This window comes from Colius striatus, chromosome 1 (assembly GCF_028858725.1).
Source record: "Colius striatus isolate bColStr4 chromosome 1, bColStr4.1.hap1, whole genome shotgun sequence".
NCBI lineage: Eukaryota > Metazoa > Chordata > Aves > Coliiformes > Coliidae > Colius > Colius striatus.
In genome coordinates this window covers 154,182,715-154,325,093 of record NC_084759.1, presented here as the reverse complement: position 1 = coordinate 154,325,093, position 142,379 = coordinate 154,182,715, and the positions used below count along the sequence as shown (strand labels likewise).

At 45.4% G+C, this 142,379-nt stretch overlaps 4 protein-coding genes across 14 annotated transcripts; 2 read left to right on the top strand and 2 right to left on the bottom strand.

Annotated features, from left to right (window-relative positions):
- The first annotated feature begins 465 nt into the window (after positions 1-465).
- Positions 466-23,781, top strand: RANGAP1 (Ran GTPase activating protein 1). 2 transcript variants are annotated; one of them, XM_062013097.1, is made up of 17 exons: positions 579-669; positions 1,376-1,413; positions 3,557-3,711; positions 4,967-5,094; positions 6,028-6,087; positions 6,825-7,004; positions 8,273-8,407; positions 9,583-9,741; positions 9,936-10,049; positions 11,496-11,595; positions 12,310-12,394; positions 12,765-12,912; positions 13,369-13,482; positions 13,790-13,892; positions 15,675-15,763; positions 17,447-17,568; positions 22,275-23,781. In XM_062013097.1, the coding sequence occupies exons 3-17, from the start codon at positions 3,600-3,602 to the stop codon at positions 22,342-22,344; spliced, it is 1,719 nt and encodes a 572-aa protein (XP_061869081.1). In that variant the 5' UTR covers positions 579-669; positions 1,376-1,413; positions 3,557-3,599; the 3' UTR covers positions 22,345-23,781. The 2 variants fall into 2 exon arrangements, with proteins under 2 accessions (XP_061869087.1, XP_061869081.1); XM_062013103.1 differs by lacking the exon at positions 1,376-1,413 and having other exon boundaries at positions 466-669.
- A 5,404-nt stretch (positions 23,782-29,185) lies between these two features.
- Positions 29,186-33,369, top strand: CHADL (chondroadherin like). The gene is given in 5 exon segments (XM_062013087.1): positions 29,186-29,858; positions 29,947-30,792; positions 30,794-31,609; positions 32,251-32,417; positions 32,707-33,369. Coding segments are annotated over 5 exon segments (2,262 nt in total). The 5' UTR covers positions 29,186-29,633; the 3' UTR covers positions 32,915-33,369.
- A 1,608-nt stretch (positions 33,370-34,977) lies between these two features.
- Positions 34,978-53,420, bottom strand: L3MBTL2 (L3MBTL histone methyl-lysine binding protein 2). Of its 9 annotated transcripts, none has more exons than XM_062013046.1 (17): positions 53,344-53,420; positions 50,324-50,591; positions 49,955-50,088; positions 49,479-49,602; positions 48,741-48,820; positions 47,498-47,615; positions 47,024-47,158; positions 46,288-46,376; positions 43,926-44,157; positions 43,143-43,222; positions 42,456-42,560; positions 41,160-41,307; positions 40,428-40,510; positions 38,501-38,735; positions 37,765-37,830; positions 36,718-36,840; positions 34,978-35,894 (listed from the first exon to the last, which is right to left on the bottom strand). In XM_062013046.1, exons 1-17 carry the CDS (start codon positions 53,374-53,376, stop codon positions 35,785-35,787), a joined length of 2,163 nt encoding a protein of 720 aa, XP_061869030.1. In that variant the 5' UTR covers positions 53,377-53,420; the 3' UTR covers positions 34,978-35,784. The 9 variants fall into 9 exon arrangements, 4 of the variants coding, with proteins under 4 accessions (XP_061869030.1, XP_061869011.1, XP_061869046.1 ...); XM_062013027.1 differs by lacking the exon at positions 53,344-53,420 and adding an exon at positions 52,706-53,323; XM_062013062.1 differs by lacking the exon at positions 53,344-53,420 and adding an exon at positions 51,755-52,417.
- Positions 53,421-63,075: 9,655 nt separating this feature from the next.
- On the bottom strand, positions 63,076-128,208 carry EP300 (E1A binding protein p300). Of its 2 annotated transcripts, none has more exons than XM_062013011.1 (31): positions 126,695-128,208; positions 111,509-112,167; positions 102,218-102,394; positions 99,826-100,087; positions 98,974-99,087; positions 97,845-98,081; positions 95,143-95,236; positions 94,678-94,812; positions 94,201-94,318; positions 93,574-93,748; positions 91,437-91,514; positions 90,509-90,618; positions 89,868-90,026; positions 88,342-88,782; positions 87,680-87,868; positions 86,589-86,745; positions 85,909-86,027; positions 84,371-84,610; positions 83,781-83,869; positions 81,267-81,347; positions 78,862-78,918; positions 77,367-77,444; positions 76,205-76,272; positions 74,621-74,771; positions 74,132-74,278; positions 73,592-73,705; positions 71,750-71,915; positions 70,926-71,090; positions 68,677-68,838; positions 67,954-68,235; positions 63,076-66,666 (listed from the first exon to the last, which is right to left on the bottom strand). In XM_062013011.1, exons 1-31 carry the CDS (start codon positions 126,786-126,788, stop codon positions 64,423-64,425), a joined length of 7,362 nt encoding a protein of 2,453 aa, XP_061868995.1. In that variant the 5' UTR covers positions 126,789-128,208; the 3' UTR covers positions 63,076-64,422. The 2 variants fall into 2 exon arrangements, with proteins under 2 accessions (XP_061868995.1, XP_061869002.1); XM_062013018.1 differs by having other exon boundaries at positions 89,868-90,023.
- Positions 128,209-142,379: the final 14,171 nt, after the last annotated feature.

Below are 142,379 nucleotides of genomic sequence, written 5' to 3'. Positions count from 1 at the left end.
AACATGGATGCAGAGAGGTGAGGCATCACCTAAGCATGTCTCATTTGAGTATATGTCGGAGGAGCAACTCAAAGCCACTCCGGCGACATCTTCCCTGAACGCCTGTTCAAGGGGCTGGGGCGCACATCCAAGATCCCCTCAGCCTTCCAAAACCAGTGTCACGGCTGCCACGCCTCGGAGCCCGTGCTCTGGAGAGGCAGGACCAGAGGCTGCCGCGCCATGGCCAAACCCCGGCTGAGCTAGGGAAGGAGGAAGAGGAAAGAAGGAGAGAAGGGAGGGAGGGAGGGAGAGGCCGCGCGCGGCATGCCGGGCTGAGGCCGTGACGCGGCATACACGTCCCGGCGTGCCCCGCGGGCGGCGTCGCCGCGCGGCCGCCGTCGCCCCGCCCACCGGCGGCGCGGGCGGGCGGGTGTCTGGGGCGGGCGGCTGCGGCGGGCGGCCCGGCGGCACCCGGCGCGACTCGCGGGGCGGAGCCTCGGCCGTGACGTCACGCCGCGCAGCCAGTCGCGGACCGGAGAGCAAAACTGCCGGCTTTCAAATCCTCCGCCTCCCCCGCCCACCCCTCACCCATCGTCCCCGGCGGCGGCGCGAAGGGCTCGGGCCGGCGCCGCTCCATCGCCTCCTCTCCCGGCAGCCAAGCGGCGGAGCCGCCTCCCGCGCGGCGGGCAGGTGAGCAGAGGGGGAGCGAGGCCAGGCTGTCGGCGGCCGGGGAGGACGGGCAGGGGCGTGCGTGAGGCGAGGCGATCCCACGGACTGGCACCGCCGCCCGCGCCGCGCCGGCTCCGCGCGCCCCGGGGAAGGGGGAAGGTGGGGAGCGAGGAGGGGACGCCTGTCCCACGCGGAGGCGAGAGCCCCACCTCGTGGAGCCGCGCCAGGCGGCACGGCGATGTGGGGTGGGAGCGGGAGAGCATCGGCGCCGGCTGCCGGGGCGGTGGGGCCCGTTATGTGGGGCCGAGGCGGAGCGGGGTGGGGGGTGGTGGTGGCGGCGGCCACGGGAGCCACCGAGGAGAGGCAGGTGGCTGGGGCTCGGCAGCTTCCGCGAGGACGAGCTGCGCCGAGGGGCTGGCGAGGGAGGGTAACCTTGGGCTGTCACCCGACGCTACCGGCAGCCGGGCCTGCCGTGGCCCGGAGAGCAGCGCAGGCTCCTCCTTAGGGCAGCACCAGCAGGTTACCGATGTGTTGTGGCGTGTCATCTGTTGGCGTAGATAAAGCATGGTAATTAAAGAATTCGGCTGAACTAACTTTTTTTGACCATTGGGAGGCATACGGCTTCATACAGTCTCTAATTAACAAGGAGATCTTTCCTCAGGCATTTCCAGACCTTGATTTTATTTGCCAAGTGTACTAACTCTGCAATCTTATGTTTTTTTCCAAGCTTTCCCTGCAGACGAACTAGCAGTGAAGAAACGTTTGGTAGGTTGACAGCGGGGTGTGGCTGATGCTTTTACAAGAAAACACGCTTCAGGATGTAATGATAAATATGGAAATTAGGAACTAGCCTGTGTGTAAGGTGAAGAAAGCGAAGCCCAGGTGGCCAAGAAGGCCAGTAGCATCATGTTTTGTGTCAAAAATACTGTGACCACTAGGACCGGGGTAGCGATCGTCATCCTGTACTCAGGACCCGTGAGGCTGCACCTTCAATGCTGTGTTCACTTTTGGGCCTCTCGCTACCGAGGTTCTGGAGCATGTCCAGAGACAGGAAATGAAGCTGGTGAAGGGTCTGGAGCACAAGTCTGATAAGGAGCAGCTGAGGGAGCTGGGGTTCTTTAGTCTGGAGAAGAGGAGGTTGAGGGGAGATGTGGTCACTCTCCCCAACTACCTGAAAGGACATTGTGGCGAGGTGGGGGTTGCTCTCTTCTCCCAATTAAAAAATAATAGAGCAAGAGGAGGCAGCCTCAGGTTGTACCAGGGGAGGTTTAGATTGGGTATCAGGAAAAATTTCTTCCCTGAAAGGGCTGTCAAACATTGGAAGACACTGTCCAGGGAAGTGATTGAGCCGCTATCCCTGGAGGTATTTAAAAGCCGTGTAGATGTGGTGCTTAGAGGACGTGGTTTAGTGATGGACATGTCAGTGCAGGGTTCATGGTTGGACACGACAATCTTAAAAGTGTTTTCCAACCAAAGTGATTGTGTAGGACTGGTTACACCTGTAGAGACTAGAAGAGCATGATAGTAGAACAGAACTAATTTTTTAAACAATAGAGTGATGAAGTATTTAAAAGTAAAGTTGTTAGTTGAACTAGGAGAACAGGCTGCTTTCTTTGGATCCTAACTTCTGTTCCTGTCTGGTAAAGCCTTCATGAGTTGGAGGATGGCCTGTCTTCTTTCTCAGTGTTGGGTTGACAGACGTTTGTAATGTCCATCAGTCTTGTGTCTGTGTGGCCTGGTAGGGGTGAAATATGTTATGTGAGCATCTTTCTCCTGGCAGTGTCTACTTGAGAGGACAATCATCCTAGAAAAGTGATGTTGATCAGCCTTGGAGATTTTTTTTTTTTCTCCTGCTCTGTCCAAAAGTAATACTAAAGTTAATGAAAGCTGAAGAGAAGCCATGCTGTGGGGAAATTGAAGACTTCAAAGCTAGATATGAGGAGGAAAGTGTGTGTATATATATAAATATACACAACTTTCATTTAGAGAGTGTTTTAAAACCAACCCTGTTGAGCTCAAAAGAGCTGTAAGAGTGTGGGACCACTTCTAAGTCAGACAAGAGTGGAAGGGAACCAGTTTTCTGCTGTAGCAATGACCCTTCATCTGACACCTGAAGTCTGTTCTATAACTATGATGCTTCTAAGCCCTAGTTGTGTGTGGTCTTTTATCCCAGTGGAGGTGCTGGGATAAGAAACATACTCCATTTATCCTGCTGAATGAATGAGGACCAGTTACTTTGTGCAGTATCATCAGATAACAGTACGCAGATGCTACTAGGCCTGGCTAGCTTCAAACTTGTGCCTCAAGGCAAAATGTTCCCTGGTCCATCATCAGTGTAAGACCACTCTGTTTAATGTGTATAGTGAATCTTTGTGGGATATCCGAAAAGAAGGAACCCATGGAACTGAGAGAGAGTTTTCTACAACATACATGATGTTTTCAGCAACTCAGTGGTTCTAGAACTGTGCTGACAAGGGAACCACTGGGAATATTGCTGAAAAGGGAAAACAGTTGTGTTCATTCTTGCTTGCTTTGAGGAACAGGAAATGTACAGCATCTATAATGAAAGGGTTTTGAGGAGAGAGGAATGTTGTGTTTTAGTTGTAAAAGTGTTGTGCAAAGTAGTAGTGTCTTAATGTGGCCTTAATACATGGTTTTAGCTACTGGTTATTTACGAAGTGTAGCAACTCCATAAAACCCCAAGTCTTGTCAGCATTGAAAGAATCAACACCATCTGACTGGTTGGCTTTGGAATGTTACTCTAAGCTAGTGGTCATAAAGAGGGGAACACTTAAGACACTGGAAACTCAATGCAGTATCTCAGGAACAAAAAAAGATGCATTAGTGTTTCAAATAAGTACGATTGTTCATGCAGATTACTTATTGTAGTTTGTCTGGTTTTTTTTAGTGTGGACAGTTTGACAGCTCTTAACATTTGGAAAAGCAGAAAGATGGCGTCAGAAGACATTGCTAAGCTTGCAGAGTCACTTGCCAAAACCAAAGTGGGTGGTGGACAGTTGAGCTTCAAAGGCCAGAGCCTTAAACTCAATACAGCTGAAGATGGTAAGATAAAGTACCTTCGCATTTGGGAAGTATCTTACTGAAATTCTAAAGTCTTGTGGTAAACCACCTTCTAATCCTGCATGGCCATGTTGTCATAATATTAGCGGTGATGAAAGGGTCTTTCAGCTACAGCTGTTTCTGCTAGAGACATTTCCTTCCCTTCATGTACCCTGCTTTGACCTGCTACGCTGGCAGTGCTAAAGCTGGCAGAATTGGGGTTTGACTCTTTAGTATGTGATTCTTGTTTTCTTGCTGTTCTCTCCAAGTGCTTTGGACAGTTGCTGTGTATTAGAAGTCAGTGCTCCTTTTAAAAGAGTGAGCAAGGATGTGACAGCACTTAGAACAAGCAGATGCTTCAAAGACCTGTGCAGAGGAACAGGCTGATACCTTATTGTGCTGCAGTAGTCCGATTTTCTTCCCAATCCTCATAAATAGTTTACACTTCTGTGTTTTTTCTGTAATACCTTGCTAGTGTATGTGTGTTTCAGAGTTAAAAATATCTTGCACTGACTGCTGATGTAGTAAGTATCTGGACAATATGTATATTTTCTTAGATCAACGTTTCTGCCACATCAGGAACTGGCATGACCTTCAGAGAGATTACTTTAGTGCATAGGTTTTTTTTTTACTGCTTACAGAGGTGATGCTTTTCTATGTGCCATTGTAGTATCATGGAAAGATTTGGGTTGGGAGGAACATTCAAAGGTCATCTAGTCTAACCCCCTTGTAGTGAGCAGGGGCATCTTCAGTTAGATCAGGTTTCTGAGATCTGTGTTCAGCCTAAAGTTGAATGTTTCCAGTGATGCAGCATCTACGACCTTTCTGGGCAACCTGTTAGTGTTTCACCTCCCTCACTGTAAAAAAATTTACTGTAGTGCAAAGCCATTGGACTGTGGAGAAAAGCTTTAGAGCTTGGGAATGATAACAAGCACTCAGTGACAGGACAGAGTCTGCATCTTGTTCCTATCTTGCATAGGATTACTATGGAGTTACATTGTTCCACCTTGACACGTTTGCTAAACAGGCATCTACTTTTGCTAGTCAGTGGGAACTTCATCCTGTTGATGTGGCACCAATTCCCATCAACTTCTAGCTTAGTCCTCGCATCTTTGTAGTCACATGCACTCTAGCTCCCCTCACATCTTTGTAGTCACATGCACTCTAGCTCCTAAACTGTGTGCTGAATTGCTGCATCAACATGTTACTTTGGTATCTAAGATGATAAAAGCCCAACTAGACTGTTTGCCTCTTGCAGCTGAAGAAGTGATCAAGCAAATTGAGGAGTTTGATGGCCTGGAAGCATTGCGCCTGGAAGGCAACACAGTGGGTGTGGAGGCAGCAAAGGTCATTGCCAAAGCCTTGGAGAAGAAATCAGAGCTCAAGGTGAGATCCTCAAGTTGGGTGGTGGTGAAAGGGGAAGAAGTAATGTAGAAATACCGAAGGCCTATCTGTGCTCTTCCTGCAGTAGCCTGCCGTGAGTTAGACCCAAAGCTTTCTTGGTGGTTCTTCCAGTAGGAAGAACAACTATGTGAAGATATGGCAGAACTTGGGGACTTTGAGATAGTGGGAATGCTTTCTGCATCCCTAGCTGTTCTTGTTCAGAAGGCTTCCGATCTTAAAGCTAGGAGGTATGTAAGGAGAAGCCTCTCTGAAAAGGAAGTGTCTGTAAACAAAGAACCTTGGCAACAGAACTTAAGTTCTAATGGAAAAGCTGGGTGATATTTTCTGGAGAACGGTAAGATCTTCTGAAGAGTGAGTCTTCAGAGAATGCTTGACTAGGGAAGAAATAATGGAGGAAATGCACCAGGAGCTTTTTTCTGTGTTCTCTACTAGCCGTTTCTCTACTACTGCTCTAGCCTGATATTAGGAGAATACTGTGATGCTTGAGGCACTGTCCTTTGCAGGAGAGGAGCATGAAACATTGATTCACATTAATCACTCAAGTGTGGCTTTTCAAGCAAGTCCAGATTGTTGAGCTCTGTACCTCAGTAAAATCTACATTCATAATGTATCTTTCCTGCTGCGTTTTCCTGTGATAATTTTCTCAGCAGAAAAGAATTCCAACTTGAATGCAAGCAAAAATTCTTGTATAGTGTTATTGACAATGTGCATTTTGGTGACTTTGTGTCCCTGCAAGTGGGGTAATTGTAATGTTAGTTCTTGTAGCTCTTTAGTACAATCAAATGACAAGCCTAAGGGAAAGCAGACAACGTTTAGCTGTCCCCAGTGTAATGCAGCTTGCATGAGTAAACCTCTGTACAACAATGTTGTTCTAAATATTTTTAATGGTTCCTATCTGTATGTTTCTTATTTTAGAGGTGTCATTGGAGCGACATGTTCACAGGGAGACTAAGGTCTGAGATCCCTCCTGCTCTGGTAAGTAAAAAGTAGGTCTGAGGCTTCTGACAAATATAACTTCTTTTCTCACCTGTCATGCTTTTTGTGGGAGTATGGTTTTTTTTAGCACAGAGATGATCTTTCTCTTTACTGTCCATAGAATCATAGAATGGTAGGGGTTGGAAGGGACCTTTAGAGATCATCTAGTCCAACCCCTCTGCAGAAGCATTAAGAGACATTAAGTGTCTCAGGATAGGCAAGTGGTTCTCTTGCCGTTTCTGGGTGAGGTAGAAAAGAGTTGATAAAAGGCCAAATGCAAGTTAACGCTAGTGAAGAAGCTTGTCCCTGAGGAAAAGCTCCTCGTGATCCAGTAGATAGAAAGTGTAGTTCCCATTCTACCTAAATAAAAGCATATGGCTGTCTCTACCGAGAGCATTACAGAGCTCCCACCTCCCTGTGTCCTGGGAAGCGTGATCATGACCAGCTCAACAGAACGAAAACAGTATTTCTTTTAGCAATGTGGAAGGGGAAACTCGCTTTGAAAAAAATGTATATTTGACCTAAAGGGTTGATAACTGCCTTATGGTTATCTTTAGCTTAATTCTCACAACTACTTCTCTGACTTTAGCTGTAAAGTTTGATTTCCACTTGCAGCTTTGCTGAATGTCTTCAAAGTGGAAATTCTTTTGCAGCATCGCTGTCGTACATAGCCACTGCAGTGATGCTGTCACTGAATTTCCACTCCTTCCCACCCACTTCCATCTGTTCCCTTCCAGATCTCTTTGGGGGATGCACTCATCACTGCTGGAGCCCAGCTGGTGGAGCTGGACCTGAGCGACAATGCCTTTGGGCCAGATGGTGTGCGTGGCTTTGAGGAGCTGCTGAAGAGCCCCGCGTGCTACACCCTACAGGAGCTCAAGCTCAATAACTGTGGCATGGGCATCGGTGGTGGCAAGGTAAGGGTTGTCTCCTTTTTGGGAATGAGGTCAGAGCCTGGGGTTGGCTTCAGTATGCCCTACACTGAGTCACAGAGTTATGGAAGGGAACTTTGGTGATGATCTGGTTTGACTCTGCAGCTCAAGGCAACCAGACCAGGTTGCTCACAGCTATGTCTAGTCAAGTTATGAATATCTCAAAGGATGGAGGCTTCACAAGCTCTCTGGATAATCTATCCCAGTGTTTAAGAACCCTCATAGTAACAAAAAGTATTTTTAGTGTTTGATGCAGAGAAAAGCCTGTTTAGTTTGTGTGCATTTGTGTCTGGCTCTGCCTTCTTCACACCACCTTCTCCCCCTGTCCTGTTGTTCTGGCTGATCTTACATGTGGATAAGATCTCTCTTCTGCAGTCTTAATCTCATCTCTCTTCCAATATATAAATATTAGCACTTTCACAGTATGTAAAATTCTCCAGTTCCTTAATCATCCTCATCCTAGTGTGTCCATGTAGGAGCCTGGAAATGGACACAGTACTCAGATGCCTTTCAAAGGGCTGAATAGAGGAGAAAGATTGCTCCCTTTGAAGTGCTGAGAATGCTTTTCCCAGCAGACTTTTTGCTACAAGTGCATATTGGTAGCTCATGGTCAGCTTCTCACCCGTGAGGACCCCCAGCTTCTTTTCTGCTGAGTTATTTTGCCCCAAGTTGACCCCTGTCTTATGCTGGTGCATGGAGTAATTCTTCCCCATTGACAGGGCTTTACATTTCCCTTTAAACTTAATGAGATTCTCGTTGTCCCACTTCTCCAGTCTCAAAATTCCTTCCCTCTATGTGTTTTCTTGGATAAATTTCTGAAATATGAGAAGGTTCTTTGTTTTTCCAGGATAGAAAACTAATTCTATCCTAAACATTAGATTTTATATTAAGAGAACTAGTAGCTTTGGATTTCAGAGAACAGTATTGCCAAGTGTAGCACTGAAGGATGTCTGTTGGGTGAAGCAGAAAACAACAGTTAGTCCTGGTTAACACTAAGACCTTGTATGTTTGACTGTTTAAGAATCAAATGTTCTCAACTGGGTCAATGTGTTCTGGTGCAAAATGATCACATCTTGCCTAAGACCGTACTGTGCAAGTGATGTAGCTACAGTTTTATCATATACTCTAGTAGAGAAACAGGTGCATTTCAACGGTAACCAAAGTATTTCTTGAATGCTGGATATAAGAAACACATTTGGATTCCTTTTAGAAGGAGATGCTGAGATAGTATAAACTGTTTGCTTTATCCCTAGATATTGGCAGCTGCTCTGAAAGAATGTCACAGGAAATCAAGTGCCCAGGGCAAGCCTCTTGCTTTGAAAATATTTGTGGCTGGCAGAAATCGTTTGGAGAATGATGGTGCCACTGCACTGGCTGAAGCCTTTGGGGTAAGTACCAAACCAGAGTTATTTCACAACAAATTGGAGCAAGGCATGCTTAAGTCCTAACGTTAAAATTAGTGGACAGAGAAGTGACCTCACCTTGGAAGCAGGGACTGGTTGTTGGTTCACTGAAGTCCTATGATGGTTGCTGCCGAGACTTCGGTTTTCAACAAATGCAATTAGGGATTGGTGACTGTTTGTGTGACCTAAGCTTGCAAAGGCATAATTAGTGGCTATGGAAAGTGGTTACCTGAGGGGAGAAATGGACATCTCCTGAGTAGGTTAACAGTAGTCCTATTCCCTCTCCTCCCTCTGTGCTAATGGAGGTATCTAACACTGGGAACCTTGAGTGCTTCTCTGCCTAGTTTTTCCATCATCTGGCAAAGCAGCCTAATGTTTTATCTGGGGTGGCTCTAAATGGTGCCTAGCTTTCTCTAGCTGTCACTGGCCAACTCGCACTTTTGTGGGAGGAAGGGAATTCACTGTGGTTGGGGCCACCTACTTTTATTTTCCTTCTTCCACCGCTGCTAAAAGCAACTTCTGAATTATAAGGCATGTTTTTTGGTGTATTAACAATGATACTGCAGGTTATAGGTTCTTCTTTTGTAAAGAACTCTTGATGGGATTGTGACCAGTCATCAACCCTGGCAAAAATAAGACTACTTAAATACTTGAGAGAGACATAACAAACTGATTCATAAGGAATTCAGACTGAATGGTGCTTCCAAAATGGGTTTCATTACTGTTTTGTGACCTTGCTGGTTAGCCCATAAACAGTATTCATACTGATTTTTTCCTTATGGGCTTGTTTCTGCAGTCAGGGTGAAATATAGATCTTAATTAAAAAGTACATATATTGTGTCTAGTGGTGTTGCTTGATCTGTTTCAGAATTATTGAACCAGGGTGAAGAACTCTTGTTTAAGGTATCTTCGGGCAGACACACTGGGAGAATGCTACCTGTGACTCTTAGAATCAGGGGCTTTGTATTAAACTGATACTTGCCATGAGCCTTCAGTTTCACCTAGATTTAACATAATTGCTGGCATATAGTTCTATATAGAAGAGCTAATGGAGTTCCTAGCTGGAGGAGAGCAATTTTAAGCAAATCCTAAACAGTGGAGCACTATACTCTTGAGTATGTCTCCTTACAACTTTTTGTTCCACCTGCATCCTTTCCCAGATCATCGGGACTCTAGAAGAGGTCCATATGCCACAGAATGGAATTAACCATCCTGGCATCACAGCGCTGGCCCAGGCCTTTGCAATCAACCCACTGCTTAAGGTTATAAACTTGAATGACAACACCTTCACTGAGAAAGGAGCTGTGGCCATGGCAGAGGTGAGTTGTTCTAATCAGATGTTTTTGGGTTCAGCTTCTTCCTCCTTCCAGACTTCTGGAATATAGTGAGCAATTAGCACCTCTGGGTTGGTGGAGTCACATGCCACTCTGCAGTAGGAAAGGGGACCTACCAACATTGACAGAACATTTAGTTATTTGCATGTCTGTGCTTTCAAGCCTGTGTTGTCTTGCAGACTCTGAAGGCACTTCGGCAGATTGAAGTGATCAACTTTGGAGACTGCCTGGTGCGTTCCAAGGGTGCTGTTGCTATTGCTGATGCTGTTAAAGAAGGCCTTCATAAATTAAAGGTATTGCCTCCTTGCTATTCAGCTTTGAATATCTTTTGAAAATGGCTTGTTTCCCATTTCTTGTCTGTTCTAGCACTCTTGATTGTATTAAAGTGGGATTCACTCCAGTGGAGGCTCTGTGCTCACAACTCAAGAGCAGTAAGCTGCATTGTAGATCAGTGCTATTGCAACATCCAGGTGAGACTATTCTGTGTGGAGATGTGCCACACACTGTTTAGACTCCACTTAATCTTTTTTGAAGCTGTTGGTTCAGTAAAGCAAATGCTGTGCAAGAAATCTGATAATGGAAGTATCTGATTTTTAGAACCTCTCAGTGTTGCAAGTGGGGACTGAAATGTTCCTCTTCACAATCAGCTCACAATCCCTTCAACATGTTTTTCTGAATGCTTTTTCTGTGCTAGGGCATGTATCAAAAGTCAAAATGGTTTTAGATTTGTAGTAATACCACAGCCTCTTACATCAATATTTGCCCAGGACTTGCATTTGACAACATCTAGGCAGGCTTAAGTCCAGTCAGTAAGTTAACCAGGATCTCTAAAACACCTGCCACGGCTCACAACTGCACAGGGACATGCTGAACTCGTGATTCCTAATCATGCAGACTCAGTCAAAGACACATTCATCTCAGTGCTGAGATTTATTTACATATGTGAAACCCGGTCCAGAAAGAAGTAAGTGCTTTGTGATGGGAGATGGCTTGTTCAGGCTTCTACTGTTTCTACTGGAATAGTGTCTGAATGTCCCTGAAGACTTAAGTAAGGATTCTAATGGGGATATTGAGATAAACAACCAGAAGTTAAGTCATTGTTTTTTTCCTGGAGCAGAAGTGGTTAAGGGAGGGTAGCATGAAACAATCATAGCTGATTCATTCTGTTCAAGGACTGCTTCCCTTTTGCTGTTTAATATTAAACCTCTTGGGAAAGGATTGATTGAGCACAGTGTGGAATGGTGGCGGATAGTGCCTGGCTGTTGAATAACTTCACTCTTACTAGTCTGTCTAACCTGTTTCTCCGCTGGGTGTATTCATCAGAGTACCACTCAATGTTTGTCTTTGGAAAGCCTTAACTTGCAACCTAAGCGTTCCAAACCAAACGTGCAGTCCATTTAGTGTAGTAGCTACCCTTCAGTAAGACTTACTGGTGTGTGAGTTTTGGGTCTCTTGTAACCCTTGAGTAAGTAAAGATCTCCACTCAGCTAATTGCTAAGGGCTGAAATATCTGCTGCCTTTTAGTTGAGCAGTCAGAATGGTCTGATGGCCGTGGCTATTCTAGTAAAGTGGGTGCCTTTAGTAATATGTTTCAAAAAGCCCCTTTGTGTTTTATTTCCAATTAAAATACCTTTTTTGTGAAGAGCCTGTTCAAATGTGAGAGTCTTGAGCACATGAAGGTTATGAGAATGATAGAGGTTAACAGGAATTCTGCAAACAAATATTCTTCTACCGCTTAGGAACTGAATTTGTCCTTCTGTGAGATCAAACGTGATGCGGCTCTGACTGTTGCTGAAGCTGTTGAAGATAAAGCAGAGTTGGAGAAACTGGATCTCAATGGTATGTAAGTTTGATAGATGAAAGGCTGTGTAGTCTGAACCCAATGAGAAACCATTAGGGAGAAAGTGGACAGGATCACATATTCTAATCTTAAAATTGTCAGCATTTAAAAACTGGTACCCTTGAGAGTATCTGAACTTGGATGACTTCAGTTAGGTTCTGAACTTTCCTTAAGCCATGAATTCAGTTAATTGTTAAAATTAGGCAGTTTCAGTACATCTCATAAGGTAGAAAGATTAAACTAATAGCTACACCTTATTTCTGTAAAACTTTTTAATTTGTTCTTTGTGATGTCAGATGTTTCATACTTGCAAACAAAAAGCTCTGTGTGCATCTCTGCAGAAGAGTGGGAGAACTTTGACCAGTGTTGGCTTTTGCCGTTTGTACTTTGGGTCACTGTGTTTCAGTGGTACTGTCCCATGTGTTCTTGTGTTAGAACTGCTGAGAGCAAGAGCTGTTCGTAGAACTATCAGGAAACCTTTCAAAGACACTCTTTAGTGGTGGTTTGTTTGTCTCCAACCATTGTGTAATGCTGCTGAACAACTTTTTGATTCTGTTAACTGACTGTAAGTCTGCATTGCTGCCTCTAAGGTGTTGTGGAGCAGTATCTGATAACTGTTCCATTTCAGACATAAGAGACAAGAATATACTGCTAAATTTTCAAGAATAGTTTTGTGTGTGTCTAAGTCTACTCCTTTTCTTCTTTCAACCTAGGCAACTGTCTGGGAGAAGAAGGGTGTGAACAACTCCAGGAGATCCTTGAAGGCTTCAATATGGCAGCTGTGCTGGGATCTTTGAGGTAAGCTGGGTATTTAAATCAGAACTTTACTGCCAATTTTGATCAATGCTTTCATTCACTTATCTCTTTTCAAATAAGAACTGTAACATTGCAGATGTGTGTTGGTCTGAGTTGTGTGGTGTGGAGCAGGATAAGGCTTGTTCTCAGTGGTAGCGTTAGTTATCGATTGCATTCCTCACTCTTTGCTCGCCATTGTCAGTGGGGTGACTGAAGCCTGAGTGTTCTCTTAATCTGTTGTAGATGGGGATTTACTTCTTGCAGCGAGACTCAAGGGGAAGCTGCTTTTTTGTTCTTGGCAAGAGTGTTTGAGTTCCCATGTACAAGGATTGTAAGTGCTTAGTTAATGTAACATGTAACTCTCAAACCTTAGTGATGATGAAGGGGAGGAGGAGGAGGATGAAGAAGAGGAGGAGGATGAAGATGAGGATGAAGAGGAGGAGGAAGAACAGCAACAGCTGAAGGAGAGAGGACCGGAAGAGCAGGAGTCACTGACTCCTAAGAAGATAATTGATTCACAGGTAAGCTTCCTTCCAGATTTGTTGCTATTTCCTTGGCTGGAGGAGAGTAAAGGAGGGAACGAGATCTGGAGTGAGTCTGAACTTGTGTGTAGCATTCCTATGTGGGCTGGGACTGTAGTAACAGTCAGGGAGATAACATTCAGGAAAGAAAGAAGATGGATGACTTGTAAACATTTTGTTAAGTGTGGATGTGCACATGTGTGGGGAAAAGGATGAGTAGAGGTAACAAACACGAGTAGAAGTCTTCCCATGTCCAGGAGATGGTGGGACCCTTGTGTGTGCAATGCCATGCAGTTGTGTTGGCACATTCTGGCTATTCCAGTTCTGGACTCATTCCAGTTTCCAATAGTTTTCAGATAAAACAAATCCTGTCCTCATTTACCTCTGTTCTTTTGCTACTGGAATCAATTTATGTATTTCCAAGAGTAAACTTGAGATGGATTCTGCTTGTTTCAGGATTCAGCTCCAGTGCCATCCCCTCCGGTGGACGTTGCCACATTCCTCGCTTTCCCATCACCAGAGAAGTTGCTGCGCCTGGGACCAAAGTGCTCCATGCTGATAGCTCAGCAGGTGGGTGAGCTGGGGGGCTTCTCTGCTTCATTCTCTCTCAGAATCAGTCTCCAGAGGTGAGCACATTTTCTCTGGAGACCTAGATTTGCATCTTCTCCCCAGTGATCCCCAGGCATCAAAGCTTCTACACAGTAACTTTCTTTTGCAGTTGTGCTTATGCCTTGAGATATGGCCGAGGCGAAACTGATGTCAGTCAGCTGAAGGCTGGAGTTCTTGTCACAGCCCTACCAGAGACCCATCTTCTGTAGCCAGTGAGCAGTGAACTGGATGGCTCCTGATTTGTCTTAATTTTTTTTGTTTCTTTCAGACAGATACATCTGATGTAGAGAAAGTAGTTACAGCTCTCCTAAGGATATCCTCTGTCTTCAAAGATGAAGCCCCAGTGAAAACAGCGGTGCATGAAACAACAGGTGACTGGGCCTTTCATCACTTTGTGGTGTGACCTGCTTCAGTGTCAAGGACATGAGTGTGATGCAGAAGGCCCCTGTGGGCTAGGCCATTGGACTCTCTTGTCCCTGGCAGCAGAAACCCCCAGATAACATGGCACACACCTTGGTTCTTTGTTGTTGTGTGGAGTGAAAGTAGAGGTTCATTCTGAATTTAGTTTATATTGTGCTTCCAAAGCTTGATGGTGAGTGTCTGTTGTAGCTGCTTAGTGGAGCTGTGCTGCCCTTCCTGTATCTCTTTGTTGCTAGGCTGTCAGTAACCATCAGCTCTGTGTTCTAAGGTCAGTTACCTTTTCAAAGCATTTGAATTTTAACAGTAATTTGCAGGAAGTAGACTTTCCAGTGTAGTATTAAGAAAGTGTAAAGAGAGACCTCTTAGTACCTCTTCTTATCAGCCTCAAACATCTTTAAGCAGAGATTTGTAACACAGGACAAGGCACAAAAGCTAATGTATAGGCAAGAGACTGTTCCTCACTATATATTGTGGAGCAGTGATTTGGGTTAGGTCTGATTTCTGTGTGGACTAAGAGTATCCCTTTGTGTCCTTACTTGTAAACTGGAATTTCCAAACACTCCCAGACGTCTGACCACTGACCTTCATCTATTTCAAATCTCCCAGCAGCACAGTTCTCCCATACACAAGCTACCTATCAATATTGTGCAGAACAACTGGATCCATTATTTTTAAGACCACTTCAGAGTACATTTCCCTAGTTTGGAATTTCTTAGTTGGGAATACATACACATGGTGAAACTGTGTTCACTGTTGTGTGAAAAACAGTGATGTAACAGAGTTGTCTGCAGTCAGTTTTGGGGCCAATCAGCCGAAAATAGTTGTTTGGCATCTCATTGGCTGGCCTTGGCTTGTGCCTATTCTGAGTTAATCTCCAACAAAAAATGGAGCACAGGACTTTCCTGTTGTCTGAAGTGTGCCTATGTATGTATTTATCTTGATAGCTGTTCCTTAGTCTTCCTGCTCCTTAGGGAAAAGTAGAACCTGGCAATGAAATTACTTTAATTCCAGAAAAGTACCCAGCAGTTGATTGTGAGGTCCCTGGTTAATGTCTGACACTTTCTGCAGCTACTCTAGTGGCTTCTGCCTGTTCCAAGAAACCACAACACTCAGAGGTCAAAACATGTGCCTTGCCTACCTTGTAGACATGAGAAGCTGAAGCGCTGGTTTGCCCATACCTTGTGGCAGAACGTTGATTCTGAAGGAGCCCAGGAAATAGCTGCACAAATTTTCTCATTGTATCCTCCTTCCTAGTGGTTTCAGATGAAAGGGGAATTCTTACTGGGCCTTTAAAAGGTCAAGACTCTTACTCTGCTGCTCAGCCTTACCTGATTCTGTGTCTGTGCCTGTGTGCACATAGCAGATGTGTTCAAAGGCACTGAGGAGAGCATTTTGCAGTGTGCACAGCTGAGGTCAAATTGCATCTGCAGCTTGGTAGTGTGGGAATGTTAGGATTGTTTTTATGTCTTTTCTTTATGGTGGTTTGTTTTTTGGTGTTTCTATCAAGCCTTGTACTTAAGGACTGGATTGTTTACTTAGTGTTTCAAATAATACCCAGTCCCTGTGGAGAAAGCTGGAATCTTAACAGATATTACCTCCCAAAAGTCCTTTAATGTCTGATAGTCCCTGAGGTCCTATATGAGCAATCTTGATCTTAAAATCCATAACGATGTCCCTTTCTGTATTGTTTGATGTGATGTCATATGTAATGTGATGGATTTGTTTCTCTTTAGATGCCCTGATGAGAAAAGCCTTCACTTCTGCCACGTTTAATTCAGATGCATTCATCACAAGCCTCTTGATCCACATGGGACTGCTTAAGGTGAGGAAGCAGGAACGAGTTAAGTTATGGTCTGCTTAGTCTGTGGGAGCCCAGACTGGATGGGTTTTGGGTAATTATGTTGCCATGGAAGCAGCCCGGTGCCTGTGCATGCCTGATGCCCAGGGACAATGGAAGTCTGCAGGTCCAGCCTAAACTGCAAATTGCAAGGTTACATTAGGATGAAGGAACTTTGTAACTCTTCTGTTTAATGTGCTCTGCAGCCTCAATCATCCCCTAAAGGCAGGGAGGGTCAGGTAAGGAAACAATGCTGCTGCACTATAGTAGCTATGAAATGCCTTGTCCGGGGATCTAATCTACAATATTACTAGTTAATGTGGTTCTTTAGGGCATCTCTTAGTAGTGTGATTCAAAACGACATATCCAGCTACTCATGCTAGATCAGTAGCATTCAACCTCGTGCTTTGGAGTATCTTTGAAACGTGTAGTAACAGAAAATGAACTTTCTCGGGAGAAATGACCAAGAGTGGGTAGGAAACCTACAAGTGACATTAGAGTACCTGTAGCTTTACTTGCAGTGGGGGGACTGGGGGAGCTACGGTCTGCCAAATTAAGGAGCACATTTTCCTACCTGTGCTACAAGGGTTAATGTTTCCCACTGCTTCAAGACCTAGAAGCTGAGAATGGAAACTTGGACCAAGACAATTAACTGCAGAATGACCATAATCTGTGTTATAGTAGCTTGCTCTTAATTAGGTTGATACATTTCCTTCTGATGAGATCCAGCCTGGGGTAGCCACAGCTGTTGACATACTTGGACACATCTTAGTTTTCTAAAAAAAGTAGTTTAGCCTTTTTCCTATGAACACTGGGCCAGTGCTGAGCTATAAATTTCTCAGATCAATAGAACCAGAGAAGTCTTGCTTTTCTGGAGAGTGCTTGTTTTAGGAACTGCCACCTGCCTCATCCTGTGCAGAAAAAAAATACAAAACCACAAGAGACACAAAGCACAGACTTGGACTGCAGAAGAACTCTTTCAGATCAAGAAGTGGCATCAATCATAAAGCCCTTGAAGATCAGCCAGCTGATTGTTTTATCTTCTGTGAAGAGGAGGACTGTTGATGAATTAGGCATATGTGGAGAGGGAGCAGCTTCCATCAGTATTTGATCCCATCTAGCTGGAAGCACATGAGCAACAGATTTCTTAGCACCTTGAAATACAAGGTCATACACCTAGGAACACAGATCCAGATCCTGGCAACAGAACAAAAGGCTTTAGTTGGGATGGCAGTGGAGGAATAAATGAAAGGAATGTAAGAACTGGGACACGTAAGTTAGTGCCACTTTAGGAGCCAGAGTAACTTGTGTCAGCAGGGAAACAGCAAGAAACAGCAACAGGGATAACTCTCAGCTGTATCTTGTAAGTAACTGAGACACCAGTTCTTGGAACACTGTGTCGAGTTCTGGAGGAGGCCTGCAGAAGAACTGGAGATGGTACAAAAATGTGCTAAAGAATAATACAGGGGAAGAAAAAAAATGTAATTAAGGCAACAGAATTATTTAGGAATTGAAATCAGGTGACTTAATCTAGTGAGCAGCTTTCTCTCCTGTAATGTACAGCAGCACTTCATTCAACAGAGAATTGCCTCTGTGAGCTAGAGTGGACGAGTTACAGTAGTGGTTGTCTGATGTCTGACTTACTCATTCTTGTCCCTTTTTTTTCAGAGTGAAGAGAAGATCAAAGCTGCCCCAAGCCTCTATGGTATTCTTATGACCTTGAACCATATGGTCCAGCAGGATTATTTCCCCAAATCTCTGGCTCCAGTTCTCTCAGCTTTTGTCACAAAGTGAGTATTGTACTTGCCGTGCTGTCTTCTCCATGGGAGCTAGTGAAACTGAGGGTTAATAGCTACATGCAGACTGTTCTGTTGAAGCCCACTAAATATCTGTTCTGAAACTGAGGATTGATAGTTTGGGCCACTGCTTTTATCTTGCTTACTCTAGAATGCAAGATTTAGAGTACAAAGTCTGGATCCTAAAGAGGAAATGGTGGAAAGCTGGCTTGGCAACTAACTGGCTCTGAAGCAGAGCCTGCTTCCAGTCACAATAGAGGTGTTTTGAGCTTGAGGAAGCCTGTTGGGTTTCTAGCCACACTAGATCTAACTGTGCCCTCCAAATCTACCCTCCTGAGTGTGAGGGTCAGCAGAGCTCTACCTGAATTGTGCTGTGGAACACTCAACCTTGGCAGATCAAAACAGTGTGGAACACACTGAATTTGTTCCTAAATCAAACTGTTCCTACTATGAGAGCAATAAGAGTAATGATTTTTGAGAACTAAGTTGAGGAGCAAAAGTGTTGAAGAAGCTGCTTCTGCTATCTGCCTCTTTCATGTTGTTGCTTCTAGCATAGGTATAGCATCAACTCCTGCCCCCACCAGTTTCTTTAATGTCTTAAAGCAGAGGGAACATGCTGGCAGTGGAAGCTGTATCTCTTCTGGGTTAAGTGTTGCTGTGGTTTAAAAAAACCCACTCCAAATATTCTTTTCCTCGAGAGAGCAAGGGCTTCAGCAGGCAAGGGGAGAAATGGTCCCAAACTGTCACTTTAAGCAAAACCAGCAGAGGTTTGAAATCTGTTTGGAACTTGGTGGTTCTTTGGCTCAGCATGGGCCATGTGTCACACAGGGTGAGAGCAGCTTTTTGACAACTTCCAGAACACAAGGCTTAATTAAGCCTTCCTGATTTTCCTGGTGTGGGCAATATGCTGAAGTCTGGGATCTTCTGCTGGTGAAAGGCAGAGGCATCAAATACTGTGGTCAGTACAAAACATAGGTGATAGGGATACAGTCAAATATTGATAGTCAACCTTTTCTTAGGTCTCTTGGGTTTGGAAGCAGGCCAGTTGTGATAGGGGAGAAGAATTTTGCCAAGCATGGATGTGGCAGAAGCTGTTAAATGCCACCCAAAGTAGCACATGTCCAGCAACCAGCTATGGAAAGGTCAGGTTTGGAAAACAAAACTGTGACTACCTTGTTTCTACACACATAAATGATAACCTGGAGGCCCTTCTAGTGGAACAATTTGTCTCCTGTCTGCCCTCTGGCTTGATCAGGCTGAGAATTAGGCAGTTACAAGCCAGTGGCCATATGCTTTACCAACCCAACAAACAAACCTCCAACTTGGTCATTGTAGGATTAAGCAAGAAGTGTCAGGACTTGCTATGTGAAGCTGTTCAGACAGATCATTGGGTTTCTGCTGTTTCCTATGTTGCTGCCTGTGCCTGTGATCCTGCTTGTGAATCAAATAGCTATCTGTACAGCATAAGGATCCAATACCAGCCTTAAAATGAGTGAAGAAAATGATGGTTTACTTCACAAGGCACTAGCTATGTAGAGACCCAGCTTGATCAAACCAAGTTCCACTTTGTGCCTGTTAGCCCCAACCCTCCAAATGGAGGATCTAAATCTCTTGAAGCTGGGAATACAGAAAAGGGGACTTGGGGTCAGTGCATTTGACCCTTCCAATTGCTTATGTCAGGTTCCAGTGCTTTGAGTAGCCTCATAACTCAACTTCATGTGTTCTTCTAAACAAGTTTACCCACAAAAGACTCTTGTCTTCTTCTTCAATGCGTGTATGTAGCCTGTTCCAGGCTCTAGGCCTGAAAAATACTAATAAGTGGGGGTTTTTTTGTAGTTGATGCTGTAAGTGACAAAATAAAAGTAAAATTCTGGTCATAATGAGTTCATTAACAAAAAATTCCATTGAATTTGTGGCCAGCATTTCACTGCAAGTACAAGAGGGGAAAGTCTCTCTTTCTGAAAGTGTGAGACTGTTCAAAGGTTCTGTAAAAGCTGTGTGAAAGCCAAGAGCCTCTCAGAGTAGAATGCAGATCTGTCTGACTGCTTTTAGTATGTGAGGGTACTGATGCCAAGCCTGCAGTGTTCCTGGTGCAGTGAAATTCTTGGAGCTGAAGCTTTCTCTGATTTGCAGACCCCTCTGTTGAGAGGTGTGATGTCCTGGGGAATTATGTGTCCTATGTAGCATAATGCAGTCAGTACCATCTACAAGCAATATACCTTGGTGCTTTATAAAGATAGCTATTTCTTAAAATGGTTTCCCTGAGAGAATGAGGAGAACAGCTATTAAATTCTCTACAGTTGCCTGGAGACAACAAGAGCAGTTCAAGAACCACAAAGTCCAGTTAAAACAGCTGCTTGATTAACTTCTACCCTCTGTCTTTCCTTGGGATTTAGAACCAAATGGGGTACTAACCTTAAATCAAACCTCAACCTGGTTATCTGTGACACTCATTTGGGCTCTGTTTCAACAACAAACCTGCTTCCACTGGCAAACCCACAAGTCCTTCATTTGCAGCAAAGTGGTTTTTTGTAGCTGCCTGGGCTAGAGCTGTGCTGCCTTTCACTGCAAGGGGCTTACTTCTGGAGCAGTCATTCTCTACCTTCCTTTTAAGACAATCTGTGATGTTGCAGGGAGTGTTCTCCATTTGAAAATGATGATTTATGGTCCTGGGCTGTGAGCAGCATCCATCTTACTCTGCTGCTCTCAGGCCTTCATTTCTGTTTTTTGGACACAAGAGGGTGCTGTGAATCTACAATGTCCTTTGCCATGATGGAAACAAGAGTATGTGGATGGCTGCCTGCCCACTTGTGACTTGCTGGAGGTGGGGAGATGGTATTTTGGGGTGATTGGGGCCATTTTTACTGCTCTTTGTTGCATTGGATCACATACTAGCCCCTTTCAACAGTCTGTAGCACAGAGTGACAGGCAGTTTAACTCCAGAGCAAGTAAGGAGGCTGTTTGTGTTAGAGGTGGCTTGGCTGCAATCAACATCAGCAGTTCAAGTTCAAATGGGGAGCTGCCTGGGCAAAATGAGCTTTCTCATTGCAGACAGAGCTGAGTCTTCCAAAGATTATGACTGAAATACCTCACCCTCTGAAGATAAACTCCCAAGTTGTAACTGTATCCTGTCTGTTGAGTGTGGGGCACTGAATGGCTCTTGGGGGAGTGAAAAGGGTTCACTCTTCTCCAGGATGTGCTTCTGTTAAACCTCAGCAGCCATGGAAGTCCTACACCAAACCACCTCTGCAGCTGTTGCCCGTGTCTTGTAAATCCACAGATGAACTTCTTGCTACTACTTTGGATATCCCAGACTTTATTTCAGCTCTCCCTTCTTCCCCAAATTGAGTAGATGTTGCTGTTAGTTACTAACAGTGGTTTTGCTGCAGTGGGATGAGGGAGAGATAACAAGAATGATTTTCCATTCTCAGAAGAGTGGAGAACGTTGGATTAAAAGCCTTTGGAAGAAGTTCCCTAATGGCTGGATACAGACTGTTAGAAGTTTCAGTGATGCTTAGAGAACAGGTAGCCTGTGGCAACAGAAGTCTTATGTGACTGGGAGCTGGTTTGGAATTTGAGGGAAATTTAGCCTGTGTTAACTCAGCTGTGACTGTATATTTTCAGGGGCAGGTTATTCTGTGTGATGTAGACTTTGCTGTTGTAGTCTCTGGGCCAGGCCCTTCCAGACAGTGCTCTGCAGGGTTTTGTGGGCTGTTTGTAAGGCATCCTGGGAAGGTGGCCCAGCAAACCCAGTTACTGGGTGTTACTCAGTTACTGACTGTTACTTGTCCTCAGGGCAGAGGGTTCTCTTCTTACACCTCTTCTAAAGGTGTAAATGGCCCTGAGACCAAAGTCTCCCTCTGGTCATAGATAGCAGCTGACTTGGTGAGAAAAGAATTGAGTACCATCAGGCTTTTCTGTTTTGAGGCCTTAAATAGTGGTTCTATGTGGAAAATCCTATTGCCAGAGAGGAGGGAAGGGGGTTTCTACCCCCACCCACTTTGTTCTACCCAAAATGAGACACCAAGTTGCACACAGCCACAATCATAGAATGGTAGGGGTTGGAAGGGACCTTTAGAGATCATCTAGTCCAAGTACCCTGCAGAAGCAGGGTCACCTAGATCAGGTCACACAGATGGGTCTTGAAGACTCCCCACCCTCCCTGGGCAGCCTGTGCCAGGGCTCCCTCACTTGAACAACAAAGTAGTTTTTCCTTATGTTTCAATGGAACTTTTTGTGTTCCAGCTTCATCCCATTACCCCTTGTCCTGTTGCTAGCTACAACAGAAAAAAGGGATGCCCCAACCCCCTGACACCCACCATTTAGATATTTATAAATATTAATAAGATCTCCCCTCAGTCTCCTCTTCTCCAGACTAAACAGCCCCAGTTCCCGCAGCCTTTCCTCATATGAAAGATGTTCCAGTCCCCTGATCATCTTGTACCTGTGGTAATATATGTTCTGATTCTCAATTGTTATGTTCCTGACTTGGACTCAGCAACAGGAGAGTTTTCCATGGGAAGCAGGGATCCCTGCAGCAAGGAGGGAATGGTTTCAGAAGGCACAACTGAGGGAAAAGGTTTTGGGTGTGCAAAGCCCAGCGTTTGCAGGAGCGTTTGTTTGCTCACTCTAAACCAGATGCTTAAATATCTCATATCTTGTCATATCTAGCACTTTCAATCTCTCTCCTCTTTCCACAGGCCAAACCGTGCCCTTGACTCCTGTTCCTTCGCTCGCCACATGCTGTTACAAACCCTGCACCAGCTGTAGGGGCCCAGGGCCGTGCTGCTGTGCCCTCCCCTCCTCACGGGACTGGCGGCAGCAGAGAACGTGGAGCTGCGTGGTGGGAGAGGGTCCCAGAGCCCACACACACCTGCTGGCCTTTCTTTTTTTAACTTCCTTTTTTTTCCTCCTGCCTTGTAGGAAGTCTGGCCTTCCTTTGGGACAAATCATGAATGGTTTTTGTTCCTGCTCTGCAGAGCAGGTGCTTGTGCTACAATAAGTCAGCGCTGCTCTGAGCTCTGCATGAAAAGAACAGTTCTCAGCCTTGGTCACCTCAGCAGGGATGGGACAAGACTAACCCAGGGCCCAAACCTGTTCTAATCAAGAGCAATCCAGTTGTGCATTTTGTTTTCCTTTATGGGACTGTGACTCCTGCCTGGCAGCGTTCAGGGCTGTGCAGAAAGGGAAGCCACACTGCTTCTCTGGGCCGGGGGCTGCCTGACCCACTCCTGCCGCTGCTGCCTGAGAGAGGAGTGAGATGTGCTCCCCTTTAGGCTCTTCTTTTAAGTTCCTGTGTCACAGGCAGCATGTGGCTGGTTTGTACATTAATATGCTGCTCCCCTGCAGCTGTGGCTTGGAATATTTGTGTAGTGTGGCTGACCCTGGGAGCCATTGCTTAAGGGAGCAAGCATATTGTTATTGTAAATTTTTTGTTGCCGTTGCCTGTGGTGTTCCCTTTTTCCTGCCCTTTCCCTTCTCTTCCTAATTAAAGATGCTTGGTTTGGAAATGAATACACCCCATGAAATCTCCATGTGGAGTAAGTGTTCCCTTTCTCTTCCCTTTGACAAAACACTGGGGCTCTGTGCAGCGTTTACATGGTTGAAAGCTGAGCACAAAGGATTAGGGCTGAGCTGAACCTTCTCAGGTAGGGCTGGGCCTTTTTTGTTGTGCTGAAGAGTAGCAGCAGATGCCCCTCACTCTCTGCATGCAGGATTGTCCATGTGCTTACAAGTGTTTGTGGCGCTTCTGCCACTCCTGTGCACGCAAGCTCACAGCCTGGTCCCGTTCCCTCTTCCTTCAAGCCTCTGAGAACCAACACTCTAGGTAGCAGAATTGTTCCCTGCCTCTGTCTTTGGTTAGAGGAGACTGTTCATCTGGCATGCAGTGTAAGTAGGGCCCATGCCAGGAAGGAGCCAAGGAACAGGCGTTACCTCTCCCCTTCCCTTGATACCACAGCTGGCTGGATGTGTGTGCTTTTGGGGCACTGGGTTGAAATAAAGTGTGGGGTGGGTATGATACCTCCTTGCATGTACTCTCTGTTTACATTCCTGGGGGTTGTGTGCCTGTTCAGGGCAGCCACTGGGGGGCAATTTTGGGTGGCTGTGATCCAGCAAGAAAGCAGTGTCTCTTGTGGGGCTGGTGCTGGCTTTGTGTATGAGCAATATCCCCCTCATTAAAAGGATGGTGCCCTAAGGCAAAAAGCAGTTGCTGTGACTAAAGATGGAACTTCTTCTGTGTCCAAATATGGTAAAAACTAACTGAAGGTACCTGATTGTTGCTTCACCTCTTCCCAGCCTGTTCCTTCAACCCTCTGTTGCCAAAGCAAATTTGGCACTGGCTTGAGGGCAGAGCCCAGACTTCGTGTCTGTGTTTTCTGTAAGTCTTGAACCTCGTATAGCTTTCCTTGCTGCTCTGGAGAGGAGTCATGGAGAAGAGGAGGATAATGCAGAGATTGAGCCAAAGGATTTAACCTCTACAGGAGGCCAGCAGCAGTGGGTGCTGTGGAGCACATCCTTGGTTGAGGCTGTCCAGGGCTGTCCTACAGAGTCTGCAGAGGTCACACTGTCAGAAGCACAGGGGTTGGAATGGACCTCTGGAGTTCATCCAGTCCCAACTCCCTAAAGTTGCTAAAGGAAGTTCCACTCAGTCACGTCACCTGGGATTGTGTAGGAGAGTTTGGAAACCTCCAGAGCAGGAGAGTCCACACCCTCCCTGAGCACCCTGTGCCAGGGCTCCCTCACCTGAACAGCAAAAAGGTTTTCTTTGTGTTTAAGTGCAGCTTCCTGTGTTCAGAGGGATGCTCCTGGCTGCACCAAGGTCTGTGGGCCAGGTTGTGTGCAGGACCTGTGTGGGAAGCTTTGAGAGTGAGACATAAATCCCAACATCCAAGCAATGTTTGGAAACAGTTTTCCTGGTGTTTATTGTCAATGTTAGGTGCCTACAGGAATAAGGGGATGGGGGGTGAGGGTAGAAGTGACAGTCTCTCTGCAGAAGGCAGATTTGCTTCTAGGTAGGATGTGGTCTCAGAAGTTCCTTAAAATCAGTTTCTGCATCAGGATTAGGGGAAAAACAACAACAAAAAAAGAGGATGGGACTTGCTCAGGCTGGTTTCCTTACAAGTCTCTCCCAAAGGATGACTGTTTCCTAGCAGTGCCCTGGGCGTCATTCCAGTGCTGCTTCAGCCTCTCTTGTGCCAGCCTCTTGTTCTAAAACCACTGCTTGTCAAAGGTGGTTTCAATATGAGCTGTGTTAGTGCACCAGGGCAGTGATGGTGCAGAGCTGTGAGTGGTGCAACGCTGCTGTGTGTGGTAGGAATGGCATCGGGCTCCTCTCGGGCAAGGGCAAAATGTTTTCTTTAATGGAAAGCAAAAGTATCTGGTGTTGCAGAGGTGAGTTAAACCCCACCAAGGGAGAGTTCCAAGTTGTTCCCTTTGTGGCCAACGCCCCATCAGAGTGAGCAAAGACTGTATCTCTGCAGCTGTGGCAGAAGCTAAAGCTGGTCGGGTCATTGCTGGGTAGAGGGGCAAGACAAAAGCTTGGAGGAGGCTGGTGAAAAGACAGATGGTGGCACTTGGTGCCTGGTACCACACCTTCACTTCCCCATCGTCCTTCAGTCCTCCATGTGGTTGGCCAGGCAGGGGAGGGGGGTGGCCAGTGGGCAGCAGGGTGAGCTGCATGGGAGCCAGAGCTGTAGTGGGGTGACAGGGGCAGGTGGCCCAGGCTCAGCTGGAGATGCTGCTGACACATAAGTGCCCATCTGTGGGGGCTGGAATCCAGGTGGAAATACTTGAGCACTGAAGGATTGATAAGGGAGCATATAATCTGTTCCAAAGATGACTCATGGTAGCCCCAAAGTAGATCCACCCTCTGTAGCCATACTCATGCGCACAACAGACTGGAGACAAGTACAAGAGCTGAACGGGCAACAAGTATGAGCACCAAAGAGCACTAAGGACACCCAGGAGCCTGCAGGGAGGGAGAGGTTGCCAGATGGCCCAAGGCAGTGGCCAAGGAGGCTTTGGCCATCGGGTGATGGGGAAGCTCTCATGGCCCACAAGTGGCCCTGGGACAGGGTATACCCAGTCTAGTAGCGGAGACTGCTGAGTAGGGCAAGGGCTTGAAGGGGAGAGAGACGTTGGTGTCACATCTGGCAGAGGCTGTGAATGTGGCATGGCCCCACAGCCTGCCTTGCCAGCTGCCTGCTTCCATTTGCTCAGGCTTACTGCTGCAGTTTTGGCTGGATGTTACCTTCCTGCCTCACACCACTGCAGCTCCCCTGACACATGCAGCCAGGAAAGAAAAAAGAGCCCAGGAAACAGCACAAAACCCTCAGGGGCTCTGGTGCTGTGCCACGCTGGGCTTTAGCTCCCCACCACCCTGTGAGCTGAGGGGAGGCTGTTTGTGGGTGCCTGCCCTCTCTCCAGGAGAGCTCTTTCCTTCCTTCTTTCTGACGGCTTCTCTGGTATTTTTGGCTTCGTTCAAGTAGCTCTGCTGGCTTCGTCATCAAGTGAGGGTGAGCACTGCTGCAAAGTTAGCAGCACTGCTAGGAAAGTGACACAAGGAGTCTCATTCAAGAGCTCGCTCCTGCAAGAAGAGCAAACACAGGCGCAGGAGCTCGGCAGCTGCCGGCCAGGATGTGGCAGGGGCCACGTTCCCCTCTGCTGCTTCTTGAGGTCCAGGTACCCCCAGCCCCTGGGTTTGTGAAGCCCAGAGGGGTGGGAGGGAGTGGGTGATGGGATGCTGCCTGGCCCGTGGTGGTGCCCAGGCGGGGGACAGGGCACTGGGGCACTCAGCAGTGGCTGTGTGGGATGGGGGTGACCCCAGTATGGGAGAGAGAGGGAAGGGCTGAGGTGCTGCTGGCTGAAGCTAACCATGGGGGGTGATGAGCCACGATGGGCAAGGGGAGGGGCACCATGGTGGGTCCCTGGGTTTGAGCTTTGCAGACCCCTCCGCTGGTGCTCCCCATAGCTTGTGGAGAGGGAGTGTGTGTCTGTGTGTGCATGTATAGTGGCCACATCCTGCACCACTGTTATCTCCCCTGTGTTCATCCCCAGCCTTGGCCCCTCTCCATCACGTCCACCCCAGGGCTTCACTCCTGCCTGGCCAAAAGCAACCCGTCCTTCCTGCAGACAAACAGTGGAGATCTATTCCAAAAACCTTGATGTGAATAGCTTGGGGTTGAGGGTAGGGGGAGCGGGAAGGGTGGGAGGCACAGAGTTGGGAGGTGGCCAAGGTGGTGAAGGGAAGATATTTGCAACTAAAAGAGAGGAGGCAGTTCAGAACACTGGCTTGAGCACAGCCTCAGGCGGGGCTGTAAGTGCTTGCCTTGCCTTACAAAACTTACAGGACTTAGCAGGGGGCTGGACTTGGAAGATCTCTAGAGGTTGATTTCAACCCCGACCATTCTGTGTGTTGGTGATGGCACAGCGGCTGGCACTGGACATGGAGCAGAGGATGCCCTTTGGGCACTGCACACAGCAGCAGTATGGCAGGAGCACCCAGTGCGGGCAACACACAAGACTAGCACAAGTGGGAACATAGTTGTAAGGGATAGGTGCTAGATTGCTCTGAAAGCAGCCACAATGGATTTGGATCTTTGGATCCGAGCTCCAAAGATGAGTCATGCCAGACCCAGGACAGGTCAACACTTTCTATAGAATCATAGAGTCACAGAATGGTAGGGGTTGGAAGGGACCTTTACAGATCATCCAGTCCAACTCCCCTGCAGAAGCAGGTTCACCTAGATCAGGTCACACAGAAAGGTGTACAGGTGGGTTTTGAAGACCTCCAATGCAGGAGGCTCCACACCCTCCCTGGGCAGCCTGTGCCAGGGCTCCCTCACCTCAACAGTGAAATAGTTTTTTCTTATGTTGAAGTGGAACTTTTTGTGTTCCAGCTTCATCCCATTACCCTTTGTCCTGTTGCTAGCTACTTTAGAAAAAAGGGATGTCCCAACCTCCTGACACTCACCCTTTAGATATTTGTAAATGTTAATGACATCCCCCCTCAGTCTCCTCTTTTCTACACTAAACAGCCTTTCCTCATAAAGATGCTCTATCCCCCCACCCCTATCCACACAGCAGAATGGAGATAAGTATGAGAGCTGAACGGGCAACAAGTATGAGCACCAAAGAGCACTAAGGACACCCAGGAGCCTGCAGGGAGGGAGAGGTTGCCAGATGGCCCAAGGCAGTGGCCAAGGAGGCTTTGGCCATAGGGTGATGGGGAAGCTCTCATGGCCCACAAGTGGCCCTGGGACAAGGCATACCCGGTCTACTAGTGGAGACTGACGAATAGGGCAAGGGCTTGAAGGGGAGAGAGACGTTGGTGCCGCATCTGGCAGCTTTCTGTCAGGCTACAGATCTGCTTGTGTTCCCTGAGAAGGGTGAAATGCAGAGTTAATGGGAAATGAGTGAGTCAAGGGAGAAAACGAAGGCTTCCACAGCCTTCTGAGAGCAAATGCTATTTCACACAGACACTGCCACCTCTGGCCTCTCTGACACAACAGTGAAGCAAGTTAGAAATACAGAGAGCTGTGAACGTGGCATGGCCCCACAGCCTGCCTTGCCAGCTGCCTGCTTCCATTTGCTCAGGCTTACTGCTGCAGTTTTGGCTGGATGTTACCTTCCTGCCTCACACCACTGCAGCTCCCCTGACACATGCAGCCAGGAAAGGAAAAAGAGCCCAGGAAACAGCACAAAACCCTCAGGGGCTCTGGTGCTGTGCCACGCTGGGCTTTAGCTCCCCACCACCCTGTGAGCTGAGGGGAGGCTGTTTGTGGGTTGCTGACCTCTCTCCAGGAGAGCTCTCTTTCCACCCACGCTTTTGCCTTTTGGCTCAGTTCCAATAGTTCTGCTATTCTGTCATCAGGTGAGTATTCCTGCCTCTATCAGGAAAGTGACACAAGGAGTCTCATTCAAGAGCTCGCTCCAGCGAGAAGAGCAAACGCAGACACAGGAGCTCAGAAGCTCCCGAATGTGATGTGGCGGGGTCCGCTTTCCCCTCTGCTGCTTCTTGAGGTCCAGGTACCCCCAGCCCCTGGGTTTGTGAAGCCCAGAGGGGTGGGAGGGAGTGGGTGATGGGATGCTGCCTGGCCCGTGGTGGTGCCCAGGTGGGGGACAGGGTACTGGGGCACTCAGCAGTGGCTGTGTGGGACGGGGGTGACCCCAGTATGGGAGAGAGAGGGAAGGGCTGAGGTGCTGCTGGCTGAAGCTAACCATGGGGCATGATGAGCCACGATGGGCAAGGGGAGTGGCACCATGGTGGGTCCCTGGGTTTGAGCTTTGCTGACCCCTCTGCTGGCGCTCCCCATAGCTTGTGGAGAGGGAGTGTGTGTCTGTGTGTGCGTGTGTAGTGGCCACATCCTGCACCACTGCTATCTCCTCTGTGTTCATCCCCAGTCTTGGCCCCTCTCCATCACGTCCACCCCAGGGCTTCACTCCTGCCTGGCCAAAACCAACCCATCCTTCCTGCAGAAAAACAGTGGAGATCTATTCCAAAAACCTTGATACGAATAGCTTGGGGTTGGGGGTAGGGGGAGCAAGAAGGGTGGGAGGCACAGAGTTGGGAGGTGGCCAAGGTGGTGAAGGGAAGATATTTGCAACTGAAAGAGAGGAGGCAGTTCAGAACACTGGCTTGAGCACAGCCTCAGCGGGGCTGTAAGTGCTTGCCTTGCCTTACAAAAAATAAGCCTCGATTGTAGGAAGAATATTGATGTACTGCAAAAAAACAAAGGCAATTTCATGCTAGTGATAGAAGAAGAAAAAGAGGGAGGTGTCTGCTTCAGGTTTGTCCCCCACAAGTGACCCTCTGCTCCTGCTGAACCTCTAACCGGTGCTCCCAAACCTCCCTTAGGGAGTTTAGATAACCAGGCTAAAAACTCTTTCCAGGTGGACAGCTGCTATCTGTGACCTTCACTTTTCACTCTAAATACTCCTTTTTCCCCTTCTTCTGCTCTCTTTCTCATTTATAACCTATAAAGTCATAGTGTGAGAGCAAGGGATCTACCCCAACGGGTCACAGCAGCTGCCCCCATAGCGCTCAGTGCTGGCAGGTGATGCTGTTTGGGAGCCTGACCCCTCTTTGCCCTTCCTCCCTTCCCCAGTTGCAGGTGCTCTGTGCCATGAGGCTGTGCTGGGGGCTGCTCCTGCTCACGGCAGCCCTACCGCTGGGGAGGGCGGCTGCCACCCGCTGCCCCACACCCTGCGTCTGCGACAACCTCCGCTCCCACGTGCTCTGCCGCAACGGGAGCCTGACAGCCATCCCCGACACCATCCCGCAGGTGGGCAGGGGCACAGGCGAGGGATGGGGGAAGGAGGTGGGCAGGGCAGCCCTGGGGTAACTCAGCATTTCATTTGTGTGGCTGACAGCTCACCAAAATGCTGGACCTTCGGGGCAACGGCTTCACGGGCATCCCGGTGGGAGCCTTCCTGGCCACCCCCTACCTCACCCACTTGGACCTGCAGCGCTGTAAGGTGGAGAAGCTGGAGGAAGGGGCTTTCCGGGGGCTGGGGAGGCTGGTCTACCTCAACCTGGCCTCCAATGACATAGCCCTCCTGTACCAGGAGTCCCTGGATGGGCTGTCATCCCTGCAGCAGCTCATCCTGCAGGGAAACCGCCTCGAGGAGATCCAGCCAGGTGCTTTCAGCCACCTGGGGTCCCTCACCCTCCTTGACCTCAGGGCGAACGCCTTGGTCTACCTCCCAGATATGGTCTTCCAGGGTCTGCAGGTCCTCAGGTGGCTGCGGCTGTCCCACAACACCCTCCACGTGCTGGGCACCGAGGCCTTCACCGCCCTGCCCAACCTGCGCAGGCTGAGCCTGGACCACAACGAGCTGCAGGCGCTGCCCGGCGAAGCCCTGGCCAGGCTGGACGCGACTACCCGGCTGGACCTGGGTCACAACCCCATCACCTACGTGGCTGAGGAAGCCCTGGCCATGGCCTCCCTGAAACACCTCTTCCTGGACCATGCATCCCTCCAGGCCGTGGCGCCCGAGGCCTTCTCCCGCAGCCCCCACCTGCGCACGCTGGACCTCCGCGGAAACCAGCTGCGGGGGCTGCCGCCCCTGGCCGGGGCCCCGAGGCTGGCGCGGGTCAGCCTGGCTGGCAACCCCCTGCTCTGCTCCTGCCTCCTGCGCCCCTTCCACGCCTGGCTGGCCCGGGCACGGGTGCAGGTGGAGGGGGCCTGCGCCGCTCCCGCCGCCCTCCGGGGCCGCCCCCCTCGCCTCCCTGCGGCCTCAGGCGCTGAGCTGCAGCCTTCTCCAGCCGCCCCCCAGCCCCGCTGCGCCAACGCCGGAGCCGGGGGCTGCCAGTAGCACAAGGTGCCCCCGGGGCTGCTCCTGCTCCCCCGATTTCCATCACGGGTCCTGCAGAAACAGGGGCCTGCTGGAGATCCCGCGGCGCTTCCCCGCAGACACCCGCCTCCTCGACCTGCGCCAAAACTCTTTCAGGACGGTGCCCCCAGGAGCCTTCCCGGGTCTGAAGGAGCTGGTGTCCCTGCACCTGCAGAGCTGCGGCATTGAGGAGCTGCAGCCTGGGGCGCTGCGGGGGCTGCAGGGCCTGGTGTACCTCTACCTCTCCGACAATCGCCTCTCTGCCTTGGCGGACACTGCCTTGCAGGGGGCCCCACACCTGGCCTACCTCTACCTGGACCACAACGCCTTCACCCGCCTGCCCGCCGCTGCCTTCCGCCTCCTGCCCCACCTCACCTCCCTCCACCTGCAGCACAACGCCATCGCGCAGCTGGCGCAGGGCGACCTGGCCGGGGCCTCCGCACTGCGCTGGCTCTACCTCGCTGGCAACACCATCAGGCACATCGCCCCTGCCGCCCTGGCTCCTGCCAAGATGCTGGAGAAGCTGCACCTGGAGGGAAACCGCCTGGCAGAGGTCCCCACGGCAGCCCTGCGGGGCCTGCCCGCTCTCAGCGAGCTCAAGCTGTCCCGAAACCCCATCAAGCGTGTGGGAGAGGGGGCCTTCCTGCCCGTGGCCTCCAGCCTGCAGCACCTTTACCTGGACAACATGGGCCTGGAGCAGGTGCGTGTGGCTGGGGACTCCCCGAGGGGCAGGGACAGCACAGGGCACAGCTGTAGGTGTGATGTCCTTCCAATGCCCAGGGCTAGTGGCCCTATAAAGGAGTCTGTCGTGGTTTGGCCCAGCTAGCACAGCAGCACCACCACAGTCTCTCACTCGGTGTCTCCCACTCACCCCTAGTCTCGTTAGGATGGCAAAGGCCCCAGTGAAATGGGAGCAAAAACACGGTTGTTATGGATTGAGACAAGGGCAGGGAGGAGTCGCTGCCAATTATGGTTCTGGGCACAACAGACTCCAGTACTTGACTTAGAGAGGAAAGTAGGGAAGTTTATTCTACAAGAAACGGAACGGAATTAAAGCAAAAAGGGAGTAGGATGATGAGAAAAATACAACCAGCACTTTAAGATCTCCCTCCCCCATCCCTCCTTTCTTCCTGGGGTCTGCTCACTGCTCCCAGTATCTCTATCTCCTCCCCCACGTCTCAGGGTGGGGGATGTAGGGAATGAGGGGTGCAGTCAGTCTCTCACAGATGGGCTCTGCTGTCCCCAAGCACATGCGCTGCTGTGTTAAAGCTCTTCCATGTGGCCAGAGGTGAGCTCCCCTGTCCCCATCAGGACCCCTCTGACTCCTTCCTTTTCTTGCAGATTTCCCCAAGTGCCTTTGCTGGCCTCGGCCCCAAGATCAGAAGCCTGTACCTTGAGAGCAACAAGATGAGCAACGTTCCCGACATGAGCAACTTCACGGGGCTGGAGATCCTCAACCTGAGGGACGTGCCTTTCCACTGCGACTGCCGGCTCCTGCCCCTGCGCAGGTCAGTGCTGTGTGGAGGGACAGCCCAGGGGATGGGGGGTCCTGCCACAGCAGGGCAGAAGCCCAGGGCACATCAGCCACCTTGGGGGTTCTGCCAAGGTAGCAAGACAGGGCATGCACCCTGTGCCAGGACACAGGGAGCCTTGGCTACTTCCAGATATTCCAAAGTCACCCAGTGAGACTCCAGGCCATCTGGCCTTTGAAGTGACCTGGCTCTGCTCCTGGGCACAGTCTCACCTCTCCCTGTGCCCCATCCTGTCCCTTTCCCTCATCTCCTGTCCCGTTTCCAGGTGGATGGACAAGCTCAACCTCCGTGTAGGGGCCACTTGTGGCTCTCCTGCAGAAGCCCGGGGGCTGAGGCTGAAGCTTTACACCGCTTTCCAAGCCTGCCCTGCCTGGGGCCCCGGCGAGGCTGAGGGAGCCAATCCTGAGCAGCCCAGCAAGAAAAAGAGATCAGGAAAAGCACCAGCCCGAGGCTTCAAGAAGAGCGGAGCTTAGCAAAAGCACGGCTGTACCTACCGTCTGGAGAGAGCGCTTTGCCCAAGGTGTCCCCACCACAGCAACACAGACGTGGCACAAGGAGAGAGCTGTGCCACAGGACTCCTCTTTGTCTGACAAAGACGGAGGTAGGGTAGGGTTTGGTTTTCTGCAGGACACAACAGGTTTTTTCCCAGGGTGCCTTGGAATGCAGCACGTTTGCTGCATGCTTGGACAGCTCTGACAAAGGCACATTCCTCCCAAGGCTTCCTACCTCCCAGCCCTGAGGGAAAAGGTGGAACACACAAGATTGTTTTGGCATTGGTTGGGTTTTTTGAGTGCTGTGCTTTCACAGCTTCAGGAACGACAGAAGAGCCCTGAGTGGGATCAACACAAGATCCCGTGCCAGCTCCAATCTTAAGAGCAAGGAAACTTCCACATGCTCCTCAGTGAAAACTGTGCCTGCATTCCCAGCAGCTCCCCAGAATTAAAACATAAGCAGATCCAAACCTTTCTATTCTCTGCAAAATCTGATGGGTGGTCAGATGGGTGGGATGGGATCACTGAGCCCTTGTGAAGGCTTTAAAAGATAAACACTTGAGCCATTAAACAGCCATGTGGGGAACAGAACTGTTACAGTAAAAAAACAGGAGGAAGACAGCAAGAGGCACTTGGAAAACATCCTCCTGTAACAGACACGTGACAAGAGTGGTGGTTTTGGCAAGGTAGGAGGGAGGGGAAGAGAGAAGTGCAATGGCTTTGCTCCAAAACCAGATCCTCCTGCATTACGCTATCTATTAGCAGCTGGAGGACAGGCAGAGCTGCTGAGACACGCAGGGAGGGATGGCCCAGGACAGACCTTCCATCAAAATCCTGCCCCTCGCCTCCCTCCAGTGGGGTTTCACAGCAGCCCTGGGCCTTCCCTGTGGGTAAGTTAGGGATGAGTGGACATGAGGTTCAACAAGGGCAAGTGCAGAGTCCTGCATGTGGGAAGGAACAACCCCATGCACCAGTACAGGCTGGGGATTGACCTGCTGGGGAGCAGCTCTGCAGAGAGAGACCTGGGAGTCCTGGTGGGCAGTAACTAACCATGAGCCAGCAATGTGCCCTGTGGCCAAGAAGGCCAATGGCATTCTGGGATGTATCAAGAAGAGTGGGGCCAGCAGGTCAAGGGAGGTTCTTCTCCCCCTCTACTCTGCCCTGGAGTCCTGTGTCCAGTTCTGGGCTCCTCAGCTCCAGAGGGACAGGGAACTGCTGGAGAGAATCCAGCGCAGGGCCACCAAGATGATCAGGGGACTGGAGCATCTTCCTTATGAGGAAAGGCTGCGGGAACTGGGACTGTTCAGCCTGGAGGAGACTGAGGGGTGACCCCACCAACACTAAAGGGTGGGTGTCAGGAGGATGGGGTGACACTTCTTTTTGTAGTGCCCAGTGACAGGACAAGGGGTAATGGACATAAGCTGAAACACACAAAGTTTCACTGAAACACAAGGAGAAACTTCTTTGCTGTTCAGGTGAGGGAGCACAGGCTGCCCAAGGAGGGTGTGGAGTCTCCAGCTCTGGAGGTTCCCAGAGCTGCCTTGGCCCTTTTCTATGTGATCTCATAGAGGGGAACCAGGGGGTTGGACTGGATGATCTCTAGAGGTCCCTTCCAATCCTCACCATGCTGTAAAGTGCCACAGACCCTTCACTTCTTGCCACTCATGGTTCACTGCTTGCCCCGGCCCTTCCTGTCCCCTCCAGTGCAAGAGGAAGATGACATTAATTACTTTCAGCCTCCAGCCCATGTTTTCTAGACAGTTAGTTTGCCAACATTTATTTTATGAATCCCTGCGCAAAGGAAGGAACTACTGTGGCATCACAAGCTCTCACCTGGGAGCCTGAGGCCAAGGCAGTGCCTGGGGCAGCCACCATTTCTCTGTAGGGTCAGACAGGGCACGTGGCACTAACAGGCACGACACTTCCCCACCTCGAGGAAGTTCCCAGGAACGTGAGACAGCAGATTTAAACTCTGTGAGATTCAGCCTTTCTGGGGAACTGGCAAGTAGCCAGTGCACCAAAAAACGCTACTGCACAACTCAAACTTGTTTCCCTAACCCCCTGTTTATTTATACCTACCCCCTTGCAGCCCTCTTCTCCTCCCCCTCTTGGCTAAGCCCAAGATTGTGGCGGCTCAGAAAGCAAGAAACAGCTTCTGACCGCCTCCTGAAGTTTTCATTCCTGGGGCTTTGGGGAACAGATCAAAGATCAAATTTACAGTAGGACTGCTAAGAAAATAACCCCCTGCCCCGTGCCCCACGTCTGCTGCAGTTCTGGCTTTAAAAGCAGGAAGTGATGACACTCAGAAAGGTCGCTGGAGGCATCATCGTCCCTTTGGGTGGGGTTTTGTTCCCTCTACCTCCTTCCACTCTTCACCTCCTGCCGCCCTGGAGGCAGGGGCCTGGAGCTGGGGGCACAGCAGTGCCTGTGTCCCACGAGGGCAGCGGATCTCCTGCCGCCTGTGCCCTGCACACAGCGCCCAAAGCCACAGCTCAGCCCCGCCAGCCACAGTTGGGAGCCCACAGCCGCCCTTGGTGCCGGGGCAGCGCCTTTCCCCCAGCTCCTGCTCGGCCAGGCGCCCTCAAGGCCAGGCACAGGCAACCCCCGTGGCCACCCTCAGCGTGCCCGTGGCCTTCCCACAGGTCTGGTTCCTGAGACTTTAAAACAATCACAACTCGGGGGGCGAAATTGTCTTGCTCAGCAGGAAAGCAGAGCTGTGGTGCTGCTGCAGGGGGGTCTGCCCCCAACAGGGGAGGCTTTCTTAGTCTCCTGCTTCCCTTGGCCAGGCCCTTCTGCAACGAGGCGGAAGGTGAGGCGCAGGCTACTGCAGGCAGCTGGGGGATGCTCCGGGATCACTCTGGGACCTCCTGTTTTATGCTGCTGATGGGAACGGGAAGCTCCGTGGCTCCAAACTCCTCGACTGAGGGGTCGATGGTTTCCTCTTTCACCTGCACAGCAATGACTGGCAAGAGACAGAGAAATGAATCAGGGAGCTGAACCCAGGCTGCCTCGCGCTCCCTGCTGCACCCCAGACCCAGCTTTGCCCATGCGGACGCTCGACACGCGGCCGGCCTCCAGCCCACTTCCCCAGGGCCCCTTCCCACGGGCAGCCCTGGCTCTCAGCACCAGCCTGTCCATGGGCACAGCAGCGAGCAGGATGGGACCAAAGACCCGGCAGTGTTTAGCTGCCTCCTCCCCACACAACTGCTGCTGGGGCCAAGGGAGTAATGAGTCAAGTGTGGTCCACTCTCTACCTGCTTGGGTCTACACAGGGGAAATTAAACCTGTGTGAGCAACAGGGACCTTCATGAGGCTCCATCCCCCGATGCACAAAGCATCTCACTCCCCCGCTCTTCCCCAATGCCCACTAGGGTTGGCAGGTGGTCCAGCTGCTCTCCTGGTGACCACATCTCCTGATGCTCAGCAGGAGGGCCCATGCTCACAAGCTGCAACAGCCTTGATGGGGACTGGGACCTGACAGCATACCTTTGGCATATCCATCTTGTCTCTGTCCCCTAACTGACCTCACACCACCAAAGTGCTCAGGAGGGCAGCCAGGCCCTCAAGCATCAGCGCTAACAAGGTATTGAGAGGTACCAGTGCCACCAAACCTTTTCAGGTGGCAAACCTGGCCAGGAAAAGCAGGCAAAGGCTTTCTGCCACTCTCTCTGGGGGAATGGGGAAAGACATTTGTGAAAGAACATTTGTGCTTCCTTTTCCCTGCCTTCACCCATGACCTAGTGAGAGCTGCTGTGGTGGTTAGGGGGGGTGAGTGGGTGCCTTACTCTCATCAGGAGCCGGCTCTGGCAAAGTCTTGCTGGCAGCTTTTGCTTCTCGCTTCGTCCTCGGGGCAGGAGGCTTCTTCACAGCCTGCTTGACGTTGGAGGCCTTGGCAGGAAGCTTTTTTCCTTAACAAAGAGATAACAGAGCATGGGGACAAGCCTGTTTCTTTTCTTCTGGGAAAGCAGCAGCCCCTCTGTGCTGAGAAACCACCGGCCAGGAACCAGCATGGCCAACCAGCAACCTACACGGTCATTAGCTGCCAACAGGTTACCCGACAGAAATGGCCTACTGGAGAAAAACTTGACAGTCATCACCTCTAAACAGGCTCCTCTGTGTTCTCCTTCATTGAAGGCAATGCACTCCAGCAGGTGCTTAACCTCTGAGGGGTGGGTTCTGTTGTAACCACTCTGGAGCCAGCTTTGCTTACCTGTCTGGTTTAGTCCTGGGCAATGGGCATGGTGGCTCCACGGCACAGAGGACACTGTAGCATTAACACTTGCATTTTTAGCTGATGTTTAACCCAAAGAAGTTAAACATCTTTATACTCTTCAGACGTCCTCTCCTCTCCACCCCCCAGGAAGGAATTTCTACACATGGTTTGCCACGGCTACTGCAACGATGGACGACAACGATGACAAGATGAAACAATAACACAGTCCAGCCCCACTACCGGCCTCTTCAGCCACCTTAAGGCCTTCTTTCCCTCAGCACAAAGCAGGCAGGGTGGCTCTCCAGCTACCCTCCAGCTGCAGCCAACCATCTCCCTCTGACCACAGACACAGGCAGGGAAAAGCAGCACAATCTCATGCCTGGAAGCAAGCACTATCTATACCTCAGCCAACAGAAAACAGACTGCAAAACAGATCCTTCCCAGACACACAGCTCCCTGCTCCTTTCATAACAGGGCAGTTAGGGAGGGGGAAGCTGTGCTGTCAGATCCACAGCAATATAAAGCCTCTCTCTCCTGCTCTGAAGGGACATGGACAAGGTTCCTCTAACTGGGCCCAGCCTGCGAGCGAGCGGGAGGGCACTGATCAAACATCACTCACTCTTCTTTCCATAGGGTTTCTTCTTCCTCTTGGGCACCTCCTTGGCCTTCACTGGAGTTGTGGGCTCTGTCGTGGAGACGAGAGGGAAACGAAAGCCAAGTCCCATAACCAGTAGGTAACTGGGATGAAGTGACATAAGCGAGAAACAAGATCCACCCGTTCCCCCCGAGCGCCGCTGCCCTCTCTGCTTCCCGGCAAGGGCCCGGGGCAGATTGGGCAGCAAAGAAACAAGATTCATAGCCTGGGACAAGGAAACCATCTGCCAAGGCGAGGCAGTGGCCTCCCTGTGATGAGGGAAAGACAGAACTCTCGACAGGGAGACTTTTACCTTTTACAGGCAGAGTGATAGAAGTGAGGAGAGAGGGGAGCGGGGGCCGAGCTCCCCCTGCTACCTGGCTGAGGGTGTGGGTTCATTTTCTGAGAGTAAACAGGAGCTGTGTGGGGACAAGACCACCTGGAACTCTACCCAGCTTCATCAGGAGCAATCCTCTGTTGGTGTGCAGGTGGGGGAACAGAGGGAAAACAGAGCCAACCTCAAACCTCAGGCTGTTTTCTCCCCTCTACCAGCTGCTAGCAGGTGTGGCAGCAGAGGAAGACTGTCAGGAAGCCAGAGCAGACCAAGGAGGCGACTTTCTCCTCCCTGCAAGGCCTCCACAATAAAAGAAGGAGCCGCTCACAGAGTGGCAGGAAGGACCTGTCCTCTGGCACTGGACACCACAGTAACATCTCCACTCACCTGGAACAACAGGGGGTTGCAGCTGGTAGCCTGTCAGCTCGCACCACCCCACGGGGTAGATGTCTGGAGACTCGCAGTCCACCCACTGGTCATACTCGTTGTCCCAGCCATCAAAGTGGATGCTGAGGAGCCGGTGGACGACGCGCTTCACCGTGGCCACGCAGATGAGCCGGGGCTCCACCAGGTCTACTGCTTCCACCTTCATGCCTGCCTTGAAGCCGTGGTTTGGGCAGTCCTGGGTGCAGAAAGAGTGACAGAAGAAAACCTTAGGCCACTGCAGCCAGTCCAAACACGGGTCTGGCCAGCAGGAGCTTGGAACGGGCTTGCCTCTAGCTTAAAGCAACCACAGAGACAACGAGCCCACAGGCGTGTAACTGAACCAGCCAGTCATGCCCCAGAGGGGCAGATGTGAGCAGATCCAAGGCTGGCTGTGCCCCCAGTGAATCTCAGCCCTGCCTTTAGAAACCAGCCCCAGAGGGAGCAGCAGGTAACCCATTAACCTGAGACAGCCCTGGGAAATAAGAACGACCAGTGCAGGCCCAGCAGTCTTGTTTGCTGATGCTGCCGAGCAGCCCCCTCCACCCACGTGCCAGCCTCGTGTCCACAGGCAATATGGGTGCAGAATCCACCAGGAGCTCCTGGAAACACTAAAGAATCACAGGTCACACTCAGAGGGACCAAGATATCATTACATTCACCAAGGCATGGCACAGTTTGCCCTGGACAGCCAAACAGGGCCTTTGAGGATACAAACTCTGGGCTCTCCTTAGAAGTGCTGACCAGCAGCAAAAAGTAGCCCAGTAGAGACATTGAATATTGTCTATCCCAACTTCAAGAAGGCTTTTGACACTGTTTCCCATAAGATCCTGACAGAGAAGCTGATGGAAGTACTGGCTGTATGAGGAGACAGTGAGGTGAACTGAGTGTTTGGGCCCAGAGAGTGGCAATTAGTAGCATGAAGTCTAGTTAGAGGCCAATAATTAGTAGTGTATCCCAGGGGTAATCCCAGATCCAGTCCTGGTCAACATCTTCACTAATTATCTGGGTGACATGGCAGAGTGTCACATCAAACTCAGCAAGTTTGCTGGTGGTACAAAACTGGGAAGAGGGACCTTTACAAGGTAGAGAAATGGTCTAACAGGAACCTCAGGCAGTTCAACAAAAGGTAAAGTCCAGCTGGAGGCCGAGTGGCAGGAAAGCAGCTCAGCAGAAAAGGGCCTGGGGATCCTGGTGGACACCAAACTGAATGTGAGCCAGCAACATGCCCTTGGGACAAAGAAGGCTAATAGCATCCTTGGCTGCATTAGGAGAAATGTTCCCAGCAGATCAAGGGAGGTGATCCTTCCCCTCTACTCAGCACTGGTGAGGCCACACCTGGAGTGCTGTGTCCATTTCTGGGCTTCCCAGTACAGGAGAGACATGGACATACTGGGGAGAGTCCAGCAAAGGGTCAAGAAGGGACTGGAATATCTCTCCTCTGAGGAGATGCTGAGAGAGGTGGGACTGTTCAGGCTGGAGAAGGTTCAGGGGGATCCTATCAATGTGTATAAATGCCCGGAGGGAGGGTGCAAAGACAGAGTCAGACTGGTGCCCAGTGGTGCCCAGCAACAGGATCAGAGGCCATGGGCACAAACAGGAGGTTCCCTCTGAACAGCAGGAAACATTTTTTACTGAAGGCAACTGAGTACTTGCACAGGTTGTCCAGGGAGGCTGTAGAGTCTCCATCCTTGGAGATATGAAAAAAAATCTGTCTGGATACAGGCCTGAGCAACCTGCTATAGGTGAGCCTGCTTGAGCAGGGGTGTTGGACAAGATGACCTCCAGCAGTCCCTTCCACCTCAACTATTCTGTGGCAGGCAGAGCTCCTGGGCTCCTCCTTGCTGACTGCAAGCATCCCTACACATCTCCTCCTGCCAGCAGCACTCACCGTGTTGAAGAGCCGTGCAGGAGCAGGTCTTGATTTAGTCTTCTCCAGGTAACTTTCCCAGTTGAAGGTCTTTGCATCATGCCCTACAGCAGGAAGAAGAGGGGAAAAGGCAGTCACTGGGTGGAGTAGCTTGGGGAAAAGGCTGAATAGGCAGGAATGAGATGTATGAGCTGTACCAGCAGGTACACCTTGATCTTGGACACAATACTAGTGCAGAGATGCCACGGCAGCCCAGCACCCCCCTCCAGCGGGCAAATAGCAGAAGAGCACGAGCTGCAACCCTGAACATCCGTATGGGTCACATACTCACACCACAAAGGTGAGGAGAGGCAGAAGGAAGGAAGAAGTGTGTTTAGAACACACCACTATGACCAGTCTTTCTCTCATTAGCAGGAACAAAGGAAGACAGAATAGCACTACTTATCCCTACCCACCCTCCTTACCCTTTAAACTTTTGCTTCTGTTCATCCTGGGAATCATACACTTCTCTCACTGACCTGCCAGGAGCTAACCACCACACTATTAACACCCTCTGAAGATGTTACTTCCCTCCACAAAGTGCCAAGACTTGTTATAAGGGCAGAGCTCAAATGGGCTGGCTCCCTGATCCAGCCCTATCTCCCTGAAGAACAGGCAGACTGGGACCTTGTAGTTCTGATTATCTGAACCTGACACCTCCTAGAAAAGCAGAGCCCAGAAGGTTTGTACCACAAGGCAGAGTCCAAATCTCACCTTTTGGAGGGGTCAGATTGATGTTGTTCTTCTGACAGAAGTTGATGGGGAAGATGGCGTGTGAGGAAGCATGATAGCAGAACCAGTCAGATTCATCAGCAGATGTGGCCCCATCAATGCTGATCATGAGATATCCATCCAACAGGACCTGAGATGGGAGCAAAGGACAGGAGTGTAGACCTTTGCTTGCTCTAAAGCCTCTCCTCTCAAAGGTTTCCCCCCAAGAGCCCCCACAGATGGATCGCAATTACCACTAGATAGCAAAATGCAGCGTTACACACTCCAGGGCACGTGACTGATGTGTCAGTCAACACAAGCTGATCCCTAAAGCAGCAGTTTCTGCAGCACCAGGACCAATACTAATAGCCTTGTGAAAGGGAGTCAGGAGCTCTGTTCTCCTTCAGAGGCAGACCATAGATCCTCCCACACCAGCCAGGTCACAAATTCGTTACTGGGCTGAAGGGAAGGGCAGCACCTTCAGACTTTCCACTTCCTACAGCAACAGCACTCTTCCCATCCTGCCACTCACCAGGGACTGGTGCCTCTGAAACGTGACAGGCACATCTGCCCCAAACTCTTCACATTTCCAAGCAATGGCTGAAGGGAACATTTTACAGACACAAGGGGTTGTCCTAGCATCCCCCTGCCAAACCCCAAGTACCAAAGTCCTCTGCTTGGGTTCTCTGAGGGCAAACAGCTTCTTGAGGGAACAGGAAAAGCCTCAGGACATGCATCATACCTCACTGAGGAAACCTGGCCCAGCAATGTACTTCCCAACACTAGCACACAAGCAGAGCTCCCTGCCACCTCATAAGGAGAGACTGCAGCAGACAAGGCCATCCCCAGCTTCCCACACCAGTAAATGATGCCCCTACACCCTATTCTCCATACAGGTCACCCCTCAACTCTCCCCCCTTTCTCTCCTCAAGGAAGCACTACCAAGGCCTCTCTGTGCACTCCAAGAACTGGAGAACAAAGCTTTTCTACTGCATGCCAAGGGCAAAAGAAGGCTGGTGGCCAGTCACACACCCTCCACAGTTAGCTTGCAGACCAAGTGTGCTTATCTTGACGCTGTCTGCTCAGGTACATGTAGACAACTGCTGGTCCCATCAGCTTCTCAGACCTCCAAGGTAACATCCCAACTCCCTCCACACATCAGCTGCCCTCCTCTCTGGACAGCCCTCTTCTCTCCCTCATGCAAAATCCCACCTGGTCTCATTAAGTTGCAAAGACCTGAGAAGAGGTCAGTTTCTCTCAGGTAAACGCAGCAGACCCTCTTCTGCCCACTGAACTCACCTTGCAAACGGTGGCCACACAAATGTTGCCCAGATTCAGGGGGTCAATGGCCTCCAGTTTCATGCCTTCCTCAAACCATCCACCTTCCGCATAGACCGCTCGTACCTGAGGGAGACTCTGGCTCAGCATGTGCTGCCAGGGCTACAGGAGAGCCCCGTCCCAGCACTGAGCGTGACAAAGGCAAAGGAGGTTAGAGCTTCTTTACTTGGATTAGCCCAAGTTGGGAGAAAAAAGAAGAAATATTAAAAGAAACACAAAGAGGCAGCCAAAGCAACTCTGTCAGTAACCTCCTGCCAAGGCTCCGGTCAGTCAGAGAGCCAGGCCTAGCACTCAGCTGCTGTCCCACAGCACAACAAGTCTCCTCCTCGCCTCAGTGCTCACCAGTAGGAATCAGCTCCTTGTCAGAACTGGTCTCTCTCATGCAATTGTGTTTCCTGCAACTCAAAGCTCCAAGCAACTGCTTGCCTTTCAGTTCAGTCCCTCAATTTGTCCTTATCTTACTTCTTCCACCTTTCTATTTTGACCTGCCCCTGCCTGACCACACACCCCAAACACCTTACTGTGGCCTACAGCTGCAGCAGAATGAAACCAGCTCTCCTCAACAATCCACACCAGCAGCATGTCAACGCAAGGAATGAAGTGGTATCGTGGCTTCCTTTGCTGTGGCCAAAGGCAGACTTGTCTTACCTTCTTAAACAGATAGGGGACAGCATCACAGTAAATCTTCCGGAAGGTGGGATGGTTTGCCATGTCATTACGTTTTTCTTCTGTGAGGAATGGAAGAAACAAAGAGCTGTAGGAAACCTGCAGCCACCGCGGCAAGAACATCACACTGGTCATTAACTCCCCGGTGCGAGCTCAGCTGCTACAAAGAACCCAGATCAGAGACCATGAGAAGAGTAATAAAAAGAACAGGTCAGCCTCCTTGCACCTGCACATAACACGGGCTGCCATGTGGAGCTCGCTCAAAAGCGGATGGCTGAGCTTCCTGAGCTCTAGGGGTAACACCTCCACGTGCAGCTGTAATCACTGGGGAGAGGCAGTACAGAAGGGACACACAACCAAAAGCATCAGCATGCCTTAAGCCTTTGTTTTTTTCTGCCAGTCTAAGCTGACCAACAATTCCTCTCTGAAGAATTCCAGGAAAACACAACCTGAGTCTTACAGAAGCCACCATGAATTTCCTCAAGAAGACTACGAACGTTTGGGATGTTGCAACCCTGCATTCTCACACTGTGAGCACAGCCAATCTCCTTCAGGGAAGAAACCCCGCTGTCCTCCCCTCTGGCAGCAGATTGCTGGGCTTTTATCTGCCCAGTAGGAAATGCAGCAGACACAGGACTACATAGATTTCATCTATCAGGTCATGAGGCAACTGCCTGGCTCCCAGCCCATCACGACCGGTGTCAGCAGGAGGATCCAGGCAGTTGATAGCAAATCAGAAGATGCATGTGTTGGTCTGATTCCTACCTGTCTTCTTCATGCCGTGGCCCACTCTCCGTGACCAGCCCACGGGATGGATGAGAGGACTCCACATGTGGCACCAGAAATCATCATCGCTGTCACCATCCTCATAGAGGAGCCTCAGCCTGCCCCCTATCACCGTGTCCACCACAGCCATGCGCGTCCAGGACATGTGGTTCTTGTCCACCACCTCCACCCGCATGCCCTGCCGGAACGGGTACTTCATGCTCTCTGCCATCTGTCAACAACCAACACAGAAAGGGGAGTTCAATCCCACTCAGTGTTTTGCTTCTCCAAACACTTCGGAGAAGAGCTTTCCCCACAGACACACTGGCCTACACTGCCCAAAGCTGACTGGGAGACACCTCTGGGAAGGGACACATGGGAGTGAGGGCACCAGAGGGACAGGGAGCTGCCAGTCCCACACGTGACAGCACGGTTGGACACGTGTACCCTAGGAATCTTTCATCCTGTAGCCCCACAACAGTTACCCCCACCCTGGCCCAGCAGCTATGCTCAGCCAGCACTTTGTGTGAATGTTTTTGAGTGTGAGAAATAACTGTTCCTTCTGTTCACCAGGAGAGTGAGGAATTAGATGCCTTGGTCAGTCATGGAAGAGACCATAAGGGTTTCAAGGCTGGAAGCAGTTAAGACTTAAATGTAAGAAAAAACTCTTTCACTGTTTCAGTGAGGGAGCCCTGGCACAGGCTGCCCAGGGAGGGTGTGGAGTCTCCTTCCTTGGAGGCCTTCAAGACCCTCCGGGATGCGTTCCTGTGTGACCTGATCTAGGCGGACCTGCTTCTGCAGGGGGGTTGGACTAGATGATCTCTGGAGGTCCCTTCCAATCCCTACCATTCTATGATTCCCAAAGGGCAACAGGCTTTTCCAGTTGACTTTAAAAAAGGTCAGGCCCTTATTTGTACCTTTTTAGTCTGATCAGTTTGTTGCTCAACAAACATGATGATCTATCTACCAGCTCCACCTCTGATGTCAGTTACTCTGCAGACCAACCCAAAGGTGCAGGCACATGAAAAGAGTCACTGGATACCTTCTAACTGATTTTTTGAGACCTTCAGTTTGCTGATACAGTCTAGCTCACCAACTGCTGAAAGATCAGCCATCGGCCCTTCCCGACAGCTCCCCTCAGTTTATACACTGGGAATGAAGATCAGCTCAGCTGTCCTGGCCAGGCTCCCTCCCAGCTTCTTGTGCACCCCTAGTCCAGTCACTGGCTGGGCAGGGTGAAAGCAGGAAAGGCCTTCATAATGCAAGCACTGCTTGGCAAAAACTAAAATATCCCCATGTTATCAAAACTGTTCTCAGCACAAATCCAAAACAGAGCCCTGGCCCAGATACCAGCCAAAACCAGGACACCCTACCCATCCACAAATACTTAAAGCTGTTCATAGAACACCTGACATTTTGGCACTGTGGTCCCAGAATGCTGTGCAGCAACCAGGAACCACAGTTCAAAACAGACTCAGGCACCCAAAACAGCCTCTACCCGAACCCAGACGAACTTTTAAGGTAAGGTCTCCCCCTTCCACCTCCTTTTCATTAGGTGAGAGTAGAGATATGGAGGAGAGAAAGATACTGACAATGACTGTCTCTCTACTGATTCCTGTCCATGGTGTGAGCCCTCAGCTACAAGCTGTGACCCTGGAACAAACAGCTACAAATATCTTCTCAGCTTTCTGAGAGACAATGAGGGAAACATCAAATACATCAAAGTCTCCAGCTCAGTGTCACCAATGACCACCAAAACCCTTCAACCACCCTCCTGCCTGCTGTCTCTTGGACTGTCTTTGCTTATCTGCAGTTTCCAAAGACACTAGGCCAGAAAAGAAGTCTCTTCTCCCTGATAAGGTCTAACCTCAGTGTAGGCTGCACAAATCAGCCACAAGAGCTATAAAGCTGCCAAGGCCATGGCACAACCTGCACTCCCACTCCCACTCACTCCCCACCAGCACCAAAGGCAAAGGGTTTTGACTCTCAGAGTCAATCCCTGGCACTGAAATGGGGCAGGGAGAGGCCAGGCTGGAGCTGCATTCACCTCTCTCTTCTGCAAAAAGGCAAATCTCTAGCCCAGTATTTTCCAGCAGACTACATGACAACAGCTTTTAAAATCCATCTGTGACCCAAAGGAGAAACAGTTGTCCTGACAGGGCAGGGAGGCACTGCCATTACCCACAGCACTGTGATGGGGGTCTCAGGAGCATGGAGAAAGCACTCACTGCTCCAGCCCTGGTCAGCTTTCAACAAGGCCCATAGGGGTTGCATATATCAGAACCAGGAGAGACACGCTGCACAGGTATCTCTTGGCTTTGGCTTCATTTCCACACTGACAATGATATCCTCCCATGCTCACCTTGATGTGGAAATCTACTGGGATGGTCCTGGCTCCCACCAACTTTTTCATGAGGTAACTTCTCCAGTCGGTGCACTTGGCATGGATAGCTACATATGCACAGGGGGGGAAAAAAGCACATCTTTATACCACACTGCACCTCTCCAAGAGCCCATTTGCACCAAAAGGTCTTCTTCACATTTAGGTCCTGTATCTGCTCTCAGGCAGACCCTGTTCTGCAAGAACTGGCTGCAAGGGATCACTGTTACAGAATGGAGTGGGCCATGGGCCAAGCAGACACCCAGCTCCACTGATCTAGATGTGGAAATGGTATTAGAGAAAAACCACATGAGCCATACCAAGAAAATCTCAGCTTGCCAGAATTCTGCTAAAGTGGCATCCCTCTCCAAACTACTGGCTGAGCAACGACTGGAGCCACTGGGCTCCCCAGAGATGCTGTCCAGGATGTCAAGCCAAACATTCCCTCAAAGGTTAAGCCTTAGTCTACGTGTGTGTCAGAAGGAGGAACAGCCTCTGTCCACAGATCTGACACCAGCCCTTCAGCCAGGGTCAGCCACAGGGAGATGCTGAGGGAGCAGTCCAAGCGGACTCCAGCTTCCCATAGAACTCATGGTTCCTTGTAACTCAGAGCACAAGTGGGGCACACAGAGTAGGAGCACCTGTCCCACTGCACGAGGCATAAACCAAGGCTCCTCTGTGCCCAGGCATGTGCTGACCCCTCTCAGCCCACACTTACTTTGTGGTGGCACCAGGATCTTGCTGTTGATGGCACACCAGCCAATGGGGTGAATATCCACTGTGCCCAAATTGCACCAGAAGTCATGGCCAGAATCATTCTCAAAGCCCTCATATCGCAGAAGGGCCCTGTACCCTGCCAGGACAGAGCAGACAACCACAGAAAAGCATTAGAGGCTAAGAATTTATCCTCTCTCTGTTATGCACCAGAGGCTTAGTCCCCACAGCATAACCTATGAGGCCATCAGAGCCTCTCAGCTCGGAGCCATCCTCATGAAGAGCTCAGCAACCAGAACTGGAACCGGACACTGGTTTCCTCCCACCCCTGCACCATCGTATTTCCTGTTCCAAAACCTCTCGGCAGCTGCAGAGCTCCGAAGAGCTGATGTTCCGCTTGAGCGGCTCCACTCAGCTCTAAAGCCTCACTCAGAGGTTGGCCACCCCCAGCTGCCAGGAACTGCTCTGGAGACATTACCTACAGTTTGGATGACAGATGCAATCCAGTACACACGGCTGGGGAGCACAGCATCATTGTTCAGCACTTCCACCTTCATGCCCTTCACGACATCATCCCACTGCTCGAAGAGTGGCACCTGAAGAATGGGGACAGTCACACTGGGAGAGGCCCTTTGGCAGAGCAGGGCTCAAGGCCCTCCTTCCAGCTCTCAGAGACAGGTTTTAGGCAGCTACAATTTCATGCCTTACCCTACCTATATCTGCCAACAGCCTGAAATGCAACCAAACTGTCCTAGTACCTTACTGGGGTGTTCACAGAGGAGCCCAAAAGGTAGAACACTGTATAGCAACATTTAACTATTTCACTGCCAGCTGCCCCAAAGTAGCTGCTGTCATTTCTCTATGGTATGAAAATCCCTAACCATCAAACTGCCCCATCTGCCCAACCTATCCTCAAGAAAAACACGATTTTGATAGTATTATCATAGATCGACTCTAAAAGAACGTAACAGAAACGGACACAGGACTCCAGATGAGGCCTCACCAGGGCAGAGTACAGAGGGAGAAGAACCTCCCTTGACTTGCTGGCCACACTCTTCTTGATGCATCCCAGGATGCCATTGGCCTTCTTGGCCACAAGGGCACATTGCTGGCTCGTGGTTAGCTTATTATCAGTCAGGACTCCCAGGTCTCTCTCTGCAGAGCTGCTCTCCAGCAGTTCAACCCCCAGCCTGTACTGGTGCATGGAGTTGTTCCTTCACAGATGCAGGACTCTGCACTTGCCCTCATTGAACCTCATGAGGTTCCTCTCTGGCCAATTCTCAAGCCAGTTGAGATCCCACTGAATGGCAGCACATTGTCCCACAAGGGCTGCAAACCAGTATGACAGGAACCAGAGCTGCTGGAGGGGCAGCTACTGCCCCAGGCCTGTGTGTGCTGAGTTCATCCCTTCATGTCACCCACACAAACTGCAAAAGCAACCAGAAGGTTTCCACTGTCTCCCCCAGCCAGAACTAATTCTGTCGCCAGACAGCACTGGGCCATCACCACTGGAAGTGCTTCTACCAAGTCCCTCTCTGCTTCCTTCTCCCAAATCCTGCTCCCTGTGTGGGATTCCTATTTTTAGCTGTGAGAAGCCCCAACTTCCTTCCTTGCATCAGCTCCCCAGGTCTCTCCCCACCACTTGTCCCAGGAGTACAGGGGAGCCCCATGCATACAGCACATCCCACACATACTGCAAGGCACAACAAAGAATAACTCACATGTCTGAAGCAGCTGACGGGAGCTGCCTTGAAGCCATGCTCCTGCAGGTACTTTCCCCAGTCAAAACCCAGGACAAGTGCTACAACCAGACATGAGAGCAGAAAATCAGGTGAGATTACAGGAAAAGCATGGAGCGCTCAGGTACCTGTGGCTTACAGTTTGCAGCCACATTGTGGCCTGCTCAGGGGAAGAGTCCTCTGCTCCAGCACAAAGGGACCCCATATGCCAGTGCATTTTCCCTGGTGGGGAACTAGATCCTACAAGTGCAGGAGGATCAGCCCCTGGAAGGGGCACAACAAATTAATCAATCTTTGCTGTCACTTGCTTTTAGGAAAGGGAAAGCAGGAGGGGCAAGAACAGGGGTCAAACCCAGCCCAGGGTTCAGGCACTCTGGGGAGAGTGGAGACTGCATCGTGTCAGCACTAAACCCCTTGCCAGGAGCAGCAGGGCACCTTTAACTCAGCTTTGCCAGAAACTCGTGAGACTGCAACTGGAGACCTCATACTTCAGCCCATGTTGCACCAGGAGCAAGGAGGTGGCAGCAACAGCAGACGGGCCCACCAGGGCTCCAGTAACACCATCAGAGAGAGGGAGAGAGATGTGCCCTGTCTCCCACATTTCAGCACAAGGCAGTGTGCCCCAGGTGTGGAAGAGGACTGCAGAGCTTACAGCCCTCCAGGTCTCCCCATTGCTGTGGCTGCAGCAGATGCACTTCCTCACACCTCACCTACACTCACCATCCTGGCCTGACAGTGTCCCATCTACCAGGTGCCCCGTGCCCTGGGAATGGAGGAAGGCCCTGATCTTGGCCGACCAGGCTGCCTTGTGCAAAACTTTAGCTTTTTTCGTCGGTGGCTTCCCCTACGAAAGAAGAAACATCAGGAACATTAGTGGCACAGGAGAGGAAGCCAGTCCCTGCAAATGGACAGCAGGACATGCATCTCTTCCTTGAGGTGACTTTCAGGTTACTATAACTTTTACCAATGCTCAAAGGAACAAGAAGAAACATCAGGTAAAATATCAATGTGCCCTTTGTCAGCTTCTAGGGAGCTCCACCTTTCAGCTGGCAAGGGTACTCTGGGGATCCCAGACAGGAAGAGCAAGCCACTGATAATGGCAGTCTGATTGATCTTTAACTAGAGAGTAACCACCCACTCTGCATATAGACACATCCTGCTCCATCCTCAGTGAAGAATGAAGGGTTTTGACTCACCCGCAGTCTGGCCAGGATGCTGGCCTTCTTGGAGTTTGATGAGTAGCTTCTGGAGCAGGAGACACTGCAGAAACGTTTGGTTTTGGAGAAGAAGGCCTCCCTGGTGCCCACAATCCCACACATCTCACACACAGCTGAGAGAAGGAAGGCACAAAAACGTGAGCAGTTGGCAAGGTCAAGGACAGAGTTGAACCCAGGTAACCCTCATTACACAGAGCAGCTACACACAGCAGCCCAGAAAATGCAGCCTAAACCCAGTGCTGCTCCCAAAGCACACTCAAGGTGCAGTCACACACCCTTTGGCTCCCCTGGCCCTTTTTCCTTCCATCACACATGTGCTTTAGGCAGAAGCTTTTGGCAGTGGGCTACCTGGCTCGAAGCCGCTGTCCTCTGAGAGCCAGCTGGAAGATGGCTGATGCACAGGAGAGGGGGGAAGCTCCCCAGCTTCCTGCTCTGCCACCTCACCATCACTGGATTCATCCAGACAGGAGCTGCTGTCACTGCCCATGCTGCTGTTGTAGCCCCGGAAGCTGTCGTAACCCCCAAAGGTGTCCAAGTCATCCTCCTCCTCCTCATCATCACCCTCTTCCTCCATCCGCTCCAAAGATGAAGTTTTGTCACAGGAGGTAGACACCAACTGAAAAACAAGAGCCAGTTTGCTTTAAAACTGACATTTTACACCACATCCCACAGTAAATCTGCCTTTGCTGCTGAAGGAGTGGGGCCTCTTGGAGCAGGGAGAGGCCTTGGGGTGAGCAATGAGTCCACATAACAACCCCCAGAGACAGGAGTCTGAAACCCTGGCAGGGAAGTTATTACCCCTGTAATAGGTCTCCTTCCAGGTCTTTGATAGGCTGCATTCTGCTTCCCAAGAGGAAACAAACAGCCACAGAGCTGCAGCTACACAGAAAAAAGGTCTGAAGAACATGGAAATCTGACTACAGGGAACTACACTGGAACTACACTAGCATGTTGACAAAGACAGAAGAGACTGAGTCCTTCCAGGCATTGTCTCTCCCACCACAGTTGCACAGCACAGCAGTATAGACACCATCAACACTGAAGTCACCACAGAGCACAAAGTTGCATGCTCTAGCCACCACAGCTGACAAGGACAGTACAGCCTGGATGTTGGCAGGACAAACTCTACACTAAAGACAGCTTGTGTTCTTTGAGAACTGCGCAGCCCATAGCTGACCTCAGTTCAGAAGCTGCATCGGTAAGATGACTGTGGTAGTTTGACCCTGGACAGGTGCTAGATGCCCACCAAGTCATAACATCACATCCTCTCCTAAACTGGACAGGGGAGACAGAAATATAATGAGAGGGAGATCGCTCAGCAATTAGTGTCATGGGAAAAACAGATTCAACTTGGGGAGAAAAAGGTTGGACAGAACGGGGAGATGAGAAATACAACCAAAGGTTAGAACACCTTCCCGTACCCCTCCCTCTCCCCAAGACTCTCCTTCATTCCCCCCAGTAGTGCAGAGGATGAGGGTTACAGTCAGTTCATTACAGATGGACTCTGCTGCTGCTTCTTCTCAGGGGAAGGCCTCCTCACACTTCCCAGTGCTACACTGTGGGGTCCCTCCCATGGGAGATAGTCCCTCATGAATTTCTCCAGCGTGGGTCCTTCCCATGGGCTACAGTTCCTCACAAACTGCTCCAGTATGGGACCTCCCACAGGGGCAGTTCCTCACACCCTGCCCCAACGTGGGTCATCCAGCAGGAGAACAGTCCTTCAGGGACAGACTGCTCCAGCCTGAGTCCCTCACAGGATCACAAGTCCCGACAGCAAACCTGCTCTGGCGTGGGCTCCTCTCTCCCCACAGACTCCCAGGTCCTGCCAGGAACTTGCTCCAGGGTGAGCTTCCCATGGAGTCACAGCTTCAGGCATGCATCAGAAGGTGGATGGTCCCAGGTCCTCCATGGGCTGCGAGTGGGTCTCTGCTACTTGGTGCCCTCCATGGACTGCAGGGGCACAGCTGCCTCACTGTGGTCCTCACCACAGGTCACAGGGGAGTCTTTCTTTCAGGATCTAAGCACCTTCTCTCCCTCCTTCTCCACTGACCTTGATGTCTGTGGAGGTGTTCCCACACTCTCACTCCCTAGAGCTGCTGCAGTTTAGCAACTGTGCAGCAACTTCTTCCCCTTCTCAAATACGTTATTCACAGAGGCGTTACCTCCATCACTAATTGGCCAGGTCTGGGTCAGCTGCAAGGTCTAACTTAGAATTGACTGGCATTGGCCCTATCAGCTACAGGGGAAGCTTCTGGCAGCTCTTTGTTTAAAGATGCCACCCCTGTAGCTCCCCTGGTCCAGGCAAAACCACTACAATGACAAAACAACACTTGTTAAAGAGTCTTTCCCTACAACCAGATGTCTCTAAATCTAAACACCTTCAGACACAGGAGCCATCCTATTATAGCAAGACAGCAGAGAGGCACTGGCTGAAGAAGTCCAGTGACTGTCAAACCAGAAGGATCTTGAACTACACTCCAAATAACCACAAAAGTTGGGAAAAGATGTCAGCAACTCAGCACAGGGAGAGATGGAACAGAAAAGTAGACTCGAACAGAAAAGTAGACTCAAACAGCCACACGAGGCACTGGGATGCAACTGTTCATCCAAGTGGGCAACAATAAACGACTGGCAGCAAGTCCATCACCTTTCCAGAGCTAAATTCCCCTCCATCCCTAGCTCCTGGGTATTGCAATAGACACATGCACAAGAAGATCAGGCATCACTCACCACATCCTCCCCGACTTTCACACAAAACAGACCCAAGCCACCCAGGTTCCCTGAAGGCAGAGCCGCCCTCCTGCAGATCCACACCCCCAGGCGGCATTCCTGATGGGCGAAGGGCCTGAACTCCTCCGAAGCAAAGCACATTGATCTCTTTATCGCCCCAATCTGGGGGTGCACCTTCCCTCGGCTAACGGGAAGTGAAGAACTTCGGATCATTACTTGTCCACCAAACGCGAATGAAAGTTGTCGCCACGTAACGAGTTCCGAGGGCTGACGAGCGAGGACGCCGCTCCTCGCAAACCCCTCAGGCTGGCGGGGGGAGCCGCAGGGGCCCGTCCCGCCCGCGTCACCGGCTCAGCCCCGGCATCCCCTCCGGCAGCGCGGAGGCGGGACGCACGGCCGCGCCGCAGCGGGACAAGCGGCCCGGCGCTCCTCACCGACCCCCGGCCGCTACCCTCCCGCCCGGGCCTCGAGCGCTCCCTCAGGGCGCCGGGCGGCCCGGCCCCGCGCCACAAGGCTTGCCACAGCACCCTGCGGGCAGCTCCGCAGCTGCCGGAACCGCCGGCCTCGCTTCAGCCCGGTCCGGGTCTCGGTGCCAGAGGAGGCCCTGGCCCCGCTGGGCCCGGCCCGTCGCCGCTCACCTCCCCCTGCTCGGGCTCCTGTTCCTGCTCCATGGCTCCCAGAGCGCCGCTACCCGCCTCACGCGAGGGCAGCAGGGCCCCCCCCGCAGCGCCGCGCCTGATTGGCGGGAGCGGCGGAAAGAAAGCCAATCGGCGAGGAGCTTGTTCCCGCCGCGGGGCGCGACGGGAGCTGTAGTTGTTTTCCCGGTGCTGGAGGCCGTGGCCGCTCAAGGCGGGTCCGCCCGGCGCGGGAGAGGCGGCGGGGGAGGGCTCGGCGGGCACACACCGCTCTCACAGGCCTGGGCAGCGCCCGCAGTCCCAGCAGCTTCTGTAAAACAGCAGAATAGATCAAAGGAATGGAAATAAACCACCCCGTGGGTGAATAAGGAGCCCGCGACTCCCAGCCCCGCGGGCGGGTTCGGTGCTCAGGAACCGCCAGCACAACCGGCGTGGGATCGGATCACAGGAGAGAGATTGAAGGATTGTGTGCTAGGTCCAGGTGCAGAGCTGCTCTCTGCCTGGAGCTGATATCAAGGTGGTATCCGTCAAAATAAACACACAGACTCAGGACAGGTGGCTATCCTTGTAAAGGACTATCCTGCAACAGTAATAGGTATCTGTGCCCTGGGGCAGAGAGACTGTCAAAGGGTGGATAGGGAGGGCAGGGTCACTTTATATGCATGGCCTGCTAACGACTGTACTCTGACCATAATCAACAGCTTGGCTGGGTGGGCCTGGTTACACTATATGCACAGTTGATAAGGATGGAACCCTCCTGCCTAGGCAGGCACCAGCCTGCCAGAGGATCGTTTACTCAACCTACATGGCAGGAGGTGTACTCAACAGAACAACAATGTGTATTACCTAAGATTTTGTATAAATCGCACAATTATAGAATCACAGAATGGTAGGAGTTGGAAAAGACCTCTAGAGATCATCCAGGTCAACCCCCTGCTAAAGTAGGTTCACCTTGATCATGTCACATAGGAACGTGTCCAGGAGGGTTTGGAAGCCTCCAGAGAAGGAGACTCCACACCCTCCCTGGGCAGCCTGGGCCAGGGCTCCCTCATTCTCATGGCAAATAAGTTCTTCCTTGTGTTTAAAGTGGAACTTTTTGTGTTACAGCTTATGTCCATTACCCCTTGTCCTGTCACTGGACACTACAGAAAAAAAGTGCCACCTCATCCTCCTAACATCCACCTTTTAAGTACTTATAAATGTTAATGAGGTTCCTCTTAGTCTTCCCCAGGCTGAACAGTCCCAGGTCCAACAGCCTTCCCTCATAAGGAAGATGGAGATGCTCCAGTCCTCTGATCATCTTGATTGTCCTGTACTGGACTCTCTCTAGAGGTTCCCTCTAGGTTCTCTCTTGAGCTGGGGAGCCCAGAACTAAGTACTGGACACAGTACTAGTATAGTCTTAAATGCAGGCTGAAGTCAGGTGGACAAGGTTCATTTCAAAGGCTTGCTGGTGTCAGAGATAGACATGGGGGTTGCCCTTACAGACAATCCAAAGGTTCCAATGTGAGTCTACAGCCTGTCACTCTAAACACAAAGGAACGTCATGCTCAACGCAAGCTGCTCTTAGAATCCTGGGGAACCAGCGGGGTCACAGCCTAATTACAGAGGGACAGCATTTGTTTGATGTAGTTGATAATGAAATAAATTCTAATGTCTCTTATTCCCTTGCAAATACTGCTGGACACTGGGCTGCAAGACAGGCAACAAAACTGTTTCCAGAAAAGATGCAGATACAAAGTTAAAGGTTCATTAAAACTTTCTACTGGAACAGCATTTCGTGTAACACATGATGACCTATTGCTGGTGTGCATGCCCTGCTTCCTTCCCAGAGCAGAGCAGGCAGCACTGCTCCCTTAGGTCACAGACAGGCTGGATCAAGGCTTCTTGAGAGCTGAGGCAAAGAGGGGTTCTGTGTTGACATAGAATGGGTTTAAAGGTGGTCTCCATCCCACGGCTGTTCACTTGTCATTGTGGTTCTGAATAAACCTCTTCAGCAAATACTAGTAGTGAATTTAAGTTTAATTTGAATCAAAATCAACTATATTAAGGACTATTCTATTTCATAATAAAACCTTTGTTATGCAACCTTAATTGTAACATCTTTGCAAAGTCTGCTCCTTTCTTCAGGGATGTAACAGCACTGACAATCACAAGGAACCAAAACTCAGACTTCACTTCTCCCGTCTCCTTCCCTACTGCTGCTCTGAGCTTGTCTGCTTTGATGCCAGAAAACCTGCTATTGCCACTGCTGTTGCTCTCGCTGCAACCTCAGGAAAGCACAGGAAAAGCAAATGTCTGAAGGACCTTCAGCTTAGGGAGCTGGGGTTGCTATGAGCAGAAAATGGGGCCCTGGCTTTGAGTACTGTGCTTGCAGACCTCACTCCTGCCCCATGGCCCCTACCCCTGTGGCCACTACCCCTGGGAGTAGTGCAGAGGGCTGGGCCTTGGCTTACCGGGCCAGCAAAAATTTAATACCCAAGTCCTGCCTTCCAGCCCTTGGAAATCTTCTCTCTGTCAGCCCAGGGATCCCCATAAGTCTGAGCCCTTGCCTCACCATCCTCAGAGTCTCGTGCTGCTGGGGCTCTTCCTCTGCAGGATATGCAGATACAGGTACCTGCATTCTTCCTCCATTTTAGAAAGGCTGCAGCAAAGGTGCAAGGGCAACAAAGACAATGAAAAGCAAAAGTGAGGAAGGAAACAAATCTAAGTAAAGGACTCCACACTTTTTTGGGCAGCAGAAGCTATGCCCTTTCAGCCAGAAGTGCAGGGCTGGCAAAGAGCTTTCCTCTTGTAATGCCACTGTCACTGCCTTCTAATTACTGCTACTGCCCTGGGGATTGTGGGGCCATGGGGAGAAGTGAAACATCCACAGATAGAGCTTGTGGTTGCATCCCACGCAGCTCTGTGCTCCCAAGATACACCAGAGCCTACCACCACATAGCACACCTGGGGAAAAACAATAGCCTGAGCCATGCCAGCTGCACAGGGAGCTATGAAGGGCTTAAAAAACGACTGTAGGAGACGGTGCCAACAGTAATTCCTACACTCTCCTTAAATCCACTCTGTACAACAGGGGTGTAGACTGAAGCCAACCCCCGATTGCCCATCAGCAACCCACTGCACCGGTTACAGAACAGGTTTCCCTTTCCAATATAAAACAAACCCTGTGCAGGATCCCTGCTGGGAGTTAGAACCAAGAACCTGCTTGTTCTAAAGGAGTGCAGCTAAGGCAACTCCAGCAAATCGTCAACCCTTCCACATTTTTTCTAAATGAAGTTCACCTGTTCAGCTGGAACACAAAAAGTTCCATTTAAAAGTAAGGAAAAACTACTTTGCTGTTGAGGTGAGGGAGCCCTGGCACAGGCTGCCCAGAGGGGTTGTGGAGTCTCCTTCCTAGGAGGTCTTCAAGACTCGCCTGGACATGTTCCTATGTGACCTGATCTAGGTGAACCTGCTTCTGCAGGGGGGTTGGACCAGATGATCTCTAAAGGTCCCTTCCAACCCCTGCCATTCTGTGATTCTATGATTCTAAGTGCTAGGTGGAAGTTGGGCAGGCAAATGCCAGTGCACACAATGCGCCTGCTGATAGAGCATCTCAGTGACTTTGTGGCCGGGATACAGGTGTTGTAAAAAAAGTGATTTTATCCAATATCTAGCTTTAAATAAATATATAAGTATGTTAAGATCACTAAGCAAAACTAGGCCTCCTAGGAAAGAACATGTATGAGAAGTCAGGCACGGTGGGGATGAGAGTGGTAACAAGGTATTCAGACCTAAGCACCTGCAAGTTAATGCCATCCAGGTCTAGAACACCAAATGATCAGTATTGATTTTGAAACAGGTATGAATATGTGCAGCTTGTGTAATAAAGGACCAAACTGTAAGAGTGATGTAATGTGTAAAATTAGCAGTAACCAATCAAGGTAAAGGGCAACTTGAATGAACAATTATAAGCAAGCTTTATATGCATAGCAGAGAAGAACAAAATAATACAGGGTATAAATATCTGTTGATTTTGATACTTCATTGGACATCCTTTGGGAACGATCCCGTGTCTCTGGTGCACATTGTCAAATAAGGGACATCACTGTTTATCTAACTTTGTCTAGATAAGTTTTTCTTCCCAGCATGTTTGCAACACAGGCATAGGTGCTGCTGAAACAACAGCAGACAGAGCCTGTTGCACTTTTGTGCTTTCAGAGGCCGGGCTGGGCTCTGTCTCAGGCCGGAATCCACAGCACGTGATCTGTTTTGACAAGCTGAAGGAGGAAATGTCTCCTTCTGCAAACTTGACAGTTGCCCAAGGGTTGTGTTGTACAAAGGGAGCTGCTAAGAAGGCTTGTATCAACAAACACTCCCCAGCCAGGGCAACCTAGGGCTGTGCTTCAAAGAAAAGTTCATTTTGAGGGTAGGAGGCCTCTTCACACACTTTGGCAGAACAGTCATTGGGAGTAGATGTTTCTGACCACTGCTGTCTTTCAATACAGGCCAGACTCTTCAGGGAGGCTGGGTCAGAGTCCTTTAGTTTGGTTGGAACTGGGAGGAGCACAATCAAGAACCTGGTATGTGTAAAAAGACCATCTTGGAAACAGGAGGTGGGGTTTCTTGCAGAGGAATTGAGTGTGTATCAAACACTGGAAGAAGCACTGGGAAAGGAAGCAGCAGTTGGAATTGCTGTCACTGTCACATCGTGTCCCTCAGCCTTGTCAGCCTTCTTGGCATGCTGTCACTGCTTGTAAGAGGCCACAAGTTCTGTGTTATGTAAGCAACTTGGGCCCTGTCAGGCTTTGTATGGACTTTTCTTGTCCTGCCAGTTGTGTTGCAGCTTGACCTATCTAAGGAGACATGCTGTTTGCTGGGTTCTCAGACATGTGATGTTAAGGAGAGGCTGCCAAAGCTTTTCCAGCCCTCATGCTCTTACCCTCCCCACCCCCCCCGCCCACTGCTCTTCCCATACTGACAGGGGAGACCTGGAGTATATCATGTGTGACTTCATGCTCTGGATGCAAGGGCCATGAGTATTGGGGCTGAGTGGTCTTCTGCTGGTTAGGGGAAAAGTCCTGGTGGGGAAACAGAAGCAGCCTGCAGGTCAACAATTGGTTGTGCAGCTGGTGTCATTAAGGATTCAGTGTTTATGACCATGGGACCCTCTTTAAGGATCAAGGACTGCTATGAAGAGTTGGGATCCACCCAAGTGAGAGGGCAAAATCATCTTTGCTAAGCAGACAAAGGCCACCCAGCCTGTGGAGAAGAGCTTCAAACTAAGGATAACAAGTGAGAGATAAGAGATCTGACAGTCAAGCGAGGCAGTGACAGATTAGTTTGGCAAGCAAAGGTCACTGTGTGATGTGGCCAAGAGTGATCTTGATACATGGCAGACAGGGACCGAGCCTACATGTACACATGAAAACAAGGATGTGCTGAGAGGACAGCATCCTGGGCAAAGCCTTTGTGACGTTTTTGGGAATCAGCACATCTGGGTGCCCCTCTGAAGTTCCCAGCTTTCAGCCATCCCACAGCTTCCCGAGACCAGTGGGAACGTCTGGAGCAAGGGAGACACTCTCAGTGAAGTAGGATCAGCTTAGAGAACATACAAACAAAGCAGACATGCTCAAGTCTATGAGACTTGGCAGCTGTGCACCCAAGTGCTGGCTGACCTTGTTGCAAGGCCACGGTGGTTGGGGCTAAGGAGTGGAAGAATGAGACTTCTGTCTCAAAGGAGAACCTGGGGTACTACAGGTCAGTCATCCTCACCTCAATCCTTGGGAAGGTGACAGGGCAAATCTTCCCAGAAACCATTCCCAAACACATTAAGCACAAGCAGTGTGAAATGGGAGTGGTCACCGTGGATTTATGAAGGGAAAATCATGCTTAAGCAACCTGACAGCCTTATGTGATGAGATGACTAGCTTGATGAATGAGAGAGCAGTAAATGCTGTTTACCTTGAACTTAAGGCTTTTGACACCAGTTCTGACAACCTCCACACAAACTGAAGCAGTACTGGCTAAATAAACACATATCAAAGTAGATTGAAAGGTTTGGATCAGTGGTGCAGTGGGATCCAGTAGAGGCAAGTCACTAGTGATACACCCCAGGGGTGGGTACTAAGGACAATACTGTTTCACGTCATCTTTGCTAGTGACCTGAATGATGGCAAAGAGCAATTCCCGAGAAAGTTCACAGGTGGTACAAAACTGGGCTGATAGGCCAAAGGGTTGTGCTGCCATCCAGAGGGACCTCAGCAGGCTCTCAGAATGAGCTGACAGGAACTTCACAAAATGCAACAAAAGGACCCGCAAAGTCTTGCACCCGGGACAAACAACCCCAGGCGCCAGCACCTGCAAGAGGGCAAACTGGCAGAAAAGGGATCCTGGTGGCAAGTATGCCAACAACGTGCCCCTGTGGCAAAGGCAGCCAGCCAACAGTCACCTCAGCTACAGGTAGAAGGTGGTGATCCTTCCTCTCAGCACTGGTGAGACAGATCTGGAACGTTCAGGTCTGAGCTCCCTAGGAAAAGAGAGACAAAGACACAGTGGAATGAGTCCAGCAACTAGTCAGGAAGATGATGAGGGAACTGGAGCACATCAGACAAGGAGAGGCTGAGAGAGCTGGGACTGTTCAGCCTGGAGAAGAGAAAGCTCATGAGGATCTTATCCATGTGAGTAGATGCCTGTTGGTGGGAGTGTTGGAGGCTGTGGCACCTCCATCCTGGACATATTAATCTGGACACAGCCCCATGCAACCCACTTTACGTGGCCCTGCTTTGAGTAAGGAGGTGGACTAGAAGATCTCCAGAGGTGCCTGCCCACCTCAGCCATTCTCTGCTTCTGTAATAACAAGCATCTCTGTGTGAAATAGGGTCCCTATGATGCCAGAATTAAAAAATAAAAGCCAACATCCCCCAAACACGCCCCAAAACCCACCCCAGTGTAGACACATAGTCACAGATGCTACTGCAGGCCCAGGGCTGTAAGCAATTCACTGGTGGCCAAGTCATCAGAGTAACTGGGAGCTGGGTAAGACCAGTTTTAAGAGTAACAAAGAGCAAGTATTCAATATATGTAAAACAATCCATAAACCATACAACTGTACATAAAGTGGAACAATAAACCAGGAAAGAGCAAGGTGGATTTTTTACAAACAGATGACCCCAAGACTGAGGGAGAAGCTGTAACTATTATACTTCTCCCCATGACAAACTCACTGTAGGTTCTCAACCACTTCAGTGTCTGACTATAGGACTCAAAGAGGCATTGGGAAGGACAAACATCAGAAAGTTTACATCACTAAGCTGCACATGATGCAACTGTAAGCATCAGCATCATTGTAACTGGTCAATAAACCATGGATTGGATTTCTAGAACTTTGGGTGTGAGTCCTTTTTGTGTTCCAAGAGCCTAAGACATAGGTGGCAACTCTAACCCATCTTAACTTGGATTGGCAACTGACTGGCAAGAGCGGTGATAGCAGTGATGCAAGTGACATCTTAATTCTGTCAGCATCCTGAAGTCTCAGTCAGCCATAGCATTTCCCCAACTGGTGAGTTCTGGTTTGCCAGTAGAAACAGCAAAAGTTGAGGCAGAGGGATGTAGGGGAAAGAAACCCCATGAAAATTCAAGACCATTGATCATCCACATCACCTCAAAATGTTTGAGCTTGGCTCACAGACAGCATCTACAAAGAAGGACAGAGCAGCTGTGCTGTCATATAAAACTGCTTGTTGCGTCTCTTCTCCCAAGCAACAAGACAAGAGGAAACAGCCTCAAGTTGCTCCATGGGAGGTTTAGATCAGAGATAAGGAAAAAACTCTTCACGGAGAGCATTGTTAGACACTGGCATGGGCTGTCCAGGGAGGTGGTGGAGACACCATCCTTGGAGATATTTAAAAGCTGAGTAGCTGAGGTGCTGGGGGACATGATTTAATGGTGAGGGTGGCAATGCTGGGTTAACAGTTGGGCTCGATTGTCTTAGAGGTCTTTCCCAACCTATCCAATTCTGTGATTCTACCTTTAAGCAAGTTGCTATGTTGGCATTCAAAGTTGGAAGACCTGTAACTCTTTGAATCAAGCTGTTCTGCAAGGTCTTGAGGGTTCCCCACTTCAGCATGGGTCAGATGCTCCCATGCAGGTCAGTACAAAATACAGCTTATGTGCTAAGATAGAGGCACAACAAAAGCTGCTTGCCAAGTTGGAATGCATGCAAAGCAAACAAGTCAGAAAGCTGGGAACACTTGACACTTCACTGGCCAGCATGTGGTCAGAAGGAATTTTATTTATACACCATCTTGGTGTATAAAGTCTCCTAAGGCTGAAAGTAAAACTAGGCTTTGCTTGGCTGGAGGGCAAGGAAGAGGAAAGCTGGCCACGACTGGTATAGAACATAAGCCTGAACCAACACAGGCTGCTGCCCTGGAATCCAGCACGGGTTTGTTTTGGGCTCTTCTTTACGGCAGGCGAATGGTAGTCCCTCCCAAGGCAGACAACAGGTAACTGTGACCTTAGTGCAGAGCTGGTCTGTGCCATACATGGGGGAGTGGTAAGAAGACCAGTCAAGGGAGAACACCAAAGCTCTCCTTAAGCCTCCCATAAACTTTCCACCATCTTGCTGAAGGCTGGCTACCAAAACTCTGTCTTCTAATACAAGATTCACCGTCTTACTTGCATTTATACCTAATTAACAAGCATTTTACTCCATTTTCTATTAGTCTCTTAGGTCTGTTCATGTGGCAACACACCCTCGCTTTTGCTTGGCACACGGCTGAGACTTCCATCCATCCAAGTTTCCCCCTTCATTATCTTCCACCAGCCACTTGCCAGGGGCAGCTTGCTTAAGGCTGTCCTTTGGGATGGATGGATATGCCCATGTTTCTACACAGCTGGTGCTACGCTGATGTTGTGCTCTGGTCACAACCCTGGTGACATCCAGGTCTTCCAGGTGTGTACTGCATTGGTACAAGTTATTCTCTGGGCAATCAGTCCTGTCTAGAGATGCACAGAATACAAATGGATTTTAGGAAGCCTTCCCTGGCCCAGCGCTACACCCCGTGCTCTGCCACCACGTTCTTACACGACAGGATTAACACCACATGCACACAGCCCGAGGCAGCACATAACTGTGTTTACTACAGCCACACTCCACAGCACTTCTGTTCTGCAATCCCCCAACTACGTATAGCACATGTTGACTGAGCCCACACGCTCTACCTCTCACAGCTCACCAGATTCAAAGAGAGGTGATGGGGCACCCAGGTGCCGTGGCTGTGGGGCTTCTGCCCAAGCTCACCCTTCAGTGCCAAATGGTGTACAATATACTCCAAGTGAAAGAGGCTCTTTTAATACCACGTATCCAGAAAAGAAGTTCTCATTTCAAAATGCAAAACAGGTCCTTTGAAGATCAGCTGCTCTCAGGCTGTGTGAGCAGGGTTGGGGGAGGTGTGGGGAGGATACAGTTGATTGGCACAAGCCGGGAGGTCAGACCTCGATTCTTTGGTAAGACACATGATGGGGACAAGCGCGACTGCAGAACTGTACCAAAAGCATCCATTTAGAAGACTACTCATTGTTATTATTCCACATCCCTTATTAAAGATTTGCATTTTAAAACAGTCATGTACATGAAACAGCTCTCGGACATCTAAGCAGCGAACACTGGAAGCAGCACATCCTCCGCTGCCCTCACCGGCTGAGTGACGAGCCAGAGGTGGGAGAGAAGGGAAACATTAAAAACAGGCCATCTGTCTCACACAGTTTATTTAACAATAGGTAATAAGAAATCAATTTTTAACAGTCTATACAGTGATCGAAAGTTCATATTTATAAGTAATCAACTTTAATTGCATGATTTACAACATTTGAGGGTTTGTTTTTTTTGCTTTCTATTTTCAAGTTTTACAGAAAGTGGAAGAGGGTGGGGGGAGAGGGGACGGGGAAGAGAGAAAGCAAGCATAAAGAAGAAACCCCAGGGACTTTTTTTTTTCTTCTTCTCTCAGGTTAAAATCATCCCTTTGGAATTGTTTCTTACCCTCTTTATTTTTTTTTTTCTTTCCTTTGTTAGATGTAAAAATAACGAAAAAAATTCTTTCAAGAAAACAGAAACCACAATATATATACTACATCCATTTGGCAGCTGCCCCTGTGTATTTGCAAAAACAAAAAAAAAGGTTTGTCTTCTCTCTCTACATGTACAAATTATTTTAATACTTGGAAGTTTATTATTTTTTTTAAGCTCAGGCTCTTCGTATAGAAAATTCTCGGGAGGACAAAAGTAGACCTCAGGTGGGGGACTGAGTTATTTAATACTTTTTTTTTTTACATGGTTTTTTTTCCCAAAGAATTGACATATTTCCAACCGAAGAGGAAAAAAAAAAAGATTGGTATTTATTTTTTTATATATATATATTTATATATGTAAGGTATTCTTAAAGCAACATTAACCCCTTTTGTCCTCCGGTTTTAGGAAAAGCTTCTCCCGTGGGTTGGTTTTTGTTTTGTTGGTTTTTTTTGTTGTGTCCAGTTGTTTCATTTGGTTGTCGGTTTGTTTTTTTTTGCAGTGACATGAGAAAAAAAAAAACAGAATAGGGAAAATGGTTGCCATCTGCCTCAGTAAATAATAACTATCAATATTACATATTTTCATTAATTTAAAAAGAAAAAAAAATAAAACCTATTGGAGGCACGAGGAGGGCATCCTTTGGTGAACAGCCAAGAGACCACCCTCTTTCCCTCCCACCTCCCCAATGCACACAAGGGAAAAAAATAAAACCCCCAAAACAACAACAACAAAAAAAAAACAACCAAGAAAAAGGACTGGTTATTATTCCAGCCATAACAAAAATATATTCTTTGTACTCTACTGTCCCTCAGGTTCGCCGTCGGTTTGTTTTTAAAACCACAAACTACCGCTGCAGAGTTCAGATGTGTTCCAGGGAAAAATGTTGTTTTAGCTAAGAAAGATTCAAAAAAATTTGTCTTCAGTACAAAAAGTCTTGAGAAAATAAGTTTTTTTTCTTTTCTTTTATTTTTTTTTTAAACTTTTTTTTGTTTTGTTTTGTTTTTTTGCTCCCAAAATGCTACAATGTGTCTAGTGTATGTCTAGTGTACTCTGTGAAAGGTTTGAATTCAAGTCCGAGTTCTCGGAGCTGAGCCCCAGTTCCGTGGCGCTTGTACCATGGAGGCCTGCCATGCCAGGATTGCTAGCGAGCTGGGAAAGCATTGCACTCTGGTCCGGGCTGGCAAAGTGCCCCTGATCCATGGGGTTAGCCTGGGCGGCCACCAGTCCTGGATGCGGGGAGCTGGTCTGCGGGGACACGTGGTGTGGAGAAGGCTGCGGTTGCATCCGAGGGGATGGGCTGGAATGGGGAGGCTGGGACTGGGGCCGCGGCGAGGGGACGGGCTGCGGAGAACGCACCTGGTTGGTGAGCGATGAAGGGAGCTGCTGGCCCTGGAGGTGCGGGGACTGGGCCTGGTTGGGGAGCATGTGCTGTTGGGGGCTCATAGGGTTGGGCTGAGCCGGGGACCCCATCTGCTGCTGAAGTAGCCTCTGCTGGAAGGCCTGCTGCAAACTGGCTCCCGTCTCCGCGCTCATCGCCTGCGGAAGCTGGCTTATCTGTCCCATGTTTCCTTGCTGCATCTGCTGCATGTGATGCTGCATTCGCTGCTGCTGCTGTTGCTGCTGCTGCTGTTGGGGATACCCGACGCCCTGGGGCTGCTGAAACTGGGTGTGGTTGGCCATCCCCGGCCCCAGCGCTGGCCCTGCTCCCTGCTGCTGCTGTTGCTGCTGGTGGCGTTGCTGCTCCATCATCTGGTGCCGTCTCATCAGGAGGTCTCGGAACTGGGGAGTCATCCCCGAGTGATTCATATTCATCTGCTGCGCCTGAGGATTCATCCCAGCCATGGCCTGCTGCGGCTGTTGCTGCGGCTGCTGCTGTGGCATGCTGGGCCTCTGCACTCCCGCTTGCATGGGGTTCATGTTCTGCATGGCTGGGTTGGGGTGCACCCCTCCTTGCTGCCCTTGCATGGCCTGCTGTGCCTGGAGCCCTGGCTGGCCCTGGGGGAGGCCGGGCTGACCCGCCATCCCCTGTGGGTTCTGGGACCCTGCGTACTTGGCAGCCCGCTGCTTGATGAAAGCGGCCAGCAGCTGGGGATTGGAGTGGAGGATGTTAAGCACCTGCTGCTGCTGCATGGGTGAGCTGGGAGACCTGAGAGTCCGCAGGAGGTTTTGTAAGGCCGCCTGGGGAGGAGCTGGCTGTTTGGGCTGAGCAGCGCCAGGTACCTGACCCATCCCTGGCTGAGGTGCCATATTCATTGGCTGACCCGGCTGGGCTACAGACATCATAGATGGCCTCTGCATTCCTGGCTGCAGCTGAGCTTGAGGCAAGCCCCCCTGCACCCATGGTGGCTGCTGCTGGATTCCCGCCGGTCCCATTCCTTGATCTATGTGACCACCGGGACCTCTGCCTAACTGCGGAGGGTTCATTCCCATAGGTGGCATCTGGGGCATCGGGTGCTGAATGGGCCTTTGGAAGATCTGAACCTGTGCCATTTGACGCTGTGTCTCTGCTGCCCGCTGGATCTGCATGGCCATTTCCACCGCTGCCGGAGGAGGCCCCTGCACCGGCGGCTGAGGCGGCTGGGGTGGAGTGGGAGGCGTCACCTGGCCACCCGCCTTGCCCTGGGACACGGCGCCGGGGGGCTGAGTTCGTGGCATGGTGTAGGGCGGCATACTGTTGGGAGGTGCAGGCTGGGGCTGCGTGGCAGGCTGGGGTGGAGGCTGGGGCTGCGGGGTTTGTGGCGTTGGGGGCTGCTGACCCGTTGGAGTCGTCGGGGTGGCCGGCGTGGGCGAGGGCAACCCCTGCTGCTGGCCTACCACCCCTGTCCGCTGCATACTCGCCATCCTCCTTCGGAGCATCTGCGCCTGTTGCAGGCGGTGCTGTAGCTGCTGTTGACGCAGCTTGTGTTTAATGTTGAGGCAGAAGGGCACGGGGCATTTGTTCTCCTGGCAGTGCTTGGCGTGGTAGCAGCAGAGAGCGATGAGTTGTTTGCAGATGGGGCACCCTCCGTTGGTTTTGCGTTTGCAGCCTTTGGTGTGTTGGACAACCCGTTTCATCTTCTGGCAGGACGGCAGCGAGCAGTTGGCGTTCCGGCACTGGCAGGCGTGGACCAGGGACTGGATGCAGCGCTGGATGCTCAGGCGGCGGGAGTCACCGGGGCTCTGGGTCGTTGCTGTCTGCTGGTTGTTGCTCTCGTCATCCAGACCGAGGCCTAATTTTTCCATCTTGTGGTCATGGTTTTTAGTGTTATAGCAGGTGATGCACAGGTCATAATCCTGGAAAGAGAAGGAAGGGGAAGTTATCACTGCTCCTGAAACTCCACACAATATATAAACGATGTCATGCCACCTCAACAAATTACTGCCCGGTCTGCTCCAAGTAAATTCTTGCTCTAAGGAAAAATTCAATCTTTCAGGCCATGTTGAGGTACTAGAGAAGGAATAAATCCAGATCATAGCCAGGGAAAACATGTGGGTGTAAGAGTGTCTGAAATCTACACAAATGTCTATAGCTTGAAAAACGAGTTTGCCCTGAGCTAATAAGCCACAATTTATACAGCTGGGCCAGAAAAAAAATCCATGATAGGAAAAGAGAAGAAAAAGGTGAAGAACAAGCAGCTGCCCATCTGCTGTTGTTTCAAAAGAAAAGGGTGAGACTGGCAGGAGAGGTACTAATTTTCAAAGAAGAGAGGAGAACGAAAGCTGCATTTTCTGTTTTCAGGTGAGTTAAACAGCAGAGCATGCCGACAGAAGAATAGAACAGCTTTCACACCCCAGGAAAGCACAGAAGTTTGGGTTCAATAACTGGTCTTTTAAGAAAAAGATTCAAGTACTCAGGATTTGTTAATCCATAACAAATGTAGAATTTATCTTCTGGTATATACAAGGAAATGGGAGCAACAAATTTTAATCAGAGCTTTTCAGAACTGAAACTGAGAGTGTCATTTACTTCCAGCAGGATAAAGAATTAAGTTACAAGCCAGAACTCAAGGTTAGTCCACCTTCTGGAGGGCACAGCATTGATGCAGACCACCAGACTTAATCTTCAAACACACTGGTATTGCAAATGCTGCTGAGCACAGAAAAACGCTGTTTGCGGCATTCTAGGAGAGACACAATGGGGTCACCCAAGTATAGGCATCTCACTGTTAGCATAGCAAAACCTCTATGCCAGTAAACCAATGGAGAGCTCCATTTACAGAAATCCCACAGCACCCCTCTTCTGCCTCTGGAAGAAGAAAGGATGCATTACTCTTCAGAAAAATCAGCTGATCCCGCCATTACAGCTCAAGCAATTGCTGCAGTACCCAATTGCTTAAGCAGCAGCACCTTAAATGAACTACAGGAAGTAAAAATTCTCCACAGCTTGAAAGTGGAACACCAAGGAGCGGATTAGTAGAACTGCTTGCTACAGAAAACATTTCCTCTCCTTTCTTGCGGAACTGCCAGAGGATGAGCTGTACAGATCTGCATCAGTTAATAGTGAAAAACTAGTTTGGGTAAAAGAGCACTCTGGGCACAAAGATACGGAGATACAAGTAGGGAAAACTTCCCCAAGCATACCTCACAAACAGTGCAGTGCCATCTGGTCTCCACGTGATGCTTGCACTCGTTGCAGGTGTAAACAAAGCGGTCTTGGCTTTGGGTATGCAGTTCCACCAGCATGCACATGGTTGACCACTGAGCCCTTCGTAGTGATGAGAATTCCAGGTGCTTGTCTCTAGCAAGCGTTAGGAAAGCATCACGCCCATCCATCAGGTCACAGGGGATAAGTGGGTCAGGCTCAACGATGGGGGGCAGGGAATTGGCTGCAGGGCCAGCAATGAGACGGATGACAAAGAAGACCTGAAAAGTAAAGAGACTCAATATGTTCAAGATGTTTTGGTTGTCAAACTTCATTACACAGACGGTACCAGTCTGGGACCAACCAACACTTGAATGATGTGCTGCCAAAGGTGGTGTGCTTGTAAGGATTGTGAAACTTCCGATTTCTGGGTGCCCTGCAGGTTCACCTTCTTTAGAATCATAACATAAGGAGCATCAGACCAAACAGTAACAGCAGAAACTGCTGTGACAATCTAGACTGTTACAAAGTCATATACGAGCAGGCTTGCATTCATCCCCACTGCCCGCACAGCAAAGCGTGCCCAGACTTCCTGGTACTCGTCTGGTGTGCCCCTTGGTTGTCCAGTCAAACCTGTATAATTTACAGTGCCCAACTGAAGAGTCAAAGCTTTGAACACCTCTCTAAGTAAAACACATATTTCTCATTTCATCAACTCTTACCTCCTTGTGCTTCTCCATAGTGGCATACAGCTTTTGGGAGAGGTCGTTGGACACATTGGGCATACCAGGCTTTTTCTTATTGCCACGACTCAAGCTGCTCTTGTTCTTACTTGTCTTCTTATTGTTCTTCTTTTTGGCATTTTTGCTGTCTCCCTTGCTCACCTATTAATTTGAAAAGCATTTTACGTCAAGTATTCAAGCCACACCACATCAGCATCTTACTAATTTCAATTTCACATGTTCTGTAACTGCAAGACAAAACACACTTCACAACAGCTTACTCCAAAGAACACTTACCATGGTCCCCTGAAACCTTAAATTAGTTCTATTAGAATCACTCCAGAAAATATCAAGATCAGCAAGACATAGTTCTAAAAATATTAAAAGCAAAAACGCTCAGGAGGTGCAAGGGAAACATTATTTACTTAAACCTATTTGTCTGCTGTAGTGGAACACTGAAGGATCTCTTGGATAATCACAAAGGGGTTCAGCAGCTGGCTTCTCGATGCAATTCAAAACCAAAAATAACTGGAAAAGTATAGCTGATACTGCACCAACCAGAGGTAAGAAAGACTTAATCCACCCAGATTAAAGGTTGTTACAGCTCTCTCATAGATATCTATTTTTAATAGGCTGCATTAAACTAATTCTGATACAAAGCTGCTGTTCTGAGTTCAAAAGACATTAGTAGTGCAGTTTCTAGTATGCACCTGCCTTCTGTCATACCCTGCAACAGTTGAACAAAATGGGTCAGTCAGCTTGGTTTCAATTAGCAATGAATAGTTTATTCTTTCCTGTGCTTCTCCAAGGACCCCTCAAAACACAACAGCATATGACCACCAAGAATCAAAGCAATAACCTAAAAAGGTATTTTTCCTAAGCCTACAATAACTTTGTCACAATGGAAATTTCCTGTGAACATGAATGACCATCACTTCATTTGAGAGTACAGTTTATTACTGACTGATTTTCATGAAGGGAAACATAGTTTTAACTCTTTATTGACACAATTTTTAATAACAACAGTTAACTGCTATAAGAAGTTATATATGCTGCAAGTTTCCCCTGCTGCAGGATTTTGGGGTCAAACTGCTGTGAAGGATCAATTAAGTGTTGGCCAACCTCACACAGAGGTAGGTAATTCCTCACAACTGGTTTCTGGTATATTAGAGAGAGAGGGAACTTGAAGGTATGCCAAGTGGAAAACAAACCTTTAAACAATATCTTAAGATGTTAGTTAATGACAATTGATATCAAGGTGCCCAGTTCCCAGGTTACTCTTGTACTTGGTTTATTCCTAGTCATTGAAAGGGGGTATTGCAAAGAGCAGCACAGGAAACTCACTTATTCTAGCTGTAATGTTAAACCTAACTTTTTTGATCCAAAGGTCTTCTAGGGAAAAGATAAATTCTAAATCCAGAAAGAAAAAAATTAACATCTAATAAGGTGAAGCAGCAGTGTTTAAACAGAGTTAACTAACAAGTACTGCTGCGTGAGAAAAACTACTAACCTTATCCTAGATTCACCACCTCTTCCTTGAAAGCTCAGATGATGTAAGGATGGGCAGATGCATAAATTGTGCATCTGTTCATTTTCAAATTTACTGTTAAGAAGCATACCTCTTTTTACTCTTTGTGGAACATCAATGCACAGCTGTTGCATGTTCTAAAAAAACACTTGCACAAGATACCAGCAAGAAATTTCTCTAGTTTAAGTAGCCCAACAACATTCTGGCAATAATTTGTGTTTCAGATCCTCTGTGCCTTAAAGCTTTCTACTAAAACCAACCTATACAAAATAACCTACTAAATCACAGCGCTCTGTTACTCTCTCAGAACATTCTGCTAAGATTGGTATTATAACATATAAGTCAGGAAGAAAAGAGTTAGCCTCTGTTCAAAAGCTGAAGCTTAAGGAAAAAGCTTCCAAGTGGCTGAAGGTGCAGCATGAATGTCGATAACTATTTCAGCAGTGAAATGGTCAAATATTGGCTGTGTCAATCAAACTGACTTTGGTTATTAGCTACGTTTGTAGCCATATGAACACCCACTGCTCATATGAATGTAGCTCAGTGGTATTTTAACAGCTGTAATTTCTAAAATGTAAAGTTGAAATTCACATTACAGTGAAGTTAGAAAAGTGAAAAAGCCAGTTGACCAAAGTGGCTAGCCCAACCCCCATTGTTTTTAATTAGCCATATGTAATCACAACTTCTACATTAGATCATGAAACAGTAGGGGTATTCTTACATCAGTGCTTTCATTACTAGTGTTTTCTTCTCTCTTCCGTTCTTCTTCCTCTTGCTCTAGTTCCTTAATGCTCTCCTCTAGAACATTAGGCCAGAAATCCCCTTCAAAGTAAGGGAGCTCTTTTGCACTTGTTAGACGATCTTCTGTTGCCTGCTTAAATATATCCTGAAAAAGAGCAAAACACTTGTTTACCACTACTGCAAGTCACATAAGGCAAGGCAAGCTTTTTGCCCAAGTGATAAAAAAGGCACCGGCAGATCAAGCAAAGGAGATCTTAATATTTCAATTCATTTTGACAGCACATTCTACATGTAGATTTAACATTGTATCACTTACAGACAATTCAAATACACTTCAAATATTCTCACTCTAACAAAATAATTCCTAACCATGTACTAGACCCCAACTTGCATATGTACTAAATTGGATAATATGTTGACTGCATTGTCAACACCAGCTGAAGTGCTGGTAATTCCAAACATCGTACATACTTGTAACTGTGTCAGCAGCCTAACCCTGCAATTTTATTAACACAGGAAGATTAAAGATTCCATGTATTTTCATTGTATTAATGAAATAAGATTTGCTCTCTTTTACAGAGAAATTAGTTTGTTCTAAAGAATAATTTCAAATATTGTCTAGAACAATTTCAGAAGCTACCTGCTTTGAAGAGGATTATTTTAAATCTAAACTTCTAGTGCTCAAGTAATTTAAAACTGATACAATATAAAGTCCATGGAAGGCATGATGCATGGGCAAGGAAGAAACCAAGACAACTCTGATCAAAGCCCCTCCTCCTCTAGTACAAACATAAGTTAACAAACCTTGTAGTCATGGACAATGCGCTCTGATACAGATTTGTCCAGCATCTTTTTGTACCACTCTTGCAGTCGTTTGGGTTTGGGTATCTTTTGGTCAGGTGGATGGCAATGGAAGATGTAGTCATCTCCTTCACTAGGTGGGCATGCCCAGATATGTCCAGTAGTATACCTAACATCATTGGGGAAAAAAACCCAAAAACAAGACATGTAGGCTCTGATGATTAACACTAGAGTTTGCTCTCCTCTCTGCCACGAGATGGAGCAGCTACAAAGTCAGCTGGTGTTACCAAATGGATAATAATTACAGGTCTCCAAGACTTTAATTCTAGTGTTCACTCCAACTTCATTCAGGCAATAGCATCACCATCTTTTCCCTAATTTTTAAAAATTCAGTACCAGATGTGGAGTAGTTTATATGAAATGTGCATGTTTTCCAGTCTAGATAAAAATTAAAGCCCGATATAGACCTACAACTCCCAATTAACTAGGTGTCTCTCAATTAACTAGAAAGAGAAAGACAGAGACTATGTATTTCATCAGTAAAAGCCAGAATTCTTCTTCAAAACACAATTCACTTTATTTCAAGTCCTCTAGTTTTTAACTTCGAGGACTAGTTTTAAATGGTTTCACAATCATACCCGGGAATAAACAGTCACTGTCATTGGGTGTACAATCTAAGTACTATGAAGACAGAGGACATCCAAAGAGTAGCAGCTGCAGAGAACATAATACCACAAAAAAATCACTCTTCATCCTCAGTTTTTTCTCTAAGTTTTTTAATAAAAAACTCCAGTAGGAGGAATAATCAGATCTCAAGTTTTAAAAAAAAAAACAATCATCCTTGCTGTGTTGAGAAACAGCTCTGCAGAACCCTGCCTAAACCCTGGGAACTGCAGCCAGTTATCATTCCTTCTGCCTGAGAAGGGAGAGATGATACTGCATGACCAATGTTGTTCTCCTAAAATGAGAACCTGATGCTACCCATTAAGCCCAGGAAACAGCACTAAGTAAAACTGAGGTCTGAGCTCTAGGCAGCAATTTTACGGACTTACGGGTTAGAAAATACACAATAGAAAAAGGAGAAAGTAGTCTAACATACGCCTTTTAAGTACTAAGGAATGCATCATCGCACTGAGGTACTGAACACAGTACCACCCACCTCCATTCTGACTCCCCTAATTTTTCTCATGCAACTAATTTGAACAATTTATTCATGAATAACTCTCTCACAAGCTACAGAAGATATCTTTGACAAAAGATTGATATTCTCTGCCTTTTCAGCTTCAGTAATTGTGGTCATTTAGTTTCCACTTTTCTCATTTCTTCAGTTGTTCTGCGTTCTTTTTTATGCTGTCCCAACTATACTCTCCTCTTCCCACTTTCCAGTTTTTCACAATTTCAGTTACTCATTCTGTAACAGATTTCTTAGCTGTCTTACACAGCTGTTAATCAGAACATTATTACCTTTCTCCTCATCAACATGGGTAAGAATTTACTTGCCAGCCCAAGGGAACCACCTTATTAAAGCAGTGGGCATTACACAAGGAATGCACTATCAACAGGACCAGCAAAATTTTATGTTCCAGGTAAAAAGGCTCACTTTTTCTATTTCAGATTCAAGGTTAAGTTTGGAAACCCTAAAAATATCTAAAACATAAGCTTCTCTTGAAAAATCTGCAAATCCCTTTTTGTCTTTTCAACTACACCCAGTTGTTGCCAAGTTATTCTGTCATTGGCTGATCTTTAAGCACCGTACTGTGTTCAAGAGGATGTAGCTATTTCCTTTGCAGTTAAGAACTACCAAGGACAAATGCTGCAGAGAAAAAAACGTTAAAAAAGACTTACCCTAGTTTCTTGACATATTCTAGATATCCAATCAGTATTTCATGATAGACAGCAGTCCTCAAGCATTTTGGGCGGAAGAAATGAACACTGTCAAGGTAAGATATATACACTCGCCTAGAGGAAGAAAGAAAACACCCAAAAGGCATGATGAGAAGCAGAGATTTCAAAGTAGGTCTACAAGTTTATTCATGTTATTTTACACATTTGAATCACACAACACAACAGCAACTTTCCAAACCTCTCATCCTAATTCACCTCTAAAAACACAGTTTTCTTTTTGATATCCTAGCCTCAACTCTCTCAAACTATCCAGCCCCTTCCTTGAGGACATTGACAACTGACCCTTAAGGCTGCCAGCTAGCATACCCAGTAAGAAGCTTCTCTAGCTGACATGCTTTCTACAGAAGCTACTTTGTTTCTAGAAGCTAACAGCACAAAGACTCTTTACATAGGCAACATCGAAGCTCTATACAGAACTTCAGGGTGTTCACCCAACTGAGACAGTATCAAATTAAAGTTAAGCTTCATGTAGCTCCTCACCTTTGATTGGGTGGAGGACAGTCTGAGCCATACTCCTGTACATGCATCCCAAAGAAGCACAAATCTACACCATCTATCTCCTCAAAGGCAAAAAGTGCTTTTGTTCGATAAGGGAAAGACTCTGCCATCTCCCCACTGTCGACAAACCTGTAGATTACAGAAGATAAAGAAAAGGATAAATATGAATACATTTGTATGTCAAAGAATATACGTCACAAAGTAAAGGCAACAACCGTGAGGGCTACTGCAAGCGTCATTTTAGTGCAATTTTAAAGCTAAATACTTAGAGATTTACTCAATATAAGGCAGTTACTTTTTACCATGAAAAAGATGACACTCATTGGAATCAATTAATATGCTGCTGTAACATCTGTTTGTCAAGAACAACAGTGAGGTTTTAAACAATTTCGAAATCATAACACGCAAGTAAATTCAAATAGCTTACATCTGCCTCACAAGAAAGCAAGATTAGAAATGGAAAGAACATACCTTGCTTTCATTCCTGGTTTTACTTCAACAGTTTTGTCAGATGCATGTACCACCCTAACCGTAACCTCTCCTGCCTCAGGGTGATTCTGTCGTCTTAAGAAATCGTTGACTCTGTTCTCCAAGAAGGTACCAAGTCTTGTAGCTGGTAACCCTGCAGGAGAAAGATACAGCTCTAAATAGGTACAAAACTGGCCTGTTCACATAGGATCTCTCTAGTCAGATGTCAAATGAAAAGTACCTCTTTATGGTAACACCCTGCATGAATTAAAAATGTATCTTCAAACACTAATGCATCTAAGATGGGGTGAGCTGCTTTTCACCTGGAGGCATGTTTATGGTTTATACATTCTTTAAAGGAAGAAAGAAATCTGTAATTCAATTGAATTTCTACCTGCCTTAAAAGTCAGTCACAGTTAGGGCTCCTCCTGAATACAACCTAATCGTTTCTCAAAATGGGTTACAAAACACTCCTGTCAGATATATCTTCAAGAGCAGAAGTTGTATTTGGAAGTATATTCTGTCTACAAAGCCACATTAGGCAAGTTACCCTCTCTGCTTACCAAAAGAATATAACCTAAAAATAAGAACAACTAAATACAACTGTACCTGCAAGTAACAAAGTTAGTTTACAAGTTTCTCATTTTTAAACAATGTCCATATAGAAGCAGTACAAACATAACATCAGCTGATAAAAACCTAAAGCTCAAAGTGACTTGAAGAGTTCTGGTGTAACACGGCCTCATGGCTGTCCTTCCTGCTGGTAGAGTTACATTTCTGCCAGTTACCTTTTAATTTTTCCTGTCTGGCACCCTTCAGTAAAGCATCACTTTACTACATTAAGTATGCAACAGACACTGGTTGCTAGAAACAAAAACTCACAAAGATTGTAAAAGAACCCTTGTATCCTTCCTGTGTTCTCGGTGAATCTAGGGAGTTTTGATTTTGGAAAAAGACTTGGATGTTTAAACTACTTACTGGATCATTTGCTGAATCTTGGTGCTATTGCTTGGTCAGGGATCATTTTGTCTTTAATAACAGAAGTGTAAATTCTCACTATTTCTAAGAAGTACACAAACCTAAGAAACTTCTGAAGGACTTATTTTGCCTATAGAACAGATGGGCAATGACTGCACAAATTTCTTCCTATGCTGCCTTCAAGTCAGGTGCCTTGACACAGAGGAAGTGTCTATGGAGATTCTGTGCCCAGGTGAGGCAACCTTTATCTCCATCAAAGCTTTTATGAGAAGCAGTAGTCACGGTGACTTGAACATGTTATCATAAATTTAAGTTAGACTGTAGTCACACAGCGACTATTGCCCAATGCTATTAATACTGCAATTGAGATAAAAACATGTGTGCATTAGCAGTGTTCTAAACCAGTATGTTAACCTTCTACAACAGACCTTTAGCTAACAACACCTGTGAACACAAAACATTCTGAATATCCCAGAATTCGTAGTTGGAACCATAAACATCCTCCTTTAACCCAAACAAACAAATAAATGCAAAACAAGGATAAAAGTCACTTCATTCTCATTCTTAAACAAATAATTTATGATTTGTTGGCACGTGTCAGAATCTTACTTTTAGCAGAGAATTTGTTCTCTTTTCTGGTTCGTCCCGTTTTCTTTAGGCAGCCATCACAGACAAAGCTGAAGCAAAAAGTAGGAGAAAGTGAAAAATCACCCCAAGTCAGACTGCAAAGTCCCCTAGCATCTTACTAGTGGAAGTAAAACCCTTCATCAGATCTTATCTGGTCTGAAAAATACCTTAACTGAAACTTGAAATAAAAGACAGATCAAATAACAATGTCAGCAGAAACAGCCACCCAACTGTTTCAGAGTTGCGGAAGAGAATCTAAGCTCCATCTCCCGTCAGTCACCAATGTCACCATCTGTAAGCTCAAGGAAACAGTGTTTCCACCAGCAGATCTAACAATAGTGGCTTAAAGTATTCTTGGAACAAATAGTCTCAAACTGCTGTCTCTGATGATGATGAGATATCACAATGCATAAAGCAAAATGCTGGGGTTTTTTGCCTAAATGCCCATGTACACTGTAGCATGAAATGACTGGCAGATTCTCAGTTACAGGATGTCTACCCTCTTCTGCAGCAATGTGGATGGGACAACAGAACCATCAGAGTAGTATTTTTCTTGTCAAGAAAGGGAACATTTCAGCTCTTAAACAGCTTTATCAGCTTTTTAAAAATGCTCTTAAAATCATCAAGAGAAATTACTATGTAGACCAAGAACTATGGAGGATCTAAGGACTAGATTTTTTCAGATTTAACCTGATCATCAAGGTACAGAAAAGTGAATTCACCTGTGAAGATTCTTTAATTGTTAGGATTTTTTTTAAGATGACAAAGCAGGATAATTAGTACAGAATAAACGTACAGGATAAATGTACAGAAAATAGATCAGTATGAAACTGTTACCAGAACTAAAAGCATTTTTTTTCATAAAAAACTAGTGTATTTAAACATAAAGGACTGAAACACAAGGCTGAAAGGCCCTTTTCCACACAGAAGTATATTAGAAACACTTAAGATGACAAACAGCACACAGCACCATAAGATATAGTGTCTACATCTCATGTTACCCTATAGATTCTGCAAAATTTTCAGGTGGGAACGCAATTTCTTCCATTAGATACTCTTAAATATAACCAACATAAGGAAGTTTATGCACTAACTCCAGTAAATCTATCATATAGTCTCTATTGAAGAAGGAAAAATTCCTCACCCAGAAGGCCAGATTATCTCATTATGAAGAACACAGATCTGGTGCATTTTTCTTCCACACTCTATACATTCAACAAATCTGTTAAGGAAAAAAAAAAATAAGGGGAATGAAAGCAAGGTTAGTGGTGTCATTACTTGCTCATATATTTTGTGATGTTTTATTAGTGAAATTCTGGCATTTAGGCTCTCAGGCTTATTTAACATAGAGGGCACAGTTATGCTGAGAACAGCCTCCAGAATGAAGCAAGAATTCATCAGCTCAAATCAGGTAGACTACGTAGGGACACATTATTACCACCATTCACTTCACTCATTTTTTAAAATGAAGCCCTTCTAAGGATAAAATCTGCAAACTACTCATTGCAATAATGGAGAAAGGAAAATGGATGCACAGGTGTCAAAGCAAAGAACCAGGAGAAATATCTGGCTCTTAGTTGCCCTGCTATGCTTGAAACTTGGAGTACATTACAAATATACTGCAGAAAGGTGGGAAGGAAGAGAAGTAATGTCAAAGTCACTTTCAGAAGACTAGCAGAGATTTAAGGTCAGCTAAGGTAAGTGATATGGTCCGCTTCACATATGTTGGTCAACATAATTCCCCAAAACACCTAAGAGGTTGCGTCATGTATCAGGACAATCTGACTCCTTTTGTACACGTCTAGTTATAAGAGTCTGAAACTTCGAATGAATATCAGTTGTTTATGTAGAGCATATGGTACCATACTATAAGTTAGGCTTGTATTCTAGTGTTAGGTTGTATATCTTCACTATAACAAAGGGAAAGAAAAGCTCTGAATCAGGTTACTATTCTCTCTTTCCCACAGTGCTTGTAGACTAGAACAACTGGCTGATACTTAAGTCCTTAGAAGGATGGCATGGGAAGAATACACATCCTTTTTGCTCCTTAGTTTGAGAATGAAGATAATATTTGTGGAGTAGCAGCATAGGTGTGTGACACAGGACCACGTAAAGTAGCTTCAAAAAACCCCCTCAGGAATATAAAGAAAAGCAGATGAGTCATTACCATCTTAACTTCACTGAGTATCTACAGTTCTGCTTCCAGAGCAGTGTGGAACCCCTGGCTTATTCAAATTTAACTTTTCCTTCTACTACAGTTGTCTGTAAAATACGACAACTACAAAAACCAACAGCACCAAAAGAACTAATGCCAAATGACTCAAATCAGTTGAGACTCGAACATTGCCACAACAAGGTTTCGAAGCAGAGTTACCTGCATTCGTCCTTCTGTTGAATTTACATTCCAGACAACGAAATGCAATAACACAGAGCTACATATTTCTCCAGCACAGCTGTAGTGGTTTGGGTTCCCAGCACAGAATGCTGGATATGCTGTTTACTGAACAGCCCCTGTCAGTTAACACTGCTAAATGAAATTTGGAAAATACTGAAATATGAAGCTGATGGTGAATGAATGACATGTCTTTTACAAAGCATTTATAATGAAATGAGGATCAAAGTGTGACAGCACTACTTACAGTTCAGGGTCCAGTGTATCGTTTTTCCTTTTTGAAAACTGCTCTTTGTTTATTGTGCTACGGAGAAACAGGCAATAAAAACTCAGTTTTAAACACAAGACAACATACATTCATGCCATACCATACATATCAACACACCAAGACAAAACTTGCAGGCAGATTTTTCTAAACACTCAATGGTACTACAAGGAAAGGAGCTGTATTTTACCAAGTGACAAACAACTATCACACATGCCATCTTTGATTCTACCTGGGAAAAACATTCTTTTCTATGGGATAACAGCTTGTAGAGAATCACATTGCTCCCTTACTCAGTTTTACTACACAATAAATGGTAAAACTTGCTGAGATTCAAGTTTTGGGCTAGTCTAATCATCAGTATTTCATAGTGAAATGGCTATTTGATATGTCTCCGATATTCTGAAGGCAGAGAATTCCAATTATCTTTGATTACTGACAAAGGTATTTCAGATTCTCCTAGCCCTCCTCCTAGATTACCTTCAGAGGATAAATTTCAGCTTCCGAACCCTGCAATCCAAGCCCAGACACTTCCCTACACTACTTTTACCTTCCCTACAGAATTTCAAGGACAGAAATTCCATCTTTTTTTCCACAGTGAGGTCCCAGGTATCTTCTAGGCTGATCTGGTTCAGAATAGTCCAGAACCACCATAAAATAATACCCAGATCTGAGAATTTACTCCAAAGAGGGTGCTTATATGTGAGACAATCAGTACATGCCTCTCTACCTCAAGTTATTGTTTTAATATGCTGAGTTGAACTAAATAGGACCTGACATATATATTCCTAATATATTTTTGCTTTTGTTCATTTTAAGTACAGGTTGTGGGAAGAGGAGAGCTGTGCTTTAGCAAAACAAGCTCCTAAGAAAAAGCCTGTAAGCAGGTGAGAAAACACTCAGAAGAGTACTTGCTCTTCATGGGCAGCCTATAGCCTCCATTTTCACTACACAGCAACCAAGATTTTAAAACCAGCTACGAAAAATAGTATCAGGAGCTGGAAGTACATTATTCCCACTGCATGTGTTCAAAGAGGTTTAGATTTTTTTTATTAGTGAAAAAACAAATAAAATGGTATCCAGCATCTGTGTTCCCAAATCTAGTGTAAGATCAGAAGCACTCTACGCTGTCTTCTACCCTAACCTAAAGGTTTGTGGCAGACCATTCCAACATAGGAGAAAGATTGTACTCTCTTCAGCAGCTAAACAAATATTTAAATACAACATGAATATATTTAATGTTTGTTTACATAGATATTTACATGTATATAGGTACTTGCTTCTCTCATAAGCAAGTACTTCAGATCTCACATATCATTAAAAACACAGAACAAGACTGATTAAATGTTAGGTCTTCACTTCTGCTAGAATAGTAATCCATACTATCCAGAGACATGGTCTAATGTACTGACCAGTATATTAACATTATTTCTTCCTTTTTCTCTCCTGAAAGGCACAGGTACTCTTAGGTCTTCCCAAGCCCCAGTGGATTCTTTCACTATTGTTCTGGATACTTACACTGGCACAACTAGGATTTGGTATCACATCACCGAAGACAACTTGTAGAATCAGTGTTAACTCAGTTTGGCCCCTTACCAGCTCCAACAACTCTCCTCCTGGCTTCAAGCTTTCCTAAATTCCTCACCTATGTCTATCTGCAGTGTTCCTGCAACATCCTCCCTCAAAGAGCTTTCTTCAACACCTCAACGAGTAACTGCTTGGCACACACTTGTCCAAGAAGGGTTTCCTTATTTTCCCAATACTCTGTTTCAAGATTTTTTGAGGGAGGGAGGTGAGAGTATGATACAGCAGAACGAAAGATTGTCTCAATAGTTTACCACCGGCATGGAAAAGACAACCAAATCCATGCCTAGTCTTTCACTGACATCTCAACAACTGCTGTACTTCTCATAAGCAGATGGCACTCCAATCATAAAACATTTGTATGGCAAAAGCAGGTTTCATTTGGTTGAAAAACAATCTCAAGTTGAATACAAGTTTAACGGCACAGAACAGAATGGTACGTGTGACTACTTCAAGCTTATGTCTACCACCTACCTGCCTGTAGGTATGGTTATTTTTCTGCAGTAGACTACTTTATTTTTTTTTAATCCAGAAAGAAGTGATTCTTTTCTTTCCTTTCTTATTGGAATAGCTGCAATTTTTAGCACTAGGTGTTTATTTTTCACTACAGCTCATTCAGCCCAGATTTGAACGAAAAGTCAACTGCACAAGTCCAGGCTTTTTTTGAAGAACACCTGGTCCACCTTCTACTAGCCTCCAAATGACGAGGATTACCTAAAACTAAACTCCTTCCCTTTGAGAAAGCCCTAGAGATCACCATACAGCTTACAAACGCACAGCACAAGCAAACACAAATAACTCACGTTTGAGGTTGTGATGGGTCATCTCCCAGAGAAACGCTCTCCCCTTGGATTTCGTTGAAGCACTTCTCACAGAAATGATACCTGTCAGCAAGAAGGCCATATTTGGGTGAACTGCTCCGTCCACACAACACAGCCCAAGTCAAGCAACGGAGCCACCAATCACAGCAGGCCAAGGAAGGGACAGGAGCAGAGAGCAGGTCATCAACGGCGACAAGGATATTCAATGATGCAGATTTATGGGCCCCACATTGTGTTTGGTTGGTTTGGGGTTTTTTTTGGTTTGGTTTTTTTTTTGGTTTGTTTTTTTTGCGCAATCAAAGCCAAGCGCAGACAAAGACAAGCATGAAGGAGAAATAAAAAAATAACATACACACAAACAAACAAAGAAATGGGGGTTTGCAGGACAAAAACAAAAACATAGAAGCAAGACAAGACAACACAGAGCAGAAAGCCAAGGCAAAGCACAGATTAGCATTAAGTCTCTCAAATGGGTTCACAAGCAGCAAACGATTAAAGCAAATTAAACAAGAGTATTTTGTTTTAGCATACCCATAGCCTTTTCATTTTAATAATCCATGCCATGTACAGCAAAGAATTAAAATGAGAAAGGAGAAAGAGCAGAAGGAGGAAAGAACTGCTACTCTGACTTGTACATCAGCACAGCTGTTCTGCTGGCAGGGGGGTCTGCAGGAGATGAATGGAAGAGGGACAGTCTTCCATCTTAAATGTATAAATTCTGAAAGGCCACATGATTCTCTCCCAGTTAAAAGGGAAAACTAAACATAGAAGCTTCAAAAGTAACAAAATCTATCCTAAAAATCTTACAGATATTAATTGTAGAACTGTTAATCTATATGTCAACTTAATATCTAACATTACACACATAATGTTCTGCATTAATGGGATTCTGCTAGAGCCCAGTTAGAGTGTAGAACAGTCCAGACATCAATACAGCAAGCTTTACATTACACTTCATTTATATTGTAATAAAATAGTAATTCAAGATTCTATTCCAGTCTTTAAAAATCTTTTAAAATAGCTTCCTCGCCATTACTAAGGCATGTTAATTGAGTGCACAAGACAACAACAACAAAAAATTCTAACAAGTTTATAATAAAGCCACATAAACACTATAGCAGTTGTCAGGCTAGAAAGACGGCTCTCAACTCCTTCTCCCAGTTGTCACCCAAGACTACAGACAACAGTACTTCTGGAACTGCACATTTCAGTCTATACATATATATGCATATATGGATATCACGTAACTTACAAGTCATATATATGCATCTGCTATAGTGCAAACATTCCCTTATAATATTTGAAAACATGAGAAGCATGTCTGACTTCTGAGTAATACAGTCTTCTGGTCCATTTAGTGCTTGCCCATGGATAAAAGTAAACAGAAGATACCGACATGATACAAAAAGCTTTACACCATGTAAGTCTAACATTACAATAGTTATTATGGGATACTAGAAGCTTATTTTCTACTTCTTCACTCTTAAAAAACCTCATTTACTGCTAGAAACCTAAGAAAGTGAAGATACTCGTGCAGCTCTTTTGTTGCTTTCACCTGACCAGGTGCTTAAGGAAACTAGAATTCCTGCAAATTCTTCTTGGCTTTCAGATAAAAAGCCTTAGTGTTTTTGTTGTTCTGGGTTTTTTGTTTAAGGTGTTGGAAAGAATGAAGAGCAGGAACTAAATTGGTGGAGGTGAGTGAGAGTCTGGCAGAAATCAGTCCTTGGCTCTAACAGGTGCATTCTGGTGGCAGCCCAGGGAATATGGGAGTGTTAAAGAATGTATTTCTTAGCCAGCTGGGGGGAAGCAGGGAAGGAAGGAGCAAAGAGATGCCTAGCAAGAATCCTTCTTTCAGAAGTCATATACATTTAAATCCTTTAATAGACCTCAAGTAAAAAAACCCCACAACATTATTCAAAAGAGCTGTACAAGTGACAGCACTTTATAGAACTGCTGACAGCTACTGCAAGATAATTCCCTTAAGGAATCTTTGGGAGAGACAAGCAGCATCAATCTACTGAAGACATGAATGCACAAATCTTCACTGGAAATTTTGTATCACAAAAATCAAGTTTGCTCTACAGTGTTAACATCATGGGAAAGTATAGTATGTATTGTAAGCATTAATATACTTGCTGCATAGTTTAGTCAATGTTCTGCATGAAAAATAGTGCTGCACAGTAGGAAGCAAACACAACAGATTTGTATATGTGATTTGTAGATAACTGAATATTTAATTAACTGCAGGATGAAATTTAGTAAAAACATCACATTTCATCAAACAAAAGAGGAAAAGCAAAGGCTGCAGTGAACTTCTGCAGAAAGAAATAATTAATACACATGGTAAACTATTCAAGGGCACTTCCAGCAATTTTTTTTTTCCTTAAAACACAAAGGTGTACACAGATAAAGAGGGTGTATGTGTAAATACATGCATGGCTTTAACACATTGATTGCAGCATGCACAAAGTCACACCAAGTGGGTTTTTTTCTTACCTGTTCTGGTAACTGTAGTAAGTGGCATCTCGAGGGATTGTGCATAGCTGTTTGCCATAGCAGCACAGAGTCTGTGGCGAGAACTCCAACTGCAAAGAGGAATAGGTTGGTTTAGTACTCTTATGTGTCTTCACTTGCTCTCCATGGAAAGCAAGTGTCATCCAGACAGTGATCATTTTCCACCTTATTCTGTGCACAGATCTCTCAGTACAGCAAGTGTATGAAGTGCTACTCAAAAAAACCCTTTCAGTATGTTATTTGTAAGTTAGTTCCTCTCCAAAGACCGAAAGCATTATCGAAACAAAACAATGGAACTAGGTCATCTCAATACATTGTGAAATAGAGAGCACTTCTGCTGCAACAAAAACATCTGTTTAATTTACAAAAGAAATACACAAATAGATGACTTAAGCACTAGAGAGAAGGAGAAGATACATAAAAACCTCAAAATCAGATTACTCTGGATAGCTAGATTTGGTAAACTTTCAACACTTTTGACACGCTGGAAGCGCTAACAAGTGCAATTGCCCTATTCTTCCCCCTTCAATACCAGGAAGTAAGCAGCAGAATAAAACCACTTCTTTCCTTACCTTTCTTCCACAGCAATAACCAAGGCTCTGCATAACTGGGTCAATTTCTTGCTCAAACACCTCTGCCAGTTTGGAACAGTACTTGTATACCCGGGATGTTTTGCGGTTATACAGCCAGGCGTTATTGAACATGAGCCAGATGTCATCAACATATTGCCACGGTTCCTGATACTGTCCCGTGTCTAACTTCCTCTTGATAGTAGAAAGGTCCATGGGGTTTTTCACTATGTCAAAATAATCCTGCAATAATGCACAGTGTATCAAAACACTACTACAGAACTCTGCTGTGATGTAACAGAGTGCACACTCTCAGCATATAAATTGTTCTGTGGTACATCAAGAAAAACAGGTTCCTCCCCAACCTGGCTGCCAAACTGCTTGTGACACTCAATGAAATCTCTAAGTAACACCATATCACTCCCCAGTGCCTTCTTTTCATGATTCCTTTACTTTGGAGGCTCTATTGCTCTTCCACTCCTGATGAAGTAAAGCCATTCTAATTTTAGTCAGCAAAACAAGTATTATAAAAAGTAGGAAATGGCAATGTTTCTACAGTCACTGTAATCTGAGGATATACACAAAAGCATTAGTAGAAAGTGACTGTTTTTAGTGGACCAGACAAACAATAAACAAAAAGGTACTTTATTAGATAATAAAAGATATCATGTCTCCTCTGAAGAATGCCTTTTTCCAACTACCCCCCTCCCCAAACTCAGTTATGGGACCACTTCTCCTATCAAAGTCCTCAGAATGTGACAGTCAAGAGCTTGTTAAAGAATATTGGTAATATTTATGCCTATTTATAGGCATAGCAGGCCTTGAATTTTTGCACTATCAATCCTAAAAATAAACTGCACAAAAAACCTTTCAGGCAAAAAATGTTTCCCAAAGCACGTAAGTAGGACTTCCGTGTATATGTATTTGTGTATGCATAGTAAGCTTGTCTGGCCACTCCAGAGTGTTTAAGACAGATTCTAAAAGTAAAGTAATGGCTTCTCAAGACAATTCTAAAACAAGTAGAAAATTTAACTTAAGTAAAACCTGTACCTGAAATAATCTCTTCCTTGCTCATAACAGATTAATAACCATTCATTGATTTTACTTTTTTTTTTTTTTTTAAAGTGGGTTTGATCTGCTTAATTTCCCACAAAATAAGACAAGTTTTATATATGATGACAAACACCTATGGAATCCAGCAATAAAAGCACCAGAACATTAAGAAACATCCATAAAATGCCCACACAGCACAGGGGATCTGTTGGTAATCACTTCAATATATGATACTTACCAGTATTATAAAATTCTAATCAAATTTCAACTTCATATATCAATTATTCTTTATCAAAAGGAACACAACAAAACTTTGGGAAAAATTTGCTTTTCTAAGTCAGATATTGTAGGTTGCACCAAGCTAAACATCTTCAGATGCATCAACATAAAAGTAACAAGACAAATTTAGCAGTTCTCAAACAGGTCTGTCATAATATAGTAAGTTTTAATTAAAAAGCCAGGGAAGTATCTTGCTAAAAAACACTCACAGGAATTCCCAGTAGTTGGGGATCCACAGGCTGTCGAAATGGCAGAGACTCTGGATCCTGACGGTAAAGTGCCTCCAGTGTTGGCATAAGCGCCTGCCGCAGCTCTTCTGGCTTGAAAACTTTGAAAACAAATCAATGTTAGAAAGATGGCAGAAACAGCTGTAAGGAAAGAACCTGCTGGAAAATGTGAGGTCTGTGGAAAAAAAGACCACAGACAATGGGTTTAAGGTATTTAGCGTGGCTTGTTTATCCTTTGCAACATTTGAGTTCTGAGCGGGATATGAAAATGATCACACAGACACGAGGTGATGGCCAAAATAAAGAGAATCTCAGGCTTGTCATAGGAAGACACTGCTACATTTAATAGAGCTGGTTTACATTCCAGACATTGCCCCTCAATGCAGTCTCAAGAAAAAACTTGTCTAGAAAATCTTTAACTGAAAAACATTGAAAATCTCTGTTTTATTGACGATTTTACTAAGGCTTAATGGCTAATACTAAAGCCTTAAAGAACCTGCCCAAAGCCAATTACAAGCACACATATTATTAGGTATTTTTGTCCAAAAGCCACAAAGAACAATCCATATAAGCCTACTGAGTACCAACGAAGGAAGTTTACGGTTTTTTTCCCCCTCCCGAAGATTTCAGTAAATTTTAATCGAAACAATGTTCCTGCTTACTTTTTTTCTTACACTGCCCAGCTGCGGGAGAAGACTGAGTAGCTGGAGTAGCAGGTCTTTCTTCTCCCTCTGGTACTTCAGTCTTTACTTCTGGTTTCTTCTCCTCTTGTTCCATTGGTTCTGGTTTACATTCCTCCACAACTGGTTGCACTTTAACCTGTAAAGTAGTTTGGAGTCTATCACTTAAGTCTCCTGTAAAACCATCTTCCATGTTTCTGTCCTTTAAATCTCTCTGCCATCCTGCTTGCCACTATTCCCTAGGATTAAGGCTATCTACTCTACAGTCAAAACTTGCCTAAAATTTGAGCAGAAGTGCTAGAATGCATCTTTGAACACTGTAGCAGTAGCAAATGAGAGCTGCTAAGCAATTCTGAGTTGCAAGCAGAGAACACAGGTACTCACCCAGCTCTTCAGGCAGGTCTGACAGTCTCTGGTATGCTGGGGCTGCCAAGATGACACTGCTGGCAGCCACACCCCTAAGCTCTGCTCAGTGATGAGCCGTCAGAGGCCACTAAAGCAACCCATCACATACATATACCATCATTTAGGTTGGAAAAAACCTTTAAGATAGAGTCCAACCGTAAACTTAACACTGCCAAGGTCACCACTAAACTATATCCATGTCATATCTACACTTCAACGCTTCCCTGGGCAGTCTCTTCCACTGCTTGATAACCCTCTCAGTGAAGAAATTTTTTCTAGCCTCCAATCTAAATCTCCTCTGGTGTAACTTGAGGCTGGTATTGCTCACCCTGATATCTTCTATTCTAATATTTAACAGCTGCCAATAATACCTGAAGGACTGATCTGAGTACCCTCTTAGACTGGCATTTACCAAAAAGCCTCACAGCTGCAACCACATTATCACAGTCCTTCTTCTGCCACTGATTCTACCACCATTTCACCATAAAAAAAAAAAAGAGAGAACCCTCTTTAGGAAAAAGTAGAGGAAGACAACAATCATAACAGCAGTAGCAAGTAGCAGTTACAGCTCTCATTGAGCTCTGTAGGGAATGGCTTGCATGGAGACAGAAAGCATCTAGTTGTACTAGATAAAGACATTTCACCCAATAAGTGGCAAATAATCTCACCTCAGTTTTCTCATCACTTTGCACCTCTGTTTGTTCTGGTTCTCCTTCATCTGTTTTACTCTCCATTTTTACTTCCTGCAAAGGTGGCTGCTGCTGCTCTGGAACAGTCTGCTGAGAGTTCACCTCTGTGCTGCTGGTGGATGGGGGGTTGGATACCTGCCCATCAATGCTTACAGCTGGCTGTGAAAGCTGAGGGGACAAAACACAGTACAAGCAGGCTTCTAATGAGCTTTCTTTTTCTTTCTCTAATCTACCTTATAGTTATGCTACATTTCCATCAAATTTAAGTGTACTCTGGTCTTTCTATTCGCTTCACGTGAAGAACATACTGCTGTACAACTTCAATTACAGAAAAAAAATGCAACAGAGACATGCACTGGAAGGCCTAACATGCAGAAAATTACATGCTGTGTCCCTGTTGTACACCACCACTATACACTAGAGTTCTGAAAAGTACTCCCTCTCTGGAAAAAACATATGATCTACAGACTTGTTTTGATGCAACAAAAAGGTTGCTTCCCAAGTGCAAAAAGACCTGTTTTGATAGCATGCCAGGAGCTACCTGCATTATCAGACTCACACAAAACTGAAAGACCAACTGAAGGTTAAACTTTACATTGAAATACTTCCAGGGAAAAGCACAATTTAAAGTATTTCCTTACAGGTGTTGTGGGGTGCTGAGGCTGCAGCGGTGCTGTTGGTGTGGGAACAGATGCAGTTGTGCTCTGCTGTGACAAAGGTTGCTGCTGTTGCTCTGCAGAAGGGGTAACTGGAACTGGAGGCTGGACCTGTGGAGGCAGCTGCGCCTGTGGAGGTGTTGGAGTCTGCCTTTGAGGGGGGTGCATAGTTTGTGACTGTGGTCCAGGTGGCATTGCCTGAGGAGTAGGTGTGGGGGCTGCAGAGGCTGCAGCTGCTGCCTGCTGTTGCTGTGATCCCAAGCCTGGGGGCGTGTGGTGAGGTGTTGGGGTTCGGCTAGGTACTGGAGAAGGAGAATTTCGGTGCATGGGAGGCTGTGGGAGAGGTGGGCAGTGAATATGGCTCCCTTGAGAACCTGGAGCCATTGCAGGCGAATTCACAGGACAGGAAGCGCTGGTCATTTGTGCCTGTGGGAAAACAAGTACACATTTGCAATGACTTGAAACAGAGAAAAGAGAAATGCTGTCAAATGTCTGCTTTCCCACAGTTACTGACAATACTTTTCTTTTTTGAAGTCTCAAACTATCTGTTTTTAGAAAACTATTTCAAAAGGAAAAATGGTCTATTTGATTGATTTTGCTCTGCACAAACATAAAGTTCTTTCATAATTTTTTCAGCTCTAAAAGAGAAGTTTAAATACAATAACTTATACTTGTTGATATTTTAAAGAATGGCACAGCTACACTCCTAGCTGACAAAACTGTTTTTTTTCCCCCCATAAAACTGCAGATTTGTACATCCTGAATACAGGAAAATGCACCACAATGAAGAAAAATCACATTCAAATGCACTTAGTGTGCCCATGCCCCCACCCCAATACCAGAAATGGAATTTATCAACAGAATTAAGTACAGCTGTAACTGTACCATTACAAGACTACCAAAAAAAGAGTATTGATCAAGGAAAAAAACCTGTCACTCCACAACCATCTATCGTGCCTGCAAACTAGGAAGCAGCATCAATGAGAAGCAAACTGACATTCCCTACTCCTTCCTGGCCTGAAAGGTTCTGGCTGAAAAGGGAGAGGGGTTAAGGGCAGAAACTGCTAGACTGTAAATTTAAAACTTTAGTAGTGATAACCCTCCTATCCCCTAAAAGCCAGTAGCACACATTGGTCCTAGATAGATAGACATGCCTTTTTATGATATTCACCATCTCTTAATTTTTCAGGCTCCGATGCTCCGATGTTCAGCAAGAAATTCTTAACTATGGCATGCTGAGTAACAATTCATTCTTTGCTCCATAAAAACAAACTCAGAATTCCTCTGTCACACTTAAACTTAAGCCTAAGAACAAGCCAACCATGTTCCCATCCTTGCCATTTCCAGTGCTACATCAGTAGAACACAGAGTCTCAATAAATGAATTCAGTTGACTAAAAATTCAAAAGCATCTTGAGAAAACACATTGTTCTCCATTAATACAAACTGAACAATGAAACTGCTGTGTGACAGAGCCCACCGATGTATCGCTTTCAGAAATCAGAAACATACTTGAGAAACTGGTGTCTGATTGCCAGGCTGACTCATAGGCATGCTTGCTGGGTTCATTCCTGGTGCAGAAGCAGGAAACTGGGTCTGTTGTAGAAATTGATTCTGACCAGAAGGCTGGCCAACTCCTGGTTGCTGCATACGTGAAGGAAATCCCATCTGCTGGAAAATACAGGAACTCTTCTCATTCAATGAGCATACATCTCCATAACATCTTATATAAAAAAACTCAACACGTATCATGCTGCGGAAATTGACGTTTGTTGACTATCTGTAGGATATAATACAGGGAATCTGCTTATAGCTCCTCTCAAAGATAGAAATTATGACAACTTCCCTTGTAAGCTATGGAAAAAGATATTTATTTCAGATTGAGACTGTGAATTCACATTTACTTTTGTTCCTTGTTTTAGGATGCAAAAACACAGAAACCACTTAATTTTTAGACAATCTGTAGAACCAAGATCTAAAGGCTTGCTGAGGCCAGATAAACCTTTCAGTGCAGATGCAAAAGGAAGAATCAAACAGTCAAGAGAATGAAGAAATATTGCTCGATTTTGAAAAAGTCTTTATGTATTTGAAGGCAACCAGAGCTAAGAGAAGTGGGGCTGGGAGTCCAGTCCCAGGAGGAAAGGCACACTGACCTGGTTCATGGCCCCAGCCTGGCTTAGCTGTCCAGGGTGCTGAAGAGGAGGGGTTTGCCGGGGTCCCATCGGGGACAGCTGCATGTTCATCTGGCCAAACTGATTCATTCCTGTGCGTTTGGGCCAAAAAACACACTTATAAACAAAGGCCTAAATTCTCCTTTAGGCATCATTCAACATTTGGAAGAGAAAGCCTGTCAGTTTCTTCCTAATTTTGTTTTTCAGTAACAAGTTTTCAAGTGTGCTATACTATAAAGGAAGAATTTCCTTTTACCAACCAGTTACATAGAATAATTTTGAGGTGTCCAAGCTATCATACTCCTTCAGAATACAGACTAGTTTTTTTAACTCTGAAAGACTTGTTTCCACTAGCTATTCTCAACTTTCTGAAGTCTGAGAGCTATCCAGAAATGCCACATCTACTGCTGAAGATCAACTTCCTAAAGAAAGTTGCATTATCTTAACTACATATTAGAAATTCCCTTCTGGAATCCTAAACTGTATTTTCACTTCCTGAAGTACTTTGCATGGTGGGTACAATATGTCTTGAATTTATTGCAAAGGTTTTGCCTTCTCCTTCTGATCAACAACTCTCACTGTCTTCCCTTTGCCAACAACACAGCCTCACCTAAGCTATCTACGCTCACCATGTTTGACTGATTCCCACTGTTCTATGTTCATACAATCAAGAATTCCAAAAGAAACAAATTCTTTGTTTAACAACGCAAGCAGCTAATGTGCTGCTCTTAAGATTATGAAATGTTATTAAAGATATCTAGTTATGTAAGTATTACACAATATAGAAAGCTATTTCCTTAATCCAATGGGAAAACTGCAGGCAAAACACGGGCTATGACATTTCAGCAAGGGCAGTCCAACTCCAAGATTCCTTCAGAATCACAGTACTGAAGTTGCCTCAACTATTTACCTGGCTGTGCCTGCATGCGATTCATCATCTGGTTTGGCACATTGGCACGTATCAGGGTTGGGTCAGGAAGAGGACCATCTGGGAAAAAAAAAAAAGATACTAGAATAAGATTATGGCATTTAGAAGACCATCAGGCTTTTCTCTACCCAACATTTTAGTGAGAATTACATACTAACATCCATGTGTAGAAAAAAACAAACAAGGAGATACACAGTTCAGTAACTTTAAATACTCTCAAAGAGTCCTCAAAGTGTGAAGCAAATACAGAAACTTCCTTGAAAATATGAGCACATCCTATTGACAAATATCCTCTGATCTAGAGGATATTATTGAAGTACAACAAACTCAACAGTTCATGAACATTCCAGACCACAAGAACTTCTACAGACCACTTTCTGCTGTTACTGGACCTCTAGATTTGAAACACTATGGAAACCATATGGTTCAACAGTGTATTTATCAAAGCTCTTAAGTTTGAGGTCTACTGGAGTACATGATAAATAGTCAGAAGTGTCACATCCACTGCTGAAGATCACCTTTCTACAGAAGTCATAGCATCAACCTTTACAAATCTTTCTCAGATCTTGTTAAATCGTGTTCTGACTTCAAGCACAGAAAAGACCCAGAACTGAACCTACCAAGATACCATTCAAATTTAAACAGGAGAAAGAGAACTCAGATTAAGATTCTGCATCCTTCTGCAGTTTTAGGGAAAAAAAATGACACACAATCAAAAAAACCCCAAAACAAAACCAAAAAACCCAACAAATCACACCAGCAGAGTCTTTTGTCTCCTCAGCTAATTCAAATTTTGATCCTATCTTATCAGAGAACTTATTACAATGTCATTAACAACTAATCATGGGTTCCCATGAGGTGTCTTAAGAACTTATTCTTAACTGTGAAGTATCTAAGATCACGCAGGATTGAATGAAGAAACGCCTTTTCTTCGGAGAAGGAAGCTCTCATGAGATAGACAAGGATGGCATGATGTGTGCTCTAGAAAGTATGTTTGCAGAACTGTTGCACTTAGTTTTGAGAAAGACTCAAGTCTCCAGAGCTGTCAGTCCAGAATCACAGACAAAAAATTATTTAATGATAATTTTTAAAGCAGTTGTTTGCTCAAATGTTTAAAAACTATATCTTAGTAATCTTTTACAGTTAAATTACAGTAAGTGATCCAATTCTGTTAGAAAATTTACAATGTAAAATCCTTCGTTTTAAGTATTTTAACCAGAAATACAAGATTACAATGTCAGCAGATGCCTTTGTCCTCTTTTTAACTAAAAGTATAATCCACAATAACAGGTGTTATCTGTTTTTATCTGTTTTCCAAATGAAAAGATATTAGACGTCTGACAGCCTACAGCACCTCATTCCGTCCTAATGATGTAGAGACACATTATAGTCTTTAGCAGTATGACAACTTGGATCATTAATACCAAAGTCCATTTTATGCTAATACACAAATGCATGGTCAGCATGGAACTCAATAGTAATAATAATCTGTTTAGCACTAGGAAGGTCAATTCAAGTAACAGAACTACTGGGAAATACAAGACATCTGCATGAGACAAAGTGAAATCTGGTTTTCATTCCATGCTGGAAAGGTTGTTTGTCCAAAAAACCAAACGTGGCATAGAACAAGAACTATCTAAACTTTCAAAGGCATAAAGAACCAGCACTCCTATCATCACATTCTCTGTTTAGCAACAGGTAGCAATAAAGACAATAAATTTGAATGCTACACAACTAAACACTATGAAAGTACATTTGTCTTTTAGCAACTGAAGTTATAATCTTTAAACCATTTAATTCTAGAAGTGAAGTTAGACTGAACTTCTACAACATTAAGAATGCAATTCCAACTGTATTCTACTTTCAAAGTAAGCATAAACATTCACAGTGTTGCAATTTGTTCTGAAGATTAAATGCTTTTAGACAATCTATCACCATTAATTAACACATAAGCAAGGAAAAGACTTTCAAAGTATTTCTGAATAAAGATGAGAAAGTTCTGTTTCACTTTGAGAAAGCAAGTGTCTGTGAAACAACAAGGAAAAATGGTCACAAGGCTACCGAAATGACAGTACTGTATTCCCCTGCACCAAGCAGTCAGAAAACTAACTGTTCTTACTTGCAGACATCCCTGGCTGTGGCTGTCCCATGTTGGGGCCTTGATTCATGGGAGCCTGTGGCATGCCTGGAGCACTTGGGATCATGTTTTGCTTCTGCAGCCTGGTTCTCCGTTTCTCCTCCAACTCCTTCTGAATCTTATAGATCTTCTCCGCTAGCAAGTGATAGTACTCTCCCTGTTGGGGAGCAATACAGGTCAGTAAAGGAGATGACACTCACATGAGGTAAAGGTAACAGGTCCCACTGAACCAAGCTTGGAATAACAACAGCCTCCCACACACACATTTTGGCTTGGGTGGGGGCAGCTCTCCCTTTGTGGGGGTTGCTGTGCAGAGACAAGGGCAAAAAGGGGGACTGATGGCATACATTAGGTCAACATTGGAAGATTTTCTTCTCATGGCCAACACTTCTTTGGGAGAACCACATAACCTGACAAGCACCACCCTGACTCCTGGCACACCCAGGGCAAAAGTCTGTAAGCTGGCCAGGTCCTACGGCCGCATCCAACAGACTAACACACGCGTCTTCAGCCTGGGACTTATTTGTGCTTTCACTCCTCTTCCTCCCCTATCACTAGGGCATCAAGGCAGAGATGCACTCGACCAGTCGACACAGGATGGCACCTCACCCTGCTGTTTGCTGATTCATACATATCCCCTTCCACTTTCCGAGCATATGCCACCAGATTCTCCATACGACGATCCTTCAATGCTGCAGGGTCAGGAGTAGGAAATATGGCTTGGACTCTGTGGAAGGAAGAATTAAAGCATGCAAATGACTGAGATGTCCCCAAACCAAGACATCAGCTCTAAACCCAGTGATCCAAACACAAAGCAGCAAATCTTCCCACAGACTGAGGCACTACTACTGGCACCTGAGGATACTCCTAGTGTTTGTGGCTTGAGTTATGGAGTGGAACATTTCCAGCACAATAGCCCCAACCCAGCAGATGCAGCTCCAGTAACAGTACAGACAGCAAGAACTTACCTTTCAGGCTCCTGCTTTCCCTTCACATGCAGCCTAACCACTTGGGTTTTGCCCCCTACATGCATCCCAAAGGAAGCAACTCACACAAGAGGAGATTGCTTTGCTATTAGCTACTCACAATTTATGAACAAGGTGGTTTCGGAGATCCTGAGTAATGTCTTCATGCCACTGCTTTCGAATTCCAGTATTGGATGGTTGAGCTGTTGGCAGGGCTCCCAAACTGGCAACATTGGCGCTCTCACTCATCATGGGGCTTCAAAAACAGAACAAGAATTGAGGGCAAAAGTCTAGCCCAAGCTTAGTCATCTTACAGTCACAGCCTCTTTTAGAACAGTGTGAGGACAAAGTGCCAGTTCAGCCATTCCCTAATCAATGGACAAACTCGGCAGAAATAGCTGCACAGCCACCAAAACAACGCCATGAAAAAGTACATGCTGTCCCTACCCAAGGATTTGAAAAATGGCAACAAAAGCTACAAAATCCAAAGGCTGGGATTGGCATCAATGGCATTTATCCTACTGTTTATGCGAGAAGTGTCGTGAGACCAAAGCAAAATCACAGGGGTACAAAGAATTCAACTTACTTCTGAGAATTCATGGTTGAATGCAGCATTGAGTCAGGCAGCAGATTAGGGGTTTGAACCCCTACTCCTCCATTTACTCCCATTGGATTTGCACCTAGAAAACAGAAGAATAAGTATTCTTAAATGAACAGCCCATTTGCTGTGCAAAATCAGTACTTGTTCACCAATAACAAGGGTCTAGGCTTTCAAGTACTTTGACTTTTTTTGAAGTGAGTTTAACTACCTGTTAATCTCATTACCCTCTTCCTTTTACAAACTTGGAAAAAGTCTGAGGCACAACATTGGTGACCTTCCCGGGAAGCATCACCTCACATTACTCCTCTGCACATCTTCATAAACTTCTCAATAAGCAAACATTTCAGTTTTTTTTCAAATATCATGTTCCAGAGTAATTTTCTGTGACTCCTCAACTAAACATTCAGCACTACCAACGACTTCTATTTTTTTGTTTAGCAGCAGTTGTTTTTTTTTTTTTTTTGTCATTCAGGGGCCTAGGATATCTATTCACAAAAGCTTCAAAAACACATCAGCTACCACCTACATCTGACAAGGTCCCCTTCTCACCCACTCCATACTTATGGATCCTACAGCTAATTTCAATGTTTGCACTAAGGAGGAAAATATGACAATCCTTTACAGGATTTGTTACATACCAAAATCTGCTTTTCTGAATCACAGCAGATTTCAATCACCAGAAGAAAATCTGCCTCTTTTCTTCACACACTACAGTTAAGACTCAAATAGCGAAGAAAAATGCAGCATAATTCTGTCTGGAGCTTCTGAATAGATCATTCTGTGAAGCTGACTAGCAGCATGAAAGTCATTATCAAGCTTCACATGTATTTAGAACATCTGAATCCTATAGAATCTGTGTTTCAAGCAATATTAGACACTGCGTATAAGAGAAAGCCACTGGAATTAAGTGCCTCAAGCCTAATACATGCCTCTCCTGTTACAACAAAGTCCTTAACAGTATTTTCATAAAGCTGCCTCCAGTTTCCCTTCCCTCAATCACTTTCTTCTTCCCAAATTCACCTTAATGTATAAGAGCAAGCTGTTGCAGAAGACAACTATCAACCTTTGCCTTAACTCTCACTTTTCAAACACCAAACCGAGTCATTAGTTCGATCTTCTTAGGACTGCATCTTTTCCCATTGCTGTCCTCACCAAATCCTGCTGCTTCTCCTAAACTGGTCTTGCTGTCACATAGGTCATGACCTGATAATTCTTGTCTCACCATTTGTATCCATCCTTAGCCACCTGCTCCTAATACTGAAACAACAATCCCAAGTCTACACTCTTCATGCTTGTCCTTTAAGCTTCAGCTCTTTACTTTCAACTCTTTTCATTTGATTCTCTTAACAGTGCTACAAGGAGTACCCAATAAGAATGCACAGGTTAAACTCCCTATAAATTTAAAAAAAATCCAAACAAACAAAACCAAAGCCCCCTTTTATTTTGCTTCAGAAAAATGGATGAGATTCCTTTCAGTCCTTCAAGGCTCTCATGCTAACACGATTCTAGAAACTAGGCCATTTGTAAACCACCAAAATAATATGGTTTTCCATGTTTATTGATGTAATTGTTTTAAGACTTAAGTTCTTGGGAACCTTTTTCCCCTCTCCTTTAAAGAAAAGGTGTTACACACCAGAAAGCAGTTTTAGTAGTATACAACTTGCATGCAATCTATGAGGAACAGTCATCTCAATAGCTAGTACATTCTACCCATTCTACCCTTTGGTGCAGAAATAGCACAAATTGCAGCCCACAACCAACTGCTACTTTCCTCTGTAATTTTTCACATGTAATTTTTCACATGTAATTCACACTCATTCACACACACGTCTTCACATGTAATTTTTCACATGTAATTTTTCACATTTTTCACTATTGAACTCCTGTATGTACACAGCACTCATTCTATGCACATGCTTGTCATGGAGCAAATAGGCAGGACTACTGCAATCCCATATGAGCTTATGATAAACCTCTACCAGCTCATCTTTCCACTTTCCCATTAAAAAAACCAAACACCTCTACTTAAGCAACTCAGAGTTGGGGGTCAAAAAAATTCCAGAGATGTCATCTCAAACTACCAAAATTAGATTCGATGGTAAAAGGTTTATTCATTTGACATTAGTGATAGCTAGGTTAAAGCTACGTAGTTTTTTGTGATTTTGCAATAAAACACACAGACAATTTATAGTGGAGTCCCCATGAGAACATTCAGAGAGAAAGCCTGTTATTTAGTACTTTTCATTTTTAAAACAAACATTACACATCAAAGATTCAACTATAAAATGCTGCAGTCTGAGTGACAAGGAAGTACACTTGAATGCAGGCATCCCAATACATGCTTTCCTATTAAAAACCTATAAACAGCCTGAAATTTGCATTATGCTACAGTCAAAGCTACAAAACAATGTTAAATAAAATGATTTGGAAAATTGTTTAGGAAAACAAAAAGAATCATTTTTTCTAAAGAAAATATTTTTCCCACAGAACTTGTTTTCCAAGAGGAGGCACCTGGGCCCTCTAATGTTCTTGTTCCATTAAGCAGCTTGCTCTCTCAAGCCTTGAAATATTACAAAGCCATACCTTTGCAAATTAGCCATCAGTATTAAGGTTAAGAAAATTTGCATTAGATATAGCATGGGAAAGTTGCCTGTAGTTTGTGTTTTAATAGTAAGAAATGAACTTACTCATAGGATTCATAGGGCGCAGACCCTGGGGTGACTGTCCTTGTTGCTGACTCTTCACTTGAGCCTGGGGCTGTGTCTGCATCTGGTTCCCTTGATAGGTCAGTCCAAGGGCTGCGTAGGCCCTCTCGATGGAGCTGGGGTCTATCTGACTGGTAGTGTTTATGCTGGGAGCCGACTGCTGCCCCACGCCCACGGAGCCAGTGTTTGCAAGTCCTACTGCAGGTCCACCCAGCAGCGCTGGAAGAGACACATCAAGTTAATCAGGACAGTTGCAGGTAGCCAAAGAGGTCCATGAAAGCAGGGAAAGAACGTAAAGAGTGCACAGGCTGTTCAGAACTAAAATATCTCCTTCTAAGAGCATGCAGAGAAGAGGTCAGGTCTGGAAAATCTGTCATGAAACAGGGAGACAAGTTTGGACCCAACCAGTCATTCCAACAACATGCCATTTTCCCCTTGAGCTGCTGAGAGGAAATCCCACTCTTAAGTATTTGGGACACATCTGTTTGCTTCAAACTGAAAACAGGGACACCACGTCCCAGAGGCTAAAGGCAGAAGAGTACACAGAGGTCTTCAACAGCCACTGTAATGCCTCTTTAAAAAAAAAAATAAAAAAGAGAAAGATTTCTTTAAACAAGAAAAGAGCTCACAACACTCATGAGAAGAGTAATATTAAAGAATGGAGTGAAAAAAACCCATACAGGTAACAATGACAATATTTTATATTGCCAAAGGTTTTGGCAGCAAGATCAAGGGGACACAAAGGATGAAGACAGAACCAAATATCATCAGGGCTGAAATGACACAACCCTTTATGTATGTGTACATCATTCTTCACTACCACCATCTCCCAGCTGAATGGGTTCTGAAAAGCCAACCATTTGGTTACGAGTGATGTGACTTGTTCACCCTTACCACTCTCCTGCTAGGAAAATCCAATAAAGTTACAAAGCTTCCATAAACTCTAGCTATTGAAGACAAAAGTAATCTGTGACCCTACAGCAAGAGGAAAACCATAGTACATCTTCCCAGGTTCAAGAGCATCACCTCTATTGCCTAGGTACAAGAAAATTTAACTCCCAACATGCATTTTATGATTTATCCAATACACAGAACTCCCCAGTAGACTTACATTGTTGATTTCTTTTGTCCCCAGCATTTTTCAGAGGCAAACATACGGGACAGTCATGTCTCGTACAATTTTTCCAGTGGGAGATGATTTGTCGGGAAGACGCGCAATGTGCCACTGAGAAAGAGAGCAGAATGAAGAAACTTTCACAAACTACTGTCAGTATTTTCACAGGGTCAACGCAAACTGGATAGGGAGCAACCATTTTTTCTCTTGGGGCCCCCATCTGTATCTAGAGTTCAGCACTAAGTAATCCTGAAAATGCAGCTAGATTTCTTCAAGTACTATTGGCTCAGCTAAAGTTTACTTGAAAGCTCTATTTTACACACCCAAGCTTACAGCTCCCTGGTTTGAAGGATAACATCATATACATCAGGCAGACAGTACGAAGCAATTGGCACAACTCAGATGAGATTAAGCTACCCAAAAGGTAGCACATATTTTCCTTGGCTACTAGGATAGACTAAGTTCGCCAGTACCAGTAGCACTTCCAATTCTTGGCTAGCTATTGCTTGGGATTTCTCTTTTCCATATAAGGGAGATGAGTAGACTCCTACTGGCAGGTTCCTGCTTTGTGTCTACCCTTACCAGAAGGCAGCACTCAAAAGATCTTACAGTGTATTACAAGGTTAAGCAAAACATCTTCGACTCATCTCTTTGTGCCATCTTGTCACTTCCTAACTTACCTAAACTTTAAAGGCTTGGAAAAAAGTTTGAGTCTTAAGGCAATAGATAGGTTAAAAAAAAAAGAGAACCACAACTTCCCAAGCTACCTGCTAGTGCTCCACCTGTTTCTAAGAGCCCTTCTCTTCCTGCAAACTTTGACTGCATTTATATATCCACTCTTCTACTTACCCTGGCAAGATTTGCCAGCCTGACAATGTGTCATGTGGTTCAGGACATTCTTCATGGTTCGGCAGTGAGGGAGGTTGCACTGTCGCACCTCTCCATTGGCCTGTTCTCGTCGCTGACACTTGTGAGCGTGTAAGAGGAGAACGAGTTGCTGCTGAATGAGTTTGCGTTTTTCTGGATCTGCTGTTGGTGCTCCAGACCCCATTCCTTGAGAAGCTGCAGGCCCCATCCCAGCTTGCTGAACCTGGGGAGCCTGCTGCTGGCCCTGGAAAAAGCAGGAAGGAAATTCTCAGAAATAGATTATTGTCAAAAATAGATTTAGCAAGTGAACAACAACAACAAAATGGAAGAGAAACAACTACTGCATTCTGTGACTCAGTGAATAGACCACCTATCTGTGGTTCTGGATGACTCATATTAAATATACCCCATAGCAACAGTCCTGGCAATAATTCTCTTGCCAGCCACAATTTCTTCCCCATATCACTTTCCTATTCCTAGCTCTTGCCTTATCAAAAGCCAGCAGAACTTTGTACAGGTTAATTTGCAGTGCTAGGTCAACCAGAAAATATTAATAGCACACAGATCTCCAACCTCCTCCTCATTTTTGAGGCTCAGAAGTCACACACACAATTTTTGCATGAACAGAATAAAACACCTTTTAGAATGAATAGTTTTTCTTCTATTTCAGTATAAGCTGCCTCAATTACACCATTCCTAGAAAGGAGAACGAAGAGGAAGTTCTGGGAACCTTATTCAATGGGAAACTTGCACATAGGTATTCAAAACAAGAATCTCCTAGTCTCTGCTAGAGATTAAGTATGACTTCAGGAAAACAGAAGTCACAGAACTAATGTTGAGTATGGCAACATCTAGAGCTTCCTCTGTACTTCTGTTTATTTCTTCAGATTTCTTCACATTTCTTTCAGGTGAAGTTTGAGGAGTACTCAGCAAAGAAGTGAGGCTTTAGAGACTGTTGCTTGTATCACTTGAGTTCAACAACTTCTAGTTTATAGCAGACTCTTCAGAGGGTTTTAAAGGATGTTTCTGGAGATTTCCAGATTTTTAAAGCTCAGCTACCTACATTCCTCCTGCAGCTCTTCAATACTGATAATTAACCTTTTATTTTACAAGCAATTACTTCAGTAATTACTCAGTCCTCTCAGAGTCAGTATATGTTCCAGTATGACTCTAACTGACCTGTTTGCAGCCCATCATTCTAAGCAACAACTGAGATTAACAGCAACTTTTCATCCCTAGGTTCAGTAGCAGTTCAACTTCAAAAGAGTTATGTACTCTGCACTGAACATCAGCTCTACAGCTAGGGTAAGTAACTTCTACAGGAAGTTTTGAGTGCTTCTGTATCGGTTCATATAACCTAGCAGTTTGCTAGACTTGCAATGTTTCACATTCAACTTAAAAAACAAAACAAAAATAATGGAATTTAATGTAAAAGTTACCTAGACATGCTTTTTCAGCAACAGTTACTAAGATCAAAAGACTGGCCCTCCTGGAGGGGGCGTGGTAGTGCAATGTGAAGCAGGGAGAAACACAAGCTGTATTCAGAAACGTGAATTTGTTTCTCAAATTAAAAAAAATAATTAAGGGGAGAGAAGGCAGGACATGCTCCATGTCACACCCTAACCAATTTAAGCTTTTAAAATAACACAGCAAACATTCCACCACCAGTGTTAAGTTCAAGCTAGGAAACCCAATGTGAAGGCCTGCCCTTTATAAGCTTGGGCTATCCACTTTTCCTTCCACCCTTACTTCCCTCTTCCTCAAGTCCTGCTGTAATAAGGGGGAAGGGAGGTGGGAGGGCAGAAGAAGGAAGTGGCATCGGGGCTACTACAGCAACAACTGCCAGGGAGCCTACAGCATCAGGACTGTTGTGTGAATGTAATTCAGAACAGGAGTGAACACATGACAGATTTCTAAGCCCTATCATAGGTAACACGTGTTTGAGAAGGGATATTTCTCTCCCAAAAGTATCAGTGAGTGCAAGAAGGAAAACTATCTTCAAGACAAAGTTACACTGAGCAGAAGGGGCCCAATACACCAACCACAAGAGAGGGGATGGGATAGGGGAATTGATGTGTCCAGAGGAGTGAAAAGCTCACTTTGGTTAAGGATCTCCATTTAATTTTCTCTGCTGACAGAGTACGAAGCGCAAAGAGTGGAGGTGCAGCTTATTAACACAAAAAGCACAACTCATCCCTCTGCTTTGTATCAGCCTTTTTAGGAGTTAAAGCTAGTGTATGCATTATGTGTGAATTCAGAGCATGCATTTGTACTGGGTAAGACAGTTGAAAAAATTTATATGGCAACACCTAAACGTATTGTTTTACTTTGGTCTATTACAACATTTTCTGGAGACATCTTTAATTCTACTTACCATGTTAGGCATTCCTGCCCCAGGAACTGGCTTCTTGTCCATTGAAAACTGTGGTAAGCTATTCTGCAATCCAGCTTTATTCTGCATCTGAGGCCCAAGTCCACTGGCTCCAATCTGCTGCCCAGTATTCTGACTATATGGCTGGCTGTAAGGGCTCGGATTGCTCATCATTCCAATCTAGGAATTAAAATGGTACATGTTCATGTAAGAGAGATTAAGTTCAAGGCAAATAAATGCTTCAAAGCAGCAAAAGTGATCACAATTATGAACCAGCTGCAACACAGTAGTAACTCACGTGCCTTCCCTGCTCTTTTATGTGCATGTATTTAGAATCATAGAATGGTAGGCATTGGAAGGGACCTTTAGAGATCATCCAGTCCAAACCCCCTGCAGAAGCAAGTTCACCTAGATCAGGTTGCATAGGAACATGTCCAGGTGGGTCTTGAAGATCTCCAAGGAAGGAGACTCCACACCCTCCCTGGGCAGCCTGTGCCGGGGCTCCCTCACCTGAGCAGTGAAGTATTTTTTCTTACGTTTAAGTGGAACTTTGTGTTCCAGCTTCATCCCGTTACCCCTTGTCCTGTTGCTAGCTACAACAGAAAAAAGGGATGCCCCAACCCCCTGACACCCACCATTTAGATATTTGTAAATGTTAATAAGATTTCCTCTCAGTCTCCTCTTCTCTAGACTAAACAGCCCAAAATGATTTACCTACCCATCATAGAACATTAACTCCTCAACTAGACAGTTCCTACAAAGATGATGAAGCAAACTTCCCAACTTTTGAGATCAGTCTGGTCAGAACTGGCCTGAATATTTCTTTATAAAAGATTTTGTTCAACAGATTTCTCATTTCAGCTTTCCCAATCACAAAGTTATATGATGGACTATATATCTCACAAGTCTGGGGGATTTTTCTGCTTCTTGAATCTGTGCAGACTTCAAATGGAGACAAATAGCACATTTGTATCAGCAGGGTCTATCCCAAAAACTTCCTACCCCACTGTCAGCACTCCCACAGGTCCTCTCCAGACAGCCATAACAACACACATCCACATTTCTGGTACACAATCATTTCCAATTTAAGACAATACCATAAGCATAGGTAACACCACACACAGTCACAGTAACTCCTTTGCAGTGAGCAGTACCAGAGTTCAAAGGACATGGCAGGAAGAAACTCTGAAAAATAAAGCAGGCTCAGATCCAAGCTTCAGGAAAAGGGACACAAAGTTCACTAAAGAACCTGCCAATTTAGACATCTGATACACACAAGTGAATTCCCTTGAGGACAGACCCCCTCCTTCACACACAAGCAATAACCATAATTGCACAGCAGTAATTCATTGGAGATCAATGAAAAGAATCTCTACACATAGCAGATTAACAAACTACGCAACAGTCAGGCAGAATGAAAAAAGCTTCCTTTTCTCCATCTCTTTGGCACCACCTCTGTTGTGTCTTGACTGCGACGAAGACACACGTGGTAAGCAATGAGGCAGCTGCTGCCAAAACCAGAACAGGTAAGGCTCAAACCCTTCTCACTTCCCCTTCAGAAGTCTAATAAGATATTATGTGCAAGCAAGCCGAGCACAAGGGAAAGGGAAAGCAAAACAAAACACAAGCAATTACTTTCAGGACTCTTCCCAATCATTACTGTTACCTCAAACTGACCAACAGGCTCAAGATAGCGAAACACTGACAGTGGAAGTTATTTCCTTAGGAAAACAAGGTGTGGTTTCCTGTAAGAGAGTGATCCATGGCCCCAGAAAGGGTTTTGAAAGCAGGTAGATCCCCAAACCCCCAAAATTTCTAAGTTTTCACATTCATTTAACGATTATAATTCCTAAAGTTAGCTTACTCCTTAGAGTACACTAAAGCCCATCACTGACACTGCCCTTATATTACTCCTGCAACTTACGCTGCTATGAACCTTAAAAAAAAACCCCTAACAATTCAGAATTGAAGGATGAAGGCACACGTTCACACCCTAGTGTCACTGGGAGAAATTCTGTTGATAGCAAAGGATTCAAAATAACTGTGGCCTGACAAGCCATTTGTCCCAGCTGCAGGGCGAGAAACCCAAACCTAGACTTAAAAAAGCACCTTTGCTATGTCATCCAAGACACAGCTTTGTAATGAAATTCAGGGATGAGGTTTGACCATGCCAATCAGCTTTTTTATCTGCAACACAGCTGAACACAAACCTCATGTACAGCATTTGGCCTTTTCAAATGTATCCATCAAGTCAGCCCAGCACAAAGATCTCTGACGTTTTCTCAAGCATGAGACATTGGTACTGTTTGGGGTTCAAAATCAGCCCCCTCAAACAAGGCTGTCTCCACGGAAGAAACACAGGTTTCCAACTCTCTCTAGGACTGAGTGATATCATCCACTCCCACCAAGGAGACTTTTTCCACGTCACTGCACCCTGGCAGGGACCTGTCAGCAGCTGAGCACACATCCACCTCAGCCCAGTTGCTCCTGACAGGCGTTATCCTCAGTTCCTATGCAACCTACAGGAGATGCAAAGACCACTGATGCACAGGCCAGGTGGGAGGACAAGCGTGCCAAACTGAATTCAAAAGCTATACACTCAAACAACGCCTAAGAAGGATGCTAAAAAACCAAATACCTCATGGTCTCCTGGTCTCCAGCAGACATCACTTGGTCTAGGTGAGACTGACACCTGCCAGACTCACAACTGAACCTCACAGCAATGCCCCCTGAGTCCTGCCATCAGACCCACTAACCTGACACCAATAACCTGCATGCAACTCTCGACTGAGTTAAGAGAAGGGTCATTTGGGAGATTCTTCACCTGACACAAGGTGGCCTTATGACCTGGGTACAAGAAATGGGAGCATGCTCATCTGCTTTGACACGTTCAGAAACATGAATAAAAGAAAACTTTAAACAGGAAGAAATGGATGACCTCATGACTACAGAAGGGAGATAAAAATAACCGTGCAAAATTTTATCTGTAGGAAACAACCAGAAAGACTGACATTTAGTTCGTAAACATATTAATAGTCTATTGGAAGGGGCAGATAAACAATCGAGTGCAGAACCAGCCTAAGAAAGGTGGTGTTAGTACCACTGCATGAGAAAAGTACAAGGTTTCATCTGCAACACTATGCAAAAACACACATAGCTGAATCATAACTACAGGTCAGCAAGTGCAACTTCTACTCACTCCTTCCCCTGGCACCAGCTCCTTGCACTGCTCTTCCCATTTCTCCTCTTACTCATTTAATCTGTTGTTTTTCTTCCTCTCCTCACAGTCTCAAATTATGTTTATCACATATGCAAGGACTTGCACACAAGGAAGAGCAGACAGAAATCCACATCACAGTAAAAAAGAGGAGGAAACAAGGAAAACAGCAAAAGATGATGATGCGTGGCTAACAGACAACAAAGGCAAATCTCCAACGGTTATACCTTCTATGCACACAATGGAAAACAACTTGACTTTCCTGCCTCCAATGGCAGCAAGCACTGTCATTACCAGAATGGTGGAACACTTACTTACACCTCTCATCATGTAAAGGGCATGGATGACACGAGATCAGAAAACACCCTAGTTCACAAGCACAAGCAGCATCAGATAGGGCTCTTCAGACACTCCTCCCATCTGAGAACAACAGCTATAAAAGTAGAGGAAATTCCCCAAAGTTTTGTTCTAATGCCATGGAACACATGCATCTTCAGTTTGGAAGAAGGTCAAATAACTAATCCTACTTCTAGTTTTACTGTCGATACCACAGAGTACAAATTGAGGAGGAATACATGTTGCAGCTGTGCACATAGACATTACAAACGTTCTGCTCTTTATAAAAACAACTGCTTCACTGACAGTATAATATTTGAAAGGCAACCAGATATCAGCAACAGTATTGAACAAAAATCTGTTTTAAGATTTGCAAAGATTAACGTAAGCATGGCAAAGTAAAGAAATAGAATTAAGCTTTCATAACGTTCTTCCAAATAATCCAACATTTACAAGATCAACTGCATATCTCTATCAAGGTAAACTCAGTGCATGTACTAGTTTAAGACCACACTGATGGTATATGGTATATTCCACATCCACAAGTTCACAAGTGGAAATTAACTAACTTTCCTGCTTCAGGAAAGGTAGTTTTATTAAATTCCATCTGGCTCTTCAGAATTTATTGTACATCACTTTCTAGTGGTATTCTACTGACTGGTAGATCATTCCTGCACCCAGACATAACCTAACAACAAAACTTTGTTAGTGCTACCTGCTGCATTCTTTCCAAGGACTGTTATTGAACATTATTCCTTGCACTTGACTGCATAATGTTTTAAGGTACTGTGGTGGTTTAGCCAGGTGTCCACCAAGTGATAAAATCACTCCCTCTCCTAAACTGGAGGAGAGAGAGAGAAATATAACAAACAGTTTGTGAGCTGAGATAAGGAGAGAGAGATCACACCCAGCAACTAGCATCATAGGCAAAACAGACGCAACTTGGGGAGAAAAAGGTTTGATTTATGAAAGGAACAATAGAAAAACAAGGAAATAAGAAATAAAACTGAAACTTAAAACACCTCCCCCACACCTCCTTCTTCCCATGACTTTCCTTCCTTCCCCCCCTAGCGGCACAGGAGATGGGGGTTATAGTCAGCTTATTACAGATGGACTTTGCTGCTGCTTCTTCTCAGGGGGAGGCCTCCTCACACTTCCCAATGCTACACTGTCTCCAACAGGAGACAGTCCTTCATGAACTTCTCCAACATGGTTCCTTCCCATAGGCTATAGTTCCTCACAAACTGCTCCGCCATGGGGCTTCACACAGGAGCAGCTCCTCACACCCTGCCCCAACGTGGGTCATCCGCTGGCAGAACAATCCTTCAGGTACCGACTGCTCCAGCCTGAGTCCCTCACAGGATCACAAGTCCTGACAGCAAACCTGCTCTGGTGTGGGCTCCTTTCTTCCTACAGACTCTCTGGTCCTGCCAGGAACTTGCTCCAGGTTGAGCTTCACAGATTCACAGCCTCCTTCAGGCATCCACCCGCTCTGGCATGGGGTCCTCCACAGGCTGCAAGTGGGTCTCTGCTACCTGGTGGCCTCCATGGGGACAATCCACCTCACCATAGTCCTCACACCACAGGTCACAGAGGAGTCTTTCTTTCAGGGTCTAAGCACTTTCCTTCTCCACTGACCTTGGTGTCTGCAGACATGTTTTCACATTCTCACTGCCTGTTGCTGCTGAAGTTTAGCAACTACGCAACAACTTCCCCTTCTCAAATACATGATTCACAGAGGCGTTACCTCCATCACTAATTGGCCAGGCCTGGTTCAAGTGTGGGTCTATCTTCGAATTGACTGGCCCTATCAGCTACAGGGGAAGCTTCTGGCAGCTCTTTGTTTTAAACCCTGCTACGAAAAACCTGGCAAAACCACTACAGGTACCTATTGCAAGACACTAGGCATTATTTCACTCCCATCTGTGCAAAAAACTTCACTATCCCGTCCAAGACAGATTAGATTCAAACACAACTCTTTTCTGTTTCACTGCTTCCTCACACATACACTCCTCCCTTACACTGGGATAAAGCGAGCAGTTACTCATATTTTTACTTTGATTCACCAAAGAAAAAGCAAAGGACCAGAACACACACAGCTATAATTAATGGATTACTGTACTTGACTGGATGGCATGCTTGGTCACAGAGCCTAAACAGTATGGATATTTGTACCTATTGAATCAAAGAGTTCATGAAAATAATAATTCAACCAAGAACACTGGCCTTCTACCTAAAATGAGACACTGAATATGTTAACACTAAGGAACACGAGGTGCTTTTATTTTTGTTATTTAATTTTACAACTTGAGGGTAACATCTTCATTCTCTCTGCAACTTTGAACAGAACTTTATTAATCTGAAGTTTCTTATTCTTCTACTTAAAGGAAGTTACGTAGATTCTGAAAAACTGTATTTGTCTTGTTAAAGTATTACCATCAATTCTTCTTAGCAGAGGTTAAACTGGTAAAACCAAGTATGTTCATTATAATAGGAGAGAAACCTGTATATGCTCAAACAGTAAACCAAATGACAGTTACTATTGGAACTCTAAACATTTTCAGTAATTTCACATGCAAGTGAAATCCATAGCAGAGGAAGCAGTAATGCCCTTACTCATCTGAACTGACTTCACGTCCATTTCATTATTGAGTAACAGAACATGTCTTGAGTCAGTGGGACATGAAATGTAAATGACTTGAAGCCCAGGTGACCTTATAACACTTTTTGATAGAACATTGCTATCACAGAAGTGCACTACTCATAGGCAAGATATCCTCCTACCCAGTAAGAGGCTGGACGATGAGACCAACTGAGCACTCTCAACAGAACCCAGTGGAACAAAGGGAATGTTTAAACTAGATACAATTCCAGATCAAGAATAGCACACAACAGGAAACATGCATTTGTTCTTACTATAGAGCCTGCATTTGCTGTTTACTTTTCAATTTATCAAAGCTGTAAAACTACCTAGTGAAAGAAAAAGAAAAAAAAAAAGCTTAAAACACTGAATGAATCAAAGCATTATGAACAATCTCCAAGCCTCCATTTTAAGAGTAATAGGCCTGTCTGTCATACTCCTAACTCGCACACAACCAAGCACATGGAAAACAAAAAGCTCTTCAAGAAAGCAAAACTTGTCACAATTCCTTTCCTCTCCAGATTTCTAACAGTTTCTTTCAGACTAGACTTTCACAAGCATTTTTAAGCTGATACTTTCACCACAGCAGAGTCCATACCCTCCCCCACCTCAGACTGGCAAGATCAATTCCTTTACTATGTCCCCTTCCTAAAATCAGCACTACCTTTCCAACTGATAAGTACTAAATGACCAGACCAACAACAGCAAACTTATTTTTTTTAAATGATCATGAGAGTTCCGAGCCTGGATTAATTTCTCACACAGTCTGACATGAAACTGGCACAGAGATGACATGCAGACAGAACTGCTTCTGTGTATGTCAGTGACTGCTTACATCATACATAAAACTACAGCATTAGACCATAGGATGTGACAGATTGTGACAGTACGAGTTTACATATATCAAGTGATCCCAAATCAATCATTTACATTGACATTTGGGATTTTGAGTCCTAAAAAGTAACACACACAAGTAAGGTTGGAAAGTACATGGCTAATGCATAAAGCAAGTGTTCCACTCTGTTGTTAACCAATGTTTTGGGAGGAGAGAAAGAAATGCTTCACTAACTCCATAGGACAACAAAATAAAGCAAAACCACAACCACTTTTGCTTTCAAAACTGACTGCCCACTTGGAGCTCCTCGTTACTGTTAGAAGAGCTTAACATCTTTCCCTTCTATTTAATTAACATCCCAGGAAACCTAAGCTATTCCTCCATACAAACCATTGCAAACACACCTCTGCATTAATGGGAGAGAACTCAGAGGCAGCCCTCCTCTCACCTAAAGGGGCTGCCTCGGACAAACAAGTCCAATCTAATTTTTTCTCCTACTGAAGGCCAGCTCCTGGATAACGTGCTTTTTTTTTTGTAGCAATGAAGGAAACCTACAGAAGTTACAACAAAACCTCCCACATTAACAGCATCACACTACTAAATTTACCAAGTTTAAAAAACAGCTTTTAAAACCAACTGCTTAGGGTCCTCTGTTTTCATCTGCTTTTTGTGGATTTGTAGGTGGGGAAAAAAATGAAAGCAGATGGGTGCAGAGATAAAATGGTCAGACATTACTGTTGTCAGATCTTGCTAACTCCACTGCATGAAGCGAAACACAGGCTTCCTGCCAACAACCAAACCAATTGAAGACATTCTGGAATTTCAGCCTCCATTTCAGACTGTTCTTTCTCATCCGGCAGTTTCAACTCCTTTAAGGAGGCTACACGCACACTACTTACACTAAAAGTTTCAAGTTTTTTTTTAAATCAGCAAGAAGTCTAAGGATTTTTTAACCAGACTGGGACTATGAACTGAAATCCAGAAGTTACGTATTTGGCCTCAATATTCCCAAAAGCATAAAGTTTTCTTACTTAAGAGGGACAGTACATTTTCAAGGAAGACAATCTCATTTCAGACTACATCAGTGAAGACCTTGATAGGGTCCTTTCTTTACTTCTAGATAAACGGGTTTATGACAGCATATAACCCTACTTTACCTCTGATAAGTAAGGATTAAGTAGTTGCATTTCACACAAATACCTAACACATCAATTTTTGACACTGAATCCAGCTTTCTGAAGATCAACTTTTTTTTGGTTCTTTGTTTTGGCTTTTTCTTGTTTATTTGGTATTTTACAACCAAGGAATAATGAAGAAGACTTGATATAATTCTAACACAGAAATACTTCTAGGTAGTTATAGATTTCGTTCCACCATAACCATACAAAATTCTCTGCTATCAGGCAAAAATATCTGAACTGACCAGACTGCAAAAAAATCAACCCACTACTAGAAATATATGTAACTACATCTATATCTCAGAACTATTGTTCACAGCACACTGAGCTTAAGCTAACAGCTAAGACCAAAGAACTTAATATTTAATAATGTTCACAAGACACTAAAATAACTTTACTCAGTTTATTAAAATTTCCCTCTCCACTGTATTTTGTTTTCCCCAGCTTACTGGTTTACTCTTCTACAACCAAAGCATTTGAAAATTTTAGAACTAGAATTGAGTTGGATTAATTATCTTTTAAGAACCCAACATTTGTCTTCAGGTCATTATGCAAGCATTTCTTCTCCCCCATTAACTCAAATACCTATTTCTTAACAACGACAATGTATATCTTAGTACATAGAGTGTATCTATCCATTCAAACCTGTAGGAGTCTCTTAGCCCCTATTACAGCATAAACACTCAGTTGATCTCTGTAGCACTCAAGTGCTACAAACAAAAAGGCATAATAATATCTCAAAGATCCTGATGGATTCCCATCACACCCTCAACAGCAGCATCCCATTATTTGGGAAAACACATTTGTGAACTAAGTATAAAACAGAATAAAACACAACCAAGTTACTTTTCCAGAACAGGCTTTGTAATCTAGCAGTAGTCTTGCTTGTTGTAAAAGACTCAATTTTCACCACCCAAAACTGCACAAATTCCACTTCAGCAGCATATAAACGATTTAGCATGTGATCCAGGACTCTTAAAAGAAAGAAACCCTGTTCTATAGAATCCATACTGCAGAGGAATAAATTGTACAAAACAAAGTCAATGACAAGAAGGAAATTAATAAAGTGAAATTTAGCTTGTCTTACCTTGTTCATGGCTCCAGGCTGTGGCCCTCTCAGTCCAGCCTGTCCTCCCATCTGTGGAGAGCCTTGTTGCAGTGTCTCAGCCAACAAGTTACCAGCACTACCCATTCCTGGGTTTGGGTACTGCATATTAGGTCGCGCTCTGCCTGCTCCAATCGAACCGTTCATGACTTGCCCCTGCATCATCCCCTGTCCGTTGCCTGCTGCCAACATCCCAGGATTCATGCCAGCATTCATCCCTGTGTTCATTCCCATGCCAGGCTGGTTAACTGGGCTGTTTACTGTTGGCATCATTCCTGCTGTGGATTGGGCTGAAGGACCCTGGTTTGGTCCACTTGCACCCATTGCCATATTGGGAGAAGTCAATCCAGCCTGTGCCATGGGGCTTTTCACCATGCTGTTTAACATTCCCATTCCAGGACTATTTTGTTGGGTTTGACTGGCCATGCCCTGGCCAGGGCCACCAACCCCCATATTAAGATTTGGGGAGCTACCAGCCCGTAAAAGTTCAGACAACTGCTTGTGTTTAGAGGCAGCATCTTGTGCCAGGCCAAGGCTGGTCTGCAGCTGATTAATGTCACCACCATTGGTGAGTCCCAGTTCTGTGGAGTTGATCAGTTCATCTGGCAAGTCATGTTCGAGATCAAAGAGAGATCCAAAATCTGAAAAACAAACCAAAGTTTATATGAGGTCAGAGCAGTCAGTAATGTCTTGAAGAAAAATCTCACTCATTTTTTAATTTCAAGTGACAAGCAGCATTTGACATGCTGCATTCCAGCAAAATTCCCGTATCGGTCGTTATTGAAAACTATCCAATTTATCAAAATGAAAGTAATTTCTAAGCTTCACAGAACCCAAACTAGAGAAGACCATTCTACTTCATTCTACTTCTCCTACAACAGTTTGTGTGGAACTATGATCTGTTGAGAAATTTGACAAGGAAAGGGAGGAAAAAAAAACAATTTAAAAATCAGTTAGCCATTGGAATTACACATCAATTATTACAAAGAATTAAAAGGTTGATGGAAAAGCACCATCTTTCATTTTTAACTTTCACTAAACTGTCACTTTCAGAACAGACATAACTAATATAGTACAGTTTCAAAAAAGTTTACTATTTATAAAATAAGAAATAGTGGTTTAGTTGTGGTATTTGAGGTTTTTTTGTTTTGCTTTGTTTTGTTTTTTGTTGGGTAGTACTTTTTGGTTGTTTTTTTAATCTTCTACATGCAGCCATTCCCAGCACAGAACTACCAGATTCCATTGAACTTCACTGGACAATCAGTATCTTTCTACAAATAAACACTGTCAGAAAATAATCAAAGTAATCCTCCTGGCCAGAAAGCTGTAAAAAACACTAGAATATCTCTCAAAACTACCTCTCAACCTCGCAAAATAATCCCCAAGGTAACCAACTGGAGAAAGATTACTGTTTGGGATATATAGATACAACATCACACTACTCAGAATCAATCTGCTCAAGAAAGCAAGAATTTCTATCTGCAGAAGCAGGACACGTCTTGATCTGTATATTTTATTGTGGCAATTAAAACAAAAATTACCTGAAAGTTTATGACTAAAAGCTGTATGACAATAGCTGCACACGATTAGGTTGTAACTCTTAATATCTGGAATCTGAGAATATCTAGTAGTAGGGTTTTTTTAATCTCAACTACTGGAACTCTTCAGCACTGCTTCTGTCAGAAAAGTCATTTCACGGATGCTATGCAAGAGGTATTCCACTGCATTTTCCAAACCTTCAGATATAGACAATGACCTAAAATATTACTCATTATCTCAGCGACTGCATTTAAAAGGAAATATCAATTAGACTAAATTCTAGAGAGCCTGGCAAGATGACTTGGTGCAAATATTAATGGAAGAAGACTATAGTTAAACTGTACGTAAATCAGAAAAGCCCATCAGCATTCAAAATCTGTTGAAAATGTTTCACACCATACCATACCCAAATTGCCATGTTCCAGTACTAACAGAGTTGCTACAACTTTGCAACTGTTTTCACACATAAGATCATGACTTAAGAAAATATGGTATAAGGTTTGCAAGAATGCAGGTATACTACAAGAGAGGAAGTTTTACAACTCCATTGATATGTTCCTCACAATTGCAAAGCACCAGAGACGGAATGAGAATTTCCACTGAGAAGCTATGCTTTCAATTATTAAAATCAGTGAGCACATTCATCATTAACGTATATCTCATGCGAGGAAGTTTTGCTTTGCAGCACATACTACCCATCTTTCACTTGCATCACTGGTATTCTTCAGTATGACTGGTAGTTCTGAAGATTCAGAAGTGAAGAAAGAATCAGAAGAACACAGCTTTCTCAAAGTTTTCCATTTAAAACAATGATTTCAGAGTTTTGTGTCAGCAGACTTATCTCAAATCATACACACTCCAAAAACTTACAGTGCTTGGTGGTTAGTAAAGAATTAAATATTGATGAACATAGGAAGAGTTACAGGGAGAAGAATCCTAAAATTAGAGGGACAGGTCAAGAAAATGAAGAAAGCAATAAAAAAAATACAAGTAATTTAAAAATGTGACTTCAATAGGCATCTTAAGATCAGGACACCTTTAACAAGCAAATATTGAAGCACTATATCCAGAAAACACTGTGGCTAAATAACCTGACAAACAGCCTATGAACAAGGAAGGATTAAAAAACACGTTCAGTAATTCACACATTAGTCTACTGTCCAGTGAAATTAAAGTGTCTGGGAAGAAGATGAGCCAGCACAAACCCTGTACCTACATGACCATAAATGCAGCACACAGCTACCTCCCACCTGCAAACAGGGAAGCAGCTGTTGAGACAAAGATGCCCACACAGCTCACAGTTCTGACTGATTGTAGCCGGAGAAAGAATAGGCACAGCTTCCAGGACAGGGCAAGTCCCAAAGCAAAAATCCCCACTTCATCTTTCCTGAGATCAGACCATTGTATATTAAACCTTCCAACACCACCACCTGTTAAGTGATCTGCAAATATCTAAATATGAAAAAGTAATTAATTTTTCAAACCACCACAGAAAGCTTCTCAAAAAGACAGTTAGATAATGTCAGGTGTGACACTGTGGAAGCAGTGGCACAATTCTTGTTTTAAGAGACAACGATTTGCTCATTTTTCTTCAGAAGAAAACATTTATCTGCTTCTCTGAAAAGCTCATTCGTTTTTAAACTCCCTCCTTCTCATAAATAAGTAGATAATTCCAGCTTTAAGGCTTACTCACTCATATCCAACTGGAATATCCAGTTATGAGCTACCTGAGCTCCTTGGCCTCCCTTCATTCCGTGCCACCCATTAACAGGAAGAAAAATGTCATAAAAACTCTTAAGTGTTTTGAATTTTTTTTATTAATGTCTAAAAATACAACAACAGCTACATTAAAAAGAAAAAGACACCTTCAAAACTAAATAGTTGCAAAATAATCCCAATTGGATTAGTTCTTTACACAAGAAATGTAAACTATTCTTTCAGTGGAAGACAAAATTGTTCGGATTTTTAATCCTAGAGAACATACAATACAAGGCTCACTATAAAAGAATATTATCAGTTACAAGCCAAAACCATAAGTAGTAAATACCAACAATGCAGTACTCTGGTGTGAGTTTGTTCTTTTTGTCTTTTCTAGAAACAAAGCACGCTTCAAAATCTTCTTCAGACAGTGGATAAACAACAAAACTAGAAAAAACTTTCAGTTGTCTAGTCAACTATGGAAATGATATTTCTAGTCAACTGCTAAGAAACAGAAGTTTTCACATACATGACTGAAATACAGCCACAAAAGACTCTGAAGATCATTAAGACAGTGAGTGTATCTAGAAACAGTTGCAATCCATCCCACAGTCTTTTACATATAATACCTATGCCTAAAGCCCACGGTAGAGTTTTATCTATGACCAATACAAAAACCTGAAAAGGTTGGGCCAGACAGTTCACAGACTACATGAAGACAATGGCACATATACTCACACAAGAAATGAAGGCATAGCTTAAGACAAATGAGATTAAAAAAAAAATATCCAGAGAACTGACTGACTCTCCAGTACACAGAGTCCACTGCTAGTCTTGCAATCTGTCACAGCAAAGACACATGTGAAGATTTTCATACTAACAAAATAAAGATTGTGGGAAGAGGAAGAAGGAAGATTAATCCTGCAAAGGTTTGTTTACCTGATTCACAATCCCTCGAGACATTAGGGTATAATCAGACAAAAAAAGTGAGATGTAACAGAAGAGACTGTATTTGGCCCAAGAGCTCCAAAACATCCAGTAATAAGCAGGCAGTAAGTGGTAGAGCAAAATTTTGATCTCAATACAGTAGCACAGAGTGATTCCACATTATGTTATTGATGATATTGTTAGTGTATTTCTTTCCACAGGTAACAAGAATATACAGAGTACATTCCTATTGCCACCTAAGACTCAAGAAAAGAGAAGGAAAGTACTTTCTCGAAACAACATCTATGTAGGCAATCAGAAAGCCTTAACCTGAGGTACTCTCAACTTGCAATGGCACGTAACTCCGTTTAGGAACTGCATCACTACTGACCACCTAAAAATCTCTTTTTTATGGGCAAGAAACTGGCCTGACTTGCCCTTGCTACATCAGCTCTGTAGGGAGAAAATGGGTCAGAAAAGAATGAATGAAGTAATCTTAACTGCATCCTAAACTGTGAGAGAGCAACTTAAGAAAAATCAGTGTGCTAACTTGTTGAATGCTATGGATTATGTTCTTAATTTTGGACCGAACTTCTACGAAGTCTGCCTTTGACCATGTCTGACAAGGCAAGATACAAGGACACTGCCAGTCTGGGTTGGAAATCCACCCGACACAAAAAAGGACATTAAACTAGTACAGATTCAGAGTGTGAAACCAAAATCCTTCAGTCGGTAACGCCTTGTTGGTCTGCTGGAGGGCAAAAATGGGTATATGCAGATAGGAAGGGAACACTCCTATGTGCGCAAACACACCAAATCAGTTTCATTTTAGAAATTATTACAAATCAGTTTCAAGAGAAAAGTTCACAGCCAAACTAACAAGGTGCCTTACCGAGTGATCAATTTTCAAAGGAGGTAAAGTGTTCAGTTCAAGTTAGTTTTACTGCAAGAGCACCTGGCAGCACCAGGAGTGTAAAAGCTCTCATAGCATGCAAGGCAAGAGTAGAGATTTCTGACAAAGCTTACAATGCAAGGAGAAAATATCCACACTAACACCTTAGCAAAGAAACTGACATGTGGGTTCAAGTGGTATATGTTAAAGTTTCTTCTAAGTACCTTCTGGTCTACAGTCATGATTCATTTATTTTCATGTTTCTGGATTACAACAGAACATTATTCACTTTTCTGCATAAAACAAGCATTTCAACACAGAGATCACCTGGTTCTAACCAATAAGCTGCAATGAATAATGGTCATTTCTAAGAACTTGCCCGCATGCTACAAAATATCAAGGCTGCTTTACTCTCCCTGTGTACTATACCCTCAGACTAAAGATGTACAAGCATTCAGTCTCAAAGAAGAGTTAGTACCTCCAAAGTGCACAGAGATGCCTGAGGAATCCTGCATGTAAGACAAAAATCTACTCCAGTGCCTACCTAGTTGCTGATCTTAGAGGTAAGAGACTTCACAGTTCCTGTCCCTGCATCCCATTTACTATATTATATTCTGAACACAGACATATCAAATCAGAAAACTGCTTAACAGTCACTTTTTTTGCACAAATGTTTCTGGGCTCCAGAAACCTATCAATGGATCAAATTATATCACAGTCGTTAGATTCACAATAAAACAAGTGGACAAGGCTTAACACAGGACACTAAAAACAAAGCATGCATGTGACAGAGTTGACAGGCACCACAAAGTATGTTGGACTACACAGAAAACATGATACCTTTGCCACGCTTTCAGACAAAGAACAACAGTAAGTTGCCGAGGTCAGTATCTTCCCTGTATGGTGACATGAAAGCTACCCAGGACCTGAACAGTCCCTAGATGTAACAGAGAAAGTGCCCAGAGGACACAACCACTATTCCAGAGAAACCTGCCATTCAAGCTTGCAGCCAATCACCACCAGCATTACCTGAAATGTCCTTAAACAAAGCCAGAACTCAAAACAGAAAAAAAAGAACAAAAAAGTCAGGAGGAGACACATTCTCAAAGATGGTTCTCAGCTGCCCATGAAAAATGCAGATGCAAAGGTGAAGCACAGACTTGAAAGAAAGTGGTAATAAAGAAAGTCACCAATTCCCAAGGCCTCTGCTATGGTGGAAAAATAAGCCAGACAGGTTCACAGTTTTATTGGGGGGAAAAAAACCCCAAAACTACACTATGTCTAAGAAAGAGGCAAAAACTACTACCATGTGGGTGTGAGAGAACTTTACTACACAATATTTTGGAAATCAGATTTATTCTTACCATTAAAGGCCACTAAAGAGAAGGCTTTTCACATAGATCCTGTATAAAGTTACAATTACCAAATGGTAACACAAATTCTGCCAAATTTTTCCCACCCTAACTTAAAATGTAGAGTTGAGATTAATCTACTAATTTGATGCAAAACAAAAGGGCAAAAATTCAACATCAGCCTGAAATATTACTGTCTAGACTCATTGCAACTACTGCTTCAAAAATCATGGGACATTAGTCCCTGTATAATCCTAATAATTCATCTCTGAAGTGGAAGCATGATGCTGAGGTACTTCTTATCATTTACATGACAGCAACCGAGAATTATTCTTCTGTATCACGTTATTTGGGTAACAATCTTCAGAGTTATACTTTGATACTAATTCTGTTCCCTGCAAGACACTGGGGAAGCACTGCCTCCTCCCTTCCCTGTCAATCCAGAAAAGACCTGAATTTGTTCACTACATTAAGAAACTTCATAACTTGAAGTAAAATTGCAAACAACACAAGCAGAAAACACATCTAAAAAGGACACACTCAAAACCCTTGGAAGAGAATGAAGGCAAAGGCACAAAACATCTGTGCACAACTCAAGGCACAGATTTTTTTAGAAACAACCAAACATTTGTTGGTCAAAGTCCAACTCAACAACTAGAATGCACATGGTATAGTTACTAGCTGTAACAACCAGGTATAAAAGTATCATACAAAAGTAAACAAAAGTCTCCAATTTTTTTGAAGACACAATTTATCATTCAACAGCTACTGAAATCCTAAAATTAAGGCCTCTAACTCTCAAATTTTTAAGCTATCCTAATTCCTATTCAAACATTGGTGTCAGCCACAGCAACTCTTGCCTAAACAAAAAAGTCTAGATTTTGCAAAGTCTCAATAATGAGCAAGTTTAAGTCATACTGGTCCCAAACTAGTACCAACAAAAATGTCAAATTTAGTAGACTGTGGTTGATAAGTGTTTTTTGCAACTTTGGAAGAAAACTGTATTTACACAAATCATTTTCCTTTTCCTTCTCATATTCAAAACTCTTCAAAACCCAGTTTTTAGAGATACAGAAGACAGCAAGTGTTTACTACTGAAAACCACATTGAAAAATTTCAGTGGTTATGATTCTGGAATACGGAATTTTGGCTGCTCTGGGGAAACAGAAATGGTGTAACCATATCATAGAACCATAGAATAGTAGCGGTTGGAAGGGACCTTTAGAGATCATCTAGTCCAACCCCCGCTGCAGAAGCAGGTTCACCTAGATCAGGTTGCATAGGAACATGTCCAGGCAGGTCTTGAAGACCTCCAAGGAAAGAGACTCCACAATCCCTCTGGGCAGCCTGTGCCACTGCTCCATCAGCCTCATAGTAAAAAAGTTCTTTTTTATATTTAAGTGGAACTTTTTGTGTTCCAGCTTCATCCCATTACCCCTTGTCCTGTTGCTAGCTACTATAGAAAAAAGGGATGTCCCAACCTTGTGACACCCATCCTTTAGATATTTAACAATGTTAATAAGATCTCCTCTCAGTCTCCTCTTCTCCAGACTAAAAAAGACTGGTACAAGAATCAAGACATGGTACGTTTAATGTTTTAGCATTACTCAAGGGAGCATTTCAGAAACACTGCTGCTTGTGTATCTGTCCATTCATGCTGTTACCTAACACAATACAAAGGTCTTGCCATCACTGATGGCCCAAATAAGGTTAAGTCTTGACACTTAAATGTCAAAATGCTGAAGCCACACAGTTAGTAGTTTCCTTGTGAACGTGTTACAATTTGCACAGATTTCACTGGGCTACCTTTAACTTTAGCAAAAAGTTGTTCATTTAGTATCCATATTCCCAAGACTATTCTCTGTATGCCACCGAATTTCCCTTAAGAACACTTTAAGTTACCTACAGTGGGTCTGCAATATTGTTCAGTAGCAGGAATGGCATTTCAGTTAGGAGTGTGATAATCACTAACCACTGTGCATGCAGGTCTGGAAAGTCAGTGACGCCTTGCTGGTCTGTTGGAGGACAAAAACGGGTATATGCAGATAGGAAGGGAACACCCCTATGTTCACAAACACACCAAATCAGTTTCATTTTAGAAATGATTACAAATCAGTTTCAAGAGAAGAGTAAAGTTCACTTCACTGTCAAATTAACGAGGACTCTGAAATGATGCAATCTGCATATACAATTACCAAAAAAAGTCCATTTTCTGGGTATTATGGACTTGAGTTCATTCAACATTACTCCTGAGTAAAACCAAAAAGCAATGCTGAAAACCAACCCCAAAACAGTAATCAAAAACCAGAAGACAGTGGATCAGTCTTCGTTATCTTGAGCTAATAATTCCCCAGAGCTCCTGAAACTGTATTCAGGAATATGCAAAAGGAAGTTTAGCTTCTGAAGAATTTGTACTGAGCAAGCCATACACCAGCATTTGCCAGCATTTTATTTTTTTATCAGAATCTCAAAAAAGAAAAATCCTGATAATTAGATTATTTAAGTTCATTAATGCAGTAAGAGTGCACTGTAAGAGAGATTATCTGTTCACTTGTATTTGGGAGTTCTACAAAGCAATGAACAGTAAATCATGATTCTGCAAGCAGATACGGTTTAAAACTCTACTTACATCTCTTAGGGAGCTGCAACAAAAGGTGTTTTGCATGATGCAATGGGAGAAAGCAAAACCTTTCTCTGCCTCATCCCACAAGAGCCAATAACAGAAAATATGTTGCACAGGTTTTGAAGGTCCTGTACCTAATTTGCACTTTTAAATGAAAATTCCAGTTTGGACCACAATTTCGTCTCCTTGCTGGTCCTGTAAACGTACCTGACATCATCAGCTAAACCACAAGTTACTATGATTTTAATTCAACATTCCCTTTTTGGATTTTCTTTTAAAAGTTTGGGAAGAAATGTGTGCTTGAAGAAGAATACATGAAGTTTTTAAGGGAGCTTTTCATATGCCTATCCATTTTAAGGACACTTCCTGCTACTTGGAAAGGAACTAAGGTATTGCTCAGGAAGAAGATTTCTGTGAATTGCCCTGTTTAAGTTTTACTTGAAGTTCCAATGTAACCACAGAAGTTTTTTTTTTTGTCAGTGCATACAACCATATGCTGAGACAGATGTATTAAACTAGCAGCAGACTGAAGTAAAAGTAAAGACAGAAAAGCCAAATCCTTGGAGATAGGTGTGCATTGTTTATCTGTCAGCAAAATCTACCCAGAAAAATTACTCCATTTGTCAAATAATAAATCTAAATTACTTTTGGCCAAGTCTTCTTAGAGGGGACACTAGCTCAGACAATGAGAAAGGTTAAAGTAGTACCATTACATTATTAGAATAAGCACTGAAAGGGTGCTGCTACTAAAACAGCTAAGCAAGACACGAGGTGACAGACTAGAGATAACCAAGCAGCCTACAGTGAAGACGCAAGAAATATTAAACATACAACATTAGAATCTAACGCTAATTTTCTCCAAGTTGTAAAGATACAAGAAACCATAACTCCCACAGTAGGAGTTAGCCCTTATTCCTAGTACCTTATGAAATCCACATCTCCTACAGCATACCTACAGTCCGTTAGACCCTTCCCAGAGAAACTCTGGCTTTCTGCAAATACACAACTGATCAATAACCCAAATTAGGGACCTTCTTGACTAAATACAAATGCTGCTCTAGGATCATTAAGAAGATGCAAAAATTTGTAGTTTTTCTTTAGTCTAGGACTTAAAATTCACCACTTCAGCAACAAAGGTTCTCCCTGCAGTATCCAACATGTGAATCTGTGTGTTTAAACTGCAATTGTAAACTGCTTTTGTAGTCTCAAAGGTTTTGGAAGTGCTCAAGATTTAGTTTTGCATCAGAATATGTCCAGTCCTTGTGTCGTTGTGGATATTTCTTTGTAAAAAAATTAGGTACCTTCCTTTGTGGATATTTCTTTGTAAAAAAATTAGGTACCTTCCTAACAATGCTCAGAAAGATTACATACCTACATCAGATATGACACACACATATTCCACTTGGTGAAAGGGGCGTAAAAAAGCAGTTTGGAAATCCACATAGTTCAAAAGTCTGCAAGATTTTTATGTGGAAGAAAAGTTACTACAGACCACATGTTCACTTTTTGAAGAAAGCCTTGCAGATCTAAATTCTCTCAACTTTAGATTTATTCCAAATGCAGTTACTTTGAGAACCTACTTAGCTACAAGGCAAACATGCACATTTCTGCCCCACAAGCATCCACCACTGCAATATGTCCATTTACAGCATATATCATCCATCAAACCACATTTAAAGGCACCTCCTCTCAGAACAACTAATATTTGGGAAAAAAAACACAGTAAAAAACCCTCTCATGGCTCTCAACAAGAAGAGATAAAAATATTTAACTGATGGCTGCAAGTTAAACGTAAATAATGACTTGTTCTTCAACATTAGCCAGAAATCAGACCTGTGAAAAGGACTTCATTTTAATAGTAGCATAAGCAAACACTAGGGAAAAAACATAGCTGTCTGTAAACAGAATAGAAAACCAGGCATGTCTCTGGAAAAGGCAGCAAGGTAAGTTTAATATGATTCATTTCAAGTGATGAAGTACCCTCATACATTTTGAGCAAATGAAAGATGAGCGTCAAAATTGCAGTAGTCCAGGCAAGAAGTTTTGTGAAAAGTCTTAGACCTTTGAGGTAAGAAAGAGTAAAGCTTTAAAGGTCAAAAATGTTTCCTGAAAAAAAAGGAGCATACAAACTTTACAAAAGACAGGTACTGAAAAGGAAACTGAGTATGTGCTATTACTCAGAAAAACACAACTTTCGAATATAGTAAAACTGAAGGATGTTAAGGCACATACCGCAATCCAATGTCACAGCAAGAAAGAAACACCAAGCACTTAAAATCCTATTTTCACGTCTAGCAACTCAAACATGATACCACACAATCACGCTGCAGCAGAGTACACTCCATCTTTATCCCTTGATAAAATATGGCAGTTCTGAACCCAGAGCCCAAAAAGTCTTCCCAGTTCACAAAAAATAGGTTATTTCTAAGATGGGGGGGGCTATAAAACATGATTAGTCTCCCTTCCTGAATATGCCACATAGAAATCCGTACGTAGTCATTCCAGCGCACCTGCATTACTGCAGGAAGAATTGAGGGGTTCACAAATAAAAAAGGCAAACTAAAAATAATGGTTTTTAAAAATCACTTGTTAAAACATTCGTTTTTAACAGGATGCCTTATGAGACACTTACACTCTGTTACTCAGGGAGATGAACTCTTCAGGATGCACTCAAATTACTTTGTTATCGTGAAGGAGGAAATTGCTGATACAATGTTTAAGAAGTTCTAGTTAAGACTAGGTGCAACATAGGAAAACAGTGTTTCTACCAGCAAGGAAAGGTAAGCAAAACAAGCTACACCAGGGAAGTAGTTATGTCAATGTAACTGTGATGGTACAGGAGAGTTGCTAAGTGTGGGGTGTCAAACTCACATCCCAGTATGGATACTAACTACTCACTTCCCAGTAAAGATACTAACCCAAGCTGTAACTGCCCTCAGAAAACTTACCATCTGGACAAGATATATGTATCATTACCATGCTTCTTTGCAACAAATTTAACATTAAATAGAAGAAAAAAACCCCTCTGGCAGGTTAAGGGAATCCACAGAGTCCTGCTCTTGAAGCTATTCTAGACAAACATCTAGGAAAGAGATCATTCAAGAGTTCCAATACACTGCGAAAGAACGCCAAGGCTTTCTGAACTACTTCAAAATACTTCTTACAAAGCGTGCCACAAACATCTCAGCTTCCCTGTAAGCCTACATCTTTCTTACCTCCTGAAGAAGGAATTGGTATTAGTAAAGCAACTCAAATACACCAATATAGTCGTATGGCGGAGGAAATTCTCAGCAAGGATGACACGAACCATTTAAAACTTTTTTTAGACAGGAGATGCAGCAACAGTGAGAAATGAAGCTGTATTTGGCTGCTGCCAATAAATCAAGTGTATTAGGACAACCTTTGTCGACTTCTTTCTAGATGAAAACCACCAACATTTGAATTTAGTACACTCCAACTACACATCATCAGTGTCATCCAGGTCTCTGGTGAAAACATGAGATTCAACATAGTCTTCAGTATAAATACACTTAACATGTGCAAGTATGGGAATAGGTTAGTTAAGAGTCAGTCATTGGTTTTAGGTATCTTAACAAGCTGAAAAACTATTTAAGACTAAGAAATGACTCAAAAAGTTAACAGCGAAAGAAATGCCCTGAAAGATCCACTACGCACAAGGGCTGAAAAGTTTCATCAAGAGTGCAAGCTTCTTACCTTTCCCCTTCCCTCTCTCTAATGATGCTGTGATTCTCACAGTTTTAAAAAGAGAGCTTGAGTAAGTACATAAGCACCATGTTATTTATTTTCTATAATTAACTAAGGAGTGCAGACAACAGATTCTATATGTGGAATTTAACTTAATGAAAGCTGCTTGCACTGTTTGAAAGGAGCAGATAGGTTAAAAAAATGTAAACTCCAAAGCTGTTTACCACAACAGCAAAAGTGGGACTAAACCCCCCTGCAGTCTCTCAAGGAAGCAAAAGAAAAATACAACCCTCAAAACACGCTTCTTGGTTAAGAGGTTTGATTCTATTTAATTAAAGAAACGGATACGGTATCATAAAAACCGCAGAAAGTGAAACTGTCACAAAGCCAGGTAATAAGTTGTCAAGAAAAACATGTTCAGGAAAGTACGAATCCTTTGACAGTTTTTTACGTAGTGTATATAAAGTGTTTGCACCACCAGAAACCTCTGTGTAGTTATCAAGTGACGGCAGTCTCAATCACTATGAGAAAAACGATGTCATTTGTGCACTACCAAAAGTGTCCAAACCCTTGTGTTTCACCATCATTGTAAAAAGTTATAATTTCTGAAGCTGTCCAGTAAGGTGACAATTTAAATGGACTGTGAAAATGTGCACCTGTTAAACTGAAATGCGCTCACAAGCTATCCAAACCTTATTTGATTACAAATGTCTTAGATACGTGCATTCATCTAAATCAAAATATGCTTTTAACTTAGATATTTTTCTAGTACCAGGATTTCTCTCACAAACCACGTTTTAATTTCATCTCTCTAAACAGACCAAAATAGCCACCGTGAAGACAATTAAAAACGGTTAATACTGAATTCAGTACCAGTTTCCACGTTTCAAAAAAAAAAACCCCCTCAACAACTAGCTCTAGCTACAGAACAGCTTCTCCAACACTGCTCTAGTCTCTGACTAGAGACCTGTTGATACTAGGCAGTCATGCCTTCTTCCAGTTACAACATAATACCTGTATCTAATACACTCTAAAAGTTACAAACTTTTCAAAACTAATATGGCATTCACAAAGAACAGAAAAAGCAAAAACCTAAGTTTTCCTGATGACTTCAATCAGAATCATATCCACTGCTGAACCAAAAACCAGCCACTAAAACCTCCTGTTTACCGTCAAATCAGGAGGACCGCTTTTTTAAAAAAGAGAAAACCCTAACCAAACAACTCTTCCTTTTTTCACGCCACCTGTTAACTGCATTGAACAGGACCATCGCTGGCTTCAGAGATGCCACCACTCACCAGAGTCTGGCAAGAGGAGGCCGCCTCCATATCCCATAGGCTAAGAAGATCTGAAGTGAGTTCAAAGAAACTCCTGTGGGACAGGTAACCAAGTACTCTCACAGCGAAATGACACCATATACTCATCTGCTTCACAAAATGTATTAAAAAGTTGAACAGCCCTTTGTTGCTCCCTCCCCCCACCCAGTACAACCAGTTTCTATTTGCCAGGGATTGGGACACCTGATTTCCAACCTCTAGCTTGCATTGGCAGCATCACCAAAGACCTTTGCAGGGCTGAAGAGAAGCCCCTTGATCTTCACAGCCTGTACGTCTATAGGGGAATTTCAGACATTTTGGTCTCACAGCATTGAGATGCAAGATGAACTACACTCCATATTGGTTCTTAATGCAAATAAGGAGGAATAACATTTCATTTATAAGAAGGTAATAGCCTTGATAAACCTTATGCCTCAAGCATGGGATCTGGATTTTGGTTTTAAGTGTTTTTTCCTAAGTTAACGGTCTATCAGAATCAGAAAGGCAGTTTTTACATACCCCTCTGCAAGAAAGAGTAAGGACTGTAATGAGTAAATCAAGTAAGCAGAGGTGTATGTAAGAAGAAAAAAAAATAGAGATAAATCTTGTTTCTAAACAACCTGTAAAAAAAACTTGTATGTGCAAAATGAAGTAAAAAACAAGACGTATTTGTGTGTACAAACGCACACACCTAATCCAACGATAAAGTGTACAAAAGCATCGTCTTGAGCACTATTTCGTATTTCTGCAACTGGCATTAAAGGCGTATGATTCGCAAGGAGCTCGGTAATAACTCCTATTGGGAAAGACATGAAAATGACAAACTGTTAAGTCTTATCTACAGTTCATCAAAAGCCCAATAAGCCGAACAGCTTTGGTTTCCATCACTGGCGAAAAACAGGAGGGCAGAAATATCTGAGCACCCTCCCCGTGTCATTAACACCAGTCGGTTCAAACGAAGCGAAAACGGGAGGAACAGAGAGAGGCAGGAAGGGTGAAGGCAGGCAGGAGTTAATAGCGGCGAAAGAGAGGAGGAGATTTAGGCTGAAGAGGGGAGAAAAGGGCAGTAATTGCGGCACCGAGAGGTGGGGAGGGCCTGGGCCCCCCGAGACTGACCTGTGCCGTCGCTGGCGGACACGGAGAGCGCCGGTGAGGAGAGTTTAGGCCGCTTGGCTGAAGGCGGGCCCGGCTCCACCACATTCTCGGCCATTTTTAATTCTTTTTTAGACAATCACTCAGAGCGGAGAGACGGCGGCAGAGTGGGGGGGTGCGGGTTGAACCCCAAAACCTTCACCTTCTTCTCGGACCCCGAGTAGTCGGCTGAAGAACAACAATAAGGCCGAGAGCGAGCGAAGAGGATCCGGCGGCGGCGAAGAGGGGCCAAGTTCCCCTTTTTCTGCCCCTCGGGCTCCGGGAGGGCGGCAGCGCAGAAGCAGGGAGAAGGTGGGAGCCGGGGAGGGGGAGAAAAGGCCTCTTCCCCCGGGGCGAAAGGGCTGAGCGGAGATGGGAAGAGCAGGTAAAGCCCCCGCCAAAAAGATAAAAAATAAAAAGGAATTTAAAAAAAAAAAAAGAGGCTGGTGGGGTTGGGTCGTTTTGCGGTGGATTTTTTTTTTTTCAGTGAAATTAATCCCGGCTGTTGTGCTGCTGGTGCTTCCTCGCCGCCGCCGCCACCATCATCATCTTCATCCTTCGGGGGGTCTCCTCCTCCTGCTGCCTCCTCACCGCCGCCATCAGCCTCTTCCTCCTCGGCGCCGTCCTCCTCCTCCTCATCGCCACAAGGAGGCGGGCGAAGGAGGGGAGAGGAGGAGGAAAAAAGAAAAAAATATCACCGTCCTCTAGCAGCAGCGGCTCCTTCCCCCTCCAACACCACCCTGCAAAAAAATACCCACCGCCAGCGACGGGGCTGGCAGGGAGGCGGCGGGGAGAGACGCAAGGCGTGCGCGGGGTCCCCAGCTCCACTCGCTTCTTCCTCGCCCGGCGCTAATGGCTGCAGAAAGGGGAGCTGTAAGGATGAGGAGGGTGAGGATAAGTCCCAGGAGTCTCCGCTTCACATCTTGTTGTGCAGGGAAGGAGGAGGGGTTGTTGTCCTGATGGAGGCAGCACCGATCGCGGGATGGGAAGGTGGGGGGCGGGTTTCAACACCCTCTCTGCCTTCCCCCCCTCTTCTTCTCTTCTTTCCCCTTCCTCTTTCTCTCGCTCTCAGTAGCTGGCTGCCCCCCCGCTTGGGCGCAGGCAGAGGGGCCGATCCCACAGCAGCGGCAGGAGGAGGAGGAGGAAGAAGCCGGCCCCTCCCCCCCCCCCCCCCCTCTGCCTACCTTCCCCCCTCTCGGGCGGCCGAGGATGGTTGCGAGAGCTGGCGCCGGGCAGGGAGGGGGCCGCCCGTCTCTGCTCCCGCGGACCCACGGGCTATGCGGGGCGCGGAAAGCGAGGGAGAAAAAAAACTCGGGCGCGGCGGGGACTCCCTCTTCGCCTCCGCGAGGGTGGGGAAAAGAAGCGAAGAGGTTGGTAGCCGGAGGAGGCCGATCGGCGACCCCTCCGAGAAGAGGAGCGGGGGGTTAAAATTAAAATAATAAAACAGGAAAAAAGAAAAATTACGCCGGGGGAAGACAGGCGGCCTCGCCCCGGGGTGGGTTAAATGGCCGGGAGGGGGAGGGGGGTCCTCGGCGCTCGCCGGCGGGGGAAGCTGGGGGAAGGGGGGGGGGGGGGGTTGCGAGGGGGTGGGGCGGACGGCGCAGGCAGCGCGGGGGCCGAGCGCAGGCTCCCTACTGCCCCTGCCTGGCGCGCGGCGGCGGCCCGGCTGCGGCCGCTCCGGCAGCGTGTGCGGCGGAGCGGGGAGAAGCGAGGGCGGAGGGGAAGGGCGGGGAGGAGAAGGAATTCGGGAAAAGGCGGAAAAGGAGAGAGAGAAGAAAGCGGGGGCGGGCAAGCTGGCGCGGAGGATGGGGGGGGGGAAGGGAAGGGTGGGTGGGGGGGGGGGGACGTCTCGGCTCGTCGGTTCTCTCCCCGTCCCCTGGCCGGGCCCCTGGGTTTCTCTGCGCTGCCCTCCCCCTGGCTCGCCGCGTCCGGCTCGGCCTCTCGCTCCCTCCCTCAGTCGCTCACACACAAACAAAATGGCGGCTGTTGTTTCTTCACTCTCCCGAGTCCTCGGAGGGAAACGAACGGCGGCGGCGGCGGCCGGAAATGAGCCAAGAGAAAAAAGGGGGCGGGGCCCGGCGGCGCTGGCGCACACAATGGAGCGCGGGGGGGGGGGGGGGCGTGCCCCGGCGGGGGAGCGGAGCGGGGCCGCCCGGCCGCCGTCACGAGACCGCGCCCGGCCAATGGGCGCCCCCCTCTCACCGAGCTCTTCCGCAAACTCGCCTGGCCCCGCCCCTTAAAGGCGAAGGGCTTCTTTATTTCAAATCGAATCGAATCAAAAGGCTCCGCGTCCTGCCTGCTCCCCTCGCGCTCGTTTCTGTCGGCTGACAAGCGCACGGCGGCGGCCGGGGGGGAAGGCCGGCCGGGGCTGCCGCTCCGCCCCGCCGCTCTGCCCGGTAACGGCTGCCCGGCGGGCTGCTGGGCCGGCGGGTGGAGCGGCCCTCCCGCGCCCCGGCGCTGCCTCGAGGGTGCCGGCGGGCGGGGCGGGGCGGGGCGCTCCTCCCGGCGGTCCCGGGCCTTGCTGCGCCACAGACATGGCAGCCCCGGCCGGCTGGCAGGCCGCGGGCCGACCGTACAGCCACGTCCCGCCTGCGAGAAGCGGCAACGGGCAGTAGCGTCCACATCCGCTGGCAGCCCCGAGGCCCGGCGGACGTAGGGAGTAACACACAGTCATGACACAGTGCTTAACTCTGCCCGGGTCTCCGTCAACGTTACAAAAATTAAACGAACACGCCCCCCCCCCCCCCCCCGGCCTTTATGCTAAATAGTGAATAAATGCGCAGGACACACACACTTTATGCCCAAAAAACACGCCTGCGTGTGCAGGGGAAGGAGTCGAGGCGTTGCATGATATATGGCAGCGTCCTGAAGATGTACCCGTGCTGCCTGAGGCTGGGCACGGGCTGGTGTTTGGGCTGCAGGGAGGGACAGGTAATAGTTAACGCCATCCTTCATAAAGCTGCACGGTGCCTGAGCCGTTTCAGACTGCTGACTTCTACGAAGAGTTTTCCTCAAACCTTATCAGCCATTATTAGCAAGGAAATACCCTCTTCCCACCTTTTCTCTTTTGGGCTCTTTCGGGCCATACAGCATTAGTGGATAGGAGAGGACGGGAAACATGGGCCTGTGTATGTTTTTAAATGGAAAAACCAGTTTCATTTAATCGAATCAGGATGTTTGTGAGGGCTTCTCTTTAACTATCCACCCTCGGGACTGAGATCTCCACCATCCTGCACGTTATAACCAAAGCAGGTATTTGGGAAGAGCCCAGCCTGAACAGAATAAATACTGCAGATGTTGAGAGAAGATGAGTGGAGACTCACAGCCATGTAACAGTTATCCACCAGCTCCCTTGTATACCATCGTATTTCAGCTTCTCTTGTTTGGGCTGTATTTCCAGCAAGATTGTCTGTGTCTTCCCTGGCACAAAAAAAAGAGATGCAAGTAGTCTTATGTTCAAACTCAAGACGCTCCAGAAGCACTTAAAATTTGTACGTGTATTAGCCTTCTGGAAAAGTCTTAGGGCCATAGACAATGCACAAACCTGTGTTTTAAAAGAGAAGTGGAGGGAGCCTTGAAAGATAAATAAACGATAGGAAAATAGTCTAGAGAGAACTAAAGCTGTTGGGCTTAACTGTCAAACCTGACACCATCACCTTAGAAACAGTGTTATGGTTCTCACAGGATTTTTGCCTCTTATTGCTACTAAATTCCCAAAAATATAGTTAGAGAAGCCTTGTATTACCTCAATTTGTTTATTTTGTCAGATGGACTGTTTCCCTCTCTTGTGAAGCAGGTTTTTTTTTTTAATCACAGCTGAGACTAATTTTAACTTTTTAAATCTCCTTAGAATTAAAAGTTGGCTGAAATAAGTCTATATAAGGTTTTCAGGCTCTCTAGAGACCCTTAATCCATAGTTCAGTAAGGAATTAGTGCCAGCTTTATAAAGACACCAAGGTGCACATAAACACCTAAATGCTTTTAAAAGTCAGGTCCTTACTAAACAGCAAGTTTGGGGCAAAGCAGATGTTTCAAATAAGAGTTTTGTGACACTAGTTCCTATCTAGAGACTCGATCCTACCGATAGTTGCACGTGTGCTTAGTTTTATATAGCACATAGTTCTACTAAAAAATCCACTGTACTGCTTGCTGTAGTAAAGTTGAGCATGTGTGCTTGCTGGAGCACGGCCTGACAGATAAAAGTTAAAGAACTGAGTAGTTATTTGCTACTCCAGAGGGTATTGTATGGAGTCATTAGTTAAGTACCAGAAAAATCTGACAAACAAAATTAAGTCTTGGTCTTTTTGTGATTTTTTTTGGTGCAACATCCCCTCTTTTCTGGCTATCTGTTTATTTACCCTTCAAATGAGTTCAGGGGAGCTACCTGAACTGTGGGAAACATACATCCTTTAGTAAATACTACCAAACTAGTATGTATCTTCTGAATATGAATTACAGTTATAAGCAGTTAACCAATACATTAGTAAAGCCATACCTCTGCCTTTCAAGCTTCACAATTGGTAAAATATCTTGGTTCTTTCCACATTAGTAGATAATAATCAGTTAGCTTTCTGTATTACAGACTAAATGTGAGGTGAAGTATAGAGAAAATAAATAAAAAACAATACTGCTTGTGGGTTTGGTTGTTTTTTTTTTTTCCTGAAAAATAAGGTAAACTGAAACTGGAAAAGGAGAAAGAAAAAAGAAAAACTCAGGAACATAGGGTTAAGATAAATCAAATACATATAAACAACAACAACAACAACAAAATCCCTTCAGTACCTGTTATTTTTTCTAAAACCCTGCAGTTTAGCTTAAGTGAAGCTCAATATATACACACACCCAACTGCTGCTAAATGCTATCTGCCAAAACAATAACATGCACAATACTAGAAAGGAATAATAGAACACAAGGTATACCAAGAGGCAAGTATAGAAATACAGATAAATCCAGGAAAGGATTATGCTGTTAAAAGCAAAACAAACCTTTTTTTCCTAACAGCTGCTCCTCCTTGCCTCAGTTTCCCTGTTCTTACATCAAGGGTAGCAGTATTTATCCCTTGGAAATAATAGAAGGATTAATTAGCTTATGATTGCCAGTAATTACAGCAATCATTATGTATTTTGAGATAAATGGATGGAAGTAGAATAAGTCTGGCTAAAATGAGAATCAGTTCAGGAAAACACTGAGAAGAGGAATGCAGGGCCTTGAACTTTTATCATGGGATCTCGTAGTTACAGAAATTTATAAGCATGTCCAGCTGCTTTGAGGTCTACAAGGAACAAGATAAGATCCCCTTGTCCTGCAAGGGTTACTGTGATGCTCAGAGCTCAGCCTGGCCAAATTCAGTGAGAGCAGGCAAGGAAATAATCACCTCCCTCAGCTTGGAGGGAGCTGGGGCTCTGGCCTTCCCCTTCCAGCTGCTGGATGGAGGATGGGTGTGTGATCTCAAATTCACCTGAACAACCTGATGCCCTCCCTAATGCTCCTCAGAAAATCAATTAAATAGAATTTCCCCATTCCCCTTTGGCAGGATTTGCCCCAGAGTCCAGTGGTTATGCAAACGTCTCTGAAAAAAATGGCAGCTTGTGGGGTGGGGGGACAAGAGCCAGGGACAGAGCACTCCCCATCTTCTCAGTCACATTTCTGCCTGCAGTTTCCAGCTGTATTGTCTTTTTTCCCCTGAGATTTCCAGGGCTGCTGTATGTGTCTGGCAGGTAATTTCTCCTGTTCCCCAGCTGCCTCCTGCCATCACAGCTCTCTGCTTGCACAGCACCGCTCCCAGGGAGTGAAGGAGGAATGACCCCCTTCTCTGTACGAGTGGGGAGATCTGCTTGTGGAGGGTCTTCCCTGGCAGAGGTCAAAGGGGTAAAGAAACTATTTAAGGCTGCAATTTTTGTAAGTAATGCCAGGGTACAGCTATGATTCTGGAAAGCAAGAGTCAGCTGTGCTGGAGCAGAGAACATTGCTCAGCGCGGCGTCAACATTAAAAACCCAGCAGCATTTTGATATGAGACAAATGTTATTAAAACCGTAAGAAGTAACCATGCAATAGCTGGTTCTTGCATCTAGGGTATACATAAAAGAAAAAGCTGGCTTTCTGACAGCAAGCAAAATGCTTTCAGTCCTCAGCCCCAAAAACGCAGACTTCCTCGGTCACACAGTTTTCAATAGCTGCAAACACAGAGTTATGTTGCTAAATGTTAAGGGCTCAGCTGTTTACCAGAAGAATGTTTTCTCCCTGGAACACATGGTTTTGCTTAAAAGAAGTTCTCGAAAAAAACCCCCCACTTTATTTCATTAGTGAATGAAACATTATAGTCCTAACAAACATGCCATGCAATCTGCCCCTGCAAGAAAGAAACAGAAAAAGAGGACAAAAATTGACTTCTCAGTTCAAGAGAGAGGCAGAGGTACACTCTGCCTGGGAAATACTGCAGCTTTAGGGTCTGGTGTTCTAGAGCTGAATCTGTTGCTCTGAAATGCTTTTAGCTTCCTACATTGTCTTCATCTTCTTGTTCACGTTGAAAGCACAAACGTGGAATAGGAGTGAGAGGCATGTGTGGACCCACAACTTTACCAAGGGCTGGCCAGGTCATTGCCTTTCACTTCCTAGGCTCAGCTCTCCCCTCTGTGACAGGGAGTTGATGCTACTCTCCCCTTACAGAAAGAATATCCCGATCATTAAACACAAATGTAATACTCTCTTATCACCTAAATAAAATTGCACTGAAGTTAACGCATTTGCATCAGCAGTTGATTTATCCCAGAGTATTACAGGGACACAATCAAGAGGTACTAGGGTGAAAGTATAATACTTTTAATTGAGAGCCCCTGAACTTGCCACATGTTTTGAGCTTGTGAAAGGTGAAAGGATGTCAAATTTCTAAGCAACTCGGTCAGCTCAGCACTATATTTCCTATGATTTGCTAAAAGTGATCATTGTGTGATGGAGCTGAAGCTAACATGGGAAATCTATGCTGGAAGAATTACAGTTATTGTAACAACCCAGGAGAAGCACACTGTCCACATTCCTCTCTACTTCTTTTGACTCTGGTATCTAATGAGAAAGTTCTTGATAAGCTTTATTGCATGGCAGAAGGTGTAAACAATGTGCTTTGAAATCTACTGAGCTTAAACCCAAAAGTTATCTTTTCATTTGTTTCCTGAATTGTCCCGCAGATACAAGTCCACACATGCTTGTGAGAACAAAATACATTTGTTTCTGTTATACCTCCCTTCCTTTGCTGTTTTTTTTTCACATAGTGTTCCTTAATTTGGATTATTTTTTTACACTCTAAAACATTCTCCTGTATGCTGAACTGCGGTGTGTTTTTTGATGTCTGCAATCAAAATGCAAAGAAGGGAAAAAGTAACTTTATTTTTCCTGATTTATTAGTCTTCATGCTTCAAGATATAAAGTGGAGTCAGGCCAGAGTTTACTCTGTAGCAGAGAAATGTACTGAATCGAGAGGTTTTCAGTACAGAGAGTATTCGCTTTCTGATTGAGCTAATGGGACCCTGTTGTTCATGGGATAATACACTGAGTTAATCGACACAGTCTGAGCTGCTTTTACAGTTTCTATAGGGAAAAAAAAATCTGCAGGAAATATAGGTCTGGTTGGGGTTTTTTGTTTCTTTTTCTTCTTTTCTGTAAAACCAATTTTGTACTTTCTTGGCTTTTTGGCATACTAGAAGAGGTAATGCCTTCATGAGTGCTTTCCTTTTGCATGCAGATAAAAGTCAATAATTAACCACAAACACCAAAAGCCAGTTGATTCTAACCAAAGAATCTGTGTAAAACAATAGGGTTAATCCTCAGTTCCTTACCTTCCTAATTTATGTGGGCTTATCACTTCCCAGAAGTTCCCTCGTGAACCCTCATGTTTCAACATCTGCAAGGGTTTTTTTCCCTCTTGGTCTCTTCTAGAAAGAGATGGCAACATCAGGCAACCCTGGACTTTCTGTTTGCATCTTCTGACTGCCCTGTAGAAACCTCAGAGAAGGGAACATCAGGCCCTGAGGGTGCTACACTAAGAGAACAGTGAGGAGGCAGAAGCTATGGTAGCCCCTGGCAGCACACTTTCGCCCTGGTGCCCTCACATTGCCTGAAGCCCTGGAAAGGTGATTTCTGTAGAACAGGACTGGTCTATGAGCCGATTTGTGGTATTTACTCTAGCCTCTTTTGGCACTTCAGATGCCTTCTTTTTGATCTCAGGAATGGCATGAGAGAGGGATGCCACTGCACACCCCAGATCAAATGCATAGAGGTGGACAGACACAGCTAGCTGCTGGGATGTCAGGGGAGAGCCATTTACCTGGCCCAGTGCAGACACCACAATGACAGTGCAACCACCCAGACATAAAGCTGAAAACTTTTGAGAAGGCCAGAGGGGCCATTAAAAAGCTTTCATATACCTGCAGGCCCTGGTAAGAGGTGAAAGTCGTGGTTGACGTGATGCTTTGGCAGAAAGGACTTGTTTTTCTTTCAGTAGAGCTGAAGAAACATTTAGGCAACTTTGAGGGGAATGTAGAGAGCTTTTGTGATGATCAAACAAGTAACAATTCCAAGGCTGACGTTACTCCTCTTTTGTCAATATATATATGGCTGCAGATTCATTGCTATCTAAGAACCACCTTCAAGAAAGCAAAATGCAAAGTGAGATGCTCAGTCAGCATCACAAAATGACAGAAAGTTTGGTTCTTTCACCACTGTATGTGTGATGAGTAAGCTTTTTGTGCAGGCATTTGAGCCCCATATGAAGCAGCTTGGCCGTGGTCATTCTGAGTGGTGCTGGAGGGCTAAGCACCAAACCCTAGGAGGAGCTTTGCTGAGCAACCAGGGTACTTGAGCTCCCCTGGACAGAGAAAAATCACTTGTCTCAACAGGAGACATTGACCCCAACAACAACCCCTAACTTCTGCTGCTGCTGCCCTGCATGGTGGGCATTGGTTCCATGTCTGGGAATGGACAGATGGGACATGTGCTTGATGCTTGCCTCCCCCAGGGACATCTTGGTGATGTCCCAGACAGCTACTCTGGCAAAAAGGACAGTACTGCTGGGCAAGGGGAGGTGCAAAACTTAAAACACCAGAGCGAGTAGCATAGCGAAGAGTCTGGCGGCTGGATGTGCCGGTTGTCTTGGCAGCTGCCCCAGGTTTTTTTCTCATTTACTCTGCTAGATGTAGGCATCTGAATTTCTACTGAAAAGAAACAGAGGTACCCAAGGCCTCTTGTGATCTTTGCAGTTTTCTGGTTCACGTGTCTTCCTATCTGTGGCACTGCCACAGATATATATGTATAAATGCATATGTATACTCATATATCTTCACGGTATAGAAATTAAATGTGTTTTGTTTAGACTATTCAAGCCCTCCTGTGTATTTAGCCCTGCAAGGAAAACCTTTTTTTAATGATCTGCACCAAGGCAAGTGTGTCTGTATTTGCAGAGGGGTGCATCAGTTTCCAGAAGGTGAGACACTTGTGGAAGATTCCCTGTTCCCGTGCAAAGGAGCAGAGCCACGGGCTGACAATGGTGACCAGACGTTACAATACAAAGGGCAAGCGCCTCTGTGTGCAAAACAAGCCCCTGGATTCCTCTGTCCCTCCTGGGTATTTCAATTAAAAGCTGAGTGGGAAGTCCAAGAAAATGCCTAAAATGGCTTGAGTCCTTCCTCATGATCTGGAAATGGAAGTCGGCAGTGACTAACTCCAGCCCAGCCACCAAACCCCTCCCTCCCCGACTCTGCATCGCTCTGTTCTGTTCGTTCCCCGCTCCTCTCCTGCGTTTGCAAACAGTCGGCAGTGGAAACAGTGCAGCAGCCTGGCTTCAGGCGCCAGCAACGCACCAGCGGTATGCGACTGCGAGCAGCGACCCTCACCCGCCCGGCCTCGGCTCTAACCTAGGCAGAAGTGATTGAAATCTGACAAGGACGAGTCTTGATTAGAAGCAGAGGAATGATTTTTTTCAAAGAGGCTGCTGCCAAGCGTGGAAACAAAGCCCAATTAAATCCTGCCGTTGACTTCAATTGGCTTCAAACCAGGCCTCTAACAGCTTTTTCAGTTAAAAAGAGAGAAAAGATTGATTATAATTTCTTTAGGCAGTTCAGGCGATGTCTTGTGGCCTCCTCACAGAGCTAACAGATAGCAGTGTCCATGAAGAGCAACATTAGCTAACTGAGCAGTCAGGAGAGCCGCATCCCTTACTCACGGTGTGATGGCCCCTCTAATACATGCTTTTTCTGCCACTGGTTTTGCTGTGCTTATGCAGTTGAACTGAATTTGAAAGCATCAACCCTGAAAGGAGAGTCACCTGGCTGCAGGGAGCAGCGGGAGTGTGGGCTCCGATGGTGTTACCCCACAGGCACCAGCCCAATCCTTTCTCTCTCTGTTCACTCCCGTCCTGCGCCAAGTCTCAGCCTTTCTGTTCAAAACATCTAACTGTGGGGGTGCAAATGCCCAATGGAGAGCCTTTTTGGCAGCTGCTTTCCTTCCACCACCCATCCAGCTCGCATAAGCCAATCAGGACGTGCTCTTTGCACGGTACCTGTCCCATGGTGGGTGTGATCTCTCCCGGTGTCCTAGAACTACCATCATGCAAAAAACTAAAGAACAGAATGGGATGCTTCTGAGATGAAGCCCACCCCACTCCTCCTTCAGTAGCACAACAGGGTGTCTTTGGGAGACACTGGGGACCGAATGTATTTGGAGATGAGTTTATTCACAGGCTCTGTGAGGTCTGATCTGCAGAGCTGCAGAGCTGAGCTGCCTGCATGTCCCCTCCCCAAATTTACTGCTGCCCTCAAGTTTGTCACCTCAGTGACTATTCGGTAGGGTAAACCTACTTTGCATATTCCCTGCAGAGATGAGTAAAAGGGATGAGCAGATGAAGGCACACCTGAGCAAGGATATCACTAAACTAATTCATTATTTTTACTAAGCTAATTAAAGGCAGACCAAAGAAATGATCACACTGAGATCATGATCAAGATAAAATCAGTAAATCAATAGAATAAATGATCACTCAGATTATACACCTGTCTATCAAAATTATTTGTGAAGTTGCTCCTGAAGGAGTTACTTAGATTTAGTCTTGTCCTGGGAGATTTCAAGGAGGATACAGATTCCTTTCAGGCTAAAAATCCAGCGAGCTTTCCAGTGGATACAATGACCCCCCTGGTGAAGCACATAGGTTTTCAAAGGTTATAAGGATATACAGATAAATATCCTCCCTTCAAAGGAGACAGCTTCTGGAATGTCCAGACTTTGGATTTTTTTGCTAAGCTATATGACCCAGGTCATGCTACAATCTTATCTTGGCTCTTTTTGGGGAAGTGATAGGTATCCCCACAGCAACTTTCCTTTAACACATCTTCCTTCAACCTAAAGCTTACTTTTAAATATAGTAACATTTATTATCCTTGTATTCCCCATTTCACAAACGGCTGGTTTGCTCTAGTGCTAAAGCAGAAGCAGTGGTTAAGGTAAGCCCAGATACTTCTGAATAATCTTGTTTGAAGCTCCAAAGGCTGCCATCCTAATTCATTTACAACTTAATTTTAGTAGTTCTTTGAGGGTATTTTTCCCACAAATGCACCCGTTCATCCATTCATACCAACAGAAAATCAGGAAAACAAGAAGCAAGTGATTCAGTTCATTAAAACAAAGGTAAAAATAAACAATGTCATTTCATCTACATCATTGCTTGGGGGTTTTAACCCACGTCTGTATTTCTTCATTATGCTGAGCACAGCAGTGAAGGCTTGCTCCAGGCACACAGCCTGGAGTCTGACAAGGTCCTGGAGCAGGCTGCAGCCTGCCCAGCCCGCTGAGAGCCTTCCCTCAAGTCCAGTTCACCTTCCTCCATGTGGATTATCCATTGCAAGGAAGAGAGGTGGTGGTGTTGTTTTTATTTTGGGGAACAAAAGGACCACATTTCCCATAATGTTATCATTTCTATAGGTTTAACTCCTACTCAAATCAGCCTTGGGCTCAAGCTGTAGGGCTGGCAGGCCAGTTGTGAACCCTGGTGGTATCTGTCATTCAGGTCCCTCTTCACAAGTTGGAGTGGAAAGCCCCATCAGCAAGTCACCTTTAGTTTTACTTGATCATACCTTCATCGGCGATATAAAATACAAATACCTCTAGGAGGAGGCCTTGCCAGTAACACAGTCTTGCAGTGGAGGTAAAGAGAGTGTAATATGCTGTCAGAAAAATAACCTAACATCCTGCTCAGCATGCTTTCTCCTGAGTACCTTTTCATCATGACAGTCCCTTCCAGCAGCAGTATCAGCAGTTGTTAAAATACCGTGACCTTTTTAACAGAAAAGAAACTGGGGAGCTAACTTGGGGTAAATGTTTTACTTACTCTCATGACTTCTGACCCAAAAGAAAAGGCTGTCATATTAATCAGTATTTGACCACTGAAGTTTTCTTAGGATCAACTCTCATTCTGGCCTGTTTTCATCCCATAACCTCCAGTCCAAGCAAGGGTGAAAATGTATTTGAATTCCGAGTTCTTGGAGGCTCCAGGCTTGCTGGTAACGCGGCGAAGGCTTTTCCCATTTCTTTGTCACCAATGTGAACTATAGCGTGCCTGAGGCGAAATGGGAGCCTTAAAAATAAAGCATGGGAAGGTAAAATAAAAGATACTCTGCTTCCCCTTTTGCAGAGGCAGCACAAATCAGGGGGTGAGCTCTGCACAGAGCTCTAGTAGAAAGCAATTTCCTGATTTAGGGTGATATGTAACTAAGGATTTTGACTGATCTCATCTATATGTATATTCAGTCTTTCCAAGATGCTATTAATAAGTGTATTCAAAATTTGAATGTCTTCTTTTATTTTATAAAGCCTCTTTTATGTTATTTTTAGGGAGAGTTATCTGTGGTACTCGCAGACCAAACACAGCTTTGGGTCATCTGCAAGTTTAACGAACCTAATCTTTCTTCTTTCAGGCAGATAATTTATACGAAAACCTTGTATGAACCTGTGCCCAGGCTGGATCCTGGCTCACCTTCACTCAGTACAAAATGAATCACTGCTAAAGACCAGAATAGCACAGGGTTTTGCCACTAGCCCTCTACTAGTTTCATCCAGTGATTTTCTCTGTTAGGAGAGCATAACGTGAGATTATGCCTGGCTGGAGCACTAACTTAAAAAGTATTGAGCACTTTGACTTTATTGACATTATTTATCAATAGTATTTGCTGTTTATTGGGTAGCAGAGCAAGACCTTTCCTTGCTCATCTTCTTACTATAGTATGAGATGGAGCCCTCCATGCTGGAGTCAGTGGCATCTGATGCTCCTGTTCCTTTCATCGGTTTGCGACAGGGAAGACTGTGTGGAGCCAAGCTGGTTCATTCTGGCCTCTGATGGGTTTTTAGTATCTTGTTTTTAAAGTTCTTCAGGGCTCAGAAATTTTGGCTGGTGACACTAGGGTTACTTCCCAACCCAAGCACCCACAGTAAACCCAAGTGGCTCGACAGCTGTCCTAAGGCCGTGTTTGTGACAGTCTTATCTCAAGATGGAAAGCTGTCGGGTGGAAAGAACCTGGGAGTGTTGGTCAACAGCCAGCTGAACCTGAGCCACCAGTGTGCCTACTTGGCCAAGAAGGCCAAGAAGGCCAAGTGGATCAGAAATAGTGTGGCCAGCAGGGCTAGGGAAGTGATTGTCCCCCTCTACTCGGTGCTGGTGAGGCCACACCTCAAGTACCATGTTCAGTTTTGGGCCCCTCACTGCAAGAAGGGCATTAAGACGTTGAAGCATGTCCAGAGACAGGACAACAAAGCTGGGAAGGGTCTAGAGCACAAGTCTGATGAGACATGGCTGAGGGAGCTGGGATTGTTTAACCTGGAGAAAAGGAGGCTGTGGGGAGCCATGATCACTCTCTACTCTCCTGAAAGGAGGTTGTAGAGAACTGGCGCTTAATCTCTTCTCCCAGGTAATGAATGATCAGACAAGAGGAAATGGGCTCAAGTTGCACCAGGGGAGGTTTAGATTGGGTATCAGGAAGAACTTCTTCACCAAGAGGGTTGTTAGACACCATAACGGGCTGCCCAGGGAGGTGGTGGAGTCCCCATCCCTGGAGATATTTAAAAGCCATGTAGATGAGGTGCTGAGTGACATGGTTTAGTGATGGGCTTGGCAGTGTGAGGTGAGCGGTGGGACTCATTGATCTTAAAGATCTTTTCCAACTAAACTGATTCTATGATTAGAAGATCCTCAAATCCCTACATCTGCCCGGAGACTCTTTTGGCAAAGGGGGCTGTGAGGAAGGATCTTGTCCGTGCACCCTCTCACCCCTGCCCCACTGAATTGCTCCCTGCAAAGGACAGCCTCCCCTCCCCTTTTTTGTTTCAGGATGCTCATGCTTCTGGCACTGCGGTCTGGTGATGCTCCTGGAGGCTGAGGCTCCCCTGCATCCTTTGGGAAGCCCCGTCGCTATGGTGACTGTGTGCAGCTTTACGATCTGTTTGTTGTCCACCCATTTCAATCAGAATCGCTTCTGGAGCTTTTATATTTTCAGTGATTTCAATTCAAATTGCTAGTGGGTGGTTTTGAATCCAAGAGGGAAATGATACGCTACAGGGAAAAACTTTCAGAAGCCTTTGTTGGTCTACTGTTGCGTTCATTTGTTTTTTAATGATTAAAAGAGACTTTTTGTCAATTTTATATCCATTTTGCGTTGTTGTCGCAGTGCTCTGAGAATATTGGAGAGAAAGAGAAAAATCTTTGCTTCACCGTCTGGTTTGGATGCCAGATCCACAAAATTGCTCATTCTGGTCCAGCTAGGGTGGCCCATGGCAGCAAGAGGAGCAGCAGGGCTGCTCAGGCAGGCCCTGTTTCTCAGGAGAGTTTCTAAGGAGTGAGGCAGGATGGACCAGGACCCCTTCAGGGTCTGCAGCCTAAAGGCGATTTTGGTCTGGAGTAGACCTGTGAGTGGCCCTGGGGATCCCTTTCTTGGTGCTCAACTAAGGGATAGGTGGAAGGGAGAAGCAATGAAGGTGAAGCCTCTGAGTGTGTAACTTCACCCACCTTTGCTTGCCTGCAGATGCTTGTTCTTCCCCAAGGAACTCGGCCTCTAGTGGTCACCCTTCCCAGCTAACAAATCAAGGCTTTCACTTGCCAGATTGTAGGGCTTCTGATCTAATGATTATTTTAACAAAGGATCACAAGTTGCATCTGCATCTTTCTTGGCTCATCCCTCACCAGGGTTTCTGCTTCTGTTTGACAGAGAGCGTTTTCATTCCTTACAGTTCCTCCAGCTGCCCTGACCCCCAGGCCACAGCAGTCCCCTGGCACACCCCCAAGTATCATCTTCTTTCCAGCACATCTTAGGAGGTATTGAATGTTGGCAAATGGTAGTACTTACGTGTTTAGCAGTTTTAGGGAGAAGTTTGTTTTCAAAGAAGGCATTGAAGAGTTTATCTCTACCTTTGTTGCATTCCAAACTTTCACATCGGGTGCTGACATGGGAAGAGCTGTTTGGTTGGAAACTCGTGGTTTGCTCAGCAGGTTTGAGATTACCAGTGAGGAAAGCTTGTTTCTCAACATGTAGTTTTACAAGGCTTACCAGGGGACTAGGGTAAACAATAAATAAAAATAATAGAAACATTTAGGTGTGAAATCAAGAGAGTATTTGGGGAGAAAAACTGAAGGCTGCTCAGAA

What these genes read in the sequence shown, in the direction of transcription:
- RANGAP1 (XM_062013103.1), top strand. Translation starts at nt 3,600, where the DNA reads ATGGCGTCAGAAGACATTGCTAAGCTTGCAGAGTCACTTGCCAAAACC. An exon ending in ACTCAATACAGCTGAAGATG is followed by an intron (nt 3,712 to 4,966) that starts GTAAGATAAAGT and finishes TGCCTCTTGCAG; the next exon opens with CTGAAGAAGTGATCAAGCAA. An exon ending in CACTGGCTGAAGCCTTTGGG is followed by an intron (nt 8,408 to 9,582) that starts GTAAGTACCAAA and finishes ATCCTTTCCCAG; the next exon opens with ATCATCGGGACTCTAGAAGA.
- EP300 (XM_062013011.1), bottom strand. Translation starts at nt 126,788, where the DNA reads ATGGCCGAGAATGTGGTGGAGCCGGGCCCGCCTTCAGCCAAGCGGCCT. An exon ending in TCGCATGCAGGCACAGCCAG is followed by an intron (nt 90,619 to 91,436) that starts GTAAATAGTTGA and finishes CCAAACGCACAG; the next exon opens with GAATGAATCAGTTTGGCCAG. An exon ending in AAACCAGGAATGAAAGCAAG is followed by an intron (nt 74,279 to 74,620) that starts GTATGTTCTTTC and finishes TGTAATCTACAG; the next exon opens with GTTTGTCGACAGTGGGGAGA.
- L3MBTL2 (XM_062013027.1), bottom strand. Translation starts at nt 52,918, where the DNA reads ATGATCCGAAGTTCTTCACTTCCCGTTAGCCGAGGGAAGGTGCACCCC. An exon ending in GATCCTGGTGCCACCACAAA is followed by an intron (nt 46,377 to 47,023) that starts GTAAGTGTGGGC and finishes GTGCATATGTAG; the next exon opens with CTATCCATGCCAAGTGCACC. An exon ending in TCCCCTATCTGTTTAAGAAG is followed by an intron (nt 42,561 to 43,142) that starts GTAAGACAAGTC and finishes AGTCTCCCTCAG; the next exon opens with GTACGAGCGGTCTATGCGGA.